Consider the following 144,179-nt stretch of genomic DNA (forward strand, 5'->3'; position numbering starts at 1 on the left):
CAGCTGAACCCCAGAACCTCCATAAATCCAGTCTAGAGACATAAATTGTGTCTGCAGCACAGAGAAGGAAGATTATCCGAGAGAAATCCAGGAATACAGGACGGGGAACACAGCTCAGGAAAGTGACCAGGGGATTACAGGCTGATATCACCCAGTCCCCGCCCTACTCTGGACCAATCAGTGAGCAGTATGGGTGGAGGAATGGATTTAGTGTTCATGACCCACCTGTGCTGATCTCTGTAGGAGTGTCCTCCTCTATAAATGTCCCCGTTATTCCATCCTCCTCCATAGACTGCTGATCATCCCTCACATACGCCTCTTCTTCTTCTGCTTTCACCTCAAATTCTATATCGATTGGATCTCCACTCTAAATCAAGAAAATGAGAGAAAATATCATCTGTAAATATAAGGTCACATAAAAAAATCCACACATTGTCTCTACAAGTCCATGTTCTAGATGCTCCATCCCACCAACCTTGTAATAGTGAGGGATGGTGTGACCTTCCTGTGTGGAATCCCGGGAATACAGAGGACGGGGACATCTCTCTGGTGGGTTCCTGGTATTAGGTGGCTCCATCATATCCTTGTGTCCTTCTGAAAACTCCTCCATCACTCCATACTCCTCATCCTCCTCTTTATACTCTTCTTTAACATCAATATTATCATCCCCGAGGATTCCACTCTGAAAGATATAATAAAACATTCATTGTAACAAACATGCTGTGTATAAATCACAACTACCAATAATTGTCATCATCTACCTGATGATGGTGAGGGATGGTGTGACCTTCCTGTGTGGAATCCCGGGAATACAGAGGACGGGGACATCTCTCTGGTGGGTTCCTGTAGCTGGATGACTCCACCATGGTGTCCTGGTACAGATCTTTGTGTTCTTTTAGAAGCTCTGACTCCTCCATCCCCCCATCCTCATCCTCCTCTTCTTTTATCTCTTCCTTAACCTCAACTTTAGGATCTCTCAGGTTTCCACTCTGAATATATAATAAAAATGCCATCAATGGTAACAATGCAGATAATGTACAGATCCTAATGATACTATCAGTGATTGTTCCTCATCTACCTGATGATGGTGAGGGATGGTGTGACCTTCCTGTGTGGAATCCCGGGAATACAGAGGACGGGGACATCTCTCTGGTGGGTTCCCATGACTGGATCCATCTGTAGGAAACACACACACTGACTGAATCCATTGTTTCTATGTGTTTATCAGATGATGGGGGATCTAGGTGGATCCTCCGTACTGCTCTCTCCTTTACAATAAAGTCTCCTCTTACCCGGTGATGTGAGGGGCGGCTGATTGTCCATCATGACGTCCTTGTAGAGATCCTTGTGTCCTTCTAAATACTCCCACTCCTCCATGGAGAAATAGACAGTGACACCCTGACACCTTATAGGAACCTGACACACACAATGATACAGTCACCATCCAGACACATCCCTTGTCTGTTACTGGAGAATGTCCCAGAATTCCTGGCACCGCTCACCTCTCCTGTCAGCAGCTCCATCATCTTCTTGGTGACTTCTAGAATCTTCTGCATGTTGTGTCTCTCAGGGTTTAGGGAGTCACATGGAGGCACTGTGATGGTCATATGATCACCTGACTTCAGAAGAGGAAATCTCTGTATTGAGGAACCAATAGGAATATCATGTTAGACTCCCAGAATCCTCCTCACCTTTCCAGTCAGGTCTGTGTTTTATTAATATAGATAAGAGTGATGTCATGTGACCTCCCAGAATCCTCCTCACCTCTCCGGTCAGGTCTGCATTTTATTCATAGAGATAAAAGTGATGTGATGTGACCTCCCAGAATCCTCCTCACCTCTCCGGTCAGGTCTGTGTTTTATTAATAGAGATAAGAGTGATGTCATGTGACCTCCCAGAATCCTCCTCACCTCTCCGGTCAGGTCTGTGTTTTATTAATAGAGATAAGAGTGATGTCATGTGACCTCCCAGAATCCTCCTCACCTCTCCGGTCAGGTCTGTGTTTTATTAATAGAGATAAGAGTGATGTCATGTGACCTCCCAGAATCCTCCTCACCTCTCCGGTCAGCAGGTAGATGATCTCCAGGCTAAGGTTTAGTATCTTCTCAGTCATGTGACTCCGGTCCTCCTCCATCCTCATTGGTGCCATCATGTGATCTATACAGGTCTCCTTGTAGACGGATAACTTTGGGAAATGAAAGTAAGAATGATTTGGATGGTATTGGTCACACAATAATAGGATGTGGATGTGAGGGGGGAATAGGAGGGTTGCTGGACATTGAAGAACTACTCCCCCCATGGGAAGACATTTAGTCTGGACTGTTTAGGGTTTACAAAATTTTAAAGGTCCCGGGACCCTCTTGTCCTGCCAGATCAGAAATCCCCTTTTCTCTGTTGGGTTTGTTTGGTCTCTGAACTGGTTTTGATGAGTATTAGATCTGCAGACAAGGAATGATAAATATGATCCTTCCTATGACTAGTTTGCTCTGAGGCAGTGCTGTGAGGTCAATGTCGGCTCATCATGAGGTCCAGGAAGGGGAACTTGCTGGCCGGAATTGCTGGATAATCAGGATAATTGGCAGAACTCCAGCTGCAAGGCTCTAAGCTCCAGCAGCCTGCTGACTGACAGGAGTGATGTCACTGTCACTCTCTGCAATAAGAGAAGGGATTGGATTGGATAGCAGGAGGATGGTGCTGGTGGAGTAGAGAGCTGTGGGGGAGGAGCCTGTTCTCATCTCTTCTATGTGTGGGTAGGAGGAGAACAGCAGGGGGAAGGGTTTGATCTCTTAGTTGCCAAGTATTCTGAAATTTCCAGGACATTGTACAGAGTGGCAGTGGATTTTTCTGGCTCTGAATTCCAGCACCGGGCACTGCCAGATTCTGTGGTATGGGAAGGTATTGGACTGTCCACTCATTAAGCATTAATGCTATGCAAACAGACCTCCCCAAGGACCAAGTGTCCTTCTTTGTTCTATTTTGTGTCTTGCAATATATTTGTTGACCAGTGAGATGGGGAGGTGAAGACTCCCTACACGTGCTGGCAGGAGTTCTTTAAGGAGGTCAGAAAAGTAAGTGAAGGTGGAGTGGGAGGACCATCAGAGACCAAGAGTTCCTATGAGCCCTAAAGCCCCCTCTTACCTCAGAGCCTTGCAGCCTGAATACCCCCTCAGAGGCCCCCACAGTCCTTCAGCCCCACTAACCTCTCAGAGTTGTTCAGCCCCAATACTTCCTAACAGGATCCCAAAGTTCTTCAGTTACTCCTCCACCTCAGAGGTCCCAGAGTCCTTCAGATGCAGCAACCTTCACAGGATCAAGAGTTGTTTAGTCCCACTACCTCCTCAGAGACCCCTCAGCTCCTCTACTTCCCTCAGACCCCTCAGTATTTTCCTCCCTCTGACACCAATGATGGAACATATTCTTCATGGCCGGCTGGGGAATGTTTCCTTCCTCCTGAGCAGCAATGTAAGGGGCTCTATGCTCCATACTCCTGACCCCGGCACTCCATCATTGTGTTGGCTGCATAGTGTAATGATTGCCCATTGGCTGCCTGTGTAGTGTCATCATTGCCCTTTGTAGGCCATGTATGGTCAGGATGGTCCTTGTCTTGTCTATTTATTGTCAGTGCTGTTTGTTTAGAGGACCATATTACTAGAATTTATCTCCACAATGAGGAGAATGTTCCGGCCCCGGAAGTGGGGGAATGTTCTGCCCCTGAAGGGGTTAATCTGGGTTCCCACACTATATATGTGTGTATCATCATCTGCTGGACATAAAAGATGTCACAGTGACTATGGAGGAAGAGGACGGACATGACTATGGAGGAAGAGGACGGACGTGACTACGGAGGAAGAGGACGGACGTGACTATGGAGGAAGAGGACGGACGTGACTATGGAGGAAGAGGATGGACGTGACTATGGAGGAAGAGGACGGACGTGACTATGGAGGAAGAGGACGTAGATAACTATGGAGGAAGAGGATAGACATGACTATGGAGGAAGAGGATGGACATGACTATGGAGGAAGAGGATGGACATGAAGGGGGGGTTACTGGGTGTAAATAGGAAATTACATCTTATTACCTCCTCTGCTGCTACTTCTGGTAACGTCTATTTTATACTTCAAAACCACCTGGAACATCCTGTCTGACATCACTTCCTGTCTGTACCTGACATCACTTCCTGTCTGTCTTCCATAGAGAAGTCCTGCCTGGGAAGAAGTGAGATCACCCCCTTCTGGAACTCAGAGGAACTGCAGCCCCGAGAAACATCTGTAAGGCTCTGTTCACAGCTTTGTAGTTTGCTTTTCGCAGTTCATTTTGCATTTTTGCTATGTTTGTAAGGGAGAATGTCACCAGCACACCGAGGATCACCAATATGGGGCCAAAAGTTTTAATGAACGATCACATAGTTACAGCAAGGCAATGTATCAGAGTCTCGCAGAACCCCTTCATCAGACATGTGACGGAGGAGTCATGCGAGTCTCTGAAACATTGCCTTGCTGTAACTATGTGATCGTTCAGTAAAACGTTTGGCCCATATTGGTGATCCTCGGTGTGCTGGTGACATTCTCCCTCGCTGATTCTGTTCGGTTCCAGCCGACGGTCACTGCAGCACCCACTTATACACACCGCCATTTATACACAGAAAATGTGCGTTTGGATTGTACACTTGCATGTTGATACGTTTGTGATGCGTTTTTACTGAGTTTTGTGTTTTGTTCAGCTTTTTTTTTTTTCAAAGTGCATTTTTTTTTTTTTTGCTGGGCAGAATAAAAATGCAAAAACCCACTACCATGCATTTCAGCAGATTCTCCATTGAACTCTATTGTAGCAAAATGCTGCTTTTTGCTTTTAAAAAAGTCCCTGACCCTTTCCAAAAATACAGCAGCTCAAAAAAGCCTAAATGTGAACGTGTCCCATAGGGAGCCATGTTACGTTGTTGTGCGATTCTGAAAATAAAAAGTACTAACATACACGCTGGTGAGAATGGAGCCTGAATAATCATTCCTGTAAAATATCTACCTTACACGGCTACCAGGGAAATTCAAATATAACACAAGATAAGGAAGAACAAATCATTCTAGCTCTTATGGAACCAACACTTTAACAAAGATATTTTATTACATATAGAAGACAAATTAAAACAGATTCCCTCTGAAATCAAATCTTTTTGATGAAGAAAATGTAAAAATATTCTTTAAAGTATAAAAATAATATCAATCCACTCATAATGAAGATGTTAGACATAAATGACAAGGATGTAATGGTCACAGAGGAATGGTGGTGGAGATCTCTCACAGTAAGAACACTTCCTTGAATGGTTCTATAAATAAAGAATGAATCCTGGAGGGAATAAAGCTGTAAAGCAATAAATAATATATAAACTGGGCCATCCACTTCATCCATAAAGACATTGTGATTGAAGATCTTCTAGATCACATAGAAGGAGGACTCATCCATGATTTCATACATTTGTTTGGAAGGATAGAACAATCCTCAGAAGGGAACATGTAGGATGACAGGAAAGGCTCCTGACTGGTGAGATCCTCCAAACATAATGATGACATCCATGAACTGGAGCGAGCTCGTTGGGGTGATAAAGCCAATCTGGAAACACTGTGTAGACGTTCTCCAAGAACTCAGCACACTCCAGGTGTGGAGAAAGTCTCCAGGTGGGTTTAGCCTGTCATTTATCATAGATACAAACACACTGTAACCGGGATGGATCACTATGCCATTTGCTCTCTTTTTTAGTCTGCTGGCATAGCTGTGTCCAAATTTGATAGATCTGTACCTATGATCCGCTGTGCTTTATTTCTCCTCCTGAGACCGACACTTCCTATCCTCCACCCTACAGCCATCATACTACACTGCAGTGTGGATGGGAAGAATACTCTCCATGGTGCAATGATAGAAACTGACCAGAATTCCTGGACACCAAAACACCAATCATATGAATGTGGAACTCTTTGGCGTAATCCTCTTTGGACATACTGCAAAAAGTTCTGCAATGCCTTCTCTTCTCACCTTGGAACTCCTATCTGAAGATATCAACCTGTAAACTTGTACACAAAGGGCATTTACTCTGTCAAAGATCTGCTGAACAACACTTACATAAGAACGTTTCAGGATCCCAGCCTCACTTATTTTCTGGACCAGAAAGACGTCTACAAATTCCTCAGAATTAGACATATGCTACCTCACCTGCACTGGTGTGAGAACACTCAGCCCATGGGCCTCATAACACTCTTCAACAGCTCTACACCTTCCAGCTCCCATCTCTCTACCTTCTACCACCTACTCCAAAAACAAACTCATACAACCAAACTCCCAACGATGGGATTCTGGAAATCGGAACTTTAATTCTCTATCTTTTGAAAAAAAAAACAATATTTTCTCATTTCTGTTATAAACAATATCCAATAAACTCAAATTTTGTCATAAATTTAGGCCAACATGTTTTTTGCTATATGTCTCTGATAAAAAAAAAAAATCTCAATAACTGCATAATAATTGCTTTGTGTAAAAGTTATATCATCTACAAACTATGGAATTTACACAGCTTTTACTTTCTGACTGCCATCACATTTCTTGAGGTGCTAAAATACCCGGATAGTACAAACACCCCCAAATGAGCCCTTTTTGGAAAGAAGACACCCTAAGATATCTGCTGAGAGGCATGTTGAGTCCATGAAAGATTTATTTTTTTCCACAAGTTTTTTTTTGTACACAAAATTGTCACTTAAATGACATATTGCTCACACAAGCCATGGGTATATGTGGAATTACACCCCAAAATACATTCTGCTACTTCTACCAAGTATGGGGGTACCACATGTGAGAGACTTTTTGGGAGCCTAGCTACATACAATGGTATGAAATCCAATGACCACTTTGAAAGGTGCATAACTTCCTCATTTCACTTCCTCACTACCTATCACAGTTTTGGATGCCCTGAAATACCAGGATAGCACCAACCCCCCTCCCCAAATCACAGTTCTGATATACATATCTGGCCAGCTTATTGGGGAAAAATAGTTTGAATGCAAGGTGGCCTAAAAATTAATGAGGGACTCATCAACGCAGATTTTTTTGGTGGGGAGTATAGACATCTGCACATTTTTGGTTAAGGTGATTTACAAGGGGACGAATTTTGTGGAGCCGGTCAAATTCGTCAACCCGAGGATGACAGATTGTATTGTCATTGAAATGCATAAACACATTATACTCTCATATCTATGCCTGGCCATGACAGCAGAGAACATGGCATATGATGAATCGGGTCTGCGGACCAATACAACCGCAATTCATTTTTCTTAGTAATGCCCATGTTGAGGGTTAGGCCCAAAAAAACCTTAAATTCAGAAAGCATAATAGGTTTCCATGCGAACAGTCTGGCAAGGTTTGAATTCGGGTTGGTGGTGATAAACTGTTGTGCATATAAAATGCTTTTATCCGCAATCAATTCATACAGATCTTCCGTGAAAAACAGCTCCAAAAAATCAAGGGGAGGAGTTAAATTTTCTGTGTCCACCTGAATTCTGGGTTGGGCAGTGAATGGTGGAAGTACGGGTGCTGCAGAATTTGTGGGCTGCCAATCGGCAAGCATACCCAGAAGGATACTAGGGGCTCTAGGGGCCTGTGTGTGAAGTTTTGGTGGCTTCGGGACACTACTTGTACTCACCACTGCACCAGCTTGTACTGCACTTATGGGACTCACCATGTCACCAAGTCATACTGCAGTGCTGGTATGTAAAAGACCAGGATGTACTAGGCCGCTGGTGATCGCCATTCATGCGGCACTCTGCTGCATATGAGAGTCATCATGCGATTGTAACACCTCATCACCCTGAGAATGGGGTCGGGTACACCTGACCTTAGCAGGGACCTCTCCTCCATCATCTATGCAATCTGTCAGGGTACCACTGTTGTCTACAGGTTCATATTCTGTGGCTGATTGTGTCAGTGAGTCTTCCCCTTCACTCTCATCTGATATGCTCAGAATCCTGTAGGCCTCTTCACTGGAGTACCTTTCGCTGGACACTAAATATATAGGTACCTAGTGCAATTCATAGGAAAAAGAGTGCCTGGCTGTCAGGGACTGCTTGAACCACTAAAAAAAATGTACTTGCAAGTGCTAGCAGAGATCAGGCCTGATTCTGCCAACACTGCGGTTTTGTGTGCAATGTATCCTGTGACAGTGACCTACTGACACTGCACTTGCTGGGGGAGAAGGGGGGGGAAGCGTAGGGGCTAAACACAGGTGCTGGCAGGTGCCGAGGCTGATCCCGCTAACGCTGCATTTTTGGGGACGCTATACTAATGTGAACGCTGGCATATTTCTGATCTGATCAAAGATATTGATCCGCTCAGACACTATACTAGCAATGGAGGTTTATTGTGTATGTGAGCGTGTTCCTGGCAATCAAGGGGTTAAATGTGATGACTGATGTAGTGACGGGCAATCTGATGCTATCTGGGAGGGATGCTAACTGACACTAATGCTATCTGAAGTCGCTGGTGACACTAATACAGTGATCAGCAAAAAATCTGTACACTGTACTAATGACACTGGTGACAGGGCAGTGAAGGGGTTAACTGGGGGAGATTAGGGGGTTAAATGTGTCCTAAATGTGGTTTTACTGTGTGTGTGTATTGCGTGGATCTGCTTTCTTCTCTCTCTGGGACAGAATGCGCTCAGAGAGAGAAGATGTCATCATTTCCTGTATCTGTATAATGGAAACACAGGTACAGGAAGATCTCTGATAGGGCAGGGATCGATCATCAGATCCGAACATCACTGGCCTGAACATGATGATTGATCGGTCAGGAACTGAATCACGGCAACGGCAGGTTGGCGTGTGCACATGTGCCCCCCTGGCAACTGCGGGAGCGCAAATCACATACATATATATACACATGATTTTGTGCAGGGAGTCCGCACTGTAGCAGTATTTCTGCTATAGGGGGGACTTAAAGTGGTTAAAGAAAGTGCGGCGCTGTATTTCTATTTATTGACATTTTTGCACATTTATATGAGTATGTTTAGGTGTGGGCAGCATTTTTTCAGTTGAATTCACTGTTAAGTTGGTTTTTGATGATTGATCACCTTTTTTAGCTGCTTGTGGGAATACTTTGTATTATTTGTGTTCCTCTTCACTAGTGTACCTTTCCAGTTCCTGTGTTTATAAATATGGACACAGAATGATTTCTGATTCTGTACAGGTGATCAGCAGGTCCAGGTGATCAGCAGGTCCAGGTCAGAAATCATTGGCCTGGACCTGATAATCGGCTTGTGATGTACTGAATGACAGCACAGTCAGGGCGGTGGGCTCACACGTGTACATGTACTGTATGTGATCTGGAACAGAGGGACTGCCCTGCCGCAGTATAAGTGTGGTGGTCGGTCCTGAACTGGGTAAAGTCAGTTTGTTTGCCGATGATCTTTTACTTACTTTGGTCCAACCCAACACCTCCCTGCCAGTCCTATTCTCTGTACTCCATACATTTCCCTTTCCTCTGTAAAACAGAATTATAGTTTCCTTGGCCCACCTCCTACCTGGATTATTTGGGCATTCATCTCCCTCGCTCGTACAACACACTCCATGAGGCCAACTACATCCCCACTTTCAGATACTTGAGAGTCCTACTTCTGTCCTGGACTCATCTTCACCTCTCCTGGATAGGGAGGATCAGTGATGGAAAATTGGCCTTTTTACCAAAACTCCTTTACTTGTCCTGTACTCTTCCCCATCCCCACCCCCATCAATCCCCATCTCCTCCTATACTCTGAAATCTTTTTAAAATCAGGTCTTGTGATTCAACTGAGCAGACAAAGGGCCACGAATCCCAAGACATGCTATGTATATACATAAGGAACAAGGAGGTTTGGGTGTTCCAAATGTTACTAAATATTTCTTGGTGCCCAGATTGCCCCACTAACCCCCCTTTACACCACAATACATGGCTCCTTATGGGCTGACTTAGAAGCATTGCTCTGTTCTCAAACTTCTCACCATTCACTCCCATGGAGTCCTCCTAAATCCAGACCTACGTCTATCAGCCTCTTGATGGGTCACACACTCTGCACCAGGAACTCTGATAAATATTCCAGCAACTTCATATCCCCTCACTTGCCTCTCTGTCCTCTTTTGGGTGATCCTAAAACGGTTACAAACGTTACTAATCTGCGCTCCCCCCGGAACCCTCGGTACATCTTAATGCCTTTGCAGCCCCCAGGCCTCACAAGTTCCCAATATAAATGGTCACACATTCCATACCCTGGACTTTGTCTGCCCTTGTACTACATAGCTGGGGGGAGATCTAGAGGAGATTGTCCAATCAGATTGTATAGGAAGGTATTATAATGAGGGAGGTGTGGTCCCAAGCGGTGAACACGCCCTGTCACACCCCCTTCTGTGATACAACAAGGAAGTAAAGGCTTCTGGGAAGTAGCCTACAGGAAGTGGACAGGAAATGATGCAATCTGAAAATCCGTTCCAATAAACTGACAGACAAGTGATGGTCCTGTGGGTGAGGGGAGTGGAAAGCCCATCGGGACGGCCGGGCCAGAGATGGCATCAGAGAACGCTTCTGTGTATTATGGGAGGGATATTCTGCCCGAAAAGGGGAACTTCTCCTTTAAGTATGAACCAAACTGGTCACGTCTGGGTGAATGATGGTCCATTCATTCAACAATTTATAGACTCAGCCAATCACAGGGCAGGACTCCATTTTTATTCTTCTCCTGCCATCAATAGTCAACCCGGTCCCACACTTCATCCGTGTCTTTGGGGACCTCTGATCTCCTTATGAACTGTTTCTTCCATGATGAAGATCAGCCATGGAGTATATCTGAGGTGTATATCAGGGTGTGCTTCTTCCCCACATGAGAGCTGGGATGTCCAGCTACATTCATCTAGAAGACATTTCCCGCACTCAGGGCACTAATACACCTCCAGGGTTGTGTGGGACCCCTGATGTACAGGAAGACAGGACTTCAGTGAGGAACATTTCCCTCACTCAGGACAGGAAAGTGGCTTCTCCTCTGTGTGAGATTTCTTATGCCTGGAAAGATTGAAGCTCCTTGAAAAACATTTCCCAAACTCATGATAGGAATATGGCTTCTCCCCCGTGTGAGATCTCTGATGTTTGTAAAGACTAGACTTGCCTGAAAAACATTTCCCGCACTCAGGACAGGAATAAGGCTTCTCCCCTGTGTGAGATCTCTGATGTACATAAAGACTAGACTTCCGTGTAAAACAGTTCCCGCACTCAGGACAGGAAAATGGCTTTTCACCCGTGTGAGATCTCTGATGTCTGGAAAGAACGGACTTCTCTGAAAAGCATTTCCAGCACTGAGGACAGTAATACGGCTTCTCCCCCGTGTGATATCTCTGATGGCTGTAAAGACTGGATTTATGTGAAAAACATTTCCCACACTCAGGACAGGAATATGGCTTTTCCCCCGTGTGAGATCTCTGATGTGTGTAAAGATTGGACTTCTGTGAAAAACATTTTCCGCACTCATGACAGGAATATATTTTTTCTCCTGTGTGCAGCCTTTGATGTGTGACAAGATGTGATTTTGATACAAAACATTTCCCGCACTCAGCACAGGAATATGGCTTCTCACCTGTGTGACATCTTTTATGTCTATTAAGTCTGGATTTATAACGGAATCCTTTCCCACACTCAGTACAGGAGAAGCTCTTCTCTGTTGGAAGGTCGGCCCGGTCCCGCACAGTCTGAGGTTCCTCAGGATACGTGGAATCCGATGGTCCATCTACACTGGGTGGTGCCGGATGGACATTGGAGGGAGCCGGGTTTTCTCCTGGACTATACTGTGTGATGTCCTCATCTTCTACTTTCCAGTCTGGAGACAAAGTGAGACAATCCTCGGAGGTTTTCCTCATCTCCCGGCCATGGACTAAAATACAAAGACAAAGAGGATTACTAGACAGGAGCTGATTGGTTCCCCCAAACCAGGACTCCGCCCACATCAGGCAGCTTGCTCTCTGAGGAGCTTACAATTCCACCCTCAAGGGAACTAGGAAATGGCTCCTCTGATCTCCTACCAGGTCATTTCTTTATTCATGGACCTTAGTCAGAGAGTGAGGAAACAACCAGAACTGTCTTTTATAGGAGGGACAGTGATGAGGGGATTATAGGACGAGGGTCCCCACCCCCTCTATCACTCATCGCCATCTTCCCAACACAAGAAGTACTGCACTTCCTTATTTACTCCATGATTTAGTCATGAAGAACAGCGGGGCTGAGCCCCACCAGAGGTCAGAGAGTGAGGATGGGGGGAGAACAACCAAGATGAAGACTGGACTGATCCTGAAGACCACCATCATTGGGGTATTGACTCCTCCCTCATTATCACTTTCTGTTTAAGGGTCCAAAGTTGGAGGAAGTTATCACATTATTATCACCATGTAAGAGTCTGTGCTCCAATCACATCATCCGATATAAAATGTCCAGCTGGTAGGAAATGGGTGTAACAAAGGAGAATCTATATTATGTGTATATATAGCAGTGGGGGGAGGGGGGAGAGAAGAAGTCAGGAGTATGTAATGTACAACATGGAGTATATAGTGCAGGGGTCAGGAGGATGTAATGTACAACATGGAGTATATAGTGCAGGGGTCAGGAGGATGTAATGTACAACATGGAGTATATAGTGCAGGGGTCAGGAGTATGTAATGTACAACATGGAGTATATAGTGCAGGGGTCAGGAGTATGTAATGTACAACATAGAGTATATAGTGCAGGGGTCAGGAGTATGGAATATACAATATAAATTATACAGTGTAAGGGTGAGGACTCAATATTTTGGTATTCAGTAATCAGTGGAAGCCTAAATGTTTACTGTAGACAAGTTGCAGAGATCCCACACCGCTGCCTCCCATCGCCTGAGACTGCACTCAGTGACTTGGGTCTGAGACACTACAGACATATCCCTCCACCAGGCACAGCCAGCAGACTACAGAGAAGGTCCCCTGGAAGAGTCAGGCACAAGGCAGGAGACCCCAGTCACATGTCCTGGGTGACTACATTATGCAATGCTTATAGGAAAAATCAACATTTTTCTGCCAGCTGAACCCCAGAACCTCCATAAATCCAGTCTAGATACATAAATTGTGTCTGCAGCACAGAGAAGGAAGATTATCCGAGAGAAATCCAGGAATACAGGACGGGGAACACAGCTCAGGAAAGTGACCAGGGGATTACAGGCTGATATCACCCAGTCCCCGCCCTACTCTGGACCAATCAGTGAGCAGTATGGGTGGAGGAATGGATTTAGTGTTCATGACCCACCTGTGCTGATCTCTGTAGGAGTGTCCTCCTCTATAAATGTCCCCGTTATTCCATCCTCCTCCATAGACTGCTGATCATCCCTCACATACGCCTCTTCTTCTTCTGCTTTCACCTCAAATTCTATATCGATTGGATCTCCACTCTAAATCAAGGAAAGGAGAGAAAATATCATCTGTAAAATGTAAGATTTATGATTGTGACATCACACACAAAATCCACACATTGTCTCCCTTCACAGAAGCAGATCACATGTGATATGTCGGTACATTTCCCCTAAATACCGCATGCCATCCTGAAACTGTCCATTTCCTATCCCGTGTTGCGGTATTGACCACAAACACTGAACACGCTCAGTAAATACCGCATGAACAGGCGTTACATTCACAGAAGGAAATAAAGAATGAAATGCATGCGGTCATTAATTAGTGGTGGAGACATGCGGCATTCAGGAAATGTGTACTGCTTGGTAAAGAGTGGGCGGCCGCTGGCATCCTTAACAACCGGTAAACAACATGGTTGTTAGGGAGCGAGCGGCCGCCGTGTCCTAACCAACCGATAAATAAAAAAAATTACCGGCAACAAAATATTAAGAAAATGTTGTAGGGTCCCCCCCTGGGGTCTGGTATGGATTTTGAGGGGGGACCCCTTGCCAAAATGAAAGAAACACATACCAGACCCCTATCTGAGCATGCAGTCCAGCAGGTCAGGAAAGGGGGGGATGAGCAAGCGACCCACCATCCTGAAACATACCAAGCCATGTGCCCTTAACATGGAGTGGATGCTCTGAGGCAGGGGGGCTTTTCTCCCTCAGAGCACCTTGTCCATGTTGATGGAGATCAGGGACTCTTCCCCACAACCCAGGCTAGTGGCTGTGGGGGTTTGCAGGCAGAGGACTTACAAAATTTAGCAAGGGAGCCCTCAGATCCCTCACCCCATGTGAATGAGTATGGGGTACATGGTACCCCTAATTATTCACCCCCAAAAAAGTATTCTGTTATATAGACAGCAGACAGTTTATGACAAGTCCTTTATTAAAAAAGAAAACTAAAGCAAAATGTCCCCCCGGTGTAGATCCATCATCAATCACGATGCTCGCGGTCACCGCTGACTCGGAAAGAAAAGCTCCGCTCCCAATGAAGACTCCCCTCTGTCTGACAGCTCTGCTGCCTCCTGCCACTAAATATACTAAGGGACGGTGCCACTCGGTGACGTCACTGACCGGGGCATGTTGTATTGGTGATGTCACTGACCGGGGCATGTTGTATTGGTGACATCACTGACCAGGGCATGTTGTATTGGTGACGTCACTGACCGGGGCATGTTGTATTGGTGACATCACTGACCGGGGCATGTTGTATTGGTGATGTCACTAACCGGGGCATGTTGTATTGGTGATGTCACAAGAAGGCAATGACAGCGAGTATCGTGATTGGATCATCGATGGATCTACATTAGGGGGATATTGTTCTTTATTTTTGTTTTTTCAAAAATTACTTCCAGTGTTTTCTTAAACTACTTTATTTTGGTGAATGAATAGGGGGACTATGTACTTTATACTCATTCACATTGTGGGGGGGCTGGGATCTGGGGGCCTCCTGGTTAAAGGTGACTTCTAGATTCCAATAAGGCCCCCACAACCACTGCCCAGGGTTGTGGGGAAGGACCCTTGTCCCCATCGCCATGGGGACAAGGTGCTTTTGGGAGGATAGAGCGTCTCTGCCCTGAAGCACCCACCCAATGTTGAGGATATGTGGCCTGGTATGGTTCAGGAGGAAGGTGGGCACTCACTAAGGGTCTGGTATTGATTTTGGAGGGGAACCCACGCCTTTATTTTTATTATTTTGGCATCGGGGTTCCCCTCAAAATCCATACCAGACCTGTCACAGCTGTCAGCGGGGAACTTGGCGGCCGTCCGCTCCTTGTTTACTGGTTGTTGGGGACACTGGCGGCTGCCCTCTCCTTAACAACAAGCTATTTACAAGTGTTGCTAAGGACACCAGTGGTAAATTACCCGCAGGATTCACTACTAAAAAACAGAATGCAGCATCTTACTACATACTGGGATACGGGAAGATACCGCTTTGTGATTGGAGCCCATAGTCTCTACAAGTCCATGTTCTAGATTCTCCATCCCACCAACCTTGTAATAGTGAGGGATGGTGTGACCTTCCTGTGTGGAATCCCGGGAATACAGGGGACGGGGACATCTCTCTGGTGGGTTCCTGGTATTAGGTGGCTCCATCATATCCTTGTGTCCTTCTGAAAACTCCTCCATCACTCCATACTCCTCATCCTCCTCTTTATACTCTTCTTTAACATCAATATTATCATCCCCGAGGATTCCACTCTGAAAGATATAATAAAACATTCATTGTAACAAACATGCTGTGTATAAATCACAACTACCAATAATTGTCATCATCTACCTGATGATGGTGAGGGATGGTGTGACCTTCCTGTGTGGAATCCCGGGAATACAGAGGACGGGGACATCTCTCTGGTGGGTTCCCATGACTGGATCCATCTGTAGGAAACACACACACTGACTGAATCCATTGTTTCTATGTGTTTATCAGATGATGGGGGATCTAGGTGGATCCTCCGTACTGCTCTCTCCTTTACAATAAAGTCTCCTCTTACCCGGTGATGTGAGGGGCGGCTGATTGTCCATCATGACGTCCTTGTAGAGATCCTTGTGTCCTTCTAAATACTCCCACTCCTCCATGGAGAAATAGACAGTGACACCCTGACACCTTATAGGAACCTGACACACACAATGATACAGTCACCATCCAGACACATCCCTTGTCTGTTACTGGAGAATGTCCCAGAATTCCCGGCACCGCTCACCTCTCCTGTCAGCAGCTCCATCATCTTCTTGGTGACTTCTAGAATCTTCTGTGTCTTCTGTCTTGTAGGGATCAGGGATGGAGGTGGGGGGATGGTGATGGGATTCTGGATTCTCGAGGATCTTGTGGTCATACGATGAGATCTCCTTCTTGTGTCATTGTCGGTAGATTTCTTCATGACTCCTGTACAGTTCTATGTGATACAAAGATAAATCTCACTCTCCCATAATCCCTCACTTCTATGGTCAGCTCTAGATTTATTCTCCAGCGATTGGCCACAATGTGCCGACTCAGCAAAGGACAGACATCTCCATCCAATGATATGATGACAATGGGGTCAGATTTATAGCTCCTTCTAGAAGTCATATAATAGAGTCACTAATGGTTTACTAGTAAGGCTCACTGACCCACCAGGAAATGTCACCCATGGATTTAGTGGTCAGTGGGCGTGGCATGCTGGTAATCATGGGTCTCCCTGATTGGACGAAGGCTGAGATTGTTCTCTTCTATAACCAATGCCGCCATCTTGTGCTATAACCAAATCTCATAGAGTCCGGACACTTTATGTATTCATAGTACTTGTGTGGATGTCGTTATTGATTACAGAACATCAGAAGACTTCAAGTGACTCTGAATACCTCCCAGTGTACAGCCCAGTCAGATTTAACCCCTTCATTACACTCACCTCTCCAGTCAGCAGGCTGAGGATCTCCAGGGTGAGCTTCAATATCGTCTCATTCCGGGGAAATTCCTTCCTTACAATCTTCACAAAACCCAAAGTCTGCTGATTGTCCATCATGACGTCCTTGTAGAGGTCCTTGTGTCCTTCTAAATACTCCCACTCCTCCATGGAGAAATAGACAGTGACACCCTGACACCTTATAGGAACCTGACACACACAATGATACAGTCACCATCCAGACACATCCCTTGTCTGTTACTGGAGAATGTCCCAGAATTCCCGGCACCGCTCACCTCTCCTGTCAGCTGATGGACCATCATGGTGGTCAGTTCCAGAATCTTCTGCTCTTTCTCCCTCTCAGGTATCAGAGAATGAGATGGAGGCACCATGGTGAGGCTCCGGGTTCTGCTCCATCCTCCTGAGATTGGCTCCCCACTAGACTTCTTCTTTACAACATAATCCTACAGATCAGGAGACAAATAAAACAATATCAACCATCTGACATCATCTAAATGTGTGCAAAAATAAAATGGTCTATTGACCAGAATAGACAAGAGTGATGTCATGTGACCTCCCAGAATCCTCCTCGCCTCTCTGGTCAGGTCTGTGTTTTATTAATAGAGATGAGAGTGACGTCATGTGACCTCCCAGAATCCTCCTCACCTCTCCGGTCAGGTCTGTGTTTTATTAATAGAGATAAGAGTGATGTCATGTGACCTCCCAGAATCCTCCTAACCTCTCCGGTCAGGTCTGTGTTTTATTAATAGAGATGAGAGTGACGTCATGTGACCTCCCAGAATCCTCACCTCTCCAGTCAGGTCTGTGGTTTATTAATAGAGATGAGAGTGATGTCATGTGACCTCCCAGAATCCTCCTAACCTCTCCGGTCAGGTCTGTGTTTTATTAATAGAGATGAGAGTGATGTCATGTGACCTCCCAGAATCCTCACCTCTCCAGTCAGGTCTGTGTTTTATTAATAGAGATAAGAGTGATGTCATGTGACCTCCCAGAATCCTCCTCACCTCTCCGGTCAGGTCTGTGTTTTATTAATAGAGATAAGAGTGATGTCATGTGACCTCCCAGAATCCTCCTCACCTCTCCGGTCAGCAGGTAGATGATCTCCAGGGTGAGGTTTAGTATCTTCTCAGTCATGTGACTCCGGTCCTCCTCCATCCTCATTGGTGCCATCATGTGATCTATACAGGTCTCCTTGTAGACGGATAACTTTGGGAAATGAAAGTAAGAATGATTTGGATGGTATTGGTCACACAATAATAGGATGTGGATGTGAGGGGGGAATAGGAGGGTTGCTGGACATTGAAGAACTACTCCCCCCATGGGAAGACATTTAGTTTGGGCTGTTTAGTGTTTACTACAATTTTGGGGTCCGGGGCCCCTTTTCTCTGTTGAGTTTGTTTGGTCTCTGAACTGGTTTGATGAGTATTAGATCTGCAGACAAGGAATGATAAATCTGATCCTTCCTATGACTAGTTTGCTCTGAGGCAGTGCTGTGAGGTCAATGTCGGCTCATCATGCAGGGATGGTCACTTTACATCGCCCGACGCCCGGGACATGTAGTTCTGGGGGCCGGGCAAGTATTGTTTTTATTCTTTATCCCTGCTGAGGGCAAGCCACAGGGCTCTCCTTTCAGGTGCCAGCCTCTGCCACCCCGTGTGTGTGAACCTCTCCTGTACCTACTATGCTTCCCCGGCTCTGCTTGCCCATCTGTGGGCCCGGGTCAGCGGGTGTCGGAGGGTAGAGGGGATGGAGGAGAGCGATCATGTTCACTCCCTTCTTGTCCTGACCCAGAAGTGATGTTATGACAGATTTCCCGACCATCGAGGACGGCAAAGAATGTAATGCGGTGCGATGTGCTCTACATTACATCCAGTAGAGTACAGGGGAGACATTGGGGGTCTTTTAGACCCTGGATGTCTCAATAAAGAGAACCTCTCATCAAAAGTCATCACATAGAGGACTTTGTCCCCTTAAGTAAATTTTTTTTTTAATTGTAAAGAATTAAAGTTACACCCAAGTACATAACTCCTCCCTTTAAAAAATGTTGAGGCCCCCCCACCCCCACATATATGCACGCCCAAATGTAAGAGCACACGCTGGAGCGCCTACACGTGATAACATTGATTGTGATACACGTTACATATCGCCGGTCACACCAGAATGAGAGGATAATTCTAGGAGCAGACCTCCTCCGTACTCTATACTGATGACCTAGAAGGGGCTATAAATGTGTCCCCTATAGATAATACCGGGACTAAAGGTTGTCACCATTTCAGCACACACAACTTAAGGTTTGACATGTTGGATATCTATTTACTCGCTGCAACCTCGGCTTTTATATTTTTACACATAAATGGGTCATTTATTGCTTTTTGTGCCCTGAAATTAACTTAAGTATATTTTTTACTGAAATTTGGCATTTCCTAGACTTTGTGATAATATTTTGTGACATAAAAAATTAGAACTGCCGCTATTTTATTCTCTAAAGTCTCTACTTTCAGAAAATCGATATTTTGGGGGTTTTGTGTCATCTTCAGGATAAAATGATTTTTTTAATGTGTGCAAAAAATGGCTCTGGGAGTGAAAGGGAGAAAGGATAAGCTGGACACTCCCCTTTCCTGAGGAGCAGCCAATCGGTTCTCATTACACTGCAAGGTCTCTCCCCTCCCTGCTAGTCCCCGGGTGCAGTGCTGGAGACAGGCGGGGGAGGGGAGGAGGAGATAAACAGAACAATGTTACACATATTACACATTTGAGTTGCTATAAAGCCCCTTTCATTTTTTAAAGCAGAAAACATTCCTAAAAGAGCCTCAGATTTATATACATTTGTTGTAAATAGGAAATAACATCTTATTACCTCCTCTGCTGCCACTTCCACCAACGTCTCCTCTATACTTCTTCCCGCCTCACCTCTCATCTGGAACTTCCTGTCTGTACCTGACATCACATCCTGTCAGTACCTGACATCACTTCCTGTCTGCATTCCAGAGAGACTTCCTGTCTGGGTAGAAGTGAGATCCCCACCTTGTGGAGCTCAGAGGAACTGCAGCCCCGAGATCCAACCCATAATCCCCATTCCCGTATATTATGTACCTTACAGGGATACTATAGGAGATTAAACATTACTGAATAAAGGAAGAAGAAATAAATGTAACTCTTATGTAACCAACTGTTCAACAAACATCTCTTATTACATATATTATTTTTACAGTATTTATAAAGCACCAATAGATCGCTCAGCGCTGTACATTACAAAGGGGGACAGAACATGTGACAGTACAATACCAATACAATGCAAAACATGAGGGGTTTGAGGGCCCTGCTCTTTCGCGCTTACAATCTAGGAGGGAGGGGATGGAGGTACAGGAGGAGATCGCTGTGGGTGATGGAGTGGTAGGAAGAGCGGAGGAGATCGGCAAGTTAGCAGGGGGTGGGGTAGGCTTCCCTGAAGAGGTGGGTTTTCAGGGTGCGCCTAAAGGAGAGGAGAGTAGGTGATAGTCTGATGGGTTGGGGTAGGGAGTTCCAGAGGATGGGTGACACCCTGGAGAAGTCCTGGAGGCGGGCATGGGAGGAGCAGACCAGGGAACTAGAGAGAAGAAGGTCTTGTGAGGAGCGGAGTGTGCGTGTTGGGTGGTACTTGGATATTAGGTCGGTGATGTAGTTCGGGGCAGTATGGTGGACAGCTTTGTACATCAGTGTTAGGATTTTGAATTTGATACGTTGCGCAATCGGAAGCCAGTGGAGGGATTGGCAGAGGAGGGTGGCGGAAACAGAGCGGTTGGAAAGGTGAATGAGTCTGGCAAACGTGTTCAGGATCGACTGAAGCGGGGATAGCCAGCAGTGAGGCAGACCAGTGAGGAGGGAGTTGCGGTAGTCGAGTCGTGATATGATGAGGGAGTGGATGAGCTGTTTAGTGGTTTCTGGGGTTAGGAACGTGCAAATTTTGGCGAGGTGGAGTCTGCATGAGTTACTTAATGATTGGACTTGGGGCTGGAAGAATAGGTTGGAGTCCAGAATGACACCAACTACTCTGGCCTGCGGGGCGGGTTTGATAATGGCGTTGTTGGATGTGATGGAGAAGTCAATGGGGGGGGGTGTCCAGGCTGGGGGGAAGACAAGAAACTCGGTTTTGGAGAGGTTCAGTTTAAGGAAGTGGAGCGACATCCAGTCTGATATGTCGCTCAGTAGGTGTGTGTTTCGGGCAGAGACCGAGGGGGTGAGGCGAGGGGTCGAGAGATAGATTTGTGTGTCGTCGGCATAGAGGTGGTAGTTGAAGCCGTGAGAGTGTATGAGTTGGCCAATGGAGGAGGTGTAGATGGAGAAGAGAAGGGGCCCGAGGACAGAGCCTTGAGGGACCCCAACAGAGAGGGGGAGAGAGTGGGAGGTGGTAGCATTATAGGTAACACTGAAAGAGCGTTGTGACAGGTAGGATGAGAGCCAGGAGAGAGCAGAATCTCTGAGGCCGAGGGAGTGTAGTTTTTTGAGGAGGAAGGGGGGTGGTCGACTGTGTCGAAGGCCGCAGAGAGGTCAAGGAGTAGGAGCACTGAATAGTGGCCATTAGCTTTGGTGGTTAGCAGGTCATTGGAGAGTTTGAGTAAGGCAGTTTTGGTGGAGTGTAGGGGACGGAAGCCGGACTGTAGGGGATCGAGGAGGTTGTTGTCATTGGGGTGAGAGCTTAGGCGGGTGTAGACTAGGCGCTGAAGGAGTTTGGATGTGAATGGGAGCAGGGAGATGGGTCTGAGGTTGTTCGGGTCATTGGGGTCCAGGGAGGGCTTTTTAAGTATGGGGGTGATGTGTGCATGCTTCAGAGGGGAGGGGAATGTGCCGGAGGAGAGGGAGAGATTAAAGATGTGGGTGAAGGAGCGTAGGATGGAGGGGGAGGGAGGTCGTAGGAGTTGTGAGGGGATAGGGTCGAGGGGGCAGGTGGTGAGGTGGGCATCAGAGAGGACCTTGGAGACTTGCTCGATGGTAGTAAGGTCGAAGGTGTGGAGTGTTGAGGGGGCTTCAATATGAGGAATGTTGGGTGGGGTGGAAGTGGAGGTCAGAGCAGTGGTGGGGCTGTGGAAGAGGGGTGATGAGGGGGTAGCTGTGTGAGAGGGGACGGGGTTGGAGGGAGTTTGAGCAGTGATGAAGTCCCTGTGGGTTGTGTCGAGGGAGAGGGGTGATGAGGGGGTAGCTCATATAGAAAAGTTTTACAAACACAAAACACAAAATACAAATGTATAGCTAATGAGACAGATCCCACCAAACCTGATCCTTCCAGGGAAGAAAATGCAAAAATACATCCTAAAGTATAAAAATATATATCAATCCACTCATAATGAACATCATCTTCTGGAAGTGTCTGCAAATCCATCCATTTCATACACATTTAATTTTTCATTTTCTCAGCAGATCTCCTGCAGCTTATTAGCTCCCATTTCCCTTTCTATGTCTCAGCGGATCTCCTGCATCCTATTAGTACCCATTTCCAATTTCATACTAAAGTCAATAACCTCCAATAGGTACAGGTAGCATCCTAGCAACTGACAGATTAATATTCAGAATTATATTCCAAATGCAAAGATACCAAACATGGCAAACCCTTGTCACCCAGGAGGGAAGAGACTGCTTCTTCTGTCTTGTAGGCACTAACATAGTGATGTAAGGTCTTGTGTGACTCATATTAAAATGATCTATACGAATATATACTTCATATTAATGTGCCCAGTTCCTGCTGAAGTTTATGAATTGTATGAAAAATGACTTGTGGAATGTACGTTTTATGGCACGCTCTATCTCTTATATCCTAACAGGTCATGACTGAGTTATTGTTTTGTGATCAAGCAGAGGGAAGTGGTTTTCCAGCAGACCCCCTGGAACCAGACTAATTAATGGTTTACAGCCCTGGAGATGATCTATCTGTGTTTTATTTATGATAAGAGATCCTGTTGACCTCCGTTCAACATACAGCTATGCATTCCATGGACAAAGGGAGGACAGGAGAGAATATGGCTGAGAACGAACAAGATGGCTGTCATGTACAACGTCCGTGTCTCTATTGCACACAATCATCACAGAAGGAGGTCCTGATTTCTCTATATAAATCTATTTTTCACTAGAGGGGTCCACAGAAGGAGGAAGGAGGTCCTGATTCCTCTATATAGATCTTTATATCAATAGAGGGGTCCCCGTCAGGAGGAAGGAGGTCCTGATTCCTCTATATAGATTGTTATATCACTAGAGGGGTCACCGGCGGGAGGAAGGAGGTCCTGATTCCTCTATATAGATTGTTATATCACTAGAGGGGTCACCGGCGGGAGGAAGGAGGTCCTGATTCCTCTATATAGATCTACATATCACTAGAGGGGTCACTGGCAGGAGGAAGGAGGTCCTGATTCCTCCACAAAGATCTATATATCACTAGAGGGGTTACCAGCAGGAGGAAGGAGGTCCCGATTCCTCTATATAGATCTTAATATCACTAGAGGGGTCACCGGCAGGAGGAAAGAAATCCTGATTCCTCTATATAGATCTTTATAACACTAGAGGGGTCCACAGAAGGAGGAAGGAGGTCCTGATTCCTCTATATTGATTTACATATCACTAGAGGGGTCACCTGCAGGAGGAAGGAGGTCCTGATTCCTCTATATAGATCTTTATATCACTAGAGGGGTCACCGGCAGGAGGAGGAAGGAGGTCCTGATTCCTCTATATAGATCTACATATCACTAGAGGGGTCACTGGCAGGAGGAAGGAGGTCCTGATTCCTCCACAAAGATCTATATATCACTAGAGGGGTTACCAGCAGGAGGAAGGAGGTCCCGATTCCTCTATATAGATCTTAATATCACTAGGGTCACCGGCAGGAGGAAAGAAATCCTGATTCCTCTATATAGATCTTTATAACACTAGAGGGGTCCACAGAAGGAGGAAGGAGGTCCTGATTCCTCTATATTGATTTACATATCACTAGAGGGGTCACCGGCAGGAGGAAGGAGGTCCTGATTCCTCTATATAGATCTTTATATCACTAGAGGGGTCACCGGCAGGAGGAAGGAGGTCCTGATTCCTCTATATAAATCTTTATAACACTAGAGGGGTCACCGGCAGGAGGAAGGAGGTCCCGATTCCTCTATATAGATCTTTATATTACTAGAGGGGTCACCGTCAGGAGGAAGGAGGTCCCGATTCCTCTATATAGATCTTTATATCACTAGAGGGGTCACCGGCAGGAGGAAAGAAATCCTGATTCCTCTATATAGATCTTTATAACACTAGAGGGGTCCACAGAAGGAGGAAGGAGGTCCTGATTCCTCTATATTGATTTACATATCACTAGAGGGGTCACCGGCAGGAGGAAGGAGGTCCTGATTCCTCTATATAGATTTTTATATCACTAGAGGGGTCACCGGCAGGAGGAGGAAGGAGGTCCTGATTCCTCTATATAAATCTTTATAACACTAGAGGGGTCACCGGCAGGAGGAAGGAGGTCCCGATTCCTCTATATAGATCTTTATATTACTAGAGGGGTCACCGTCAGGAGGAAGGAGGTCCCGATTCCTCTATATAGATCTTTATATCACTAGAGGGGTCACCGGCAGGAGGAAGGAGGTCTTGATTCCTCTATATAGATCTTTATATCACTAGAGGGGTCACCGTCGGGAGGAAGGGGGTCCAGATTCTTCTATATAGAATTTTATATCAATAGAGGGGTCACTGGTGGGAGGAAGGAGGTCCCAATTCCTCTATATAGATCTCAATATCACTAGAGGGGTCACCGATGGGAGGAAGGACATCCCGTTTCCTCTATATCAATCTTTATATTACTAGAGGTGTCACCGGCAGGAGGAATCAGGTCCTGATTCCTCTATATAGATCTTTATATCACTAGAGGGGTCACCTGCAGGAGGAAGGAGGTCCTGATTCCTCTATATAGATCCTATCACTAGAGGGGTCACCGGCAGGAGGAAGGAGGTCCCGATTCCTCTATATAGATCTTTATATCACTAGAGGTGTCACCAGCAGGAGGAAGGAGGTCCCAATTCCTCCATATAATCAATATATAATGGTGTAGCGCTAAATAAATACTAACATTCTGATGGATTTGGTAAAATGCCTATTCTGTTTCCTGTTTAAAATATACATTTTATACATATTTACTTTTATACTTTTTCATATTTCTAAATATATGTGTTCTGCGTATATATTTTTGTCTGCTGGGCTTTGCAGTCCTCCTTAACTTGTTTGCTCAGAGCGATGCTCTCAACCCCTCCCTTCGCACTGAGAGGATTTCACTTAGGCTTTGAGTATGTGAGGGGGGGGGGTGAAGAGATAACGGGACGAGAAGCAAGCTTCAAGTTTCTACATTTCTCCTATATTTCAGCCAAGCAAAATGTGCCTTTTAGAATGTGACTGTATATACGTAATAGTGACGTATACTCTATTGTTTTCTATGTATAAAAGGTTAAGCACCGCCCTGCAATAAACAGAGATGATGTGAAAGTGGTTGTACTGGACAGTTGTCCGTGTAATTATTTTCCGGCGTGCACGCAATCCATATCTCAAAATTAGGAACAGCAGCAGAAATCCTACCCTGAGCCCGATTGTGGTTCTCACAACCTTTTTAACATAAGTGACCAAAATCAGGCTAAATATTATGAATAAACAATCATAAGTGAAAAAGTGTACCAATAATAAATTAGTGCACACACACAATCAATATAAAAGGATAACCCCGACTACAGGGACCAAACTAAGTGAATAACATAATTAGTGCATGTGTACAAAAACACTCTGTGAAAATATTATATATATATCTATCCACTAATAAAAAGTCCACAACAGTGACCACAAGGGCCAGCTCGCTTTAGGGTAAGACACGCTTTCCCAGGAATAGGATCCTGGCTCTCAGGGTAGCTTGTACGGGGACTCTGAGTGCAGCCAGCAGTGGATCGGGAGTGCAGGTCGGTGATCGGAGGTGGAGTGACATGCTGTGGACCCTGTGCTCACCAAGCTCTCAGGTATGAGATCACAAATGAGTTATGATCCTGTGTGGGTGAACTACTATTACAAATACCAGGGGATTGGAGGACTCAGGAGGATAAAAGCCTGTGGGATATCCAGGAGGGTCCATCCGGTGGTGACGAGGCTATTCCTGGGAAAGCGTGTCTTACCCTAAAGCGAGCTGGCCCTTGTGGTCACTTTTAGGAGGTGAGGGGGCACTTTGGATGTTTTTGGATTCACGAGTTGTTGGCACTGGATTCACATTTATTTAAATGCAAGTTATTGCTGTGGAGCACTAATCAACATTATTGGAACAGTGTGTGGACTTTTTATTAGTGGATATTGTCATGGAAATTTTGTATTGTTGGTCGAACTTTAAATGTGTCATATATTCGTGTTATTCATATGTCTCTCGTGTGGCTTAATTAAAGCTCTGAAGGCTGCAATTGGGCCATGCCATGTACAATGTATGTATTACAGTACTCAGCTTGGTAATGGATGAGATGGCAGATCTGCGCTTATAGACCGGCGTGTATACCACCACGGCATTCCATGCGAATGCTGCTGTCAGTAGACCGTGGGCCTGTATCCACATATCAGCAGCATGGTACCACATGGGCTTCATAACGCAATGCGCAAGCGGTGTGAACTCCACGTGTAGGCTTATGCATATCTTACAACCCATTACTAATCTGAACTGTATCTCGGATGGATGTGTTTTAATAAAGATCGTATCGGGCCCATCCAGGTACAGACTGATATTTTTAGGGAGTGCTTGTGCAGAGAATTTTACATACCAATAGAAGCTAGTAGGACAGGAAATATGACCTCAGATGGCTCATAGGGGGGAAGGGGAGGAAGTCTGCTGACCTCAGAAGACTCATGGGGGAGGACCAGTGATAGATAATAGCAAAGGCTATGCTCCAATTGGAATGTACATCCTCTGTATAGGCAATCCCCATTGCATTGTTCGGTGGGAGGGGATTGACTTTATTCATGTGGGGGGCATGTGTGTATTTTTAATAAAACAGAGAGCTGGGTCTAAAATCAGCCCTTATGTGAGTTGCAACAGGATCCTGAGTGTCGTTTGATCATTCTAGGGTAACGGAGCTCCACCCCCACATTTCAACAGAACCAAAGTATTTGGATGGGCAGGAATCGTGTAATTTAGCTGCGGTCGTGGTAAGCGAGATTCGCACAGCTTTATGGGGGATTTCTGCGCATCCAACTGCGAGTACTCACGGTAAGGAGAAATTCGTTAAAGCGAATTTCCAAGACAGTTTGGCGAGCCTGGTGGATACTAACGCGTATTCTTGCGTAGCTAACCAAGAACGAGGGGGGGAATGAACTATCATGAACTAGCAAAAAGTATGCCGGCACATTTCAGGTCTCTCTGCCATTAAGAGGATCGCTTTTTGCGTGTTCGTGTGGCTGATTTCGCTCTCTGTTAGCTAACAAGAAATACCGCTTGGCAAGGACCTCATTTTTTGTCCTAAACTCTTGATTTGTGGGTGAAAGACGAGGGTTTGTCTCTGCTGAGAGCAGCAGGGGGGTGGGTTTGGTTGGCTGGATTTGGTCAAGTTTAAAAATCTTCCAACCAAAAATTAAACGGGTATATGTTTTAGTGGGTAAAAGTTGTTGCATAGTGTTAGGTAAGTATTTGTGGGCTGTAGGTACTGTGGTAATTGCTCTACCCCCCTCCACGTGAGGTAATTATTACAGTGCTGAAAGGCTTAGGTTAATTGTTAACTGTTGTAAGATCTGTGTTATGTGGTCTGTACAATGTTTTGTGGTACTACTGCTCCCAGCAAGCATGCAGCAGGGGGTCCTTTCTGTTACATGTGCATGTTAGTGTGATATGTTGGTGTTTTATGTCCGTTCTGTGATTGTGCCCAAATTGTGTTGTATGTGTACTTCATATTGTTGTGTAATTGTCCAGTGTATGTTCTGTCTAAAAGTCTGTTTTATGTAAGAGGCAATTTTGAGGCAATTTTGAGGCTAGAGTCTGCCGTGTGTTTCCCTGTGGGGGGCCATTCTAGTGTTACCATGTGCTTCCCTGTGGGGGGTCATTCTAGTATCTACCATGTGCTTCCCTGTGGGGGGTCATTCTAGTATCTACCATGTGCTTCCCTGTGGGGGGTCATTTTCTTGACTAAACCACATGGACTCCTTTTGTTTGGTGGCCATTTTGTTGGCTACCATATGTGCAGTAATCTCTATGCAATGTGCATGAAGTTTCCTATATGCATTTGACCCATATTGTGTTTTTAATCCAAATTTTTTACAGTTTCATTTGTTTGCTTTTAGCTTTAAATTTGCGTATTGCCAGCCAATTTAAAGTGTGTTAAGCGAGTTTTCCCTTCACGTGTTCCACATTTAATGAGCGCGGTGTAGTCTGGGTTTTTGCACATAGATTTCTTGTATAGTGATTATGTTTTTCTTGTGTTTTTCCTGTTAAAAGTAGTTCCTTATTGTAAAGCGGGTTTGTTTTAAGCTGCTGTGTCGCGTGTTTCACGTCCAGCAGACTTTTTGTGTAAACGGTTCTAGGTGGTTGCAGTAAAGATTGCGTGTATAACGTGGATCGTTTAGCGGTGCTGATAGGAGTGATTTTTGCGTCAGCAACAAGGTTACTTTTGGCGCAGTTTTTCGGTTTACCTCTGTGTAATTGTTTTACTGTGAAACGTCCCGTGTTTTTCATAAGGATCCACTTTGTCCTTTTTAACAGTTTTTCAGGTTGAAAAGGGTTTTTCTGTGTGTATTAGGAAAGTTTTTTCTTTACACAAATTTCCTAAAGGTCAGTTAGTAGGTTTCTGCCCAACCAGTGACCCCGAAGTAACATCCAAGAACCCCTCTTTTTGTTTTGACTTGTGTTAGCTACTGTGTGCAGGGAGAGAAAAGCCACTTTCATCATTGTGCGGTGTGGCCTGCCAAACACAGTGGGTGATGAGAACCACATAAATTACGCTGTGTGAGTGGGCGGTCCAGGGAAGTAACGCTTAGCCTGGTCACCACAAACACTTCGGGTGGTCAGGATCACATAAATTGCGCTGTGGGAGTGGGAGGTGTGCTCTCAGTCTGACCGCCACTTGATGCGATTCGGGTGATCGATAAGTATCACATAAATTACGCTGTGCTGGGAAAGTGGTGGAATCAGGCCTCTCGGTAGGATCCCACCGAGTGCTCCAGGGGGTAAACAGGTACCCGGACGCGGGATATATACCAGTGACTAGTCACGATGGGCAGTAGTCAGTCCATGAAGAGAGAGGGGGAAGCAGCCCTCTTCAGGGTAAGGACAGCTGCACAACTGATGAAGGTGAGTTTGGGGGGGAAGTCTACAGAACCCCTCAAAAGGTGGAATAAATGGTCGAAGGGTACCAGATGGGAAATTCCCCGGGAAGGTACATTTGACGCATGGAGGTGGGAAAAATTCATCTCTGAATTTGAACCACGGATGCAGGCGTCAGAACTAGAGATCGCACAGCTATGGCTTCACAGGTCAATCCGATTAGGGAAGCAGGGCATACATAAACTGGTGTCTGTCCGGAAGAACCAGGTGATGTATACCTGGCCTCCAGAGGGAATAAAACAGGAAGATCCGGTGTCAGAGGTGGAGGAAGCTCTTTCAGGGCTGACTCTACTAAGGCAGGCAGGATCAGGGTCTGCTGGGGTCCCCCAACAACCAACAGTGGCTGAGATAAGTATAACTGCACCTGTCTCTTCTGTTAGTGACGTCACTCTTGATGTACCTTCTGTGTCTTCTGTCTCTATGCCTCAGCCTCTGCCTCTACCTCTCCCTTCTCCCTGCTTCACCCCAGCTCCTTCTGTTTCCAACTATGAAGCCTACTCAACAACCGATTTGCAGACTATCTGTGAATCAAGGGGAATAGACACCCGGTTAAAAAACAGGGCGGATTGCATCAAAGCGCTACGAACCACTGATCAGACCCCTGCCCCCCAGCTATACCCTGATCTGAGGGACCTCAAACCTGAAGGTGCAGTAAGCGAGGTGGTTAATCTAAGCCCACCGATGAAGCTGGGCCAGCCCTTGCACTCTTCCCGGACCGAGGCCTATCCAGTCAGGGTGCAGCAATTTGAAGGTCCTCCCAATGCACGGGGGGAACGGACTTTAGGGGAACGGGTAGTTTGGCATGTCCCTTTCACCCCGGCAGAGATCCGCACTATTCTGGCTGAGCTCCCGGACTATCGAGTCAATCCGAGAGGATTTGCTCGAATGTTTGGACAAAACCAGTTCAGCTATGGTTTGAGCGGGTCAGATTGTGCACAGATCCTACGGGCAAAGGTGGGCATGGAAGTGGCCAGTACAGTGATTACAGGGTGCTCTATAACCACGCATGAGGAGATGACTTCAGGGGGCAAAGAGTTCTGTACACAGCTAAAGGCAAAGCTTCCAGAAATGTATGGTGCTACCTCTACTACGGACATGATGAAGCTCACCCAGGGTCCTAATGAGGAAAGCACCTGCTTCTGGCGCCGTCTCAAGCAGACGGCGCTGGATGCAGATCTGGAAGTTGGACCTGATGCTCCAACTGAAGGGGTAAAGGTGACCGCGACGCACATTCTGTTGCGGGCCAAATTTTTGGAAGGCATCAATATTAAAATTCGGGAAAGGCTGGTTCTGGCCCGACCCGAATATAATGAGATGTCTATCCCTGCTATCCTTTCCACTCTTGCGGCAATAGAGAGGGAAATGGATAGAAGAAAACAAGACAAGGCCAAAGTTCTTATGTCCCAGACCCCACACGAAAAACCAAGGGATCTGGGTCACAGGAAGGATAGGCCCCCACCCAGGTGCTTCCAGTGCCACCAAACGGGGCACATGAGGAGGAGCTGTCCCCAATTACCTAAAGGTCGGTGGCAGTTCATTCCTGATGAGTCCTCCGCCCCTATGACCACCATGGTAAGTAACTCCTATGAATTCTCATAGGAAGTTGACAAATCGGTGTCGGCCCAGATCCATCTTTTTCTAGAGGAATTAAAATATCCCCTCCCTTGCCTCACTGACACCGGTGCAGCAAGAACGGTCCTGCGAAAACAGGACATCCAAGGCAAGGTACCCCTCTCAGGGGAAAGCCCTCCTAACCCCTACTAACCTCACTATCAAACGATGCACTATTCTTAACCCAGCTTCTCTTCTTCCTGTGTCGGAAGATGAGAAGGGGGGGGAGGACAGCAATGACAGTGCTGAATTTTGCAACACGACTAACAATACTAACACCTCTTCTGCTAACATGTCTTCTTTGTCCACTACTAATCTCTCTTCCAAAGGACACGACTGCATTTCTTTGGTGGAACTGGAGTCAGCGGCGACACACCCCATATCACCCCGAGAGTAGCGGTAAGGTTGAACGTCTTCCGATACCCAAAAACCTTGGCCTGAGTGTGTCCCCATTGCCCCCTATTCCATCCGGAATGCCCCTCGGCAACCACATGGGCTGTCACCCTACGAGGTGTTGTTTGGGGGACCTCCCAAAACAGGGTTGTACTTTCCTCAACGGTTGTCGTCTTTGCATTCACAGCTTACAGGTTATGTGCAATCTCTGCAACGGGAGCTGCAGAAGATACACCATCGGGTTCGCGAATCGCTCCCCGATCCAAATACAATAACAGGTGTTCTTTCTATTGAGCCAGGTGATTGGGTCGTCCTAAAGAAACATCAAAGAACCGGACTCGAGCCACGGTTCACCGGACCATACCAAGTCCAGCTGACGACACCTACCTCACTCAAACTCGAGGGACGAGACAACTGGGTGCACGCAAGCCACTGCAAGAAGCTTTTCAGCTACACCAGAGAATGAGGGGTGTCATTTTACTTTTTCTTTTTGTTTGTATGTCATACATGTGTGTGAACGGAGGAAAAGACGGCAGATACCCCAACCTTTTATTTAAAATGCACCTGCGTTTAGCCAGAACCGCCAACAAAACCAACTGTTGGGTATGCTCTAAGCCCCCACCCAGTCATCACATGTCCGCAATGGCCGCTGTTCATGCCCTATATGACATCCGCGTCGGCATGAAAAAGCAAGGGACCCCTGGTCAGCCCCCACGTAGACATTTATCGGTAGAACTTAATGACACATTTTTAGCAGGTAACATCAGTTTCAGCACCAATATTAGCTCTAGCTCCTGTAGGACCCTCGTCAGTCCATTATGGGTAACTGGACAGCTAGGCAGCCCTCAGGTGTGCTTTAACATCAGCTTTGGCACAGGTAACAAGTTTGTTGGGACTACCACCTGCGAGGGAGGTATAACTGTCAATCTGACTAACCAGACTTCCTTTCTGAGTAACCACACTGACCGACCAAACCACGTGTGTTGGAAGGACGGATGTGATGTGCAGACTGAGGGAGCAATCCCCCAGTCTGTGCAACTGTTGCTCAGTGCCAGAGGCCGAACGAGGAACTCTTCCTGCTCTGCTCTGACAGGTCCATACTATTTTCTGTGTGGTTCGGCAGCCTATAGAACATTCCCCCAGAACGCGAAAGGTTCGTGTGCCCTCATAAAGCTAGTCCCCGCATCCTATGTAGTGATGGACCATGAAGAGTTGATGGTCCACAAGAAGGTAAGGATGGCAGGGAGAGTTCGCAGGGAACTGTTCTCTGAGGGCGACCAGGCATGGGCTTGGTTCCCCTCATGGACAGGATGGGGAATAGAACTTATGAAGCGCCTGAACAATTTTTCTGTCATCGTGGATAGTATGTTTAACGAGACCGTAGAGGCTGTCAGAGAAATTGCCCAAGAACAACGGCAGATGGGAATTTTAGTGCTTCAGGAGAAGATGGCCCTTGATTATCTTTTAGCCGCCAAAGGGGGGTTCTGTGAGTTCATCGGAGAGGATTGTTGTACTTGGATAGAAGACACCGATGACAAGGTCCAGGCCCATATGGACAAAGTTAGTGAACTACAGGGAAAAGCTAGAGCTATAGCTAGTGAGGGTTGGAATCCGTTCAAGGGTTTGGGAGGATTGGGAGATTTCCTGTTCTCCATCGGATCTTGGTTGAAGGAAGTGGGAGTGTATATCCTGATGCTTCTCTTTTTCATCTGCCTTTTATATGCCGCGGTGAGATGTTCCTGTTGCCTCATCGACCGTGTAAGCCAAGCTCGGGCAGACGACCACATCTCCATGCCCGCTCCGGGGATCCCACTCCAACCACTGATCGGAGGAAGACCTCACCAACCAACCACCTTCTCTACAGATTACGTCCTGGCTTCCCTCTAATTTATCTCTCTGAAGACCACATTCTCCAAGACCTTCAAGCAAGCTTCAAGCCTCATCATTGTTTGTGTCTGCGATTTGGAAAACTGTCTGGGTCGAGACCAGCCTTGCGTGGCCCCGTCTGCAGGGGCAATTTGAGAATCTATTGCTGGATCTCCCCAGACCACCGTGGGATCACAAGCTTTATTCATACCACAAGTCTGTTTGTGGTTTTTGCAAGAGCCTTCCTGTAGTGAAGGTTCCAACGCTCTTGAGGATCATCGCTTCAATCAAGCCTGTTTGCGTCGAGTCTGCGTCGGGTCTTGTTGTTTCAGGTACCCCGTGGAGCTTTATTCTCAGGGACAACTACAGGAACTCTTTGAAGTTTGAGACTACACCCATCAAGCTGAAGAAGATCAAGAAGGAACACGAGGAGAATATGATAAAACAGGAGGGAATGTCATGGAAATTTTGTATTGTTGGTCGAACTTTAAATGTGTCATATATTCGTGTTATTCATATGTCTCTCGTGTGGCTTAATTAAAGCTCTGAAGGCTGCAATTGGGCCATGCGCATGTACAATGTATGTATTACAGTACTCAGCTTGGTAATGGATGAGATGGCAGATCTGCGCTTATAGACCGGCGTGTATACCACCACGGCATTCCATGCGAATGCTGCTGTCAGTAGACCGTGGGCCTGTATCCACATATCAGCAGCATGGTACCACATGGGCTTCATAACGCAATGCGCAAGCGGTGTGAACTCCGTGTGTAGGCTTATGCATATCTTACAACCCATTACTAATCTGAACTGTATCTCGGATGGATGTGTTTTAATAAAGATCGTATCGGGCCCATCCAGGTACAGACTGATATTTTTAGGGAGTGCTTGTGCAGAGAATTTTACATACCAATAGAAGCTAGTAGGACAGGAAATATGACCTCAGATGGCTCATAGGGGGGAAGGGGAGGAAGTCTGCTGACCTCAGAAGACTCATGGGGGAGGACCAGTGATAGATAATAGCAAAGGCTATGCTCCAATTGGAATGTACATCCTCTGTATAGGCAATCCCCATTGCATTGTTCGGTGGGAGGGGATTGACTTTATTCATGTGGGGGGCATGTGTGTATTTTTAATAAAACAGAGAGCTGGGTCTAAAATCAGCCCTTATGTGAGTTGCAACAGGATCCTGAGTGTCGTTTGATCATTCTAGGGTAACGGAGCTCCACCCCCACATTTCAACAGAACCAAAGTATTTGGATGGGCAGGAATCGTGTAATTTAGCTGCAGTCGTGGTAAGCGAGATTCGCACAGCTTTATGGGGGATTTCTGCGCATCCAACTGCGAGTACTCACGGTAAGGAGAAATTCGTTAAAGCGAATTTCCAAGACAATATATATATAATATTTTCACAGAGTGTTTTTGTACACATGCACTAATTATGTTATTCACTTAGTTTGGTCCCTGTAGTTGGGGTTATCCTTTTATATTGATTGTGTGTGTGCACTAATTTATTATTGGTACACTTTTTCACTTATGATTGTTTATTCATCATATTTAGTCTGATTTTGGTCACTTATGTTAGTATTTATTTAGCGCTACACCATTATATATCGATTATTTAGACTTTATGGTTGAAGGGAGGTGTTAGCAGCTTAGGGGTAGGGATTTTTCCATTCAAGCGCAGGGGATTGTTCTCTTTTTAATTCCTCCATATAGATCTATATATCACTAGAGGGGTCACTGGCGAGAGGAAGGAGGTCCCAATTCCTCTATATAGATCTTTATATCACTAGAGGGATCACCGGCAGGAGGAAGGAGGTCCCGATTCCTCTATATAGATCTTTATATAACTAGAGGTGTCACCGGCAGGAGGAAGGAGGTCCCGATTCCTCTATATAGATCTTTATATCACTAGAGGGGTCACCGGCAGGAGGAAGGAGGTCCTGATTCCTCTATGTAGATCTTTATATCACTACAGGGGTCACCGGCAGGAGGAAGGAGGTCCTGATTTCTCTATATAGATCCTATCACTAGAGGGGTCACCAGCAGGAAGAAGAAGGTCCTGATTCCTCTATATAGATCTTTATATCACTAGAGGGGTCACCGGCAGGTGGAAGGACATCCCCATTTCTCTGTATAGATCTTTATATCACTAGAGGGGTCACCAGCAGGAGGAAGGAGGTCCCGATTCCTACAATTAGATCTATATATCACTAGAGGGGTCACCAGCAGGAGGAAGGAGGTCCCGATTCCTCCATATAGATCTATATATCACTAGAGGGGTCACCGGCAGGAGGAAGGAGGCCCCAAATCCTCCATATAGATCTTTATATCACTAGAGGGGTCACCGGCAGGAGGTCGCAATTCCTCTATATAGATCTTTATATCACTAGAGGGTTCACCGGCGGGAGAAAGGGGGTCCAGATTCCTCTATAGATCATTATATCAATAGAGGGGTCACCGGCAGGAGGAAGAAGATCCTGATTCCTCCATATAAATCTATATATCACTAAAGGGGTCACCAGGAGGAGAAAGTAGGTCCCAATTCCTCCATATAGATCTATATATCACTAGAGGGGTCACTGGCGAGACGATGGAGGTCCCAATTCCTCTATATAGATTGTTATATCACTAGAGGGGTCACTGGCGAGAGGAAGGAGGTCCCAATTCCTCTATATAGATTTATACATCACTAGAGGGGTCACCATCAGGAGGAAGAGGGTCCAGATTCCTCTATATAGAACTTTATATCAATAGAGGGGTCACCGGCAGGAGGAAGGAGGTCCTGATTCCTCTATATAGATCTTTATATCACTAGAGGGATCACCGGCAGGAGGAAGGAGGTCCTGATTCCTTTATATAGATCTTTATATCACTAGAGGGGTCACCGGCGGGAGGAAGGAGGTCCATATTCCTCTATATAGATCTTTATATAGCTAGAGGGGTCACCGGTGGGAGGAAGGAGGTCCCAATTCCTCTATATAGATCTTTATATAACTAGAGGTGTCACCGGCAGGAGGAAGGAGGTCCCGATTCCTCTATATAGATCTTTATATAACTAGAGGGGTCACCAGCAGGAGGAAGGAGGTCCTGATTCCTCTATATAGATCCTATCACTAGAGGGGTCACCAGCAGGAAGAAGGAGGTCCTGATTCCTCTATATAAATCTTTATATCACTAGAGGGGTCACCGGGAGGAGGAAGGAGGTCCTGATTCCTCTATATAGATCTTTATATCACTAGAGGGGTCACCGGCAGGTGGAAGGACATCCCCATTTCTCTGTATAGATCTTTATATCACTAGAGGGGTCACCAGCAGTAGGAAGGAGGTCCCGATTCCTACAATTAGATCTATATATCACTAGAGGGGTCACCAGCAGGAGGAAGGAGGTCCCAATTCCTCCATATAGATCTATATATCACTAGAGGGGTCACTGGCGAGAGGAAGGAGGCCCCGAATCCTCCATATAGATCTATATATTACTAGAGGGGTCACCGGCAGGAGGAAGGAGGTCGCAATTCCTCTATATAGATCCTATCACTAGAGGGGTCACCGGCGGGAGGAAGGAGGTCGCAATTCCTCTATATAGATCTTTATATCACTAGAGGGTTCAACGGCGGGAGGAAGGGGGTCCAGATTCCTCTATAGATCATTATATCAATAGAGGGGTCACCGGCAGGAGGAAGGAGATCCTGATTCCTCCATATAGATCTATATATCACTAAAGGGGTCACCAGGAGGAGAAAGTAGGTCCCAATTCCTCCATATAGATCTATATATCACTAGAGGGGTCACTGGCGAGACGATGGAGGTCCCAATTCCTCTATATAGATCTTTATATCACTAGAGGGGTCACCGGCAGGAGGAAGGAGGTCCCGATTCCTCCATATAGATCTATATATCACTAGTGGGGTTTCCGACAGGAGGAAGGAGGTCCTGATTCCTCTATATAGATCTTTACATCACTAGAGGGGTCACCGGCAGGAGGAAGGAGGTCCCAATTCCTCTATATAGATCTATCACTAGAGGGGTCACCGGCAGGAGGAAGGAGGTCCTGATTCCTCTAGATAGATCTATCACTAGAGGGGTCACCAGCAACCTCATGTAGAATACTGTGTCCAGTTCTGGAGACCTCACTTACATAAAGGTGATAAGATAGAACGAGTCCAGAGACGGGGAATACAAATAGTGATATCAGGAGAGACTTCAGGAACGTAACATGTCCAGTCTGGAGGAGAGAAGGGAAAGGGGAGACATGACTGAAACCTTTAAATACAACAAAGGAGTGAATAAGGTTCAGGAGGGCAGGATTTTCAATATGAAACCAAAATGAAGAACACGGGACATGACCTCCAACTAACTGGAGGAAAGTTCACAACTAATCCCAGAAAGTATTATTTTACTGATAGAGTAGTTGATGCTTGGAGTAAACTTCCAGTAGAGGTAGTGAGCCAGTGACAAATCACAGAGATCATCTGTAAAGGACTGCCTGGCGGTACCACTAGCACTCCACTGGCCAGACGTCCCCAGCGCACGGAATCTAAGCCCCAGGGTACGTGTTCACCAGAGCCCCAGATGGGGGGGATGGACTTGAAGTACCCCGAGACCAGGTCGTGGCTACTGAGCACGCCTGTCAGTGGTAGCAGTATTCACCAGGGGCTCCCACAGGGAAGAGCCTGATGTGAGGAGGTCGGGTGATCCCGTCGGGATGGATGGATGGCTGAGCAAGAGCAAGGTCAAATGGGCCAGGTCGGTAACAGTGGGGACGGAGCAGTACAAAGCAGCGGGCAGAGAGTAGTCGGGTCACACGCCAGGTCAGCAACGGAAGGTCAGATCCAAACGGCGGCATTCAGGAGAGAGGTCAGGCAAAGCAAGGGTCTGGGCAGGAGAAGGCAACAAGGTCAGGTACAATCCGGGTCAGTAACTCACTTAGTACAGGTTCGCAGATACAGGATACAAGGAAAGACCAGAAGGCACTGAATGACAGCTCAGGGCCATTTAAATATCCCGCCCTGCGCTGTCATTGGTGCCACGCACGCGTCCGCGGTCCCTACTGCGCATGCGCGAACTCCCTCGCTGCGGACGGCCAGGTCTCAGTGCCCGCATTCTGACACAGGGCGGTGCACTGCGCCTGCGCCGAGCCCATCGCGGTGGGGATCCCTGACATTGCCCCCCCCCTACGGGCAACCTCTGGGTGCCCACCCGATCTCTCCACCACGGGTGATCACGAAGGAACCTCCAGACAAGTCTGGGTGCATGGACATTATGGGCTGGTTCCCAAGAATTGTCCTCAGGGCCATAGCCCTTCCATTTAATAAAAAATTGGGTCTGACCCCCCCTCCTTCGGCGCTTCACGATTGTTTCCACCTCAAATTCTTCTTTCACTTCTACCGTTATGGCCTCCGGAGGTCTGGATTCTCGTTCTGGGAAGGCATCTGGGATCACTGGTTTCAGCAAGGACACATGGAAGACCGGGTGTATCTTGAGTGTGTCAGGGAGGACAAGTTTGTATGCCACCTCGTTGACCATCCGCTTTACGCAAAAGGGGCCTATGAACTTTGGTCCTAATTTCTTCGATGGACATAGCATTTTCAAGTTCGTTGTTGCCAACCACACTTTATCCCCGGGCTGCAGCACCAGGTCCCCTCTTCGTCTTTTGTTAAAAACCTTCTTATAGTCCTCCTGGGCCCGAGCGATAGCTTCCTGTAGTACTTTATTGTTGGAGGAGAAGAAAGCTAGCGTTGTGGCAGGCGCAGCACCCTTTGGTGCCTAGTGCGCTGTGGCATTAGAAAAATTATGCAATTGTTGTTTCTTTGTTTGATTAGACTGACTTTACTCTGTAATTCCTCCAATGCCGCTCTATGGATGCAGTAGGTTTAAAGAGCACACCGAATACTTTAGTTAACTTCTTTAATAACTTCAATCTTCTTCATATAACACGGCTTACAATGGCTTGTTTCTTTCATATTACAATGGTTTAATTTGTATTACACTGGGTTGATTCAATAGCTTATCTCGATAGATTTGTTAGATTCGATAGATTCGATTGGATTATGATTACTCTACAGTGACTTGATTCGTAAGTTTGGTGGAACTACAAGTAAACACATACAACAGTTTTTAGACACAGATCTACCTGCACTGTTAAACAACAGAGGAACACACAAGTGCATTAAATACCTATTTGGCCTTCTGTACTTCCATGGAGCGTCTCTGATTGGAACTTTGTCTGTTTCCTCCTCTGTCTGGTGAGCATGTGTCTCTAGAAAATCCTAGCAGGGAGTTTTACACAGGCATAAATGTGAAACTGGCTGGGATTGGTTAAGGCTCTGTACAGTGTGAGGCTGTCTGTGATTGGCTCATCTTTAACTAACTCTTAAAGGCATATTTTCCTTTTCTGCTTCTGCTAACACAATGAATATATAAATGTCATATAACAATCAAAGACATAAATTACAGCAATGATTCTGCTTTTGTCTTTAACATATACACATATACACTGTACTGAGGTTATTGGCAGGTTTGGTATACACATATATGTGAACCATATTAGCAACCTAGGACTGGTCTTAGCTGGCCAGCTACACTCCCACCAAAATTACCTATAATTCTATGTTCTCAGTAATAGGATTCGAACATGAATTTGAGGAATTTTCCATCAGTTTCTCAACTCTCAAGTGTCTTTGTTACTCTGAAGCAGAACAACTAACTTTTGTATTGGACGTTCCAACTTGAGTGGAGTTGTGAGACATTTTCCCTTTTTGTCCAGTTTTGAGTCTCCCATTTGTAACAATACTCTTCTTACTAGTCCTTCTTCGTCCTTTGGAGCTTCTAGGACTTTGGCCAATTTCCATTGACTTCTAGGTAAGTCGTCTTCCTTTACTAACACTATGTCATCAACATGAACATTTCTTCTAGGCGTTTGCCATTTACTTCTTAGTATGAGATGAGCTAAGTACTCCTTGCTCCATCTATTCCAAAACTGCTCTGATAGATATTGAACTCTTCGCCATCTTTTCCTTGCGTATAAATCCTCTTTGGTGAAGTTGCCAGGCGGTGGCTGTATGTAATCAGACTTAAGGTGAAGTAGATGGTTGGGAGTTAGAGGTTCCAAGCTTGTTGGGTCGTTGATGTTGACTGTAAGTGGACGACTGTTAACAATAGACATTACTTCATAGAATAGTGTCCTAAGTGAAGCATCATCTAATCTTCCAGCGTTCTTTTTCAACACTGAACTTAGGATGTTTCTTACAGTTCTGATTTGCCTCTCCCAGACTCCGCCTGTATGGCTTGCATGTGGAGCATTCATGTGAAAATCACACTGTTTCTCTAACAAGTACTCAGTTACTTTTTCTTTATCAATCTCTTTTAGAGCCTTGTTCAATTCATTCTTTGCTCCAACAAAATTAGATCCTTGGTCAGATCTAAGATCTCTGACAGTACCTCTAATGGCTATGAAACATCTTAAGGCGTTGATAAAGGCGTCGGTTGACATATCTTCCAACATTTCCAGGTGAATTGCTCTGGAGCTTAGACACGTAAATATCAGTCCATATCTCTTGTACTCCTTGCGGTTTTGTTTGGTGATAAATGGGCCGAAGCAATCCATTCCGCTATAAAGAAATGGTGGTGATGGGTTTACACGATCAGCTGGTAGATCAGCCATTCTTTGTTCTTCTGTAGGTCTACGTGTCTTTCTACAGATTACACATTTGCTTATGTACTTCGCTATAACTTTGCTTCCTTTCACTATCCAGTAACCACCTTCTCTCAAACAGCTTTGAGTAAAGCTTCTTCCTTGATGCAAGGATTTGTTGTGGTAGTGATTGATAATCAATCTTGTGAAGGTAGAGTTTTTGGGTAGAATTGCTGGATGCTTAACTCTGTTAGGTAGCGATGCATTTTCCAGCCTCCCTCCCACCTTCAGTATACCATCCTGCAGAATAAGATTAAGCTTGTACAATGGGTGGTTGTTTGGAAGTCTCTTAGGTTCTTGACTAAGTCTCTTCAATTCTTCACTGTAGAATCTTTGATGAATGAGTCTTATAACCGTTTCTTCAGCTTTCACTCTTTCCTCTACATTCAACAATTCTTTCTTTCTGATTCCTTTTGCTAAGCGTTGAATTCGAGCTACAATGTTTATGACTGTATTCCACTTTGAACATCTGGCTTGTCGTTCAAGTATGTCATCTTGACACTTGGCAGCAGTGCTCAATGTTTGAACTACCTTTACTTCTGGATCACCCATAGACAGTTCTGTATAACCTTCATTGGGTATGATTTCCCTTTCCCAAAGGAACTCTGGACCGGTGAACCAGTTTGAATTCTTCAATTCTGTTACATTTAGGCCTCTTGAAGCATGATCTGCCGGGTTTTGCTTTGTGTCAACATAGTGCCAATGTTCTGGATTCATTGTTTTTCTAATTTTTTTAACTCTGTTAGCGACAAAGGTGTGGAATCTTCGAGCTTCATTGTTTATGTAACCTAGGGCAACTTGTGAGTCTGTCCAAAAATGCTCTTCATCTATTTTCAATTCCAATTCTTCTCTCAGAAACGGACTTACTGAGGCTGAAACGACGGCTGTTGTTAGTTCGAGTCTTGGTATTGTCTGAATATTGTTGGGTGCTACTCTGGCCTTTTCCATAACTAGGGCACAGTGTATCTTTCCTTCTCCTATTGCTCTGATGTAGGAGCACTGACCATAACCATGACAACTGGCATCTGAAAAGTGATGAAGTTCTATTTTCTTGTACTTTCCGAAATCAGAAGGTACAAAACATCTGGGTATCCAATTTTCTTTCAAATTTTGCAAGTCTCTTATCCAACTCTCCCACCTTGGCCTCAAGCCTGCAGGTATGGGTTCGTCCCATCCCAACTTCTGTCTGCATAATTCTTGCAGTATTTCTTTTGCTCTGAGGATTACTGGTGCCAAGAATCCCAACGGATCATATATTGAGGCTACTGTGGAAAGAATGGTACGTCTAGTTGGAACTTTCTCTTCCATGGATATTTCAAAGAAAAAATTGTCGTTTTCTACATTCCATCCCAATCCGAGTACATTCTGAACTGGAAGAGGATCATAGTTAAGATCCACATTCTTCATTGTTGATGCACGTTAGGAGTCACTGATGGATTCTAGTACCTCTCTGTCATTTGAGATGAATTTGTGAAGACGCAGGTTTCCCTTTGCGCATAACTCTTGGCTCTCTCTCACCAACTGAATTGCCGATTCTGAGGATTCTAGGCTTATAAGACCATCATCTACATAAAAGTTTTTCTTCAAAAAATTTGCTGCTGATGGACAATCCTTTTCATTCTGATTGGCCAGATACTTCATACCATAATTAGCACAACCTGGGGATGATGCTGCTCCAAACAAGTGTACTTTCATCCTGTATTCCGCTGGCTCTGTATCTGTATCTCCGTCTTCCCACCATAGGAACCTCAGGAAGTCTCTATCTTCTTCCTTCACATGAAATTGGTGGAATATCTTTTCAATGTCGCACATGAGGATATGGGATACTTTCTGAATCTACAGAGTACTCTAGGTACAGTGTTTGTAAGATCTGGTCCCTTTAGTAGATGATCGTTCAATGCAACATCATTGTACCTTGCTGAGCAATCAAAAACTACTCTGATCTTATCTGGTTTCTTTGGGTGATAGACACCTTGATGTGGGATGTACCACACTTCTCCATTTTTATGCTGACCATCAACTTTCTCTGCGTGCCCTTCTTTGAGGATTTCTTTCATGAATTTCAAATAATCGTCTTTGAGTTTGGGATCTCTTCCCATCCTTTTCTTTAAGCTTTTCAATCTTGCCAGGGCAAGATCTCTGTTATTTGGCAGATGAGGTCGTTCTCTAAAAGGTAGGGGCATTTCAAGATGACCTTGTTGATTTTGCTGAATATTATCTTCTAGAACTTGTACAAACTTTATGTCCTCTTGGGAGATACTCTTTTCATTAGAACTTATGTCTGCAAAGTCGGATTCTAGGATTTTGAGTACTTTCGCTGGACTTACAGTTGGTAACTCTTGGACAGATATTCTATGACACAATCCTGTCACCTGTCCTGAATCTGCAATCTGTCGTTTTCCTCCAACAACACCCCATCCTAGATCAGTTTGGACTGCATAGGGTTCACCCTTTCCTCCTGCGATTATCTTTCGTGGCACCAACGCCTCGGGACAGTTGTAGTCTATCAACAGTCCAACACCAAATTCCTTCAGCGGGGACATTTCATGAGATATGACAGATAGGTGTTCCCATTTGTTGGCTGTTTCACAGGTAGGTATGCAATCTCGATCCAGAGGTATGTTGTCTTTTGTATAAGCTGGAGGTAGATCTAATATGCAGTTTGAGTGGAGTCCTCTAACTCTCAGTCCTTTGACTCTTTGACTGTTCACCAATGTGTCTCTTCCAGTCATTGTGGTGAGTTTGAGTTTCACTGGTTCTGTGGCCACTTGTAATTTCTTGCAGATTTCTTGATCAATGAAGGTGACGTCACTCTGGGCATCCAGTAGCGCATAGGCGTATACCTTCTTGTTCTTCCTTTTAGGATTTGAAATACACACTGGTACAACCATTGACATGCCATTGATTTCTCTTTCTCTCACTCTGCAAGAGAATACTGTCGCTTTATTTTCTTCCTCAGTGTCCTTGGGCATTAAGGATTTCTCTTTCATTGGATGTTCTTCATGTAGTGGTGTAGGATGACGTCCTTTACAAACGCTGCAAGTGGCCTTTTTCTTGCATTCTTTAGTAATATGGCCTTTTCTTAAACATCCAAAACACAGCTGATTATCAAGCACAAACTTCTTCTTTTCGTCTGGAGACCTTTCCTTCAATTGTTGGCACTTATGTATGGAGTGATTCTTATCACAGAACATACACTTGAAGGTAGTTTGAAGTCTTGTCGGTACAAACTCTTTACTGATCCCAGTAATGACGTTGAACTTGCTCTCATGGGCATCTGGACCTTTAGTAGCTGTGTTGGTTGCAAAGTTAGTTGCTCTTGAGCATCTTATCTCTCTTGCAGGCCTTTCTTCTAAGGGTTTTAAGACATAAGATGCTGTTACTGGATTACACGCTATTCTTGCTTCCTCATTGACAAATTCAGAGAACTCTTTGAAACTTGGGAAGTTTTTGCCGTGATCTAACTGTTCAGTCACATAGCGATTCCATCCAGAAGCCACTTGTTATGGTAGCTTGGCTAGCATCCTGTGGTTTTCTAGATAGTCGTTCAATACTTCTAGTCCTTGAACATGTGGGATAGCATTGCTGCATGCTTGCAGGAAGTCGCCATACTCTTGGAGCTTGAAGTGTTCTTTAGGACCTATTTTAGGCCAGTTTATCAACTTCTCTCTGAAAGCTCTTTGCACTAAGAAAGGATGACCATATCTTGCATTTAATTTTTCCCAAGCTTGCTTGTAGGCTTCTTCACCTTTCCTATAGAAGTTACCTTCAAGAACCTTTTTTGCTTCTCCGCCAGTATACCGCTGGAGGTAGAATAACTTGTCCACTGGACGGGAGCAATGATGTTCAATGATCATTTCAAAACTTGCCTTCCATTCTATAAACTTCAGTATGTCTCCAGAGAATATAGTAGATTCCGGAACAGGAAGTCCAGTGAGAAAGCTTCTATGAGGTTTTGCCTGGTCAACAGTTGCAACTTCCTCGTGACCACTGCCATGACATATGGGAATTGAATTAGCTGGTTCTCCTTTTCCACTTTGTTCTGAATCAGGTGAGTCTCTCTTCTTTTCTCTCTGAGCAGGGATGGAAGGACTATGACTTATTTCTTCACTACATGCTGGAGATTTCCTTCCATTTTCCTGGGCGTAAGGAAGAACGTAGGAGTCAGCTTCTCCACTTAGCACTGATTTGGATCTATGACTACCCTGGTTCGTATCCTCTTCGTGCACTCTGAGTCTGGCTTCTATAATCTTAACTTCCTTTTGCCTTTCCAGACTTTTCATTTCGGCTTCCATTTTATGGCACTGAGCCTCCATTTTATGGTGCTGAGCTTCCATTTTGGCTTCCATTTTATGGCGCTGAGCCTCCATTTTATGGTGCTGAGTTTCCATTTCCTGGCACTGAGCCTCAATTGCAGATTCCATCTCAATTTCTGCTCTTTTGGCAGCGAGTTGTTCAGCTAATTCCTTTCTTTTGGCTGACGTACTTGAGAACTCTGTTACCGTATTTTTTGCTCCATAAGATGCACCTAGGTTTTAGAGGCGAAAAACAAGAAAAAAAATATTCGGAACCAATGGACTGCAGACACAGTACAGGGGATGACCAGAGACTGCGGACACAGTGCAGGAGATGACCAGAGACTGCGGACACAGTGCAGGAGATGACCAGAGACTGCAGACACAGTGCAGGAGATGACCAGAGACTGCGGACACAGTGCAGGAGATGACCAGAGACTGTGGACACAGTGCAGGAGATGACCAGAGACTGCGGACAGTGCAGGGAATGACCAGAGACTGCAGACAGTGCAGGGGATGACCAGAGACTGCTGACAGTGCAGGGGATGACCAGAGACTGCGGACACAGTGCAGGAGATGACCAGAGACTGCGGACACAGTGCAGGAGATGACCAGAGACTGCGGACAGTGCAGGGAATGACCAGAGACTGCGGACACAGTGCAGGGAATGACCAGAGACTGCAGACAGTGCAGGGGATGACCAGAGACTGCGGACAGTGCAGGGGATGACCAGAGACTGCAGACAGTGCAGGGAATGACCAGAGACTGCAGACAGTGCAGGGAATGACCAGAGACTGCAGACAGTGCAGGGGATGACCAGAGACTGCAGACAGTGCAGGGGATGACCAGAGACTGCAGACAGTGCAGGGAATGACCAGAGACTTCTGACAGTGCAGGGAATGACCAGAAACTGCTGACCTTTGGGGAGGGAGGGGGAGCGGGTACCTGAATTTGACAGGTACCCGCTCCCACTTCCGTGGAGTTGTCCTTCCCTCTTCTTCCCAGGCCGGCTTCTGTGACAGCCGGGTGCCCACTGCGCATGCGCGAGAAGCGCGGCGCTTTGTGAATGGCCCGGCGCCTTCTGGGACCTGTCATGTGTCCCAGAAGACACCGGATCATTCACAAAGTGCAGCGCATGCGCAGTGAGCACCGGGCTGTCACAGAAGCCAGCGCGGGAAGACTGTGCAGCGCTGGAGCGAGGAACAGGTAAGGCCCTGCAGGAGAGAACAGCTGAGCGGCCGGCCCAGTATTCTGACATGGTGGCAGCAGAAATACCGGACAGGCCGCTTTATATTCGCTCCATAAGACGCACTGACATTTTCCCCCCTTTTTTTTGGGGAAAAAAGTGCATCTTATAGAGCGAAAAATACGGTATGTGGCTGGCACTTCTGCTAGTGATGGAAGTCACACTTGAGATTGTGGTTCCTCCTAAGGACCTAGCATAGTCTTTCATGAAGAGCTCATTCATTCCCTTTCATGCCTTGACTTCATCATAATTTGCTGCAGATGATAGTTCTCTCATAAGCTTCACTAAATCCCTAGTGACTGCGGTACATGTATCCATGTTCCTTACAATATCCTGGGAGGGTGTCAAGGATGACCGCAAGTTGACATATGGGGGTTTATTTACTAAAGCTGGAGAGTCCAAAATCAGACTCCCTTCTGCATAGAAACCAATCAGCTTCTAACCTCAGTTTGTTCAATGAAGCTTTGGCAATAAAACCTGGAAGCTGATTGTTTTCTATGCAGAAGGGAGTCTGATTTTGCACTCTCCAGCTTTAGTAAATAAACCCCATGCTGTCATAAGCTCTGACTCAGAATCTTCTACTGTATCATTTCACTCAAATTCTCTTTTATGCTCTCTTGTTTTAGCTTTCTGCGAATGTCTATGGTGTATACTTTCCACCTCTCATACATTCGGGCGAACCTTTTTCCTTTCAGTGCTGCCACTTGCTCCAAATTTTCTAGCACCTTTTGGGTCGGTTTTCTGTCCCGTGATGAACGTCTTAGTTCAACTGTTTGAGCTATATTTGTTTGGGGTGAGATTACCGTTTCATTGCACCTTTCAGATTCAGACAGGTTCTCTTGCTCTTCACCTTCTACTATGTCTATCATTGCATCCGCTAACAGTGGGGTGGCAATGCTAGGCTCAGCCATTTCTGAATGCTATAACAATTAATATGAATAATAAGGACCTGTCACTTTAAATACAATACTACCAAATGCAAGAATAAATGACTATCACTTTACATGTAATAGCACCAAAACGCAGGCAATAAATGACTTTCACTTTAAATACATCAGAGTCATATACTATAACTGTCTCTCTTTTATTAAAAGTCTGTATTCTCTTGAGCACAAAAATGTCTCTTGCAGAAAACTATGTGCATAAGTGAATAATAAAGGAAAGCTCTGACCTTAATTGAAAAGCAGGATACCGTGATCTGAAGGTTGCAGAAACAAACGTCAGTCTTAAAGGAGACTTTTCTTTTCTTGATGCGATGCTCTGTGGTGACTTTGCGATGCTCTGTGGTGACTTGCGATGCTCTGCGGTGACTTGCTATTGTTATCGTGAACTTTCTGGATGCAACACGTGGTCTCTTTATGGATAGCGGAGCAGGCACTCTAGCTCTGGACTCTGGCCCTCCCCCCCCCTGCATCTCTTTCTCTCTCTAGGGGTGCAGGAGGTTTGGCGCTCTTTCTCTGACTGTCTTGCCTTTGCCGGTATGCCACTTTAAGAGTCGGCTGCAGTCTGACTAATGCGCACGTGCTATGGCCTATACTGTTGTTCTGCTGAGCTGTTTCCGCGTGGCGGTATATGATGGCGCTCTGTTTCTCTAGTTTACTCTTTACTGTGCAAGTTGAGGAGCGCTGTTGCTTGACCTCTGAGGGTAATAGTTCCACTGTGGCAGGCGCAGCACTTGTAGTGCCTTATGCGCTGTGGAATTAGAAAAATTATACAATTGCTGTTTCTTTGTTTGATTAGACTGACTTTACTCTGTAATTCCTCCAATGCCGCTCTATGGATGCAGTAGGATTAACTACCTGCCGACCGCAGATAGCCGAATGACGGCTTCACTGCGGCCGGCCAGTTCTGAGTGGATGTCATATGACGTCCCCCCAGAACCCGCTCTCCTGCGCACCCCAGGGGGCGCGCACCCGGCGATCTCCGTGATCGCTGTGTCCTACGGACACAGCTGATCACGTGATGTGGTAAAAGGCCAATCACAGCGGCCTTTTACCACCTGATCAGCGGTGTCCAATGACACGCTGATCAGAGGGAAATGCAAGTGCTGGTTCTCGGCTGCACTTTCCTCACGCTGTCAGATCGTGAGGAAAGTACTGCCGAGAACCGGCAGTTGTCAGAGCGGGGATCGGCACCGATCATCAGGGCACTAATGATCAGCGCCCTGATGATCGGTGCCCAGCAGTGCCACCCGCAAGTTCCGACCACCTGTGCCCAGCAGTGCGCCCACTAGCTCTGCCCACCTGTGCCCAGCAGATCACCCACCTGTGCCCAGCAGTGCACCCACCTGTGCCACTCTGCAGTGCCACCTACCTGTGCCCAGAAGTGCCACCTACATGTGCCCAGCAGTGCCACCCACCTGTGCCCACCCACCTGTGCCCACCAGTGCCACCCACCTGTGCCCACCCACCAGTGCTGCCCACCAGTGCTGCCAGTCAGTGCCACCCACCAGTGCCCAGGGGTTGTGCCAGTCAGTGCCGCCAGTCAGTGCCCAGCAGTGATGCCAGTCAGTGCCGTCTATCAGTACCCATCATCAGTGTCACCTATCAGTGCCGCCTATCAGTGCTGCATATCAGTGCCGCCTATCCGTGACCCCTAATTAGTGCTGTCTATCAGTGCCGCCTATCCGTGCCACCTTATTAGTACTGCCTATCAGTGCCCTTTAGTGCTGCCTATCAGTGCCCATCAGTGCCGCCTATCAGTGCCCATCAGTGCTGCCTCATCAACGCACATCAATGAAGGAGGAAAAAATGCCTGTTTGAAAAATTTTATAATAGAAACAAAGAAACTTTTTTTTTTTTCAAATGTTTTGCACTTTTTTATTTATAGCGCAAAAAGTAAAGCGCCCAGTGGCGATTAAATACCACCAAAAGAAAGCTCTATTTGTGAAAAAAAAATGATCAAAATTTCATATGGGTACAATGTTGCATGACTGTGCAATTGTCAATCAAAGTGCGGCAGCGCTGAAAGCTGGCCTGGTAAATAAGGGGGTATAAGTGCCCGGTAGGCAAGTGGTTAAACAGCACACCGAATACTTTAGTTAACTTCTTTAATAACGTCAATCTTCTTCATATAACACGGCTTACAATGGCTTGTTTCATTTATCTTATAGTGGCTTGATTCGATTCATATTACAGGCTTAATTCTTTAGTATTACAGTGGTTTAATTTGGTGGATTATATCAATAACTTATTTTGTTCTGTATATTTCGTTAGCTTATATCGATAGCTTATTTCGTATTTCGATTACTCTACAGACTTGTTTGTATTTACTTTACACTGGATTGATTCGGTGGAACTACAAGTAAACACATACAACAGATTGTACACACAGATCTACCTGCACTGTTAAACAACAGAGGAACACACAAGTGCATTAAATACCTATTTGGCCTTCTCTGCTTCCATAGAGCTTCTCTGACTGGAACTTGTCTGTTTCCTCTTCTGTCTGATGAGCAAGTGACTCTAGAACAATCTAGCAGAAAGTTTTACACAGGCACAAATGTGAAACTGGCTGGGATTGGTTAAGGCTCTGTACAGTGTGAGGCTGTCAGTGATTGGCTCATCTTTAACTAACTCTTAAAGGCATATTTTCCTTTTCTGCTTCTGCTAACACAATGAATATATAAATGTCATATAACAATCAAAGACATAAATTACAGCAATGATTCTGCTTTTGGCTTTAACATATGCACATATATACTGTACTGAGGGTATTGGCAGGTTTGGTATACACATATATGTGACCCATATTAACAACCTAGGACTGGTCTTAGCTGGCCAGCTACACTGCTCACATCCCCCCTGTGGCTCTCCCTCCGCTCTGCTCACATCCCCCCTGTGGCTCTCCCTCCGCTCTGCTCACATCCCCCCTGCGGCTCTCCCTCCACTCTGCTCACATCCCCCCTGCGGCTCTCCCTCCACTCGGCTCACATCCCCCCTGCGGCTCTCCCTCCACTCGGCTCACATCCCCCCTGCGGCTCTCCTCCGCTCGGCTCACATCCCCCCTGCGGCTCTCCTCCGCTCGGCTCACATCCCCCCTGCGGCTCTCCCTCCGCTCTGCTCACATCCCCCCTGCGGCTCTCCCTCCGCTCTGCTCACATCCCCCCTGCGGCTCTCCCTCCGCTCTGCTCACATCCCCCTGCGGCTCTCCCTCCGCTCTGCTCACATCCCCCTGCGGCTCTCCCTCCACTCGGCTCACATCCCCCTGCGGCTCTCCCTCCACTCTGCTCACATCCCCCCTGCGGCTCTCCCTCCACTCGGCTCACATCCCCCCTGCGGCTCTCCTCCACTCGGCTCACATCCCCCCTGCGGCTCTCCCTCCACTCGGCTCACATCCCCCCTGCGGCTCTCCCTCCACTCTGCTTACATCCCCCTGCGGCTCTCCCTCCACTCGGCTTACATCCCCCGTGCGGCTCTCCCTCCACTCGGCTCACATCCCCCATGCGGCTCTCCCTCCACTCGGCTCACATCCCCCCTGCGGCTCTCCTCCACTCGGCTCACATCCCCCCTGCGGCTCTCCCTCCACTCGGCTCACATCCCCCCTGCGGCTCTCCCTCCACTCTGCTTACATCCCCCTGCGGCTCTCCCTCCACTCTGCTCACATCCCCCGTGCGGCTCTCCCTCCACTCGGCTCACATCCCCCCTGCGGCTCTCCCTCCACTCGGCTCACATCCCCCTGCGGCTCTCCCTCCACTCGGCTCACATCCCCCCTGCGGCTCTCCCTCCACTCTGCTCACATCCCCCTGCGGCTCTCCCTCCACTCTGCTCACATCCCCCTGCGGCTCTCCCTCCACTCTGCTCACATCCCCCCTGCGGCTCTCCTCCACTCTGCTCACATCCATCCTGCGGCTCTCCTCCACTCTGCTCACATCCCCCCAGTGGTTCTCCCTCCACTCTGCTCACATCCCCCTGCGGCTCTCCCTCCACTCTGCTCACATCCCCCCTGCGGCTCTCCTCCACTCTGCTCACATCCATCCTGCGGCTCTCCCTCCACTCTGCTCACATCCCCCCAGTGGTTCTCCCTCCACTCTGCTCACATTACCCCTGCAGCTCTCCCTCCGCTCTGCTCACATACCCCCTGCGGCTCTTCTCCACTCTGCTCACATCCCCCCTGCGGCTCTCCTCCACTCTGCTCACATCCCCCCTGCAGCTCTCCTCCACTCTGCTCACATCCCCCCTGCGGCTCTCCCTCCACTCTGCTCACATCCAGCCCAGTGCATTGGAGAGCCTCTCCAGCACAACAAACACAGCTTTCTCCTTGCTCTGTTGCTGCAGGCGCCTTGGACAGTTGTCATCCTCTGCATCCATGTCCTCGGATGAGAAGGCAAACTGCCTCCCATGGAGGGGAGACTCCAGCTCAGTCACCAACTCCATGACTCCTCCTGCTCCACCTGGGACGTTCAATCTGCTTTCTCCAGCTGTTGCTGTTGGGGAGAGATGGACTCTGATCCCTCACTCACCGTATCCCTGGGTGTAGATACTCCCGACCTGCCGGACCATACCAGCCGGTGCTCCTGTGGCAGGGTCAGATGACTCCTCAGATGAAAGGGTCTCCTCTGCCTGGCCTCTTGCGGCCACCAAGGCTTTCTCCTGCACTTGCTTCACCCGGTCCTCATTAACATACTTCTCCCTTAGTATGCTGCTCACTGCTTTCAGCGTGGAGACAAGTTCACTCTGCACACGGACCGCCCGCTCCATGCTCTCCAACTCTGGCTTCCTACTTTTCCTCTTTGTGCGCCGAAAATGATCAAAAGAGGCCTTAAACCTCTTCAGCTCAAGTTTCATTTGAGCCAACTTCTCCTCCTCAGCAAGTTTCCTCACATGCGTAGTAACACGTCCCCGATAGGCTGTATAGGTCTCACCAGGCTTAAGGCCCTTTCCTAGGTCCTCTGTAGATGTCCTAGGACCGGTATCCGGCTCCCCATGACTTCCTCCGCCACCCGGGTCACGGCCAGGCTCCACCATCCTTTTTGGGATAGGCTCCAAAATTGAGCCCCAGGCTCCAGATCAGACCTGTGGAGCTCAGGACAGTCCACACACACAGCAGTCTGTAACAACCACACCCACTTCCTCCTAACAAGGCTCAGTTGTAGGATAGCCGGAGGAACCCTAGAAGGGTGTGTGATTGCTAAGATGCTCCTCAACTCTAATCAGTGCACCAAATTGTATGTAAGATTTGTAACTGCCAGTGTGTGTGGTCAGCCAGCTGGATCGGAGTAGAGTTTCCCTCTGGTGGTGGCCAAAACATAGTGTGGGCTGTGGAAGTACATCACTGCTTGTCTTATATATGGATTTATATATTCAGAGTTAAGTCCCCTTTATTCCCTCTTACCCCAAGTCACTGCCACATGTGCGCACCTCGGTTAGCTAGTCACTGTAGGCGTGGCGTGTGGAGAACCCATGACAAATTCCAACATTTATAAACCATATTTGTGGATTAGGTAGAAGGCCAGGAAAATGCAGGAAATGGTTATGTGGTGCTGGAGTGCGACAGTCGAACAGTTTTTGGTACTGTCGCTATTGGACTCACGCGCTGGTGTCGGAAATCCAATCCCCGACTTGGTGTTTCAAGCCGGTCTTGGTCCAATTGACCCTGAGGGGTGTTCCTGTTCCTGCCCACAGGATGTCCTGGGTGCTGACCTGCCCAAGGTCAATCGGACCAAGACTGGCCTGAAACACCAAGTCGGGGATTGGATTTCCAACACCAGCGCATCAGTCCGATTGCAACAGTACCAAACATTGTTTGCCTTTCGCACTCCAGCACCACCTAACCATTTCCTGCATTTTCCTGGCCTTCTACCTAATCCACAAATATGGTTGTTATATGTTGGTGCGACCCAAAGGGTGCCCCATGAAAAGGAAGTATTTTCATCTCTCTGCAACTAATAATTTAGCTGTTCTCAGCAATGAAACATTTCCTTTGATGTGTATATATATTATTTTTGAGCTCCCGATGTCAGGGAGACAATCTGTCTACAGCCATTTCCTTCAAACCGGTTTTCCCAGAAGGTGACAAAATCTTATTAGCCCCCAGGTGCCACTTCCAGAGGAAGCCAGGCTTTTTAGATGTCAATTGATGACCTCCTGTCTGAGTACCTATGACTGAATATTTCTTTAATAATAAAGAATGAGCTAAATTTACATTGTCATATTCTCTACAGGTCACATCTTATCTACTCAAATCTGTACATTCATGTCACATGTACGTCACAACCACCACCTTTCCTATTCCCCCGTCTCTCCGAAAGAGAACCTAGCCAGGAATATGAATGGCCCAGTCATGTGAAGAATGAAGCCAAGATTCAGCAATACCAATTCAATCCTAGTTCTCTTCATGCACCAAACCTTCCAACTCACCTATTGTGCTGGGCACACTTCTGGCATTGGGGAACAAACACTTTCATTCACTGACACCTTGTTCATTCGCCGACGCCTTGTTCATTCGCTGACACCTTGTTCATTCGCCGACACCTTGTTCGTTCGCCAATGCCTTGTTCATTCGCTGACACCTTGTTCATTCACTGACACCTTGTTCACTCACTGACACCTTGTTCACTCGCTGACGCCTTGTTCATTCGCTGATGCCTTGTTCACACGGATTTTATGTATTTTTTATTTTCATACAAATGGTACCAATTCTACTGGTTGTTTGTAACATGGGAACCTTCTTACCATCTGCCATAGCCCTCCCCCATCTTTCCTCATTCCACCCCCCAATAAGTACTGACCCCTGTCTGATCTGTCTACCCCATTATAATCAAATTCTCCCTCCCCCTCCATCCTAGTTTATATACTCCTCCAGCCTTCCCATAAACCCCTCCCCCAACACAGCAGACCCCCTTCCATGTAGGTGCAAGCCATCCATAGTACATAGGCTGCACCTCAATGAAAAGTCAACCCAGTGCTCCAAGTCAGGACTCCATTTTTATTCTTCTTCTGCCATCAATGGCCATCCCGGTCCCACACTTCATTCATGTCTTTAGGGACCTCTGATCTCCTTATGAACTGTTTCTTCCATGATGAAGATCAGTCATGGAGTATATCTGAGGTGTATATCACGGTGTGCTTCTTCCCCACATGAGAGCTGGGATGTACAGCAACATTCATCTAGAAGACATTTCCCGCACTCAAGGCACTAATATACCTCCAGGGTTGTGTGGGACCCCTGCTGTGCTGGAAGATAGGACTTCAGTGAAGAACATTTCCCTCACTCAGGACAGGAATACGGCTACTCCCCTGTGTGTGATCTCTGATGTCTGTAAAGATTGGACTTTTCTGCAAAACATTTTCCGCACACAGGACAGGAATACGGCTTCTCCCCCGTGTGATATCTCTGATGTGAGTGAAGACTGGACTTCTGTGAAAAACTTTTCCCACACTCAGGACAGGAATACGGCATCTCTCCCGTGTGAGATCTCTGATGTGTGAAAAGATGGGACATCTGTGAAAAACTTTTACCACACTCAGGACAGGAATACGGCTTCTCTCCCGTGTGAGATCTCTGATGTCTGTAAAGATGGGACTTCCTTGAAAAACATTTCCCGCACTCAGGACAGGAGTACGGCTTCTCCCCCGTGTGAGATCTTTTATGCCTATTAAGATTGGATTTAAAGTTGAAACATTTCTCACACTCAGTACAGGAGAAGCTCCTCCCTTTGGGAAGGCCGGCCCGGTCCCACACAGTCTGAGGTTCCTCAGGATACGAGGAATCCGATGGTCCATCTACACTGGGTGGTGCCAGATGGACATTGGAGGGAGCTGGGTTTTCTCCTGGACTATACTGTGTGATGTCCTCATCTTCTACTTTCCAGTCTGGAGACAAAGTGAGACAATCCTCTGAGGTTTTCCTCATCTTCCGGCCATGGACTAAAATACAAAGACAAGAGGATTACTAGACAGGAGCTGATTGGTTCCCCAAACCAGGACTCTGCCCACATCAGGCAGCTTGGTCTCTGAGGAGCTTACAATTCCACCCTCAAGGGAACTAGGAAATGGCTCCTCTGATCTCCTACCAGGTCATTTCTTTATTCATGGACCTTAGTCAGAGAGTGAGGAAACAACCAGAACTGTCTTTTACAGGAGGGACAGTGATGAGGGGATTATAGGACGAGGGTCCCCACCCCCTCTATCACTCATCGCCATCTTCCCAACACAAGAAGTACTGCACTTCCTTATTTACTCCATGATTTAGTCATGAAGAACAGCGGGGCTGAGCCCCACCAGAGGTCAGAGAGTGAGGATGGGGGAGAACAACCAAGATGAAGACTGGACTGATCCTGAAGACCACCATCATTGGGGTATTGACTCCTCCCTCATTATCACTTTCTGTTTAAGGGTCCAAAGTTGGAGGATGTTCTCACATTATTATCACCATGTAAAAGTCTGTGCTCCAATCACATCATCCGATATAAAATGTCCAGCTGGTAGGAAATGGGTGTAACAAAAGATAATCCATATTACGTGTCTATATAGCAGAGGGGGGAGAGCAGAAGTCAGGAGTATGGAATGTACAACATAGAGTATATAGTGCAGGGGTCAGGAGTATGTAATGCACAACATAGTATATAGTGCAGGTGTCAGGACTATGGAATGTACAACATAGAGTATATAGTGCAGGGGTCAGGAGTATGGAATGTACAACATAGATTATATAGTGCAGGGGTCAGAAGTATGTAATGTACAACACAGAATATATAGTGCAAGAGTCAGGAGTATGTAATGTACAATATAGAGTATATAGTGCTGGGGTCAGGAGTATTAATGTACAACATAGAGTATATAGTGCAGGGGTCAGGAGTATGTAATGTACAATATAAATTATACAGTGTAAGGGTCAGGACTCATATTGGTATTCAGCAATCAGTGGTGGCCTAGATGTCCACATGAGACAAGTTGCAGAGGTCCCACACCGCTTCCTCCCATCTCCTGAGACTGAATCCATTGTTTCTATGTGTTTATCAGATGATGGGGGATCTAGGTGGATCCTCCGTACTGCTCTCTCCTTTACAATAAAGTCTCCTCTTACCCGGTGATGTGAGGGGCGGCTGATTGTCCATCATGACGTCCTTGTAGAGATCCTTGTGTCCTTCTAAATACTCCCACTCCTCCATGGAGAAATAGACAGTGACATCCTGACACCTTATGGGAACCTGACACACACAATGATACAGTCACCATCCAGACACATCCCTTGTCTGTTACTGGAGAATGTCCCAGAATTCCCGGCACCGCTCACCTCTCCTGTCAGCAGCTCTATCATCTTCTTGGTGACTTCTAGAATCTTCTGTGTCTTCTGTCTTGTAGGGATCAGGGATGGAGGTGAGGGGATGGTGGTGGGATTCTGGATTCTCGAGGATCTTGTGGTCATACGATGAGGTCTCCTTCTTGTGTCATTGTTGGTAGATTTCTTCATGACTCCTGTACAGTTCTGTGTGATACAAAGAGGTCTTACCTGTCCATAATGGACAACAAGAGGAAGTACTTGGTATAGCAGAGTCCAATGTTTGGTGAAAGGATTGGTGCAAAGCTGAAGGTTTTGGTTCTGTTAGTCATGATGCCATCAGGTGGTCTGACATTGAGCTGTACAATAGAGATGGTCTGCATCCCTCACACAAGGGCGCTCAGCTCCTTACTATGGAATTTAGGAGGTTTTTGGACATGCATTTAACCTGAGAAATGGGGGCAGAGATGTCATTGTTGAGGATCATTTCTGTCCCCAGCAGGCTGAAACAAATGTGAGGTTGGTGTTGCTCAGGACGGGGCTGATGGGGTCACTTCAGTTACAGTTTTTGCTGGTAAACATAAAGCAGTAGATGGCAGTGCTTGTCATGTCATTGCACTAATGCTCCGAGTTTAGGCAACAAGCCTTGTGAGCTGACAGCTCTTATGTCTAGGGACCACTTGGACCTTGTTGTAATTACAGAGACGTGGTTCAAGGATTCAGATGACTGGGAACTATACCAGGCTATACACTATACAGGAAAGACAGAGAAGGGGGAGGGGAGGTGGAGTTGTCATATATGTCAGAAATAACAAAAGGAGAACATTAATTCAAACAACAAATGAAATACTGCAAACCCTCTGGGTCTGCCTTCCAACCAGAGAGGGATCTTCCCTTAGAATTGGTGTCATATACAGACCCCCAGGACAGGCTGAAGATTAGGAGGACTTCTTGATTGATGAGATAGCTCAAATGGCAATGAAGGGGGAGGTTTTAATTATGGGTGACGTCACCACGCCTGACATTATTTGGAATTCTCAAACTGCTAATACAAGCAGGAGCAGGGATGTAATGTAAGCACTGAATGGGGCTTCTCTAAAACAGTAAAAAGTCAAACCCAAGGTGATCATATTTTAGACCTAGTACTGACAAATGGGGATCGACTGTCTAATGTTGAGGTGGGAGAAATTTTGGTTCTAGTGATCACCAATGTCTTTGGTTTGATATTAAAATAAGAACTGAAAAATCAAACACAAAAAATTTAGATTCCAAAAAGACAAATTTTTGCGAAATGGGTAAATTAAAAAAAAATAGAAAATAGAAAAATACGATGGGATCACTAAAATGAAAACTGGGAACAACACCTATGTTGGGGGAGACCTGGATGTAGCAAACCGCTTAAACAATGACTTTTGTCATCTCAGAAATAAATTATACTAACAATAATAAGTTGGGAAATCATATTGGTTCCAGTAATGATGGATCATTTTTAGGATTTCCGGAGACAGAGGTAGCAGGGGAACTGGCTCAGTTAAAGGTTAATTAAGCAATGGGCCCTGATGGATCATCCCAGAGATCTCAGAGAACTTTGAGGTCTAGTCGTTGGACCACTAACTGATCTTTTTAATCAATCTCTTCTAACAGGAGAAGTTCCCCATGACTGGCAGACAGCTAATGTATTGATCCACAAGAAGGGCAGCAAGGTAGAAGCCGGCAATTACAGGCCAGTGAGTCTAACATCGGTGGTAGTCAAGTTAATGGAATCACTCCTGAAAGGAAGGATCATTGATCATCTAAAAACACACAACTTGCTGGATCCAAAGCATGATGGCTTTGCTGAGGGCAGACCATGGCTCATCTGATTGGATTTTTTGACTACTATATTACCAATGTTTTGGACCAGGGTGGTGCTGTGGACATAGAATATCTTGATTCCAGCAAGGCATGTGATACAGTTCCACATAATGATCTAATACAAAAGTTGGACAAGCTAGGACTTAGCCCTTGGGTGGTTCAGTGGATGTGCAGTTGGCTAAATGAGAGATACCAGAGTGTGGTTGTAAATGGGGTTCACTCGGAACAGAGACCAGTCACTAGTGGTGTACCCCAAGGCTCTGTATTGGGTCCTGTTCTATATGTACAGTAAGTGATAGAACTAAAGGGTTGTGTCAGGAATGGACTTGCCAGTAATGGTGGGACTCACCTGCCTTGTGGGCTTCAGTACCAGGGCTGGCCAGCGGGTGCTCTCAGCAATCAGAGACTCAACCCTGTAGTCAGCCAAACACCTGAAGCTGATTATGCAGGTGTATTTAAGGGATGGCCAGACCTGCAGTCTGTGCCTTGGTGTGTGCTTTTCTATGGGCCCTGTATCTTGTTACCTGCATTCCTGTTCCTGTCTGACTGATTCGTTGCTGACCCTGCCTGATCTGGACCTCTGCTGACTTCTCCTGTTTGATCCCTGGCTTGTGACCCCGAACACTCTCTGCCTGACCCCCTGTACCTACCTGCTCGTTAGTTGCTGTACCCGGCTCGTGACCTGACTACTCTCTGCCTGCTCCTCCTGTTCTTACCTGCCCGATTGTTATTGACCCGGCCTGCCTGACGACGCTTGCATTGTATGTATTGTTATCTGTGGGTGGTTTGGTTTGGTTCGTTTGCACTGTGTTTTATGTTTTAGTATTGCACTGCGTTTATGTATTGTTAGTGTTAATAAATTATATTGTTTATAACATATCTGAAGCCTGCGTTTCCCTGCGTCAGTTCACATACCTCTGGTCATACCCGGAGCCCTGACATTACACCAAGGCCAATCCTGACCAGAAGTGGCTGCACTGGAAAGCCATCTTGGCTTATTGTTGCTGGGAAGGATGGATCTGGATGAGGTTGTGTATTTATCTCTGCTAGTGTTTGATGACAGAGAATATGCTTATCAGACTCTGAGGGAGTATCCCCGGGATCAACTACTAGAATGTATACGGATCGCTCATTGCCTAGTAGATCAGAGCACAGAGTTCTCTGAGGTGCAGCCATTGATTCAGGTTTGTGCTGAGTTGGTTTCATCTGGTACCCCCGAATGCAGGGATGAATTTTTGCCGCCATTTAGTGCCGACCAGGTAGAGTCCGTGGTATGGTTATTAGAGGATGATGTGGATTACTTTCTGGAGCGTTATTCTGCATGTTCACCACAGGTACTAAGAGATTGTATAAACGCAGTGCAGTCTTTGACCAGACAGGCTTTGAGTAAGCGGAGCTTTGTTCAACCCATACTGCAGACTTGGTCAGACTTGTTGCACCCAGCCTCAGTCAGCTTACAACATCATTCCTCCACTCAAGGCACTCTTCCTGCATCCCCGACAGCACCCCCAGTGACAGCCCAGTATACACTGCTAACTACCACATATCAGTCCTCTGCTCCCACTCGCTGCACCTATCCTTTCTTTAACCCTGTAAAGAAGTTCTCTGTAGCAACTGCTCCCTCCTCTGTTCCATCTTCCAGCTCTTCTCTGTCCTCAGCTGCTCCATTCGTTTGCAGACCTGCGTTTACTTGCAGTGCTCCAGTAGTTAAAACCAGAAAAAAGTGAAAATTCTTTCCAACCAGTACCATCCTGCCAGTATCCAAACCGGTGAGCCTGCCGTCTGAGAACCTGCTTTCCATGGTTCAGCCTTGTGCCTCGGCACCCGCACTTCAGCCTGATGTCTCTACCCAGCCTGATGTCTGTACCCAGCCTGATGAACTGATCCAGCCTGATGATCCTATCACGCCTGATGACCCAGTGCCCGCTGTCATGCCTGGTGACCCGATGCCCGCTGTGGAGCCAGACGATCCAGTACCTGATGACCCGGTGCCCGCTGTCATACCTGGTGACCCGATGCCCACTGTCGAGCCAGACGATCCGGTACCTGATGACCCGATGCCCGCTATCATGCCTGGTGACCCGATGCCCGCTATCATGCCTGGTGACCCGATGCCCGCTGTCGAGCCTGACGATCCAATGCCTGATGACCCAGTGCCCGCTGTCATACCTGGTGACCCGATGCCCGCTGTCGAGCCAGACGATCCAATGCCTGATGACCCAGTGCCCGCTGTCATGCCTGGTGACCCGATGCCCTCTGCCGAGCCAGACGATCCAGCGCCAGATGACCCGGTGCCCGCTGTCGATCCAGACGATCTGGTACCTGATGACCCAGTGCCTGCTGGCATGCCTGGTGACCCGATGCCCGCTGTCGAGCCAGACGATCCAACGCCAGATGACCCGATGCCCGCTGTCGATCCAGACGATCCGGTACCTGATGACCCAGTGCCTGCTGTCATGCCTGGTGACCTGATGCCCGCTGTCGAGCCAGACAATCCAACGCCAGATGACCCGATGCCCGCTGTCGATCAAGACTATCCGGTACCTGATGACCCGATGCCTGCTGTCGAGCCAGACGATCCAATGCCTGATGACCCAGTGCCCGCTGTCATGCCTGGTGACCCGATGCCCGCTGTCGAGCCAGATGATCCAATGTCTGACCCAGTGCCCGCGGTCATGCCAGTTGACTTGGAGCCCACTGTCGTGCCTGGTGACTCGGTGCCCACTGCCTTGCCAGATGACGCGGTGCCCACTGGCGAGCCAAATGACCTGATGCCTGGTGGCCCGATGCTGTGCCTGTCGCCCCGCCTGGGGGCCCGGTGCCCGTCACCCTGCCTGGGGGCCCGGCGCCCGTCGCTCCGCCTGGGGGCCCGGCGCCCGTCGCTCCGCCTGGGGGCCCGGTACCCGCCGCTCCGCCTGGGGGCCCGGCGCCCGCCGCTCCTCCTGGGGGCCCTGTGCCTGCCACTCCTCCTGGGGGCCCTGTGCCTGCCACTCCTCCTGGGGGCTCTGTGCCTCTGCCCGGAGTCCAGCCCGCTGTGCCTCTGCCCGGAGTCCAGCCCGCTGTGCCTCTGCCCGGAGTCCAGCCCGCTGTGCCTCTGCCCGGAGTCCAGCCCGCTGTGCCTCTGCCCGGAGTCCAGCCCGCTGTGCCTCTGCCCGGAGTCCAGCCCGCTGTGCCTCTGCCCGGAGTCCAGCCCGCTGTGCCAGTCTTTGATATCCCGCCAGTTACCAGACCCGGGCGGTGGAACATTTTGCCCAGCTAGGACTGTTTGGAGCATCCTGAGGCCGCTCCTTGAGGGGGGGGGTACTGTCAAGAATGGACTTGCCAGTAATGGTGGGACTCACCTGCCTTGTGGGCTTCAGTACCAGGGCTGGCCAGCGGGTGCTCTCAGCAATCAGAGACTCAACCCTGTAGTCAGCCAAACACCTGAAGCTGATTATGCAGGTGTATTTAAGGGATGGCCAGACCTGCAGTCTGTGCCCTGGTGTGTGCTTTTCTATGGGCCCTGTATCTTGTTACCTGCATCCCTGTTCCTGTTCCTGTCTGACTGATTTGTTGCTGACCCTGCCTGGTCCGGACCTCTGCTGACTTCTCCTGTTTGATCCCTGGCTTGTGACCCCGACCATTCTCTGCCTGACCCCCTGTACCTACCTGCCCGTTAGTTGCTGTACCCGGCTCGTGACCTGACTACTCTCTGCCTGCTCCTCCTGTTCCTACCTGCCCGATTGTTATTGACCCGGCCTGCCTGACGACGCTTGCATTGTATGTACTGTTATCTGTGGGTGGTTTGGTTTGGTTCATTTGCACTGTGTTATGTTTTAGTATTGCACTGCGTTTATGTATTGTTAGTGTTAATAAATTATATTGTTTATAACATATCTGAAGCCTGCGTTTCCCTGCGTCAGTTCACATACCTCTGGTCATACCCTGGAGCTCTGACAGGTTGTTGGGTAAGGGGATGTCTCTTTGCTGATGACACAAATGTGTGTAATAGGGAGGATATCCCTGGAGGTGTCTGTAACATGGAACAGGATCTGGCATTGCTGGAAGATTGGTCAGAGAAGTGGAAATTTCAGTTCAATGTTTCTAAATGTAACATAATGCACCTAGGGAAAAAGAATCCCTTGAGAGTGAACACCATCGGGGGTACAGTGTTGGTCAGCACTACAGAGGAAAAGGACTTAGGGGTACTTATTACCTAGATGATTGCAAAATCAGCAGACAGTGTGGCCAAGCAGTGGGGGAATGCAAAAAGAATTCTAGGATGCATTACTAGAGGGGTCCACAGAAGTAGGAAGGAGGTCCCAATTCCTCTATATAGATCTTTATATCACTAGAGGGGTCACCGGTAGGAGGAAGGAGGTCCCGATTCCCCTATATAGGTCTTTATATCACTAGAGGGGTCACCGGCAGGAGGAAGGAGGTCCCGATTCCCCTATATAGGTCTTTATATCACTAGAGGGGTCACCGGCAGGAGGAAGGAGGTCCTGATTGCTCTATATAGATCTTTATATCACTAGAGGGGTCACTGGCAGGAAGGAGGTCCCGATTCCTATATAGAGATCTTTATAATCACTAGAGGGGTCACTGGCAGGAGGAAGGAGGTCCCGATTCCTCTATATAGATCTTTATATCACTAGAGGGGTCACCGGCAGGAGGAAGGAGGTCCCGATTCCTCTATATAGATCTTTATATCACTAGAGGGGTCACCGGCAGGAGGAAGGAGGTCCTGATTCCTCTATATAGGTCTTTATATCACTAGAGGGGTCACCGGCAGGAGGAAGGAGGTCCCGATTCCTCTATATAGATCTTTATATCACTAGAGGGGTACCGGCAGGAGGAAGGAGGTCCTGATTCCCCTATATAGATCTTTATATCACTAGAGGGGTCACCGGCAGGAGGAAGGAGGTCCCGATTCCTCTATATAGATCTTTATATTACTAGAGGGGTACCGGCAGGAGGAAGGAGGTCCTGATTCCTCTATATAGATCTTTATATCACTAGAGGGGTCACCGGCAGGAGGAAGGAGGTCCCGATTCCTCTCTATAGATCTTTATATCACTAGAGGGGTCCCCAGTAGACAACAGAGGAGAGCTGGTTGGATTTTGGGTTGATATTAAAGCGCATTTGACATATATTCCCTATAGATCAATATGGGAGGGGAGCGTGCACGCTCGCTGGCGGAGGATTCTTCCAAGTCATGTGTGGAATATCTGCTGATTTGAAGATTTTTCAGATGAATTGGTGTCATATTACACCATATTACAGATCTTGATTTTTCCTGCATTTACGGACATTTATTCACAGACTGTCACTGTGTTGAGGGCTCAGCCGGGTGTTTAATGGAATAATATTATCTTTATATTTTTTTATACACAGTATCTCCCAGAAGTGAATCCCCCCTCACATTTTTGTAAATATTTGATTCTCTCTTTTCATGTGACAACACTGAAGAAATGACACTTTGCTACAATGTGACGTAGTCAGTGTACAGCTTGTATAACATGTAAATTTGCTGTCCCCTCAAAATAACTCACCACACCACCATTAATGTCTAAACCGCTGGCATCAAAAGTGAGTCCACCCCTAAGCCCAATTTGACATTTTCCCTCCCCGGTGTCATGTGACTCCTCAGTGTTACAAGGTCTCAGGTGTGAATGGGGAGCAGGTGGGTTACATTTGGTGTTATCGCTCTCACTCTCTCTTACTGGTCACTGGAAGTTCAACATGGCACCTCATGGCAAAGAACTCTCTGAGGATCTGGATAAAAGAATTGTTGCTCTACAAAAGATGGCCTAGGCTATAAGAAGATTGCCAAGACCCTGAAACTGAGTGGCAGCACGGTGGCCAAGACCATACAGCGGTTTAACAGGACAGGTTCCACTTAGAACAGGCTTCACCATGGTTGACCAAAGAAGTTGAGTGCACATGCTCAGCATCATATCCAGAGGTTGTCTTTGGGAAATAGATGTATGAGTTCTGCCAGCATTGCTGCAGAGGGTGAAGGGGTGGGGGGTCAGCCTGTCAGTGCTCAGATCATACGCCGCACACTGCATCAAATTGGTCTGCATGGCTGTCATCCCAGAAGGAAGCCTCTTCTAAAGATGATGCACAAGAAAGCCCGCAGTTTGCTGAAGACAAGCAGACTAAGGATATGGATTGCTGGAACCATGTCCTGTGGTCTGATGACACCAAGATCAACTGATTTGGTTCAGATGGTGTCAAGCGTGTGTGGCGGCAACCAGGTGAGGAATACAAAGACAAGTGTGTCTTGCCTACAGTCAAGCATGGTGGTCGGAGTTTCATGGTCTGGGGCACTGGGGAGCTACAGTTCATTGAGGGAACCATGAATGCCAACATGTACTGTGACATACTGAAGCAGAGCATGATCCCCTCCCTTCGGAGACTGGGCCACAGGGCAGCATTCCAACATGTTAATGACCCCAAACACACCTCCAAGACCACCACTGCCTTGCAAAATAAGCTGAGGGTAAAGGTGATGGACTGGCCAAGCATGTCTCCAGACCTGAACCCTATTGAGCATCTGTGGGGCATCCTCAAATGGAAAGTGGAGGAGCGCAAGGTCTCCAACATCCACCAGCTCCGTGATGTCATCATGGGGGAGTGGAAGAGGACTCCAGTGGCAACCTGTGAAGCTCTGGTGACCTCCATGTCCTAGAGGGTTAAGGCAGTGCTGGAAAATAATGGCGGCCACACAAAATATTGACACTTTGGGCCCAATTTGGACCTTGTCCCTTAGGGGTGGACTCACTTTTGTTGCCAGCGGTTTAGACATTAATGGCGGTGTGTTGAGTTATTTTGAGGGGACAGCAAATTTCCATGTTATACAAGCTGTACACTGACTACGTCACATTGTAGCAAAGTGTCATTTCTTCAGTGTTTGGTTCACACATATTACAATACATGTTTAAGCTGGCCAACTGCGTCAAAGTAATCCCTCTATGGCCAGTCCTACTCTGCCCTGCCTACGCAAGTGCTACTGTGGACACAATGCTAACATAGGGGAAAAGACACAATGGGGAGAGCTACAAGGTTCAGGTCTGGCTACTGACCCAACAATACAACAAACAAGAGATCCCTGTGCTCAAATCCATACATGTACATGTATTGCAATATGTGTGAACCAAATATCCCTATTTGTTGCATAGTTTGCTTGAAAGGGTATATACCAGTGTGCAGAGGGTCCTCAGAATTTCTTTAGTGTTGTCACATGAAAAGATAGAACCAAATATTTACACAAATGTGAGGGGTGGACTCACTTCTGAGAGATACTGTGTGTGTGTGTGTATATATATATATATATATATATATATATATATATACACATATATATATATATATATATATATACACACACACATTGTATACAGTCGGGGGGAGGGGTGACTCAGATCTGTAAGATACTGTATATTATTATTTATGCCTTGATATATACATTACTCAGACTATTTGCACATTTGTTGAAGTTGCACTCATTGGTTTGTTCACATTTGCTGTTGCCTAGCAGGACATCCATTGTTTTTGGATCTTTTCCTTCCCTTGTGTTTGGTGGTTCTCTAGGTATGCACTTCTATCACCTTAGTTAGGGGCTCTGTCAGGTGTTTACTTTATGGTTAGCTTTAGTGCGTAGCGCAGCACTATTTATCTCTCCATGTATTTTGTAGTGTTGTGGGGACGCAGTTTGGTGTTTGCAGACACTCTTAGTTCATCATATTAGGTTTAGCAGCACAAGAGGATTTTTTCTTTATTTAACCCCTTCATTACACTCACCTCTCCAGTCAGCAGGCTGAGGATCTCCAGGGTGAGCTTCAATATCGTCTCATTCCGGGGAAATTCCTTCCTTACAATCTTCATGAATGTCTGCTGATTGTCCATCATGACGTCCTTGTAGAGGTCCTTGTGTCCTTCTAAATACTCCCACTCCTCCATGGAGAAATAGACAGTGACACCCTGACACCTTATAGGAACCTGACACACACAATGATACAGTCACCATCCAGACACATCCCTTGTCTGTTACTGGAGAATGTCCCAGAATTCCCGGCACCGCTCACCTCTCCTGTCAGCAGCTCCATCATCTTCTTGGTGACTTCTAGAATCTTCTGCATGTTGTGTCTCTCAGGGTTTAGGGAATCACATGGAGGCACTGTGATGGTCATATGATCACCTGACTTCAGGAGAGGAAATCTCTGTATTGAGGAACCAATAGGAATATCATGTTAGAATCCCAGAATCCTCCTCACCTCTCCTGTCAGGTCTGTGTTTTATTATTAGAGATAAGTGATGTCATGTGACCTCCCAGAATCCTCCTCACCTCTCCGGTCAGGTCTGTGTTTTATTAATAGAGATGAAAGTGATGTCATGTGACCTCCCAGAATCCTCCTCACCTCTCCGGTCAGGTCTGTGTTTTATTAATAGAGATGAGAGTGATGTCATGTTACCTCCCAGAATCCTCCTCACCTCTCCGGTCAGGTCTGTGTTTTATTAATAGAGATGAGAGTGATGTCATGTGACCTCCCAGAATCCTCCTCACCTCTCCGGTCAGGTCTGTGTTTTATTAATAGAGATAAGAGTGATGTCATGTGACCTCCCAGAATCCTCCTCACCTCTCCAGTCAGGTCTGTGTTTTATTAATAGAGATAGAAGTGATGTCATGTGACCTCCCAGAATCCTCCTCACTTGTCAGGTCTGTGTGTTATTAATAGAGATAAGAGTGATGTCATGTGACCTCCCAGAATCCTCCTCACCTCTCCGGTCAGGTCTGTGTTTTATTAATAGAGATAAGAGTGATGTCATGTGACCTCCCAGAATCCTCTTCACCTCTCCGGTCAGCAGGTAGATGATCTCCAGGGTGAGGTTTAGTATCTTCTCAGTCATGTGACTCCGGTCCTCCTCCATCCTCATTGGTGCCATCATGTGATCTATACAGGTCTCCTTGTAGACGGATAACTTTGGGAAATGAAAGTAAGAATGATTTGGATGGTATTGGTCACACAATAATAGGATGTGGATGTGAGGGGGGAATAGGAGGGTTTCTGGACATTGAAGAACTACTCCCCCTATGGGAAGACATTTAGTCTGAACATTTTAGTATTTGCTACATCTTGTCCCGGGACCCCATTTTTCTGCCGTATTAGAAATACCTTTTCTCTGTTGGGTTTGTTTGGTCTCTGTTTGACGTGTTTTAGATCTGCAGACAAGGAATATAAATACGATCCTTCCTATGACTTGTTTGCTCTGAGGCAGTGCTGTGCTATGAGATCAATGTCTGGTCATCATGATGTCCAGGAAGGGGAATTTGTTGACTTTTCACTGAAGTTGCCAGCTAATGAGGATAATTGGCAGCCTGCTGACTGACAGGAGTGAGGTCACTGTCACTCTCTGCAATAAGGGAAGGGATTGAATTGGATAGCAGGAGGTTGCTTCTGGTGGAGTAGATAGCTGTCGGGGATGAGTCTGTTCTCTTCCCTCCAATTACAGCCCAGTGTGGGTCAGAGGAGAATAGCAGAAGGAAGGGGTTAGTTCTCTTCATTGCCAAGTATACTGTAGCATCCAGGACATTGTACAGAGTGGCGGTGGGTTCCTGGAGCTCTGAATTCCAGCACCAGGCACTGCCAGAGTCAATAATGTACCAACAGACCTCCTGTAGGAACAAGTGCTCACCAAGAGGTGAAGCATTGCCCTCCTTCATTCCACTTGGTATCTTGGAAAATAGTACCAGTGAGATGGTCAGAAGGTGAAGGTCACCTTCCTTTCCTGGTAGGAGTTCTGTAAAGAGGTCTGGAAAGTAAATACAGGTGGGAGAGCAATAACCAAGAGCCCCCCTCCCTACCTCAGAGTACCCCTGAGTCTGACAACCTTCTCTTCCCTCAGAGCCCTGCTCCCCACCAATCCTATCCACCCAGATTCCTTCAGCTACTCTACCCCCTCAAAGCCCATTGAGCTCCACTGCCCCGTTAGGGGCCCTAAAGTCTCTCATCCTCATTATCCCCTGAGAGACCTCTTAGCTCCTCTACTTTTCTCAGAACCCCCATTATTTCCCTCCCTCTGACACCAATGATGGAACATATTCTTCATGGAAGGCTGAGGAATGTTTTCCTCTTCCTGACCAGCAATGTAAGGGTCTCTATGCTCCATACTCCTGACCCCGGCACTCTATCATTGTGTTGGCTGCATAGTGTAATGATTGCCCATTGGCTGCCTGTGTAGTGTCATCATTGCCCTTTGTAGGCCATGTATGGTCAGGATGGTCCTTGTCTTGTCTATTTATTGTCAGTGCTGTTTGTTTAGAGGACCATATTACTAGAATTTATCTCAACAATGAGGAGAATGTTCCGGCCCCGGAAGTGGGGGAATGTTGTGCCCCTGAAGGGGTTCATCTGGGTTCCCACACTATAAATGTGTGTATCATCATCTGCTGGAGATAAAAGACATCACAGTGACTATGGAGGAAGAGGACAGACGTGACTATGGAGGAAGAGGACGGACATGACTATGGAGGAAGACGATGGACATGACTATGGAGAAAGAGGATGGATATGACTGGAGGAAGAGGATGGACATGATGGGGGTTACTGGGTGTAAATAGAAATTAACTTCTTATTACCTACTCTGCTGCCACTTCCAGCAACATCTCCTCTCTACTTCCTCCTGCCTCACCTCTCACTTCCTGTCTGTATTCCATAGAAGTGAGATCACCATCTTGTCGAGTTTAGAGTAACCACAGCCCTGAGAAACGTCCCATAATAAACATTCCAGCATTGTATATACCTTACAGGGATACCACAGAAGTTCCAAAATTAAAAATAAATAAATTAAATAAAACTATTATGCAGCCAAATGTTTAACAAAGATATTTTTTACAGATAGAAAAGTCTTAAAGACACAGAACACAAGATAAAAACAAAGGTATACATAATAAAATAGATACCCTCCAAAACTGATCCTTTGGGTAAAAAAAATGCAAAAATACATCCTAAAGTATAAGAATATATCTCAATCCACTGATAATAAAGATGTTAGACATAAATGACAAGGATGTAATGGTCACAGAGGAATGGTGGTGGAGATCTCTCACAGTAAGAACACTTCCTTGAATGGTTCTATAAATAAAGAATGAATCCTGGAGGGAATAAAGCTGTAAAGCAATAAATAATATATAAACTGGGCCATCCACTTCATCCATAAAGACATTGTGATTGAAGATCTTCTAGATCACATAGAAGGAGGACTCATCCATGATTTCATACATTTGTTTGGAAGGATAGAACAATCCTCAGAAGGGAACATGTAGGATGACAGGAAAGGCTCCTGACTGGTGAGATCCTCCAAACATAATGATGACATCCATGAACTGGAGCGAGCTCGTTGGGGTGATAAAGCTAATCTGGAAACACTGTGTAGACGTTCTCCAAGAACTCAGCACACTCCAGGTGTGGAGAAAGTCTCCAGGTGGGTTTAGCCTGTCATTTATCATAGGTAGAAATGTCCACACATGGACTTCCACAGGGGCCCCCGAGACTACATATAGAACCTGTACAGTGTCCCCGGGTCTCCAGGTGGGTTTAGCCTGTCATTTATCATAGGTAGAAATGTCCACACATGGACTTCCACAGGGGCCCCCGAGACTACATATAGAACCTGTACAGTGTCCCCGGGTCTCCAGGTGGGTTTAGCCTGTCATTTATCATAGGTAGAAATGTCCACACATGGACTTCCACAGGGACCCCCAGACTACATATAGAACCTGTACAGTGTCCCATGTAATGAATTGCATCCCACCCGGCCTATAGCAGAATGACAGATACAAAGAAACATACAGAGGGTGCACCGGCCTAGTGCATTACCTAAATGACATTTAATAAAAGTAGCAGATACTGATATACTCACAGACAACAATGATGTAAAAGCTCATAATAAAGAACAGCAATATCCAGTGATATCCAGTAATGTGGTGATCCCCACAGGATCCCTGGGCCTCCAATAGACTAACGCGTTTCGGGGACTTGCCCCTTCCTCAGAGCCTGCCTGCACAGTGTCTGTAACCTCTTTATAAATGGTCGGATATCGAGTCAAAGTGCTGCAGATGGGTTGTCACCTCCTCACCCAGAGGCAGGGACAGCGCCAATGAGTACCACCCACAACAAGCATAGAAGTCTATGAATGAATGATAAGATGGATGACAATACATGTACACAAGTCTTTGTCAAAACAGTGAAACACACAAAGGACACGGTATAAAATCTGTGTGAACAGTACACCGTGGCCAAGGAAGACATGTGCATGTGTAGAATCAAATATGTCACACGTATGTACCACCTATCATGTATATGTACGTCCTGTGCTGCATCCATGCCAACCTCCATGTGCACCACAGTGGGCAAACATGAGCTTGCAAAAGGAGTGAGGGGGATAAGTATGGCGGGTTACCATTTGTTGTGTGTCTGGTGTGGGGGGTGGAAGAATGATTAACACTGGGGTTCTAGCTTGTAGGATAGCTGGAGGAATCCTAGAAAGGTGTGATAATTGCTAGACTGCTCCCCAACCTTTAGAGTGCACCAGATTGTATATAAGATTTGTATCTGCCTGTGTGTGGTCAGCCAGCTGGATTGAAGTAGAGTCTCCCTCTAGTGGTGATCAGGGGTAGTGCAGGCTGTGAAAGCGTATCACAGCCAGTCTTATATGCTCAAAGTCCCCCTCATTCCCTCTTTATCTCAGTCACGGACCACGCCTCGGTTATCTAGTTGCCGTGGGTGTGTGTTTGGTCCGTGACACTGTATTATAAATGGCTGTCACCACAGGGACACACAGGAAGTTGTTTTCTATTTGTCCCATTCACACTGCAGTTCAGCCTAAGCCTGCTCTGCAAGGTGCTGCCATACAATGTAGACATTCTGCAATTTATCGCAGTACACCATCCCACATGGCACTGCAATGTCAGGAATCACACCAAATTGCATCCGCTGACATTGCAGGGAATGAATTGTACATTTTTTACACTTCAAATAAAGCTAGTACAAAACAAAGAAGGAAGGAGGAATGGTGTGAATTGGCCCTTAGACATGGCTTTGGTTCCAGCTTACACAGCACGGCTCGGGGAAAGGTTGTACATAGACATGATCAGGACACTCTTTCATGGTGTAAGGTCCATCACCTCTTCTTACAGTCATGTGACCAGAGGGTCCCAGAGGACGAGGACCATTCCCTGCTACAGGGCTCCAAGCACTCATCAGTGAGGGACACTCACTTCCAGAGACTCTCCGCTCTCATCCCCGACTTCACTTCCAGAGACTCTCCACTCTCATCCCCGACTTCACTTCCAGAGACTCTCCGCTCTCATCCCCGACTTCACTTCCAGAGACTCTCCGCTCTCATCCCCGACTTCACTTCTAGAGACTCTCCACTCTCATCCCCGACTTCACTTCTAGAGACTCTCCACTCTCATCCCAGACTTCACTTCCAGAGACTCTCTGCTCTCATCCCCGACTTCACTTGTAGAAACTCTCCACTCTCATCCCAGACTTCACTTCTAGAGACTCTCCACTCTCATCCCAGACTTCACTTCCAAAGACTCTCTGCTCTCATCCCCGACTTAACTTGTAGAAACTCTCCACTCTCATCCCAGACTTCACTTCCAGAGACTCTCCGCTCTCATCCCCGACTTCACTTCTAGAGACTCTCTGCTCTCATCCCCGACTTCACTTGTAGAAACTCTCCACTCTCATCCCAGACTTCACTTCCAGAGACTCTCCGCTCTCATCCCCGACTTCACTTCTAGAGACTCTCCACTCTCATCCCCGACTTCACTTCCAGAGACTATCCGCTCTCATCCCAGACTTCACTTCCAGAGACTCTCCGCTCTCATCCCCGACTTCACTTCCAGAGTTCTATCGGGAGAAGAGGAGCCAATGATGGAAATAGCCGCACAACATGTGACAGCATGCCATAGACTGAGAGGGACAGGAAACACTGAGGACATAAAAATCCTTTACATGGACTCTTCCCCTATACCCCCTTATATTGCCCCTTATCCCCTCCCCCACCCTATACCTCCTTATACTGTCCCTTATCCCCTCCCCCTTCCCATACAAACTGCTTTGGCAATGTTAAAATGTTATTTGGTCCTGCCAATAAAGCTCATTTAAAAAGGAAGAAGAGAGGAGATTGAAAGAGAGGTGGGGGGAGAGAAGAGAACATTTCAAGACAGAGTGAATGGCAAGGGAGAGAGAGTGGAAGAGAGAGGGAGAGGGAGGAGAGAGAGAGGAAGGTTGGGGGAAGAGGAGATCCAGAGAGAGTGGGTGAGAGAGAAGAAAAGAGAGGGGGAGAGAGAAACAGAAGAGAGAGGGGGGGGGAGAGAGAGGGGGAAGAGAGAGAAAGAGAGAGGGGGGAGAGAGAGAGACAGAAGAGAGAGGGGGAGAGAAGAAAATTAGAAGAGATTGGATGGCAAGGGAGAGGGTGAGAAAGAGAGAAGGGGGGAGGAGATAGGGAGAAAAAGGTAAATGAAATAGGGCAAGAGAAGAGAGAATTACAAGAGAGAGGAGAAAAAGAGAGGAGAGAGGACAAAAAGAAAGGAAGAAAGAATTACAAGATAGAGAGAGGAGACAGAGAGAGGGAGAAAGAGAAAGAACAGAGAGGGTGAGAGAGTGCAAGATGGAGGAGGAGGGAGGGTGAGAGAGAGCGAGATGGAGGAGGAGGGAGGGTGAGAGAGAGCGAGATGGAGGAGGAGGGAGGGTGAGAGAGAGCGAGATGGAGGAGGAGGGAGGGTGAGAGAGAGCGAGATGGAGGAGGAGGGAGGGTGAGAGAGAGTGAGATGCAGGAGGAGGGAGGGTGAGAGAGGGAGAGAGAAATGGAGGAGGGGGGAGGGTGAGAGAGAGAAATAGAGAAGGGGGAGGGTGAGAGAAAGAGATGGAGGAGAAGGGAGGGTGAGAGAGAGAGATGGGGGAGGAGGGAGGGTGAGAGAGAGCGAGATGGAGGAGGAGGGAGGGTGAGAGAGAGCGAGATGGAGGAGGAGGGAGGGTGAGAGAGAGTGAGATGCAGGAGGAGGGAGGGTGAGAGAGGGAGAGAGAAATGGAGGAGGGGGGAGGGTGAGAGAGAGAAATAGAGAAGGGGGAGGGTGAGAGAAAGAGATGGAGGAGAAGGGAGGGTGAGAGAGAGAGATGGGGGAGGAGGGAGGGTGAGAGAGAGAGATGGGGGAAGACGGAGGGGGGGGGGATGGAGGAGGAGGGAGGGTGTGAGAGAGAGATGGATGAGAAGGGATAGAGAGACATGGAGGAGGAGGGAGGGTGTGAGAGAGAGATGGAGGAGGAGGGAGGTTGTGGTAAAGATGGAGGAGGAGGGAGGGTGAAAGAGAGCTATGGAGGAGGAAGGGGGGGAGAGAGAGAGAGAGAGGGGGAGAAGAGAGGGAGAGATGGACAAGGGAGGGAGAGAGAGATGGAAGAGGAGGGAGGGAGGGAGGGAGATGGAGGGGGAGAGATGGAGGAGGAGGGAGGGGGAGAGAGAGATGGAGGAGGAGAGAGGGAGAGAGAGAGATGGAGGAGGAGAGAGGGTGAGAGAAAGAGATGGAGGAGAAGGGAGGGTGAGAGAAAGAGATGGAGGAGAAGGGAGGGTGAGAGAGAGAGATGGACGAGGGAGGGAGAGAGAGAGAGATGGAAGAGGAGGGAGATGGAGGAGGAGGGAGGGAGAGAGAGAGATGGAGGAGGAGGAGGGAGAGAGAGAGAGAGATGGAGGAGGAGGGAGGGTGAGAGATGGAGGAGGGAGGGAGAGACATGGAGGAGGAGGGAGAGACATGGAGGAGGAGGGAGAGACATGGAGGAGGTGGGAGGGTGAGAGAGAGCGAGATGCAAGAGGAGGGAGGGTGAGAGAGAGCGAGATGGAGGAGGAGGGAGGGTGAGAGAGGGAGAGAGAAATGGAGGAGGGGGGAGGGTGAGAGAGAGAAATGGAGAAGGGGGAGGGTGAGAGGAAGAGATGGAGGAGAAGGGAGGGTGAGAGATGGAGGAGGGAGGGAGAGACATGGAGGAGGAGGGAGAGACATGGAGGAGGTGGGAGGGTGAGAGAGAGATGGAGGAGGGGGGAGGGTGAGAGAGATATGGAGGAGAAGGGAGGGAGGGAGAGAGATGGAGGAGGAGGGAGGTTGTGGTAGAGATATGGAGGAGGAGGGAGGGAGAGAGATGGAGGAGGAGGGAGGGAGAGAGATGGAGGAGGAGGGAGGGAGAGAGATGGAGGAAGAGGAGGGAGAGAGAGAGAGATGGAGGAGGAGGGAGGGAGAGAGAGATGGAGGAGGAGGGAGAGAGAGAGATGGAGGAGGGAGGGAGAGAGATGGAGGAGGAGGGGGGTTGTGAAAGAGAGATGGAGGACCAGGGAGGGTGAGAGAGAGAAAGAGATGGAGCAGGAGGGAGGGGGAGAGATGGAAGAGGAGGGAGGGTGAGAGATGGAGGAGGGAGAGACATGGAGGAGGATGGAGAGACATGGAGGAGGTGGGAGGGTGAGAGAGAGAGACATGGAGGAGGGGGGAGGGTGAGAGAGAGATATGGAGGAGGAGGGAGGTTGTGGTAGAGAGATGGAGGAGGAGGGAGGGGGAGAGATGGAGGAGGAGGGAGGGAGGGAGAGAGATGGAGGAGGAGGGAGGGAGGGAGAGAGATGGAGGAGGAGGGAGAGAGAGAGAGATGGAGGAGGAGGGAGGGAGAGAGAGAGAGATGGAGGAGGAGGGAGGGAGAGAGAGAGAGATGGAGGAGGAGGGAGGGAGAGAGAGAGATGGAGGAGGGAGGGACAGAGATGGAGGAGGAGGGGGGTTGTGAAAGAGAAATGGAGGACCAGGGAGGGTGAGAGAGAGAGATGGAGCAGGAGGGAGGGGGAGAGATGGAGGAGGAGGGAGGGAGAGACATAAAGGAGGAGGGAGGGAGAGACATGGAGGAGGAGGGACGGTGAAAGAGAGATGGAGGAGGGGGAGGGGGAGGGAGAGAGATGGAGGAGGAGGGAGAGAGAGAGATGGAGGAGGGAGGGGGGTTGTGAAAGAGAGATGGAGGACCAGGGAGGGTGAGAGAGAGAAAGAGATGGAGCAGGAGGGAGGGGGAGAGATGGAAGAGGAGGGAGGGTGAGAGATGGAGGAGGATGGAGAGACATGGAGGAGGTGGGAGGGTGAGAGAGAGAGAGATGGAGGAGGGGGGAGGGTGAGAGAGAGATATGGAGGAGGAGGGAGGTTGTGGTAGAGAGATGGAGGAGGAGGGAGGGGGAGAGATGGAGGAGGAGGGAGGGAGGGAGAGAGATGGAGGAGGAGGGAGGGAGAGAGATGGAGGAGGAGGGAGGGAGAGAGATGGAGGAGGAGGGAGGGAGAGAGAGAGAGATGGAGGAGGAGGGAGGGAGAGAGAGAGATGGAGGAGGGAGGGACAAAGATGGAGGAGGAGGGGGGTTGTGAAAGAGAAATGGAGGACCAGGGAGGGTGAGAGAGAGAGATGGAGCAGGAGGGAGGGGGAGAGATGGAGGAGGAGGGAGGGAGAGACATGGAGGAGGAGGGAGAGACATGGAGGAGGAGGGAGGGAGAGACATGGAGGAGGAGGGACGGTGAAAGAGAGATGGATGAGGGGGAGGGTGAGGGAGAGAGATGGAGAAGAAGGGAGGGAGAGAGATGGAGGAGGACGGAGGTTGTGGTAGAGAGATGGAGGAGGAGGGAGGGGGAAATATGGAGGAGGAGGGAGGGAGAGAGATGGAGGAGGAGAAGGAGAGAGCGAGATGGAGGAGGAGAGGGAGAGAGAGAGAGAAGAGGAGGGAGGGTGAGAGCAAGAGATGATGAGGAAGGAGGGTGAGAGAGATAGAGGAGATGGGAAGGAGAGAGAACAGATGGAGGGGAAGGGAGAGAGAAGAGAGAGATGGAGGAGGAGGGAGGTTGTGCAATAGATGGAGGAGGAGGGAGGGTGAAAGAGAGCTATGGAGGAGGAAGGGAGAGATATGGAGGAGGGAGAGATATAGAGGAGAGAGAGAGAGGGGGGGGGAGGGGGGTTAGAGAGAGGGAGAGAGAGATGGACGAGGGAGAGAGAGAGATGGAGGAGGAGGGAGGGAGAGAGATGGAGGAGGGAGAGAGGAAAGATGGAAAAGGGAGGTAGAGAGAGAGAGAGAGAGAGAGAGAAGAGAGAGAGGAGGAGAGAGAGGAGATAGGGAGAGAAAGACAAAATAAATAAGGAGAGAGAATTATGAGAGATATGAAATATAGTGAGGGGAGAGAGAAGAGAGAGAGGAGAGAAGAGAAAAGGAGAGAGAGAGAGGACATAGTGAGAGGACAAAATAGAGAAAGACAGAAGATAGAGGAGGAGAGAAGAAAGAATTATGAGACAGAGACAGGAGAGAGAGGAGATGGAGAGAAATAAAAGAGAGAGATAGATGGAGGGAGGGAGAGAGATGGAGGAGGAGGGAGGGAGAGAGAGATGGAGGAGGGAGATAGAGAGATGGAGAAGGAGGGAGGGAGAGAGAGTGAAAGAGGAGGGAGAGAGAGCGACAGAGGAGGGAGGGAGAGAGAGAGAGATGGAGAAGAAGGGAGAGAGAGAGAGACTGAGAAGAAGGGAGGGAGAGAGAAATGGAGAGGAGAGGGAGAGAGAGAGATGGAGAAGGGAGGGAGAGAGAGATAGAGGAGGGAGGGAAATAGATGGAGGAGGGAGGTAGAGAGATGGAGGAGAAGGAGGGAAGGAAGGAGTGAGAGAGAGATGGAGAAGGAGGGAAGGATGTAGAGAGATATGGAGGATGGAGAGAGCGAGATGGAGGAAGAGGGACGGTGAGAGCGAGATGGAGGAGGATGGAGGGTGAGAGCAAGATGGAGGAAGATGGAGTGTGAGAGTGAGATGGAGAAGGGAGGATGAGAGCGAGATGGAAGAGAAGGGATGCAGAGAGAGATGGAGGAGGGAGAGAGAGAAAAATGAAAGAGGAGGGAGAAAGAGAGAGAGATAGAGGAGGAGGGAGAGAGATGGAGGAGGAGGGAGAGAGAGAGATGGAGGAGGAGGGAGAGAGTGAGATGCAGGAGGAGGGAGAGAGAGATGGAGGAGGGAGATAGAGGAGGAGGAGGGAGAGAGATGACAGAAGAGAGAGAAGAAAGGAGAAGAGCAATAAAGAAAGAGAGGGAGCGGAAAGAGAATTGGGAGAGGTGGGGGTGCCCTTGCTGCAAATATCCCTCCCCGGTGCCCATTCTCCAGATTACCTTCTCCTAATCAAATTGCTTTGCTTCTCCGGCCAGCTTGGCACCTTCTACACCCAGCTGCGACATTCGTTTCTCAGACAAATGTGGTGGTCTTGGGAAAGGTTGCGTTTCAGTGGCACCCAATGGCAGTCGGCAGCAGGAGGCGGCTCAGCTGTCACCCTAGTTAACCCTTTGGTCTCCCCTTCCTGGTCACATTGGCAGTTTCTGGCTGTTTCCTTCCTGCTGCATCTACTGTCAGTGACAAACGTCAGCATATTTGTGGTGGGATCACTTCTCTCGGACAGTCACAGACAGATGTAACAATGATGGATTTTAGAAAGTGTCCATGAATTTACAGATGGAGTGACAACCCTGTCAGGGAATCCTAATAGATGACAGACTGACCAACAGAATATGATTAGAAATCCAAAACAAATGTTGTGCAGAACTTCACCTATAAAGTGTCAATATATTCAGAAATCCTTCCACAGCAAACAATCGGCGATATACCAAACATGGCCATATGCTGATTATAAAAGAGGTGCTAAATGCAATACTGTGATGTCAAACACGTCAGAAAGGTCACACAGCTCAATGGGGTTTATTTACTAAAGTCCATTCACTCAGAATCTGGTGGTGCTGTGCATGGCAGCCAATCAGCTTCTACCTTCAGCTTGTTCATTGAAGCTTTAGCAATAAAAGCTGGAAGCTGATTGGTTTCTGTGCAGAAGTGCACGACTTTCTGAGTGAAGCAGCTTTAGTAAATACACCCCAATGTGGAAATGTAGAATATGTAGTGCTGTAGTAAATTTGATTAATCACAAAATTACAAATAAAAGTTCTAGAATAAGAAATGTCCATGTCACTCATAAAACAAAGCAATAAACAATGCCAGCAAAAAAAGTGCAAAAAATTCACCAAAAAATGAAGTGTCCAATATTTAAATGCATCCCAAAGCTGTATCAACACTGGTGCCTGTAAAGTGCCAAATTCTTCACCACTTCAAACCACCACATATGTGTGCTCTGGAGTGCCCCTTCAAAAGTGCTCAGCACTGGTTTACATGGACTTGTGAGGGATATTTCAGGGAAGATCTGCTCTGGGGATCCACAATTCCTCCTTGTCCTCCAATAGATGGTCAGCAAGAGCTACAGGGGCGGACAAACCATCATCATATGTACTGAAATACGGGAGACACAGACCAGAAAAGATCCAGAATTTTGTCCCATTTTAGTCCCATCATACTCCTGGGATATGAGTCTGTTACACCTCCAGTCATCCCACATATATACCAGATACATATCTCCTGTAGAACAGTCCTGACACCTCTACTTGTATGAGGGGGGAATGTTGCTGTGGGGGCTGTCCTGCACCAGACTACATACCCAGGGTGGTACCACTGCTCCACCTGGAGGGTCCAAACTGGGAGGAGGATCGGCTCAGTGGCGGTTCATTACAGGAACCATGCCCTGTGCAGCTCTGCAGCAGCAGAAAGCTGGTGTCTCCCCCTCTCCCTTTCAGCTGCTGGAGGGAGAGACACACAGGGCATAGTTCCTATAGTAGCCCCCTCCTGCTGCACCGATCCCCCTCCTTGTCCTGCACACTTCAGATTCCCTTTTGTGTGCCCCCCCACCCAGCAGCTCTGCTGCCTTCCCTGTCGCACCAGCAGCTGCAGGTACACAGGAGCACCTGTCAGGATGGAGAACGGTGGAAGAGGCCGCTAAATATGTCCTTTACCAGCCCCTTCTTTTAGTGAATGAATGGACACAGTGTGCAATTGGTAATGTTTGCTCATGTGTTCACTGAGAACTGAGCATAGTAAGCTGGATTTCCTAGGCTTCAATTTATGAATCAACAAAAGCCTCTGTCTCCTGTTTATTCATCAGCAGTGCAGCTGAGGCTACAAAGGAATCCAAGAATTATGAGCGGCGGCTGTGTTCATACAGGTGCTGCCTCCCCAATAGCATAACATAGGCTGCCTGTACACAGCAATAGCCACATAAAAACAAAACACTGATTGACACTGTACAGACCACAGCACCTCCAGTATGTGAATGAGTATGAGGAGGAGATGGGATGGGGGAGATGAGACTGGAAGAGGAGGAGGGAGAGGACATGGGAAGGAGAAGAAGGAGGAGATGGGATGGGGGAGATGAGACTGGAAGAGGAGGAGGGGGAGGACATGGGATGGAGAAGGAGGAGGACATGGAATAGGGGAGTCAGGACTGGAGCAGGAGGAGATGGGACTACAGGAAGAGGAGATGGAAGTAGAGAAGAAGGAGGAGGACATGGATTAGGGGAGTTGGGACTGGAGCAGGAGGAGATGGGACTACAGGAAGAGGAGATGAAAGTAGAGAAGAAGGAGGAGGACATGGGATAGGGGATTCGGAACTGGAGCAGGAGGAGATGGGACTAGAGGAAGAGGAGATGGGAGTAGAGAAGGAGGAGGAGGACATGGGATATGGGAGATGAGACTGGAAGAGGAGGAGGAGGGGGAGGACATGGGATGGAGAAGGAGGAGGACATGGATTGGCGGAGTTGGGACTGAAGCAGGAGGAGATGGGACTAGAGGAAGAGGAGATGGGAGTAGAGAAGAAGAAGGACATGGGAAGGAGGATATATTAGGTTGTAAGAGTGGTAAAATAAAAGTGGGTGCGCAGAAGGACTTGGGTGGGATGGCCAGTGGGTGAGCCCTGGGGAATGTTGGTGGTCAGGCCTGGGGAGACCCAGGTCTAAAGCTGTGTAAGGGGCCTCAAAATTTCTTATGGCTGCCCTATACATAGCTGTTAGTGGTGACATTGGCTGAGTGACATCCTTTAGCTGGAGATCACTGACTCACACAATGAACTCTGCACCGGTCTTCTCCAGCAATCTACATACAGCAATGTGCAGCACTACAGTATATGTCAGAGCTATATAAATGTGTAATAATAGTGTGTGACTGGGGGGGACATTACAATGTTCTAGATTGTAAGCTCCAAGGAGCAGGGCCCTCGAACCCCTCGTGTATCACATTGTATTGTTACTGTACGGTCTCATGTATTGTCTCCCATTGTAATGTACAGCGCTGAGCGAACTATTGGTGTTTTATAAATACTGTATAATAATAATTAGAGTGTACATTTTTGTTTATTTAAAATCTTGCAAAATAAAGCTTGTTAATAAAACCATACTTACATATATACAAAAAAATAAAATAAATCTATACATATATAAAAAACAAACAAACAAGCTCACATCAGCAAATAACAGAACAAAACATGTTACGGGCACTTACTGATTTTATGCTGGAGACATTAATGGTCACCACCTTCAAAGGAGTAGGAACCGCCATCAGGATGATTGAGGTACACGTTTCTTAGCCTGCTTACCCCCTTCCCTACCTGGAGACCCGACACGCTTCAGTGTCCTCTGTGATTCCTCCTCCATGGAAACCACCAACTCATCACTGAAGAACCCTCATCCTCCACCTCAAAAGCATTTGACACCTCCACCCTCATTGGTTCCGGAACACTGACATCTTTCCTCCTCCTCTGCTTCTTACCCATTTTTCTTTTAGCCTCCAACCATTCTTTATCCTCATTTGACAGTCCTGATGGCAGAGCCCCTTCCCTCCCACCCCTCAGGATATCCTCTGTCAACCCCCCCATCACCCAACCCACCTTCCACATCATTCACCGCACCTTCCACATCATTCACCGAGCATTCTACACCAGCCAGCTTCATCCCCTTCCCACCACCATCATCAATTCCATCACTCACTCCACCCCTCGGCATCTGCTTACCTCCAGCTGCATTTCTGCCATACCGAGGAAGAGGGGTCGGTGCCACCATACGTGCTGGTCCAGCACCCTTCACTATTCTAGGAGAACCAACAGGTTTAGACAGACTTGTCAACCACACTTTCTGACACTGACTGGGGAACCACAGACTGGGGGGACACTGACACCTCAGACGGCCTCACACATACAGATTCTGATGGGACAGAGACACTAGGGTCCCCTGGTACAACCTCAGCCAACTAAGACTCTTCCCTATCCAGGTGGAAGAACTCCTCCACTAACTGGCTTATTGTGCATAGCCTCGGGGCTCTGGTTATAAGGGTCACCAATCTGATCACACAAGTTACATCTAATGATCTTACAATCTCTTGGCAGATGTCCCAGGCCCTGACACAAAGATCACTTCTACTCTGGACAGGAGGAGAAATATCCTTTAGCTCCATGTTTATGGCATAGATTAGACTGTCCAGGGTAGAAGACAGTAATCCAATCTCTACCAATAAGGGCAGAGGAGGGAAAATACTGGACCATATTCCCAATCACTCTCAACCTCATTGCCTCCTACCATCCCCCTTCCATATTCCTCGATCTTCCACACCGACCATATTCCTCTATCTTCAACACCGTCCATCCACCCGTCCATATTCTTCCATCATCCACACCGACCATTTACCCATCCATATTCCTCTATCATCCACACCAACCATCCACCTGTACAAATTCCGCTATCATCCACACCGTGCATCCACACATCCATATTCCTCTATTATCCACACCGAGCATCCACCCGTCCATATTCCTCTATCATCCACACCGAGCATCCACACGCCCATATTCCTCTATCATCCACCCATCCATATTCCTCTATCATCCACACCGAGCATCCACACGCCCATATTCCTCTATCATCCACCCATCCATATTCCTCTATCAGCCACACCGAGCATCCACACATCCATATTCTTCTATCATCCACACCGAGCATCCACCTGTCCATATTCCTCTATCATCCACACCGAGCATCCACCTGTCCATATTCCTCTATCATCCACACCGACCATCCACCTGTCCATATTCCTCTATCATCCACACCGACCATCCACCTGTCCATATTCCTCTATCATCCACACCGACCATCCACCCGTCCATATTCCTCTATCATCCACACCGAGCATCCACACGCCCATATTCCTCTATCATCCACCCATCCATATTCCTCTATCAGCCACACCGAGCATCCACACATCCATATTCTTCTATCATCCACACCGAGCATCCACCTGTCCATATTCCTCTATCATCCACACCGAGCATCCACCTGTCCATATTCCTCTATCATCCACACCGACCATCCACCTGTCCATATTCCTCTATCATCCACACCGACCATCCACCTGTCCATATTCCTCTATCATCCACACCGAGCATCCACCCGTCCATATTCCTCTATCATCCACACCGACCATCCACCTGTCCATATTCCTCTATCATCCACACCGACCATCCACCTGTCCATATTCCTCTATCATCCACACCGAGCATCCACCCGTCCATATTCCTCTATCATCCACACCGAGCATCCACACATCCATATTCCTCTATCATCCACACCGTGCATCCACCCGTCCATATTCCTCTATCATCCACACCGAGCATCCACCCATCCATATTCCTCTATCATCCACCCGTCCATATTCCTCTATCATCCACACCGAGCATCCACACATCCATATTCTTCTATCATCCACACCGAGCATCCACCTGTCCATATTCCTCTATCATCCACACCGACCATCCACCTGTCCATATTCCTCTATCATCCACACCGACCATCCACACGCCCATATTCCTCTATCATCCACACCGACCATCCACCTGTTCATATTCCTCTATCATCCACACCAAGCATCCACACATCCATATTCTTCTATCATCCACACCGACCATCCACATGCCCATATTCCTCTATCATCCACACCAAGCATCCACCCGTCCATATTCCTCTATCATCCACACCGACCATCCACCTGTCCATATTCCTTTATCATCCACACCGACCATCCACCTGTCCATATTCTTCTATCATCAACACCAACCATCCACACATCCATATTCCTCTATCATCCACCTGTCCATATTCCTCTATCATCCACACCGACCATCCACACGCCCATATTCCTCTATCATCCACACTGACCATCCACCCGTTCATATTCCTCTATCATCCACACCAAGCATCCACACATCCATATTCCTCTATCATCCACACCGACCATCCACCTGTCCATATTCCTCTATCATCCACACCGAGCATCCACCCGTCCATATTCCTCTATCATCCACACCGAGCATCCACACATCCATATTCCTCTATAATCCACACCGTGCATCCACCCGTCCATATTCCTCTATTATCCACACCGAGCATCCACCCGTCCATATTCCTCTATCATCCACACCGAGCATCCACCCGTCCATATTCCTCTATCATCCACCCGTCCATATTCCTCTATCATCCACACCGAGCATCCACACATCCATATTCTTCTATCATCCACACCGAGCATCCACCTGTCCATATTCCTCTATCATCCACACCGACCATCCACCTGTCCATATTCCTCTATCATCCACACCGACCATCCACACGCCCATATTCCTCTATCATCCACACCGACCATCCACCTGTTCATATTCCTCTATCATCCACACCAAGCATCCACACATCCATATTCTTCTATCATCCACACCGACCATCCACATGCCCATATTCCTCTATCATCCACACCGACCATCCACACATCCATATTCCTCTATCATCCACCTGTCCATATTCTTCTATCATCCACACCAACCATCCACACATCCATATTCCTCTATCATCCACACCGACCATCTACCTGTCCATATTCCTCTATCATCCACACCGAGCATCCACACATCCATATTCCTCTATCATCCACACCGTGCATCCACCCGTCCATATTCCTCTATTATCCACACCGAGCATCCACCCGTCCATATTCCTCTATCATCCACACCGAGCATCCACCCATCCATATTCCTCTATCATCCACCCGTCCATATTCCTCTATCATCCACACCGAGCATCCACACATCCATATTCTTCTATCATCCACACCGAGCATCCACCTGTCCATATTCCTCTATCATCCACACCGACCATCCACCTGTCCATATTCCTCTATCATCCACACCGACCATCCACACGCCCATATTCCTCTATCATCCACACCGACCATCCACCTGTTCATATTCCTCTATCATCCACACCAAGCATCCACACATCCATATTCTTCTATCATCCACACCGACCATCCACATGCCCATATTCCTCTATCATCCACACCGACCATCCACCTGTCCATATTCCTCTATCATCCACACCGACCATCCACCTGTCCATATTCCTCTATCATCCACACCGACCATCCACACGCCCATATTCCTCTATCATCCACACCGACCATCCACCTGTTCATATTCCTCTATCATCCACACCAAGCATCCACACATCCATATTCTTCTATCATCCACACCGACCATCCACATGCCCATATTCCTCTATCATCCACACCGACCATCCACACATCCATATTCCTCTATCATCCACCTGTCCATATTCTTCTATCATCCACACCAACCATCCACACATCCATATTCCTCTATCATCCACACCGACCATCCACCTGTCCATATTCCTCTATCATCCACACCGACCATCCACCTGTCCATATTCCTCTATCATCCACACCGACCATCCACACATCCATATTCCTCTATCATCCACCTGTCCATATTCCTCTATCATCCACACCGACCATCCACCTGTCCATATTCCTCTATCATCCACACCGACCATCCACACGCCCATATTCCTCTATCATCCACACTGACCATCCACCCGTTCATATTCCTCTATCATCCACACCAAGCATCCACACATCCATATTCCTCTATCATCCACACCGACCATCCACCTGTCCATATTCCTTTATCATCCACACCGACCATCCACCTGTCCATATTCTTCTATCATCCACACCAACCATCCACACATCCATATTCCTCTATCATCCACACCGACCATCCACACATCCATATTCCTCTATCATCCACCTGTCCATATTCCTCTATCATCCACACCAACCATCCACACATCCATATTCCTCTATCATCCACACCGACCATCCACACATCCATATTCCTCTATCATCCACCTGTCCATATTCTTCTATCATCCACACCAACCATCCACACATCCATATTCCTCTATCATCCACACCGACCATCCACACATCCATATTCCTCTATCATCCACACCGACCATCCACACATCCATATTCCTCTATCATCCACACCGACCATCCACACATCCATATTCCTCTATCATCCACACCGACCATCCACACATCCATATTCCTCTATCATCCACACCGACCATCCACCTGTCCATATTCCTTTATCATCCACACCGACCATCCACCTGTCCATATTCCTCTATTATCCACACCGACCATCCACACGTCCATATTTCTCTATCATCCACATGTCCATATTCCTCTATCATCCACACCAACCATCCACACATCCATATTCCTCTATCATCCATACCATCCATCCACACGTCCATATTTCTCTATCATCCACACATCCATATTCCTCTATCATCCACACCAACCATCCACCCGTCCATATTCCTCTATCATCCACAATCATTTTTAAGGGACACAACATTTCCCCAAACTTCGTTAACCAGACCCATGAATCCTCCGGGGGTATAGATCCATTCCTAGTCAGAATAATCACATTTTTAATCAAGGGTTGCCATGATATCACCTTGGAGACAAGCCCCTTCCAGTCCGGCTGACCCCTATTCATGTGCTCATATAGTTCCCAAAACAGATGGAGTGATTCTGGACACACAAATGACAAATCATAGTCATAGGAACCCATTGGACTGGCTAGGATTCCATGGCTAGGATCCTGTCCACAACCGCCCTCCTGATAGGTGGAAAACCTCCTCCTTCCCACCTGATATGTACCAAATTCCTGAGTTTTGACAAGAAATATTGGGGTTCTAACAATGAAGGTTCTTGTAAACATATATACTGTCATTTTTTTAAAAAAAGAGCTTTTAATGCACTTTGCCGTTTGCTTTCAGCAGGAAATGTGGTTTGAAGTTTGTACCTGTGACGTAAGCATTCACTCGGGGAACTAACCGTCTGCCTTCCTGTTTCAAGTCTAAGAAAAGCATCTTGTGGTCAAACCAGTCTGAACCAGCAACTGTCATGGCGGATGACCACAAGTCTCTATTTTGCAACGTTTGCTGGAAAGGGTATATAGCAGTGTGCAGAGGGCCCCTCAGAATTTCTGGTGTTTATATGTGGTTACACCCCTTTAGCACCTGATAAATGCATGCACTAGCTGTTGGGATTGAGCCCAGGGATCTCTTGTTTGTTCTAGTTTGGAGGAGTCACATGATGAGAACATCCATTTAACTCGAAGCTTGCTGTGCAGCATAGAAGGATCTGATTGGACTGCACCTTTCTTTATCATTTTGAACTCACAATCTCATCTGAAAGGACTCGTTTGGGGGCCCCCTAACTGACTCAACAGTTTAAAGGAAGAGGGTGCATTAGATGACAGACCTGCAACTGGCTCCCTTCCAGCAACAGCATGACTTTGTCCCGACACAGCCTTAGCATAGCTCCTACCCAGGACAGATGACACAGAATTGCCAGGTTTAGGCACATTTACCAGCAGATTACCCACCACCTGATCCTCCCTCCTCCCTTCCAGCAGTCCTGCATACCATACTCCCAGAAGTACCACAATTACCAGCAGTCCTCTGTCCAGAAAAAACACTTGCTGCATTAGTGCTCCACAGTCTTAGTGTCCATACGGCACTGCTGCTCTGCAGACTTATTGTCCATGAGGGACTCTTTCTCCTTGTTATCACAGACAGCAGGAACCTCTTTATCAGGATTCCTGCCATCTCCTCTTGCTTTCCTTGCTGATTACAAGGGTCTGTCAGCAGACGCAGTCTCTTTCTCTGTAGCAGTAATCACTGGAAAGTCCACCACACCAAGAGAGACTCTCCATAGGCACTTCCTCAGCAGCATTTTCCTGACCTGTAAGAGTTCCAGCATGTCCTCCATCAGCAGACACTGTAGCCCTGCCGCCATCTTGACCAGGCTTAACAAACTATCATTTCTCCACAACTTTCTCCCTTACAGGCCGAGGGACGACATCCTCCTCCTCATCTTCATCGGATGAGTCAGTGGAAAATCAGAAGTTCCTGCCACTCAAGGGAGATTCCATTTCCTTAATGACTTGCAGCAATCCACCATTTTCCTCAACCTCCTCCTGAGATGACCCAGGCTGCTGGGGAGGGAAGGGGGCAGATTCAGACTTAGATGTGATGGATCCTGAGACTGGGGTAGTAATGAGGACAGCATGTGAAACCACTTCCTTATCCCCCATCCGTACTGTCGCCATTGCTGTGGTATCCACCCTCTGGCTGGTACTGGCACAAGCACTCTCCTTCATCTGCTGGAACCTTTCCTCATTCTCATACTTCTCTCTGAATGCTCCGCTGCTTTCTGTCAGAGAGACCACCAAATTCCCCTGCTTCATCAATGCCTCCTCCAGAGACTTCAGCTTGGAGTCTTGCCTCTTACTGCTCCAGGTCTTACCATGCAGAGTTTTCTTTTCCTGAATTCTGCTTTCAGGACAGCAAGCGTCTGCTCCTCCTTAATAATATGGTGAAGTTTGTTCACCACTCTGTCCTAGGAAGCGGGTAAGGACTTGCCCTGCATAGGGCCAAGCCCAGGATCCATGACAACGTGACCATGCGGCTTAGGCCTCAGTCCCTCTGGATCTTCCCCAGCTTCTTCCATCATGGCTGGGGAGAATCTGGAGGGAGAGTCCCAGGATTGGAGTCAGTCCTGGCTGACCCCACAGCAGAGCGAGCCAGCAGCACCTTGCAGAACAGCATCACCTTGCAGAACAGCAGCACCTTGCAGAACAGCATCACCTTGCAGAACAGCATCACCTTGCAGAACAGCATCACCTTGCAGAACAGCATCACCTGCTGGAGTGTCAATTTTTGTTTAATAAAAATCTTACAAACAACATAATAAAAACATATTTACATATATACAGAAAAAAATGATATATATATATTTAAACAAAAACAGCTTACTTCAGCAAAGAAAACAAATTGTTTTTTGCCGGTAAAAAAAAAACAAAACAGAACCAAATTGTAATATTATTATTAATATTTTTATCTTTATATTGCACCTTAACAAACCTGACCATCATCTAAACCCCCCCTCAGGCTAAGAAACGATGAAACATCGATCCCATGCATGCAGCCTTTTTTCAAAACTCTGATCTTACAAAAATCTAGGGGACGTGAAAGGACAGAAAGAGAAGCTACGCCCCCAGAGACTGACAGACAGCAGCTACGGGGACCTGACATTCCTCCACGCGTTTGTCCAGGCTCCCGGCCACCACCTGTCCTTCTCAAGACCCCAAATCCTCCCAACCTCACCCAGAATGTTGTTCACCACCACCTCGACAGGAAGGACTTTTTTGCGAAATGAAACCTGACACAGCACATTCCACGTGTAACAGACTACTAAGCTAACTAGAAAAAGTGTCTCAAAATCAAAGTCCTGGTGAGTTTGAAAGGCATTGTAAGACCACTCCACATAACTCAAGAGGGAAAGGAAAGGGATCCCCAGGACCCCACCCACCCGCTTGTAGACTTCTATGTTAAAGAAGCACTGAAGCAAGAAATGGTCCATTGTATCCTCAAACCCACCACACTCCACTCTTGGACAACCACGGTTCTCCGAAGAGTGATGCTTCAGGTTGCCCTTCACATAGAGTCTGCCATGGAACAAGAGCCAGGCCAAATCCTGAAACTTTAAAGGGATTCTCTCCAGATTCATCAAATGCAGACCCTCCCTCATAACCGGGCCTGGGCAATCCCTCAAGGCCATTGGCTCGCTAAAAGCAGATTCAACAATCCTCCTCTTCAGGACCTTCCTAGGAAGAGACTTAATTTTCTCCACCGTCACTAGCCATTGCCGAAGCATTTTCAGGCATGGGGCAACATAAGCCGGGAGCTTACCATGTTGGACCCTCAGGCTTTTTACTGGCCCACCATTCTCCCAGCTCCGTAGAAAAGGCCTAAACCAGGACTGAAAAATACCAACCCACCCAGGTGGTTCCTGTGCCAGCATTCTACCAAAATTATGTTTCAAAAACATCAGAGAAAAGAAAACCACTGGGTTGACCATACCTAGGCCACCCATCCACCTGGGAAGGTAGGTTACAGACCTCTTAATGAGGTTCAGTTTGTGCCCCCATAACAGCTGGAAGAAACAACTGTAGATCCTCGCATAGAGAGACACTGGCAAAACACAGACAAAGCTGACATACAGAAATACCGGGATCAGGTAAGTTTTAATCAGGTCAATCCTTTCCCTGTAAGAGAGTTTCCAATCCTTCTAGCTGGCCACCTTGGCATCGGCATCTTGTAGCCTGCTTACCCAATTTGCAAGGCCGTAATCACCGGGACCAAATCTGATGCCTAATACTTTAATTTCCTGCTGGGGCTCTGGGAAGGCATCTGGAAGGATAAAGCCTTTGCCTTCCTCTCCCATCCAGAAAACCTCACTCTTATCCTGATTGATCTTTGAGCCAGATGCCTCAGCATACTGTTCCATCACCGAGATTACCTCCTCTGCCTCCTGCATCCCAGAGATGAAAACAGACATGTCATCAGCATAGGCCAAGACCCTAAGAGGGGGCTCCCCAGGAATGCCCAAAGGAACTCCACACAACGGTCTGCTCTCTAACCTCCGAACAAAGGGATCGATTGAGAACGCATATAGCAGAGGACCCAAAGGACTCCCCTGACGCACACCTGAGCCAACCTCAAAGGGCCATCTAAACCAACCATTTACAAGCATGAAGCTTTCAGCCCCTCTGTATAAAGTCTATAGCCAATCAATAAAGCCCCCCTCCAGGCCATACTTGCCAAGAAGCAGCCAAAGGTACTCATGATTGACTTGATCAAAAGCTTTGGCTTGATCCGATGCCAGCAGGAACTTTCCCCAGCCTGCAGCCCTGCACCGCTCCAGGGCCTCCCGAACAGCTAACACTGCTGAAAAAATGCTTGTACCCTGAACCGAACAGTGCTGATGGCGAGAAAGTAAATTGCCCGCAACAGCCGATAAAAGCCTGAAAGCGATCTTTGCCAGTATTTTCCTATCAACATTGAGAAGGCTAATGGGCCGCCAATTCTCAAATCTCAAAGAATCCTTACCCTTTGACAGAAGAATCACTGCAGATTGTCGCATGGAGGGAGAGAGCGAACCCTCTCTCAGACAGCCATTAAAAACTTCCACCAAATACGGGGCCAGAGTAACCTTCAAGTGCTTATAAAACTTGGCTGTCAATCCGTCTGGCCCAGGCAACTTCTTAATGGCAAGCTGATCAATAGCTTTAACCAACTCATCTGCCGTGATGTCCTCTGTCAAACTCACAAGAGAACTTCCATTTCCCAGTCCTGGAGTAAAGTCCAGAAAACCCAACATGCTCGCCCGATCGAGGTCCCTCCTACCCAGGAGGTCAGCATAATATGACCTGGAGGTTTCCAGGATCCCCAACTTGGACTTTGTCATGGAACCTGTACTGTCAACCAGGCCTACAACTGACTTAACTGCTCTACCTTGTTTGCAGTCCTGGTATGGGTTGGGCGAGTGATATTTCCCATAATCCCTTTCCAGAACCAAAGAGGCATGCCTGTCATATTGACACTGCCTGAGCAAGAGTTTAACCTCAGAGATCGCTTCTGGATCTCCATTATTTGAGACAAGCCTATTGAGATTCCGTCACAGACGCTGGTAGGTGACATACTTATCAAGCTGTTTATTTCTTCCTATGGCCTTGAAAAACCCAATGATCCTTCGTTTTGTAAGCTCCCACCACTCGGACTTACTGCTGCAAACGTCCATGATTGATACCTCTGCCTGAAAAAAATCCTCAAAGGGTTGACTAACCTTTTCATCGCCCAGGAGTGCCGAATTAAGCTTCCAGGTACCTCTCCCCCTAGATGGTGTATCGGGGCCACTCAGTCACAGGCAGAATACAGTGATCGGAAAACTCCACCGCCTGACACACTGGTGCAGAGAAGGCAGAGTTCCCCTTTAAAAAAACCTATCTATTCTACTCTGACTAGCACCTCACTGAAAAGTGAATCCCATGTCACCTGGGATGCAATGAATGTGCACATCAACCAGACCTGCCTCTCTAGCCGTCACAGTCCAGCCTGACTCCGGGACCTTTCATGTCCTTAGTCCTAGTGACGGTGTTAAAGTCACCACCGAAGACAACTTGCTGGGCTGTAAAAAGGAAAGGCTTGATCTTCATGAAGAGGCATTTCCTGTCCCATTTTGTCTGGGGCCCATAGATGTTAATCAGGCGCAGGTCCTGCCCCCCCATGGAGACGTCTAAGACAATGCATCTCCCCATTTCTACCTCAATAATCTGCCGACAGGTTACCATGCCGGAAAAAAGTACCATAGCTCCAGTGTAAGACTCGGCCGCAAGAGACCAGAAGGAGGGGCCACGCTTCCACTCCTTTTTCACCATATAAATATCTGCCAAACTAGACAACCTGGTCTCTTGCAAAAAGAAAAGATCAGTATCAAACCTGCTGAGCAAAAATAAGGCCATGTTACGAGCGCTTACTGATTTTATGCTGGTGACATTAATGGTCGCCACCTTCAAAGGAGTAGGAACTCCTTGATGATTGAGGTATACAATTCTTAGCCTTCTTACCCCCTCCCTGGTTGGAGACCCTACACGCTTCAGTGTCCTCTATGATTCCTCCTCAATAGAAACCAGAGACTCATTACCCGAAGATCCCTCATCCTCCACCTCAGATAACACATCAAATGTATTTGACACCTCCACCCTCCCAGGTTAAGGTACAGGCACATCCTTCTTCCGCTTCTTCTTCCCAGACTTCCTTTTCACCTCCAACCACTCCATATCATCATTTGACAACCCACACTGCAAAGCCCCCTCCCCTTTCCTTCCACCATCACCCACAATATCATCCACCCCACTCTCTCCACTCTCTCCACTCACCTCAACCTTCACCCCAACACCCCTACCATCATCCACTCCACCCTCCAGCGCCTCATGCCCTCTGACCCTCAGATGCCGGGAAGCGGGGGTCGATGCAACCATACACTTTGGTCCAGCTTCCTCCACAGCCCCCACTACCTCTGGGGAAACTGACACAGGAGGATCAGACACAACATCCATGGACACTGACTCAGGGGGCACAACACAAGGAGATGACATATTAGATGGATCATCAGACACTGGGACCACAGGGACAGAGACATTGGGGACCCCCTCTCCTCTGCCTCCTCCATGTCCAGACAAAATAATTATTCCACCAAAGCTGACTGGTTATGCATGGCCTCAGGGCACCGGTTGTACAAATGGCCGACCTTATCACACAGATTGCACCTGATGATGTTACAATCCTTAGCCAGATGCCCCAGATCCTGACATAGAGAGCACTTCATCTCTGGACATGAGGAGGCAAAGTGACCCTCAGAAAGAGATGCCCCAGATCCTGACATAGAGAGCACTTTATCTCTGGACATGAGGAGGCAAAGTGACCCTCAGAACCAGATGCCCCAGATCCTGACATAGAGAGCACTTCATCTCTGGACATGAGGAGGCGAAGTGACCCCGAGAACCACACTTATTACAGAGCTTGAGCTGTTCAGGGTAGAACATGACAATACTATTCCTTCACAATGAAGGCTGAGGAGGGAAGATGCTGGACCACATTCCCACACACATACAACCTCATCTGCACCGACCACCTACCAGTCCATATCCCCCTCTCATCCACAATCTTCTTCAAAGGGGTCAGTAGCTCCCCAAATCTCCTCAGCCAGACAGCCAAGTCAGCAGAAGGAATCGACTCATTCTGTACTAGGATGGTGACCGTCTTAACTAGAGGTTGGCGTGAGACAAGTTTTGGGATGAGTCCCTTCCACTCCGGCAGACCCCTATATACATGTTCAAACTTGTCCCAGAATATATCCAGAGACTCGGGGCACACAAAGGACAGGTCATACTCATAGGATCCTACAGGGCTGATCAAAGCAAAGATGTCATCAGCCTTAAAACCCATCACCAAAATCCTGTCCACCACCAACTTCCTGACTGGGGGAGCACCCCCACCTTCCCACCTGAGCTGTACCACATTCTGCCTCTTGAAGGATAGGGGTGCAGATGGCAGACCTGCAGCAGACCTCCCCCCAGAGCTGACAGAATGATGTGACCCCCTCCTCCCAGCCAGAGCTTATTTTTATTTTATTTGCAGCATTAGATGTATCAGACCTTAAAGCTTCACCCTGCCCTTTGGTTGCAGGAATCTCAGAACCCCCGCTCTGCAAACTACCATCAGAGGCAGCAGCAGTCACTCCATCCACCAACACACATGTATTCCCCTTTCCAGCATTGCAAGCACTTTTATCATTTACATGTTTCCTTTCACTTGTGGCACTACTGCTCCCAGCAGACCCACTCACACCAGATGCTCCTATCTCCCCCAACATACTCCTCTTAGGCAAAGCCTTCCACTCCTGATCACTCTCCCCTGGGTTTCAGCAACACCTTTCATAGTGCAGCTGACAACTTCCCTCCACCATTTTCTTCTGCATTTGCAGCCAACAGCAACCAGGGGCGGACTGACCATTTGAAAACTCGGGCACTGCCTGAGGGCCCGGGGTCAGTAGGGAGCCCCATGAGATGCCCCCGGTACCTTTTTCATAGGCTTTTTTAAGTTTGGGCAAGGACACAGGGGCCCCATGATCCCCTATTGCCCGGGGGCCCCATGAGTTGTCAGTCCGCCCCTGTCAGCAACGATTGTCCAGAAATAATGTCAGATCCCACCTTTACCTTCCCCCCAGCAGAGTCCTCAGTCACTGAATTCCCAGTCCCAGCAGAGTGCAGTCCTGCAGGCACAGCAGCCATCTTCCCTGCAGAGCTCTGTGCACACACAGGAGGATTTCCCTCCAAAACTCTGCTGTGCACATGGCTGTCCATACTGGAGTCCAAACTGTCACTTTTAATAAAGCGCGGCTTTTCTGTTTTTTTCTCCTTTACAGGACCAGGTACAGAGTCTTCACCGTCATCCTCATCCGCAGAAACCTCGGAAAACCAGAAGGTTCTTCCACTTAGGGGAGACTCCATTTCATTAATAAATTTTAGCAGCCCTCCACCATTTTCCTCTACCTCCTGTGCTCTTCCTCTAGCTTGCTGGGGAGGGAGGGAGGCAAAGGCTGACCTTTCCTCTGGTGAAGCAGATCCTGAGGTGGATGGGATAGCAGGGGCAGCATCCAGGACCCCCTCCTCGCTCTCCACCCGTACTGCCACCACCAATGCTGGATCTTTACTGGTGTCTCCCTTCATTTTCTGGAACCTTTCCTCATTCCGGAACTTTTCTTTGAAAGCTCCACTCTTCTCCTTCAGCGCTTTCACCAAATTATGCTGCTTCTTGATGGCGTCCTCCAAACCTTTCATCTTCGGCTTCAGACTCTGCCGCTGCTTCATGACGTCCTCCAAACCTTTCATCTCCGTCTTCAGACTCTGCCGCTGCTTCATGATGTCCTCCAAACCTTTCAGCTCCGGCTTCAGACTCTGCTGCTGCTTGATGGTGCCCTCCAAACCTATCAGCTCCGGCTTCAGGCTCTGCTGCTTCTTAATTGCATCTTCCAAGCCTTTCAGCTCCGGATTCAGACTCTGCTGCTTCTTGATGGTGCCCTCCAAACCTATCAGCTCCGGCTTCAGGCTCTGCTGCTTCTTTATTGCATCTTCCAAGCCTTTCAGCTCCGGATTCAGACTCTGCTGCTGCTTGATGGTGCCCTCCAAACCTTTCAGCTCCAGCTTCAGACTCTGCTGCTGCTTGATGGTGCCCTCCAAACCTATCAGCTCTGGCTTCAGACTCTGCCGCTTGCTGCTCCATGCCTTATCATGGAGAACTTCCAGGACCCCCTCCTCGCTCTCCACCCATACTGCCATCGCCAATGCTGGATCTTTACTGGTGTCTCCCTTCATTTTCTGGAACCTTTCCTCATTCCGGAACTTTTCTTTGAAAGCTCCACTCTTCTCCTTCAGCGCTTTCACCAAATTATGCTGCTTCTTGATGGCGTCCTCCAAACCTTTCATCTCCGGCTTCAGACTCTGCCGCTGCTTCATGACGTCCTCCAAACCTTTCATCTCCGGCTTCAGACTCTGCCGCTGCTTCATGACGTCCTCCAAACCTTTCAGCTCCAGCTTCAGACTCTGCCGCTTCTTGATGGCGTCCTCCAAACCTTTCAGCTCCGGCTTCAGACTCTGCTGCTGCATGATGGCGTCCTCCAAACCTTTCAGCTCCGGCTTTAGACTCTGCTGCTGCTTGATGGTGCCCTCCAAACCTATCAGCTCCGGCTTCAGGCTCTGCTGCTTCTTGATTGCATCTTCCAAGCCTTTCAGCTCCGGATTCAGACTCTGCTGCTGCTTGATGGTGCCCTCCAAACCTATCAGCTCCGGCTTCAGGCTCTGCTGCTTCTTGATTGCATCTTCCAAGCCTTTCAGCTCCGGATTCAGACTCTGCTGCTGCTTGATGGTGCCCTCCAAACCTATCAGCTCCGGCTTCAGGCTCTGCTGCTTCTTGATTGCATCTTCCAAGCCTTTCAGCTCCGGATTCAGACTCTGCTGCTGCTTGATGGTGCCCTCCAAACCTTTCAGCTCCAGCTTCAGACTCTGCTGCTGCTTGATGGTGCCCTCCAAACCTATCAGCTCTGGCTTCAGACTCTGCTGCTCCATGCCTTATCATGGAGAACTTCCAGGACCCCCTCCTCGCTCTCCACCCGTACTGCCACCGCCAATGCTGGATCTTTACTGGTGTCTCCCTTCATTTTCTGGAACCTTTCCTCATTCCGGAACTTTTCTTTGAAAGCTCCACTCTTCTCCTTCAGCGCTTTCACCAAATTATGCTGCTTCTTGATGGCGTACTCCAAACCTTTCATCTCCAGCTTCAGACTCTGCCGCTGCTTCATGACGTCCTCCAAACCTTTCATCTCCGGCTTCAGACTCTGCCGCTGCTTCATGACGTCCTCCAAACCTTTCAGCTCCGGCTTCAGACTCTGCCGCTTCTTGATGGCGTCCTCCAAACCTTTCAGCTCCGGCTTCAGACTCTGCCGCTTCTTGATGGCGTCCTCCAAACCTTTCAGCTCCGGCTTCAGACTCTGCTGCTGCTTGATGGTGCCCTCCAAACCTATCAGCTCTGGCTTCAGACTCTGCCGCTTGCTGCTCCATGCCTTATCATGGAGAACTTTCTTCTTCTTATAAGCAGCTTTCAGGTTCATCAGCTTTTCCTCCTCCTTTGCATTTCTTAGCAAATAGACAGCAACCCGCTCTCTGAAGGCAGGGAGGGACCCCCCTCTTTTAGGGCCACAACCAAGGTCTTCAGGTGTAGGTGAAGCTTGGGAGGGCAAGCTGGCTCCCTCAGGGGGAACATGGCCTAAGTCTATCCCAAAAGAAGCCATGTTTCTGGGGCCAGGCGAGAAGGCCTGTCCCCTAGTGTCTGGAGAGGGAGAGCAACTGCACAAGCAACCTCTCTAGTACAGAGACTGATGGGACTGTGGGGGAGGGGACATTAGAGCATAAGCTCCTCTGGTACAGAGACTGATGTGACTGTGGGGGAGGGGACATTAGAGCGTAAGCTCCTCTGGTACAGAGACGTATGTGACTGTGGGGGAGGGGACATTAGAGTGTAAGCTCATCTGTACGGAGACTGATGGGACTGGCTCAGTAATCTCTGTACAGCACTGCGGTATATGTCAGAGCTATATAAATGTATAATAATAATAGTGTGTGACTGTGGGGGAGGGGACATTAGAGTGTAAGCTCCTCTGGTACAGAGACTGATGTGACTGTGGGGGAGGGGACATTAGAGTGTAAGCTCCTCTGGCACAGAGACTGATGTGACTGTGTGGGAGGGGACATTAGAGCGTAAGCTCCTCTGGTACAGAGACTGATGTGACTGTGGGGGAGGGGACATTAGAGTGTAAGCTCATCTGGTACAGAGACTGATGGAACTGTGGGGGAGGGGACATTAGAGTGTAAGCTCCTCTGGTACAGAGACTGATGTGACTGTGGGGGAGGGGACATTAGAGTGTAAGCTCCTCTGGTACAGAGACTGATGGGAATGGCTCAGTGATCTCTGTACAGCACTGCGGTATATGTCAGAGCTATATAAATGTATAATAATAATAGTGTGTGTCTGTGGGGGAGGGGACATTAGAGTGTAAGCTCCTCTGGTGCAGAGACTGATGTGACTGTGGGGGAGATGACATTAGAGCATAAGCTCCTCTGGTACAGGGACTGATGTGACTGTGGGGGAGGGGATATTAGAGCGTAAGCTCCTCTGGTACAGGGACTGATGTGACTGTGGGGGAGGGGATATTAGAGCGTAAGCTCCTCTGGTACAGAGACTGATCTGACTGTGGGGGAGTTGACATTAGAGTGTAAGCTCCTCTGGTTCAGTAGAAATGTATTTGTAGATGAAGATTTCTGGCTGGGAAGGTGTCTGGGTTGGAGATTTCTCTCTCGGGGTTTGTAGAGAACAGAAATGATGAGGAAATAGTCCTTCGTGGTATCTGATTGGCCGGTAGAACAGGGGGAGGGATATTACACATACACATTGCTGACAGTGATAAGGACTCGGCTGTTATTGTGGAATTCCCGTAACGGGAAATGTCAGCAGATTTCAGTTCCTTTAGCACAAACCTGTAGTCATCACACCTCCCTATACCGGGGAGAGGCTGATTCGGCCCCCATAACCCCCTCCAGCTGTCATGTAGAAGAGAAGAGGATTAGGAGTTGGTGAGTATTTGGTATTGTTGGGGTTATTCGATCGTTGTGTGTTCGGATCTTTGTATGTAGATCTGTATGGTCCCCTCCATAGATTAGAAGAGTTCTCTGAGAAGGTGGACAACTTCACAAAATGTTTCAATGTCTTCCTCGGGAAAGCAGAATATCCAGGGCTCTGGGAATAGAGAATAGAAATCACACACAGACACACACAGGGGTTCCACCACATGGAACAAGGGATTTTTAGCCTTACAAACCAGGGCCGGATCTAGCCAGTCTGATGTGGGGGTGCAGTAAAAAAATGGCAGGGAGGAGAGAATAGGGTCAGCAGTTTGCAAAGCAGTGTACAGGAGTCAGCAGAGCTCAGGATGGGAGGTCAGCAGAAAATGTAAAGGAATCAGTTGGGCAGTGTACAGGGGTCAGCAGGGCACAGGATGGGGGGTCAGCAGAAGAGTGTAAAGGAATCAGTAGGGCAGTGTACAGGGGTCAGCAGGACACAGAATGGTGGGTCAGCAGAAGAGTGTAAAGGAATCAGTTGGGCAGTGTACAGGGGTCAGCAGGGCACAGGATGGGAGGTCAGCAGGAGAGTGTAAAGGAATCAGTAGGGCAGTGTACAGGGGTCAGCAGGACATAGCATGGGAGGTCAGCAGGAGAGTGTAAAGGAATCAGTTGGGCAGTGTACAGGGGTCAGCAGGGCACAGGATGGGAGGTCAGCAGGAGAGTGTAAAGGAATCAATTAGGCAGTGTACAGGGGTCAGCAGGACACAGCATGGGAGGTCAGCAGGAGAGTGTAAAGGAATTGGTTGGGCAGTGTACAGGGGTCAGCAGGGCACAGGATGGGGGGTCAGAAGAAGAGTGTAAAGGAACCAGTTGGGCAGTGTACAGGGGTCAGCAGGGCACAGAATGGGAGATCAGCAGAAGAGTGTAAAGGAATTGGTTGGGCAGTGTACAGGGGTCAGCAGGGCACAGGATGGGGGGTCAGCAGAAGAGTGTAAAGGAATTGGTTGGGCAGTGTACAGGGGTCAGCAGGACACAGGATGGGAGGTCAGCAGAAGTGTAAAGGAATCAGTTGGGCAATGTACAGGGGTCAGCAGGGCACAGGATGGGAGGTCGGCAGAAGAGTGTAAAGGAATAATTTGGGCAATGTACAGGGGTCAGCAGGACACAGGATGGGAGGTCAGCAGGAGAGTGTAAAGGAATCAGTTGGGCAGTGTACAGGGGTCAGCAGGGCACAGGATGGAAGGTCGGCAGAAGAGCGTAAAGGAATAATTTGGGCAATGTACAGGGGTCAGCAGGGCACAGGATGGGAGGTCGGCAGGACAGAGTAAAGGAATCAGTTGAGCAGGTTTCCGGGACTCTGCAGGGCACAAAATGAGAGGTCAGCAGAAGTGAAAAGGAATCAGTTGGGCAGTGTACAGGGGTAAGCAGAGCACAGGATGAAAGGTAAGCAAAAGAGTGAAAAGGAATCAGTTGGGCAGTGTACAGGGGTTAGCAGGGCACAGGATAGGTGTCAGGGATCCCCTCGATCCCCGCCGCGTTGGTCCCGGCGCAGGCGCAGTATGCCGCCCGGCGCAGGGACTCGAGTACTGGTTCCGGGCCGGCCGCGGCGTTCGAGTTCGCGCATGCGCAGTAGAAGCCGCGGCCGCCCGCTGGGCACCAATGGCAGCGCAGGGCGGGATATTTAAACGACCCTGAGCTGTCATTCAGTGCCTTCTGGTCTTCCCTGCATCCTGTATCCTGTGAACCTGTACCCTGTAAGTTATTGACCCGGATTGTACCTGACCTTGCTGTTTTCTCCTATTCTGACCCTTGCTTTGCCTGACCTCTCTCCTGAATGCCCCCTATTGGATTTGACCTGCTGTTGCTGACCTGGCGTGTGACCCGACCATTCTATGCCCGCTGCCTTGTACCTTGCCGCCCTCTCTGTTACCGACCCGGCCCGTCTGACCTTGCTCATCCATCCATCCATCCCGTGCAGCGGGGTCTTCTGACCTCCTCACATCAGACTCTTCCCCGTGGGAGCCCCTTGCGCATACTACTACCACTGACGGGCGCACCCAGTAGCCACGATCTGGTCTCAGGAAGCTCCAAGTCCATCCCCACCATCAGGGGCTCTGGTGAACAAGCACCCTGGGACTTAGACTCCGTGCGCTGGGGACGCCTATTCAGTGGAGTGCTAGTAGTACCGCCGGGCGGTCCCTTACAGTACCAGAAGGCCATGACTGAGTCTAGAGGAGGTCCCTCTCCGCTGGAGGAGATCTGCAGGCACCTGTCCAATTAGACACAGACCGTATCGGCCCTGCAGGATAGATGTCAGCGGATTGAAACCCAATTTCAGGCCTGCACTATATCCGCTCCCGCCCCACAGGCCGCGGTCACCACATCTCCAGCTGTAGCAGCCCCTGTGCTGGTGTCTGGGGCATCCGCACCACTCCCGGCGGCCGACCCCCGAGTACCCTTACCGGAACGTTTTCACGGGGACCGCACACGTTTTAGATCATTCCGCGAGTCCTGCCTCCTCTATTTTGAGCTACAACCCCGAACCTTCGTGACTGAATCCGTGAAGGTGGGGTTCGTCATCTCCCTCCTGCAGGGTGAACCCCAAGACTGGGCCCATCGATTACGGGGAAAAAACGACCCTCACCTCAGTTCGGTTGACAGTTTTTTTGATGCTATGGCCATCCTTTATGATGACCCACAGCGGGCAGCTTCTGCTGAAGCTACTCTGTACACGCTCCGGCAAGGCCGCCGAGCGGAGGAGGAGTACGCATGTGAATTTAGGCGGTGGATGGGGGATACTCGCTGGAACGAGTTCGCACTCCTGCATCAGTTCCGTGTTGGCCTATCAGACGGCCTGAAAGACGAGCTCGCCCGGGTGGAGGTACCTGAGACTTTAGAGGACTTAATAGCACTGACCATCAAAATTGACCGTAGACTGCGGGAACGCAGGTTTGAGAGGTCCGGCCAGGGTCATGGAAATCCCTGGGGATCATTTCAGGGTCCCAGTCAAACACCTAGGCCAGTCGTCCAAAACCGGCCACCTGGAGACAACCCCGAACCCATGCAGCTCGGCCTGGCACGGCCTAAACTATCCCCAGAGGAACATCTGCGCAGACGATCCCAGAACCTGTGCCTCTATTGTGGCGAAGCTGGTCATATGGCGCGTTCCTGCCCGCAGAAACTGAGTAAGTGCACCTCTTCTTCCTTATCCATTGGTAATGTTGGTCCACCCCAATACTTAGTGGTACCCCTTTCCTTTCAGCTTCCAGAAAGGACCGTGGAAGTATCGGCCATAATTGACTCTGGGGCATGCAGCTGCTTCGTGGATATTAATTTTGCTCACCAGCAGGGTATTCCCCTTCAATTGAAACAGAAGGGGTTCAATATTTATTTGGCCGACGGTTCCCGAATAAAATCGGGAGTAGTGAACCAGGAAACCCCCTCCATCACCACTGTCATTGCCGGCCAGCACCAGGAATTCCTCCGCCTGGATGCTATAGCTTCACCCCTCTTCCCAGTCATTCTGGGGCTCCCATGGTTACGGGCCCATAACCCCCAGATTGACTGGGCGACCGGAGTAATCACGTTCCCTTCCCCATACTGTCGAATATACTGCCGCACTTCGGGCCCGGGGGCCCCCCAAATCCTCCTGTGCTCTGAGGGGGAAGCGGAACTAAAACAAGTAATCCCTGCGGTCTACCATGGGTTTTTAGACGTATTCAGCAAATGGGGAGCTGATACTCTACCCCCCCACCGCCCTTATGACTGCCCCATTGACCTGTTACCCGGCTCAGAAATTCCTTTTGGGCGAATCTTCCCCCTTTCAGAGCCCGAATTGGGGGCCCTAAAGGAATATATCGAGGACAGCCTCCAGAAGGGGTTCATCCGTCACTCCACCTCACCGGCGGGGGCGGGAATCTTCTTTGTTGAAAAGAAGGACAAAACCTTAAGGCCATGTATCGATTACAGGGAATTGAACAGGGTCACGATAAAAAACCGTTACCCACTACCATTAGTACCTGAGCTGTTCCAAAGCTTAAAGTCAGCAGTGGTTTTTACCAAGCTGGATCTGAGGGGGGCGTACAACTTGATTCGCATAAGGGAGGGGGACGAGTGGAAGACGGCCTTCCGCACCCGCTTCGGTCATTTTGAATATCTGGTCATGCCGTTCGGGTTGTGCAATGCTCCGGCCACTTTTCAACACTTTGTAAACGATATTTTTAGGGACTTTCTGGACGTCTTCGTGATCGTTTATTTAGACGACATTCTGATTTTCTCCCCGTCTTTGGGGGAACACAGAATACATGTAGCAAAAGTATTGGGGCGGTTGCGGCAGCATGGGTTGTACGCCAAGGCAGAAAAATGTTGTTTTGAACAATCCAGCATTGCCTTCTTGGGCCTGATTATCTCCACCGCGGGGGTCGCGATGGATCCCCAGAAGGTCGCTGCAATACTGGATTGGCCTGAACCCACAGATAGGAAAGGCGTCCAACGATTCATCGGCTTTGCAAATTTTTACCGGAAGTTCATCAAGAACTTCTCGGGTCTGGTCTCCCCCATTACTCAGCTAACCAAGCTGGGAACCCGATTCAGATGGACACCAGAAGCGCAGGGAGCTTTCGAAGTCTTAAAGAAGCTGTTCACTTCGGCACCCATTTTGGGTCACCCAGACGCCGCTCTGCCCTATATCGTGGAGGTAGATGCATCGGAGAATGCGGTAGGCTCCATCCTCTCCCAACGAAAAGGCACCAAGGAACTGCTCCACCCTGTAGCGTTCTTCTCACAGAAGCTGACCCCAGCGGAGAAGAACTATGATATCGGTGATCGAGAGCTACTAGCGATCAAAACGGCGTTAGAGGAATGGAGGTACCTGCTGGAAGGTGCGGTGCACCCCATCTTAATATTTACTGACCACAAGAACCTAGAGTATCTGAGAACCGCCAAGCGTCTACGCCCGCGACAGGCGAGATGGGCACTATTCTTTTCGAGATTCAACTTCCATATTACGTACCGGCCGGGATCAAAGAACACTAAGCCGGATGCGTTATCACGGATGTACGAAGACGCCAAGGAGACCCCAGTACCTGACACCATCCTGTCCTCGGGTAACTTCTTGGTCCTTCAGTCGGATCTTCGTTCCAGGCTAATGGAGGCTTCCACAAACTTCTCTACCCCAGGCGGAGGGCCGCTCCGGAACAAGGGGGGACTCCTATGGAGGGATGACCGAATTGTGGTGCCGGAAGAAACCCGAACCCTGGTCTTGGGGCATTGCCACGACCACCCAATGGCGGGGCACTTTGGCCCAGAAAAGACCCTGGAACTTCTCCGACGCTCATTCTGGTGGCCAGACATGGCTAAGGATTGTAAGGGCTATGTCAGATCCTGTGTCACCTGCCAGAAGAACAAGCCAGCAAGAAACAAGGTTTGGGGTCTGCTGCGACCCTTACCTGTTCCTGAACGGCCTTGGCAAAAGATCTCACTAGACTTTATAGTCGAGCTTCCGCCATCCCGAGACCACACGGCAATCCTGGTAGTCGTGGACCGCTTGTCCAAGATGGCCCACTTCATCCCGTTGAAGAAAACCCCCTCGGCGGCCGAGACCGCGCAAGTCTTCATTCGTGAGGTAGTCAGGTTGCATGGGGTCCCTGAAGACATTGTCTCGGACCGAGGGGTCCAGTTCACGTCCAGATTCTGGAGGGCACTGTGCAAAGCCCTGGACATCAAATTATCTCTCTCCTCTGCGTTCCACCCTCAAACTAACGGTCAAACCGAAAGGACCAATCAGACCTTGGAGCAATACTTAAGATGCTATACCTCGTTTACTCAAGATGACTGGCTGCCACTTCTTCCTTTAGCGGAATTTGCGTATAACAACGCCCGCCACTCAGCAACAGGGCAGTCCCCGTTCTTTGCCAACTATGGCTTTCACCCAGTCTTCCTCCCGGATTTGGTGTCGGAATGCCCAGTACCAGCAACACAAGATGTGGTAACGTTCTTCGCTGCGAACAATAAGAAGCTTCAAGTGGCCATCAGTCGGGCCCAGGAAGACTACAGGAAAGCATTCAACAGGAAACGGAGAGGAGATCTGGTATTGCGGCCTGGGGAGAAGGTTTGGCTGGCGACGTCCAATCTAAAGATGCTTTGCCCGTCAAAGAAATTGGGACCCAAATTTATAGGCCCCTTCTGCATTAAACGGATGGTTAACGAAGTAGCCTACGAACTCGCCCTCCCTGACACGCTCAAGATCCACCCGGTCTTTCATGTGTCCCTTCTGAAGCCTGTGGTCCCAGATGCCTTCCCTGACCGGGAATCTAGACCCCCGGAAGCGGTAACGGTCGAAGGAGAAGAAGAGTTCGAGGTTGAAACAATCCTGAAGTGTCGAAGGAGGGGAGGCCAGACCCAATTCCTTATCAAATGGAAGGGCTATGGTCCTGAGGACAATTCTTGGGAACCAGCCCATAATGTCCATGCACCCAGACTTGTCCGGAGGTTCTTTCGCGATCACCCGTGGTGGAGAGATCGGGTGGGCATCCGGAGGTTGCCCGTAGGGGGGGGGCAATGTCAGGGATCCCCTCGATCCCCGCCGCGTTGGTCCCGGCGCAGGCGCAGTATGCCGCCCGGCGCAGGGACTCGAGTACTGGTTCCGGGCCGGCCGCGGCGTTCGAGTTCGCGCATGCGCAGTAGAAGCCGCGGCCGCCCGCTGGGCACCAATGGCAGCGCAGGGCGGGATATTTAAACGACCCTGAGCTGTCATTCAGTGCCTTCTGGTCTTTCCTGCATCCTGAATCCTGTGAACCTGTACCCTGTAAGTTATTGACCCGGATTGTACCTGACCTTGCTGTTTTCTCCTATTCTGACCCTTGCTTTGCCTGACCTCTCTCCTGAATGCCCCCTATTGGATTTGACCTGCTGTTGCTGACCTGGCGTGTGACCCGACCATTCTATGCCCGCTGTCTTGTACCTTGCCGCCCTCTCTGTTACCGACCCGGCCCATCTGACCTTGCTCATCCATCCATCCATCCCGTGCAGCGGGGTCTTCTGACCTCCTCACATCAGACTCTTCCCCGTGGGAGCCCCTTGCGCATACTACTACCACTGACGGGCGCACCCAGTAGCCACGATCTGGTCTCAGGAAGCTCCAAGTCCATCCCCACCATCAGGGGCTCTGGTGAACAAGCACCCTGGGACTTAGACTCCGTGCGCTGGGGACGCCTATTCAGTGGAGTGCTAGTAGTACCGCCGGGCGGTCCCTTACAATAGGAAGTCAGCAGAAGTGTAGAGTTATCAGTTGGGCAGTGTAAATGGGTCAGCAGGGCACAGGATGGGAAGTCGGCAGGAGAATGTAAAGGAATCAGTTGGGCAGTGTACAGGGGTAAGTAGGGCACAGGATGGGAGGTCAGCAGAAGAGTGTAAAGGAATCAGTTGGGCAGTGTAAATGGGTCAGCAGGGCACAGGATGGGAAGTCGGCAGGAGAATGTAAAGGAATCGGTTGGGCAGTGTACAGGGGTAAGAAGGGCACAGGATGGGAGGTCGGCAGGAGAGTGTAAAGGAAGCAGTTGGGCAGTGTACAGGGGTCAGCAGGGCACGGAATGGGAGGTCCTCAGAAGATTGTAATGGAATCAGTTGGGCAATGTACATGGGTCAGCAAGGCACAGAATGGGAGGTCAGCAGAAGTGTAAAGGAATCAATTAGGCAGTGTACAGGGTTCAGCAGGGCACAGGATGGGAGGTCAGCAGAATTATAAAGGAATCGGTTGGGCAGTGTACAGCGGTCAGCAGGGCACCGGATGTGAGGTCGGCAGGAGAGTGTAAAGGAATCAATTGGGCAATGTACAGGGGTCAGCAGGGCACAGGATGGTAGGTCAGCAGGAAAGTGTAAAGGAATCGGTTGGACAGTGTATAGGGGTCAGAAGGGCATAGGATGGGAGATCGGCAGGACAGAGTAAAGGAATCAGTTGAGCAGGTTTCCGGGACTAAGCAGGGCACAGAATGAGAGGTCAGCAGAAGTGTAAAGGAATCAGTTGGGCAGTGTACAGGGGTCAGCAGGGCACAGGATGGGAAGTCGGCAGAAGAGTGTAAAGGAATCGGTTGGGCAGTGTACAGGGGTCAGCAGGGCACAGGATGGGAGGTCGGCAGGAGAGTGTAAAGGAATCAGTTGGGCAGTGTACAGGGGTCAGCAGGGCACAGGATGGGAGGTTGGCAGAAGAGTGTAAAGAAATTGGATGAGCAGTGTACAGGGGTCAGCAGGGCACAGTATGGGAGGAAAGCAAAAAAGTGTAAAGGAATCGGTTGGGCAGTGTACAGGGGTCAGCAGGGCACAGAATGGGAAGTCCTCAGAAGATTGTAATGGAATCAGTTGGGCAATGTACAGGGGTCAGCAGGGCACAGGATGGGAGGTCAGCAGAAGAGTGTAAAGGAATCAGTTGGGCAGTGTACAGGGGTTAGCAGGGCACAGAATGGGAGGTCAGCAGAAGAGTGTAAAGGAATCAATTAGGCAGTGTACAGGGGTCAGCAGGGCACAGGATGGGAGGTCAGCAGAAGAGTGTAAAGGAATCAGTTGGACAGTGTACAGGGGTCAGCAGGGCACAGGATGGTAGGTCGGAGGGAAAGTGTAAAGGAATCGGTTGGGCAGTGTACAGGGGTCAGCAGGGCACAGGATGGTAGGTCGGAGGGAAAGTGTAAGGAGTCAGTTGGGCAGTGTACAGGGGTCAGCAGGGCACAGGATGGAAGGTAAGCAGAAGAGTGAAAAGGAATCAGTTGGTCAGTGTTCAGGGATCAGCAGGGCAAAGGATGGGAGGTCAGAAGAAGAGTGTAAAGGACATGGTTGGGCAGTGTACAGGGGTCAGCAGGGCACAGTATGGGAGGAAAGCAAAAAAGTGTAAAGGAATCGGTTGGGCAGTGTACAGGGGTCAGCAGGGCACAGAATGGGAAGTCCTCAGAAGATTGTAATGGAATCAGTTGGGCAATGTACAGGGGTCAGCAGGGCACAGGATGGGAGGTCAGCAGAAGAGTGTAAAGGAATCAGTTGGGCAGTGTACAGGGGTCAGCAGGGCACAGGATGGGAGGTCAGCAGAAGAGTGTAAAGGAATCAGTTGGACAGTGTACAGGGGTCAGCAGGGCACAGGATGGGAGGTCAGCAGAAGAGTGTAAAGGAATCAGTTGGGCAGTGTACAGGGGTCAGCAGGGCACAGGATGGGAGGTCAGCAGAAGAGTGTAAAGGACATGGTTGGGCAGTGTACAGGGGTCAGCAGGGCACAGTATGGGAGGAAAGCAAAAAAGTGTAAAGGAATCGGTTGGGCAGTGTACAGGGGTCAGCAGGGCACAGAATGGGAAGTCCTCAGAAGATTGTAATGGAATCAGTTGGGCAATGTACAGGGGTCAGCAGGGCACAGGATGGGAGGTCAGCAGAAGAGTGTAAAGGAATCAGTTGGGCAGTGTACAGGGGTCAGCAGGGCACAGGATGGGAGGTCAGCAGAAGAGTGTAAAGGAATCAGTTGGACAGTGTACAGGGGTCAGCAGGGCACAGGATGGGAGGTCAGCAGAAGAGTGTAAAGGAATCAGTTGGGCAGTGTACAGGGGTCAGCAGGGCACAGGATGGGAGGTCAGCAGAAGAGTGTAAAGGAATCAGTTGGGCAGTGTACAGGGGTCAGCAGGGCACAGGATGGGAGGTCAGCAGAAGAGTGTAAAGGAATCAGTTGGGCAGTGTACAGGGGTCAGCAGGGTACAGGATGGGAGGTTGTCAAGAGAGTGTAAAGGAATCAGTTGGGCAGTGTTGGCCGGTGGTCTCCTATACTCAGATGATCCACTTGTGGCCTTTCCAAACTATCGAAGAACTTACATTTGACTGACAGGAAGGTCGAAGATGCATTGAAAAATCTAGTACTCTTTCAGCTCGTTTTTGAAGGTTCCTCAGGATTTGGAGGATATATGACTTCCCCTTTTCCCCTGCTGAGGATGGCCCTGGTGGAATGCTTAAGAATACACCTGGACTGATGACATCTAGTGGCCAACTTGCTGATGACATCTGCCTGGTATCACAAGTCCAGAGCACCAGGAGCAGGTCTTAATTGCTCCATGCGCAATGTATGCACTATCTGGTTAGTGCATTGTTTGTACATTCACAACAACACAAGAGTCATGGTTTTCTTGATCATGGACTGTTGGAACACCTGCACTTAATCACTTTATTATAAGGACTGAGTTATCTAACATATTTAACCGCATGCCGCCTAGCCACTGTACATGTACGGCGGCAGGGCGGCACTGGTAGGCAAAACAACGTTTTAAAACGGACCCCGCAAAACAGGTAGGGGGCGCGCGTGAGGCGCGCGCCCGCCCTCCCTGTCCCGCGGGTGTCCACAGCGGGTGTCAGCCAGCCGCCGGGTCACGGCCGGTTTTTACCAGCCGTTTTCCCGCGATGAGCTGTCATCACTGACACAGAGCAGAGCTGCATTGTTTACACACAGCCTGCTCTGTGACAGTTCCCCGACAAGCTGAAGAGGGAAAGAAGAATTTCTCTCCCTCGATCAGCTCCCCCCTCCCTCCCCCTGTCCAGCACACACCCCTGCCCCCTAGTAAAGCACTCCCCTTACACAGTAAACTCCTAAAAAGGTTAACCCCTTCCTCCCCAGTGCTATTAGTACAGTTTCAGTGTTTTTTTTTCACTGATCACTGTATTGGTGTCACTGGGGATGTCAGTGACCCCAAGTCAGTTCCCCCCCAGTGTCAAAATGTCTGCCGCAGTCCCGCAGTCCCGCCATAAGTCGCTGGTCGCTGCCATAAGTCCCTGATCGCTGCCATAATTCGCTGATCGTTGCCATTATTAGTAAAAATAAAAATTAAAAATCCCAGTATCTTTCCCGCCATTTGTAAACGCTATAACTTTCACGTAAACCAATTAATTTACACGTATTGGGTTTTTTTTTAGCAAAGACATGTTGCAGAATGCATTTTGGCAGAAATTTATGACTAAATTTGATTTTTTTCATTTTTTTTTTACTGGACATGTTTTATAGCAAATAGTCCAAAATATTGTTTTTTTTTCCTAAAAATTGTCAGCTTTTTTTTTATAGCGCAAAAAATAAAAACCGCACAGGCAATCAAATACCACCAAAAGAAAGCTCAATTTGTGGGGAAAAAAAGGATGTAAATTTCATTTATGTACCATATTGCATGATCGCGCAATTTTCCGTTAAACTAGAGCAGCGCTGTATAGCAGAAAAATGGCGTAAATTGCTGTATCTCTCCCATAGTTTGTAGACGCTATAACTTCCGCACAAAGCAATCAATATACACTTATTGGGATTTTTTTTACCAAAAACATGGAGCAGAATACATTTTGGCCTAAATTTATAACTAACTTTGAGTTTACTATATATTTTTTATTGCTGAAAGTAAAAAATATTGTTTTTCGTCAAAATTTTTGGCCTTTTTTTGTTTATAGCGTGAAAAATAAAAAGCGCACAGGTGATCAAATTACACCGAAAGAAAGCTCTATTTGTGTGAAAAAAAGGACGTAAATTTCGTTTGGGTGCAGCATTGCATGACCGCGCAATTATCAGTTGAATAAGTGCAGCGCCGAGTAGCAAAAAGAGGCGTGGTCATTAAGGGGGGTAAATCCTCTGGAGGGCGAGGGGTTAACATATGTTATTGTGCATAATTTAATTATTCATTATTTAATTATTCATTTTTTCCATCACTTGATTATACATATATAAGCGCTGCATACTTATTTTATATTTCCATACTGGGTTGAAAGGTTGCCTTTATGCTAGCGGCTTTATATTTGATTATTGTTCCCAGCGCTCAATTACTACTTTCTCAAGTGTACCGGGGTAAGCAGGGTACAGCATGGTAGGTCAGCAGAAGAGAGTAAAGGAATCAGTTGGGCAGTGTACAGGGGTCAGCAGGATACAGGATGGGAGGTCAGCAGAAGAGTGTAAAGGAATCAGTTGGACAGTGTACAGGGGTCAGCAGGGCACAGGATGGGAGGTCAGCAGAAGAGTGTAAAGGAATCAGTTGGGCAGTGTACAGGGGTCAGCAGGGCACAGGATGGGAGGTCAGCAGAAGTGTAAAGGAATCAGTTGGGCGGTGTACAGGGGTCAGCAGGGCACAGGATGGAAGGTCAGCAGAAGAGTGTAAAGGAATCAGTTGGGCAGTGTACAGGGGTCAGCAGGGCACAGGATGGGAGGTCAGCAGAAGTGTAAAGGAATCAGTTGGGCAGTGTACAGGGGTCAGCAGGGCACAGGATGGGAGGTAAGCAGAAGAGTGTAAAGGAATCAGTTGGGCAGTGTACAGGGGTCAGCAGGGCACAGGATGGGAGGTCAGCAGAAGTGTAAAGGAATCAGTTGGGCAGTGTACAGGGGTCAGCAGGGCACAGGATGGAAGGTCAGCAGAAGAGAGCAAAGGAATCAGTTGGGCAGTGTACAGGGGTCAGCAGGGCACAGGATGGAAGGTCAGCAGAAGAGTGTAAAGGAATCAGTTGGGCAGTGTACAGGGGTCAGCAGGGCACAGGATAGGAGATCAGCAGAAGAGTGTAAAGGAATCAGTTGGGCAGTGTACAGGGGTCATCAGGGCACAGGATGGGAGGTCAGCAGAAGAGTGTAAAGGAATCAGTAGGGCAGTGTACAGGGGTCAGCAGGGTACAGCATGGGAGGTCAGCAGAAGAGAGCAAAGGAATCAGTTGGGCAGTGTACAGGGGTCAGCAGAGCACAGGATGGGAGTTCTGCAGGAGAGTGTAAAGGACTCGGTTAGGCAGAGCACAGTGATCAGCAGGGCACAGGATGGGAGGTTGGCAGGAGAGTGTAAAGGAATCGGTTGAGCAGTGCACAGGGGTGAGCAGGGCACAGTATGGGAGGAAAGCAGAAAAGTGTAAAGAAATCAGTTGTGAAGTGTACAGGGGTCAGCAGGGTACAGGATGGGAGGGCGGCAGGAAAGTGTAAAGGAATCAGTTGGGCAGTGTACAGGGGTCAGAAGGGCACAGAATGGGAGGTCATCAGAAGATTGTAATGGAATCAGTTGAGCAGTGTACAGGGGTCAGCAGGGCACAGGATGGGAGGTCAGCAGAAGATTGTAATGGAATCAGTTGAGCAGTGTACAGGGGTCAGCAGGGCACAGGGTGGGAGGTCAGCAGGAGAGTGTAAAGGAATCAGTTGAGCAGTGTACAGGGGTCAGCAGGGCACAGTATGGGAGGAAAGCAGAAAAGTGTAAAGAAATCAGTTGTGAAGTGTACAGGGGTCAGCAGGGTACAGGATGGGAGGGCAACAGGAGAGTGTAAAGGAATCAGTTGGGCAGTGTACAGGGGTCAGCAGGGCACAGAGTGGGAGGGCAACAGGAGAGTGTAAAGGAATCAGTTGGGCAGTGTACAGGGTCATGTAATGAGTCTATCTCATATATTAGTTTCACCTTTTAAGTTGCATTATTGAAATAAATGAACTTTTGCACGTTATTCTAATTTTTTGAGTTTCACCTGTATCTCCCGCCAATCAGGAGTGATATAAATAGTGCGTGTGTAATGTCATATCTCCCACCAATCGGAAGTGATAGAAATAGTGTGTGTGTGATGTCATATCTCCCACCAATCGGGATTTATAGAAATAGTGTGCATGTGATGTCATATCTCCCACCAATCGGAAGTGATAGAAACAGTGTACGTGTGATGTCATATCTCCCGCCAATCAGGAGTTATAGAAATAGCATGTGTGGCTGTCAATCACCGGATCCCGGCCAGTAATTACCCGCCGGCGCCCAGTGATTACCGAGTATCTCTGATGGGGAGGAGGACTGTTTTGTTTACTAACAATCTTCCTCCCTGTTAGCTCAGGCACACTGCACAGCACAGCCATCCAGAACAGTGCACTTACAGTGATGCACCCCCTTACCCCCTAGTAAAACACTCCCAGCACACAGTTAACCCTTTGATTGCCCCTCATGCCCCCAAAGGAGGTGCACAGTGATGTTAGGGTGGGTGTGGAGTTCTTGACATCTGATGTAATGGGGGGTGAGATGCTCTGGACATCTAGTCTTACAATTACAACTGGCCCTTTGAGGGAAACCATAATGCTGACACAGCCTGCATAATAATGATCATTAAAAATAAAAACCAACTTTAGCCCTTTTATATAGAATTCTGATTTTTATTTTTTTTGTACAGGTGGATTGATGAGCCACGTTTTCGGTCATGCTGGTCTTCGTGAATACAACTCAGTCACATGGGAAACCAAACATCTGGGTGTCTTAATTGACTGAAAGTTTTTATTGCAGTTCACTGGAGGAGTCACACAGGACACAAGTCATATCCGTGTTCTAAATGTCATAAATACTTTGGGTCCTCTTCAACACTGATCCAACCTCAGAGGATAACATGAGAAAAGTCATTTCAGTGTTCTGGATGTGACAATTGCTTTACAGTAAAGTCCAACCCATGTATACATAAGAGGAGTCATTTCAAGCGATTTCTTGTTTGGAACGTAACAAAGATTTTACAATGGAGGCAAAACATATCACACACCAGAAGGTTCACACTGGAGAGAAGTCATATCAGTGTTCTGAATGTGACAAAGCTTTTACATGGAAGTCACATCTTATCAGACACCAGAGGATCCACACTGGAGAGAAGTCATATCAGTGTTCTGAGTGTGACAAAGCTTTTACATGGAAGTCACAGCTTATCATACACCAGAGGATTCACACTGAAGAGAAGTCATATCAGTGTTCTGAATGTGAAAAAACTTTTACACAGAAGTCAAGTCTTATCACACACCAGAGGATTCACACTGGAGAGAAGTCATATCAGTGTTCTGAATGTGACAAATTTTTTACAACCAAGGCAAAGCTTATCATACACCAGAGGATTCACACTGGAGAGAAGCCATATCAGTGTTCTGAATGTGACAAAGCTTTTACATGGAAGACCAGTCTTATCACACACCAGAGGATTCACACTGGAGAGAAGTCATATCAATGTTCTGAATGTGACAAAGCTTTTACACACAAGTCACATCTTATCAGACACCAGAGGATGCACACTGGAGAGAAGCCATATCAATGTTCTGAATGTGACAAAGCTTTTACACGGAAGTCACATCTTATCAGGCACCAGAGGATCCACACTGGAGAGAAGTCATATCAGTGTTCTGAGTGTGAAAAAACTTTTACACAGAAGTCAAGTCTTATCACACACCAGAGGATTCACACTGGAGAGAAGTCATATCAGTGTTCTGAGTGTGACAAAGCTTTTACATGGAAGTCACAGCTTATCATACACCAGAGGATCCACACTGGAGAGAAGTCATATCAGTGTTCTGAATGTCAAAAAACTTTTACACAGAAGTCAAGTCTTATCACACACCAGAGGATTCACACTGGAGAGAAATCATATCAGTGTTCTGAATGTGACAAATTTTTTACAACCAAGGCAGATCTTATCATACACCAGAGGATTCACACTGGAGAGAAGCCATATCAATGTTCTGAATGTGACAAAGCTTTTTTAACCAAGAAAGAGCTTATCATACACCAGAGGGTTCACACTGGAGGGAAGTCATATCAGTGTTCTGAATGTGACAAAGCTTTTACATGGAAGTCGAATTTTATATCACACCAGATGATCCACACTGGAGAGAAGTCATATCAGTGTTCTGAATGTGACAAAGCTTTTACATGGAAGTCATATCTTATCACACACCAGAGGATCCACACTGGAGAGAAACCACATCAGTGTTCTGAATGTGATAAAACTTTTACACAGAAGTCTGTTTTCATAGCACACCAGAGGATCCACACTGGAGAGATGCCATATCAGTGTTCTGAATGTGATAAAACTTTTAAACAGAGAGGAAACCTTGTCATACATGAGAGGGTTCATACTGGAGAGAAGCCATATCAATGTTCAGAATGTGACAAAGCTTTTACAGGTAATGCCGGGCTAATCTGTCACCAGAGGATTCACAAGCTTGAGCTGCATAGAGGAAACTCCAGAAGAAGGGGCAATATTAAAGAAGTCACAGCTGTCCCATTAGGCTCACAGGCCCAATGTCTTCCCACAAACTAGGGAAGACATGATGCTACTTAAAAAAAAAAAACTTTGAACAAACAGGACTCTAATGATCGGATTCATTGGGTTTAGTTCTTATGTCCTTCAGAAACACACCTAGAAGGCCTGTGAATCTTTTACCTTTGGACATTTTTTCAGACAAGCAGCAATGACTGAACTGTATTCCTCATCATTCTCATCTTTATCCTTTTTTATGGAGCATTGACTGAACATGTAATGCATTTTCATCATTCACTAACTGAGCTATGTTCCCATGTGTTTTCTTCATTGCCAGAATCTGACCAACCAATACATGACCAACATTGCCTCAGTACCAGAGTCTAGGATGGGGTCCAATGGCTTCTTGCCAAGCCTCTGAAACCTCATTAGGAGAACCCATTCCAGGTTCTTTTGAGAACTGAAACACCATAAGCTAGGCTTGAGGGCTCCAGCTAAGCCCACCTTGTCCACACCTCCCATTACATGGTCAACCTCCTCTCCCATGATCAATGCCTCCTTTCCATGTTCCATCTCCTCTCATGGATGACAGGCAGGTCTGTAGCCAGATAGAGGTCTATGTGTGGTTAGAGAGTAACTTCTTAAGCTGGTGTAGGCCTTCCAACACGGAGTTAATACTGTTTTAGGGGACATATTCAACAGTACCACCTAATCCCAGCTGGCCACTTATGTTTCATCTGGTTTTCTCAAAAGGGATTCTATCAGGTGAAGATTGGATGTCCTTATTATCTTTTTTTTCTGTCCAGCTATTGCTCATCTCCATAAACTATTCACACGGTACAACTGCAAGAGATCTGAACTTACAAAGTGCTAAGTGTGCGGTCATATTCCTACCACTTCTTCTGGGAGACTGAAATTCCTCTTATTGGGGTTCACCTTAATGACTCTGAATGAACGGGTCCCTTTTTGGGGCAAAGTTTGCAAAGAGCACTAATTATTCCTGGAAATGCTAAGACATCGGCACTAAAGTGTAACAATGGGCAAAATCAATAATTACATAAATGGTGGAATCTGTCAGCATAAATGTTTTATGTTTTTCCAAGTCTCCCCTTATAACATTTTTATTACCTGTTGACCCTCCCAGTAGATCTGTTTTTTTCAGCTTCATGTAGAAGGCCAAGCTATCTGGCAAAAATTAAAGTTAAGGGGGTTGGGAAACACCATATAACACTGCTGGGGGTGCTTACAACTGTCATCTTCCATTCATATGGTGGGTTGGACCTTATAGAGAACCTGTTGCTGTAACTGCTGTAGAAGCGTTAGCTGAAGTTGGACTTTACTTGTTGTGTGTCTTACTTATAATCTATCTAAGACTTCCCTGTACAGGGTGACAACACTGCTGTGTAATGTTCCTGCAGAATGATCAGGGTTGTCACCCTGTTACAGAAGGTGGGGAAATAACAGATCTACAGACAGGACCAACAGCTGATACAACTATGTTGCAGAGGGAACTCTGGGAATGCTAATGACAGATTGCATTACACATTCAGTTAGCAGACTTCCTGCTGTTGGTCTTCTGTTTGAATTGTGTTCTGATATTTACTGTCCTGCTGTAAAAGGTGTAAATGATTGCCCACATGTTTCCTGTATAGCAGGGACTTCATACTCATATCAGGAATAGTAGGATGGGTACTTACCCAAGGGGGTCACCTTTTTGGGTTTGGAAGAACCATTTAATTCCATTAATGGCACCGACAAGGGGAGTCTCATTTACTTCACTAACAATAGGAGAGCCAATCACAGGACAGTAACATTTCATGGTTTCTCAATGTAATTGCAGAATGTTTAATCCCCATTGGTCCAATGGATTCCTAGTCCTTCCAGATAACATTTGCTTCTTGTGTGGAAGGAGCACCCTAAAATGTCTTCCCTTCAATTCCACCCATAGCTGTACTTGAGGTTATGTTGCCCCTCCCCCCATATCTGTAAGGGAAAGCCTCAATTTCTCCCAATACTCCCCTGGCCTTCCAGTGATAAGAAACATTTTCTATGGACTGGAGCTGCTTTATGCAGTGAGCCCTTCATAGACGGGATGGGGAATCTAAGATACGTAAGATGTACTGGAGTCATGGATCAGATAACCAATGACACCATTGATGTTATAGCAGAGCTGACAGCAGAAGTGGCTCCACCACCTAAGGTGGTGTCACAGAACTGCATGGCAGCTGACTATCTCTTGGAAGACCAAGGTGGAGTCTACAAATGGTGTCAGATAGAGAGTGTTGTACATTTATATTAGATCATGAGGATCTCAGAAGGGGATATCTGCACAAGGTAAAGGAGTTCCAACAGGAACCTGGGTGGGGGGAGGTGGGATCCAATGTTTTGGGTGGGTTTAGATGGAACCTGGTTGAGTAATATGGTGGGTTTGCTTCTTAAGCCATTAGTTGCTATCATAGTTTTGATTTTGAAATATTATATATTGCTGTATTTTCTTTCACTGCCAGAGTTTATTTTGCTTTTGTTTTTAGTTAATTTCACATTTTAGGCCACATGATTAGTTAAACCCCAAACATTTCTTTTATTATCTGAAAGCAGAGACTCTGGAGAATATAATGGTGGTAGTTGCCATTTTTCATGTCACAGAATATTAGTACAGCTGTTTATCAAATACATATTTTCTGTAAAAAAGATAATGTTAGTGCACAAAGAACACAATATATGACCCAATTTGTTTGGTGAAATATAAAATATGAGGTTGGCATCAAGTATATAGATACCAAACATGTCAAACTTTACAAATTGTGCAAACTTGTGAAATGGTGACAAACTTCAGTACCAAAAATTGTTAAATGGTGACGCTTTAAGAGCTTTTATAGGCTATCAGTTCAGATAGTTACCCGTGAACGATGGCCTCAGAATGATTGTTCTCACTCTCACTTGTGCAATGATATGTAAAATGTGTCGTGTGATTTGTTTTGTATTTTTTTTAATTTTTATAGTGTTACTTTAATTTTTTTTCAACTCTTTTTTCACCTAACATGGCTTCTATCAGATAGAGGGTTGATAGCCCCCCTGTGATACATATTTCTGGTCACAGGTCCTCTTTAACTAGCTGCCGACCGCAGATAGTCGAATGACGGCTGCACTGCGGCCGGCCAGTTCTGAGTGGACGTCATATGACGTCCTCCCAGAACGCGCTCTCCTGCGTGCCCCAGGGGGAGCGCACCCGGCGATCTCCAGCTGATCACGTGATGTGGTAAAAGGCCAATCACAGCGGCCTTTTACCACGTGATCAGCCGTGTCCAATGACACGCTGATCAGAGGGAAATGCAAGTGCCGGTTCTTGGCTGCACTTTCCTCACGCTGTCAGATCGTGAGGAAAGTACTGCCGAGAATCGGCAGTTGTCAGAGCGGGGATCGGCACCGATCATCAGGGCACTGATGATCAGTGCCCTGATGATCGGTGCCCAGCAGTGCCACCCGCAAGTTCCGCCCACCTGTGCCCAGCACTGCGCCCACTAGCTCCGCCCACCCGTGTTCAGCAGATCACCCACCTGTGCCCAGCAGTGCACCCACCTGTGCCACTCTGAAGTGCCACCTACCTGTGCCCAGCAGTGCCACCCACCTGTGCCCACCCACCAGTGCTGCCCACCAGTGCCACCCACCAGTGCAGCCCAGCAGTGATGCCAGTCAGTGCCACCAGTCAGTGCCCAGGGGTTGTGCCAGTCAGTGCCCAGCAGTGATGCCAGTCAGTGCCGTCTATCAGTACCCATAATCAGTGTCACCTATCAGTGCCGCCTATCAGTGCTGCATATTAGTGCCGCCTATCCGTGACACCTCATTAGTGCTGTCTATCAGTGCTGCCTATCAGTGCCACCTCATTAGTGCTGCCTATCAGTGCCCTTTAGTGCTGCCTATCAGTGCCCATCAGTGCTGCCTCATCAACGCACATCAGTGAAGGAGAAAAAATACCTGTTTGAAAAATTTTATAAAAGAAACTTATTTTTTTTCAAATTTTTTGCACTTTTTTTTATTTATAGCGCAAAAAGTAAAGCACCCAGTGGCGATTAAATACCACCAAAAGAAAGCTCTATTTGTGAGAAAAAAATGATCAAAATTTCATATGGGTACAATGTTGCATGACCGCGCAATTGTCAATCAAATTGCGGCAGCGCTGAAAGCTGAAAATTGGCCTGGTAAATAAGGGGGTATAAGTGCCTGGTAGGCAAGTGGTTAAAGAGACATCAGAACATTATTAGACCCCTAATGTAACCTCTGTACCCCAAGAAAGATGGTCAAGCACAGATCATGCCTAATCAGCTCCTTCCCAAACCATAAAGACTGAAGAATGACAGCTCTGAACCCAGAAATGACATAATCTCCCACCTCCCACATTCATTCACTGAAGGGGAGATCAGAGATCAGATGTTTGCTGATCTCCTCCTGCTCTCACCACTGACACCCACCATGCCTGTCTTGGGCTTGCAGGAAGGACAGCTAAGCCCGGTATACATGGCGGGGGGAGAACCTTCAAAGCGGCTGAATCACTTCCACCAGAAAGCTGACAGTTGGCCTAACAAATGTAGACAACCCCCGGGTGCTGTAGCTATAAGGCCGTGCTGCTGCTGATGGAAACCTTACATTGGCCGGAGTGAAAGGGTTCCACTAATGTCCATCTGCCAAATCTGTATCTGAGGAGACCATAGAAGCAGCATTAGAAAGAAATGTGAGCTTGGCTTCAGTCAGGCGATGGTCCTGGTGGTCATGGTCTTGTTCTCCTTCAGGTCCTCTCACCTTGTAGATGGTGACATGGACTTGTGTGGGAATGAGTAGGAGGGGCTCCGGGTTCTCTTGTACCCAATCAGCTTGTTGTGGATAAATGATGAAATTGTCTTCTGGGAATTTACAGGGATTTGGATGTTTAGAGGGTCACATAAGTGGGTGGGGCTGGTATTAATGAGGGGTGTGTCATATGTTAATCAGTTTCTTAGCATAGATGATATAAATGGTATAAATAGATCCTGGAAATGTAAACAATCTATTTATTTTCTTCTGTTGTTAAAGTGTCACATTTAATAAAGTTGAATTATAATTTTATCGCACAATACCGTGGTCTGGGTTCTTCTACAACACATCCCCCCAAACATGTCCTCTTCCAGTTATAGGGGTCTGGTGGAATGGGACACCAGCTGATGGTATCTCTTAGGCCCCTTGTACATGGGGGATCCAGCCCCTGTGGGTGCAATGCTGGCATTATAATACACCTGGTAGGCCCAGGTACAGCATCCAGCCCCACTGCCTGCAGCCTGTCAAAGTCTACACTACAGCTGGACGGGGCTCAATGCTGCACCACGTTTACCTCGTGTTTAGGGCGCTCCGTGTTCAGGGAGAAATGACCGCCATCCTGATCAGACAAAGCATAGAGCAGATGTAGGCAGGTGCAGTCTGCTTCTTCTACTGTAGGGGGCACCCAACCAGGGGGACATCCCAGCCTGGAGAGGAAGTCGGGGGGCACTTGGTTTCTCTGTGGTTTCCCGGTTCCTGGAGACTGTGTGGAATGAAGGGGTCCATGGAGTCCTGGAGACATTTTTAATTTTTTTGTTTACATGTTTTAAAAACCATTTATACCTTAAAATTACTTAAAACCCCCAAATATTATATATATTTCTTCACAACAGCAGACACACTAGAGGATAAATTGTTAGTAGTTCTGATGTTTTATGATTTTTATTATTTTACACAATATTAGTGCAATGATTTATGAAAGGTACAATTTCAGTTAAAAATACAGTAAAGTTAATTTCTGGGACATAAATGTAATTTATTATCTAAGATTTCAGTAAAATATAAAAGATACATTTCCCCGCACTGAATATAATGGGATCCCACATAACGGTCGCTGTTCATATTCAGAATTCCTTTCTTACAATGGGATCTTGTGTCCGGATAAAATCTTTTATAGATCCCTTGTGACATTGTGTTCTCATTGTAAAATCCTAGATTTGTAAATCTGTCGCTGATATTTATAATGGTTTTGTCCAGAAAAAGAATGGAGTGATGTGGATAGATGGAAACATATGTATAGATGAAAGATTGGTCTGTTGACTCCCCAGAGCTCCTTTCCATGAGAGATGTTTGTTCCCCCCCCCCCCAGAGCTGAACAATGGTACGTTCCTGAATGGCCAGGCTGCTGGTTTGTTGAATCCAGAGTCTACATACAAGATGCCTCCACAGTGTACATTGATGGGGCTGGGAAGGCTGGTACATGTTGTTCATTTGCCCCGGGTGCAGGAGATAGGACAGAATCCCATTGTTGCCGGGTGTCCTCGCTTTCCTCAATTCTGTACTCACTTCATTTACAAAAGCAAACTATGTGAGTGGAGAAGGTGATTGTATCCGGCTGGAGCTCAGACCTGACAGGGACTCGGGATTTTGGGCCTCTTACGTCTAAGACAAATATAGTCTGAGTTGGAGAGAAGATAAAATATCATTTCTTCTCAGAGACATTCTGAGGGGTTTTCCACAATTTGTAATTGCTGACAATTCTTTTGTGGACATTCAGCTGTCAGTGGGGAAACCTGCCGACAGATGAGGAGTCATCGGTTAGGGGTGTGACCGCCTGATTTCCAGCCAATCATTAACAACCAGATATATTTCACACAGAATTCAGATCAGTCCATCAATTGTCAACAGATGAGAATTCTAGAGAATTCAGAGAAAGCTCCACCCTCATTCATTCTCCACCAATCATGGATCTCACTCCAGTTACCCAGTCATCGTGGGCATGATTTCCTTGACATCCATCATTGGTGTCAGTGAGATAAAATAAGCCCCATTGTTGCTGTCAGTGAGAACAAAGTGTACCTCCAGCCCAGCATTGGTGGTCAGTGGTGGTACTTACCTGATCCCACCCTCCCACTGCCTCTCTGCTGATGTCACAATTATACTTTCACTGTAGGAAAGGAGATGGTGGCTCCCAGCAGTCGGGTATAATTGCACTGCCTGGTGATGGAACCCAGAGAGTGTTCCGCTGTCATCACCTCACTGCCACTCTGAAGAGTCCTGGAACCTGCCAGACATGGACATGAACATTGGAGAACACTTGGAAACAACAAGATTCAAACTTTAAGACATTTCTTGGAGCTGCAGTTCCTCTGAGCTCCACCACGTGATCTCCCTTCTACCCAGAGAGGAAGTGATGTCAGGTACAGACAAGAAGTGATGTCAGGTACAGACAGGAAGTGATGTCAGGTATAGATGGTAAGAGACGTCAGGTAGACAGGAAGTGATGTCAGGTATAGACTGGAAGTCATGTCAGGTATAGACAGGAAGTGATGTCAGGTACAGACAGGATGCTCTGGGTGAGAGGTGAGTCAATTGGAAGTGGAGAGGAGACATTGCTGTGTCTCCCAGCAGACAGAAGGTGTCAGTAATGAGGCTCCACCTGATGCTGGCTGCTGGGAAGGTATATAATCCCCCCGTAGTTTTCATCAGTGCCTCAGTGTTCTGCCTGTGAGCCGCTTCCCTGCTGGATCCTGCATCCTGTATCTTGTATACTTTCCCCTGATTCTGGTTTCCTGCATCCTGTTCCCCATCTCTGCTCCCCTCATTCCCAGTCCTGGGTCTGCCCGGTGTATGTCAGCTTCCCCCCATTTGTACACAGTGTATTATAGTCAGGTTGTTGGGTTGGTTATTTGCTGTCACATTTATTAGTCACTTTTGCTTTGTTTATGATCTGTGGGTGTCGGAGGGTGTCGTGTCCATTAGTAAACTCCACTTAAAGCGATTGTAAAGGCAACATTTTTTTTCTTTTAAAACAAACATGTCATACTTACTGCTGTGTGTGATGGGTTTGTACAGAGCAGCCTGGATCCTCCTCTTCTCGGGTCCCCCACATGCGCTCCTGGTCCCTTCTCCTGTTGAGTGCCCCCACAACAAGCAGCTTGTTATGGGGGCATCCAAGCAGGCTCGGGAGCGAGTTGCTGCTCTGTGTCTCCACAGAGTCCCCTCTCCCTCCTCATTGGCTGTGATTGACAGCAGCAGGAGCCAATGGCCCCTGATCTTGTCTCAGCCAATGAGGAGAGAGAGTCCCCAGACTGCCAAGGATCTTGTGCACATTGCTGGATCAGGATGCGGATCAGGTGAGTATTGGGGGGGCTGCTGTACAGAGAAGGGTATTTACCTTCATATATAGAATGCATGGAGGTAACAAACCTCCTGACTTTACACCCCCTGTAATCACACTCCTCCTACTCATCTTATTCCACATTTCTTAGGCATAGCCCACCGATCTGGTCATCCCTGCTGTCGCTGGATACCTGCATTCCTTACAAGGGTTTATATTCTTCACCAGTGTACTCTGTATACCGGGCTGTATACCACAAATCCTGACCATAGTACTATGCAAGCTGGGCAGTATATGACATACTCCTGACCACTGAGCTCTGTACACATGCCTAAAATATAATCCTGACCACTGCACTCTGTTACACAGGCCTAAGATATAATCCTGACCACCGCACTCTGGGATGGAAATCACATACTCCTGACCACTGCACTTTGTACACAGGCCTAAGATATAATCCTGACCACTGCACTCTGTACTCTGGGATGTAAATCACATACTCCTGACCACTGCACTCTGTACTCTGGGATGGAAATCACATACTCCTGACCACTGCGCTCTGTACACAGGGCTGTATGATATACTCCTGACCACTGCACTCTGTACTCTGGGATGGAAATCACATACTCCTGACCACTGCGCTCTGTACACAGGGCAGTATATGACATACTCCTGATCGCTGCACTCCACACAGGCCTAAGATATAATCCTGACCACTGCACTCTGTACACAGAGCTGTATGTGATATACTACTGACCACTGCCCTCTATACACAGGCCTAAGATATAATCCTGACCACTGCACTCTGTACACAGAGCTGTATATGACATACTCCTTGTGACAATCAGACCCCAGCCCTTCTCACCAAACTCGTGACCAAAGGACTAGCCAATCTAAAACTGCGCTGTCACGTGCATAACAATGCCACTCCCAGCTGCACCCTGCACAAAGATTTTCCAGCTAATGGACCACAATCTGTGTACCGGCGGCCTGAGAGAGATTGTTACTGGGTCAGGTTAATTATGCAATTAACCCTTCACACTGCCACCACCGCCATTTTTGTACAGAGAAAGAGGAAACCCGGCAATATCAGCAATAACACTATGATGTTTGAATAATCGTTTGTATACACAATGTCACTGCAGACAGATGTATGCAGATTTAAAAACACATAGTAGCGCTCTTCAGAGGCAGGGATTCTTAGTTGCATTAAAGAGCTTTAGAAACAGTTCAATGCTTTCAGAATGTAAGATTATTACTAAAAGGTCAAAAGGGTGCAATAAAAATATTTACAGAAAAATATGTAGCCAATATATATATAAATATACAGAGAACAATAACACAGCAAAGAGATAACAGAGAGAAGTTTAGAGGGTTAAAGTACTTGCCACACGTCCTGGGTTAAGCAGATTAGTTTTCAGAGCAAAAGGATTTCTTATCTCCCACTGTCAGTTTCGATGTTAAAACGGAGATTTTTCAACTCACCCCAACTCAGCTTAGCATTTTCTAGCAACTCCACAGGGTGTCTCCCTGGAGCAGTAAACCAATCGCCTCATTTGGGGAGGGAGGTGTAGGTGGAGACCTAAGCTATGACCAAAAACTCTCATAGCTTCTATTATGATTCATAACTTATTCTCGGGGCATTTAGCAGCCTTGAAATATCAGAAACAAGAACGAGCGCTAGATCTATAGGGCAGAAGCAGCTAGCATGAAAGGTAATTCCCTCAAAACCTTCTATATCACTCAGATCTCATATACCATGCAGCGCTAAAATTATTCAATAATATCCTCAAAGTGTGCTTAAATATCGTCTCTATTTAGCCAAAACGATTCAAATAGTAAATGAATATTCAACAATAATACAGGTAGGTGATGAGTCGTGACAGTCTCTTAGATATTTAAATCATAGTATGGTGACTTCGGTGATAAATATAGCTGTAGAATGCACTAACCAGAGAGCGCTTAATATTGCGCATGTAATAGATGGTATTAGGTAATCGGGGGTTGGGCATCCAGGACACAGATCTGTTGAAGAACGCCACCAGAGATAGTAGTATTTCAGCCAATATATCCAGGTTATGCAATCCAGATCCACCAGGGGGAGCCAGCAGTCTAGATGTCATCCAGGATCCAAGGCTCAGAAACACAGATGAATATCAGATGGTTGCAATCTCTCAGAGGGTGCCAGTAATTAACCTGTCATCTCAGGGGATCCTTTAGGAGGTGGGCTCAAAGAAAAAAGAGCCCAAGCACAAATAGTTCCATAGTGCAACACCGTTTTTATTCAGAATTTGTATAAAAAAGATAATAGTGACACTTACACTTTTAATTTTCTGTTGGCATCTGGCCAGATGAGAGATCCACGTGGCTGAGTCACTGAGAGCAACTTCCTGACATGTTTCGTGCGATGGCACATTATCAAAGGAAGCTGACTGCTCTCAGTGACAGCTCTTATATAGTGTGGGCGGCGCATGCTCATTAGATGATCGTGACGTCATCGTCGGATGCTCGCGCATGCGCAGATCGTCCGCGCGGCAGCCATTTTGAAGAAGACCAAAAATGCATTGACTTCTATGGGGGATTTTTCTTAGTGGGAAAGGACATGTGAACTCAATCAGTACAGAATCTATGTATTGAGCCACTAATTCTCACGTGTTTAGATGGTTAAATAAACACGTATATTCTAGTTTAAATAGCAGAGATTGTCTAGATCTCTTCCTTTGATTCCCAAAGTTGATTATATCCCCTCATTTATTTATTATAAATTTTACTCAGTATGTTTAATGAAGTGGTGGAACTACAAGTCTCAGTTTGCTAGCAATCTCCATATGTCATGGAAATTTTGTATTGTTGGTCGAACTTTAAATGTGTCATATATTCGTGTTATTCATATGTCTCTCGTGTGGCTTAATTAAAGCTCTGAAGGCTGCAATTGGGCCATGCGCATGTACAATGTATGTATTACAGTACTCGGCTTGGTAATGGATGAGATGGCAGATCTGCGCTTATAGACCGGCGTGTATACCACCACGGCATTCCATGCGAATGCTGCTGTCAGTAGACCGTGGGCCTGTATCCACATATCAGCAGCATGGTACCACATGGGCTTCATAACGCAATGCGCAAGCGGTGTGAACTCCACGTGTAGGCTTATGCATATCTTACAACCCATTACCAACTTGAAACTGTATCTTGGATGGATGTGTTTTAATAAAGATCGTATCGGGCCCATCCAGGTACAGACTGATATTTTTAGGGAGTGCTTGTGCAGAGAATTTTACATACCAATAGAAGCTAGTAGGACAGGAAATATGACCTCAGATGGCTCATAGGGGGGAAGGGGAGGAAGTCTGCTGACCTCAGAAGACTCATGGGGGAGGACCAGTGATAGATAATAGCAAAGGCTATGCTCCAATTGGAATGTACATCCTCTGTATAGGCAATCCCCATTGCATTGTTCGGTGGGAGGGGATTGACTTTATTCATGTGGGGGGCATGTGTGTATTTTTAATAAAACAGAGAGCTGGGTCTAAAATCAGCCCTTATGTGAGTTGCAACAGGATCCTGAGTGTCGTTTGATCATTCTAGGGTAACGGAGCTCCACCCCCACATTTCAACAGAACCAAAGTATTTGGATGGGCAGGAATCGTGTAGTTTGGCTGCAGTCGTGGTAAGCGAGATTCGCACAGCTTTATGGGGGATTTCTGCGCATCCAACTGCGAGTACTCACGGTAAGGAGAAATTCGTTAAAGCGAATTTCCAAGACAGTTTGGCGAGCCTGGTGGATACTAACGCGTATTCTTGCGTAGCTAACCTAGAACGAGGGGGAAATGGCCATCATGAACTAGCAAAAAGTATGCCGGCACATTTCAGGTCTCTCTGCCATTAAGAGGATCGCTTTTTGCGTGTTCGTGTGGCTGATTTCGCTCTCTGTTAGCTAACAAGAAATACCGCTTAACAAGGACCTCGTTTTTTGTCCTAAACTCTTGATTTGTGGGTGAAAAGACGAGGGTTTGTCTCTGCTGAGAGCAGCAGAGGGGTGGGTTTTGGTTGGCTGGATTTGGTCAAGTTTAAAAATCTTCCAACCAAAAATTAAACGGGTATATGTTTTAGTGGGTAAAAGTTGTTGCATAGTGTTAGGTAAGTATTTGTGGGCTGTAGGTACTGTGGTGATTGCTTTACCCCCCTCCACGTGAGGTAATTATTACAGTGCTGAAAGGCTTAGGTTAATTGTTAACTGTTGTAAGATCTCTGTGTGTATGTGATCTGTACAATGTTTTGTGGCACTACTGCTCCCAGCAAGCATGCAGCAGGGGGTCCTTTCTGTTACATGTGCATGTTAGTGTGATATGTTGGTGTTTTATGTCCGTTCTGTGATTGTGCCCAAATTGTGTTGTATGTGTGCTGTATATTGTTGTGTAATTGTCCAGTGTATGTTCTGTCTAAAAGTCTGTTTTATGTAAGAGGCAATTTTGAGGCTAGAGTCTGCCGTGTGTTTCCCTGTGGGGGGTCATTCTAGTATCTGCCATGTGCTCCTCTGTGGGGGGTCATTTTCTTGACTAAACCACATGGACTCCTTTTGTTTGGTGGCCATTTTGTTGGCTACCAAATGTGCAGTAATCTCTATGCAATGTGCATGAAGTTTCCTATATGCATTTGACCCATATTGTGTTTTTAATCCAAATTTTTTACAGTTTCATTTGTTTGCTTTTAGCTTTAAATTTGCGTATTGCCAGCCAATTTAAAGTGTGTTAAGCGAGTTTTCCCTTCACGTGTTCCACATTTAATGAGCGCGGTGTAGTCTGGGTTTTTGCACATAGATTTCTTGTATAGTGATTATGTTTTTCTTGTGTTTTTCCTGTTAAAAGTAGTTCCTTATTGTAAAGCGGGTTTGTTTTAAGCTGCTGTGTCACGTGTTTCACGTCCAGCAGACTTTTTGTGTAAACGGTTCTAGGTGGTTGCAGTAAAGATTGCGTGTGTAGCGCAGATCGTTTAGCGGTGCTGATAGGAGTGATTTTTGCGTCAGCAACAAGGTTACTTTTGGCGCAGTTTTTCGGTTTACCTCTGTGTAATTGTTTTACTGTGAAACGTCCCGTGTTTTTCATAAGGATCCACTTTGTCCTTTTTAACAGTTTTTCAGGTTGAAAAAGGGTTTTTCTGTGTGTATTAGGAAAGTTTTTTTCTTTACACAAATTTCCTAAAGGTCAGTTAGCAGGTTTCTGCCCAACCAGTGACCCCTAAGTAACATCCAAGAACCCCTCTTTTTGTTTTGACTTGTGTTAGCTACTGTGTGCAGGGAGAGAAAAGCCACTTTCATCATTGTGCGGTGTGGCCTGCCAAACACAGTGGGTGATGAGAACCACATAAATTACGCTGTGTGAGTGGGCGGTCCAGGGAAGTCCTGGTCACCACAAACACTTCGGGTGGTCAGGATCACACAAATTGCGCTGTGGGAGTGGGAGGTGTGCTCTCAGTCTGACCGCCACTTGATGCGCTTCGGGTGATCGATAAGTATCACATAAATTACGCTGTGCTGGGAAAGTGGTGGAATCAGGCCTCTCGGTAGGATCCCACCGAGTGCTCCAGGGGGTAAACAGGTACCCGGACGCGGGATATATACCAGTGACTAGTCACGATGGGCAGTAGTCAGTCCATGAAGAGAGAGGGGGAACCAGCCCTCTTCAGGGTAAGGACAGCTGCACAACTGATGAAGGTGAGTTTGGGGGGGAAGTCTACAGAACCCCTCAAAAGGTGGAATAAATGGTCGAAGGGTACCAGATGGGAAATTCCCCGGGAAGGTACATTTGACGCATGGAGGTGGGAAAAATTCATCTCTGAATTTGGACCACGGATGCAGGCGTCAGAACTAGAGATCGCACAGCTATGGCTTCACAGGTCAATCCGATTAGGGAAGCAAGGCATACATAAACTGGTGTCTGTCCGGAAGAACCAGGTGATGTATACCTGGCCTCCAGAGGGAATAAAACAGGAGGATCCAGTGTCAGAGGTGGAGGAAGCTCTTTCAGGGCTGACTCTACTAAGGCAGGCAGGATCAGGGTCTGCTGGGGTTCCCCAACAACCAACAGTGGCTGAGATAAGTATAACTGCACCTGTCTCTTCTGTTAGTGACGTCACTCTTGACGTACCTTCTGTGTCTTCTGTCTCTATGCCTCAGCCTCTGCCTCTACCTCTCCCTTCTCCCTGCTTCACCCCAGCTCCTTCTGTTTCCAACTATGAAGCCTACTCAACAACCGATTTGCAGACTATCTGTGAATCAAGGGGAATAGATACCCGGTTAAAAAACAGGGCGGATTGCATCAAAGCGCTACGAACCACTGATCAGACCCCTGCCCCCCAGCTATACCCTGATCTGAGGGACCTCAAACCTGAAGGTGCAGTAAGCGAGGTGGTTAATCTAAGCCCACCGATGATGCTGGGCCAGCCCTTGCACTCTTCCCGGACCGAGGCCTATCCAGTCAGGGTGCAGCAATTTGAAGGTCCTCCCAATGCACAGGGGGAACGGACTTTAGGGGAACGGGTAGTTTGGCATGTCCCCTTCACCCCGGCAGAGATCCGCACTATTCTGGCTGAGCTCCCGGACTATCGAGTCAATCCGAGAGGATTTGCTCGAATGTTTGGACAAAACCAGTTCAGCTATGGTATGAGCGGGTCAGATTGTGCACAGATCCTACGGGCAAAGGTGGGCATGGAAGTGGCCAGTACAGTGATTGCAGGGTGCTCTATAACCACGCATGAGGAGATGACTTCAGGGGGCAAAGAGTTCTGTACACAGCTAAAGGCAAAGCTTCCAGAAATGTATGGTGCTACCTCTACTACGGACATGATGAAGCTCACCCAGGGTCCTAATGAGGAAAGCGCCTGCTTCTGGCGCCGTCTCAAGCAGACGGCACTGGATGCGGATCTGGAAGTTGGACCTGATGCTCCAACTGAAGGGGTAAAGGTGACCGCGACGCACATTCTGTTGCGGGCCAAATTTTTGGAAGGCATCAATATTAAAATTCGGGAAAGGCTGGTTCTGGCCCGACCCGAATATAATGAGATGTCTATCCCTGCTATCCTTTCCACTCTTGCGGCAATAGAGAGGGAAATGGATAGAAGAAAACAAGACAAGGCCAAAGTTCTTATGTCCCAGACCCCACACGAAAAACCAAGGGATCTGGGTCACAGGAAGAATAGGCCCCCACCCAGGTGCTTCCAGTGCCACCAAACGGGGCACATGAGGAGGAGCTGTCCCCAATTACCTAAAGGTCGGTGGCAGTTCATTCCTGATGAGTCCTCCGCCCCTATGACCACCATGGTAAGTAACTCCTATGAATTCTCATAGGAAGTTGACAAATCGGTGTCGGCCCAGATCCATCTTTTTCTAGAGGAATTAAAATATCCCCTCCCTTGCCTCACTGACACCGGTGCAGCAAGAACGGTCCTGCGAAAACAGGACATCCAAGGCAAGGTACCCCTCTCAGGGGAAAACCCTCCTAACCCCTACTAACCTCACTATCAAACGATGCACTATTCTTAACCCAGCTTCTCTTCTTCCTGTGTCGGAAGATGAGAAGGGGGGGGAGGACAGCAATGACAGTGCTGAATTTTGCAACACGACTAACAATACTAACACCTCTTCTGCTAACATGTCTTCTTTGTCCACTACTAATCTCTCTTCCAAAGGACACGACTGCATTTCTTTGGTGGAACTGGAGTCAGCGGCGACACACCCCATATCACCCCGAGAGTAGCGGTAAGGTTGAACGTCTTCCGATACCCAAAAACCTTGGCCTGAGTGTCTCCCCATTGCCCCCTATTCCATCCGGAATGCCCCTCGGCAACCACATGGGCTGTCACCCTACGAGGTGTTGTTTGGGGGACCTCCCAAAACAGGGTTGTACTTTCCTCAACGGTTGTCGTCTTTGCATTCACAGCTTACAGGTTATGTGCAATCTCTGCAACGGGAGCTGCAGAAGATACACCATCGGGTTCGCGAATCGCTCCCCGATCCAAATACAATAACAGGTGTTCTTTCTATTGAGCCAGGTGATTGGGTCGTCCTAAAGAAACATCAAAGAACCGGACTCGAGCCACGGTTCACCGGACCATACCAAGTCCAGCTGACGACACCTACCTCACTCAAACTCGAGGGACGAGACAACTGGGTGCACGCAAGCCACTGCAAGAAGCTTTTCAGCTACACCAGAGAATGAGGGGTGTCATTTTCCTTTTTCTTTTTGTTTGTATGTCATACATGTGTGTGAACGGAGGAAAAGACGGCAGATACCCCAACCTTTTATTTAAAATGCACCTGCGTTTAGCCAGAACCGCCAACAAAACCAACTGTTGGGTATGCTCTAAGCCCCCACCCAGTCATCACATGTCCGCAATGGCCGCTGTTCATGCCCTATATGACATCCGCGTCGGCATGAAAAAGCAAGGGACCCCTGGTCAGCCCCCACGTAGACATTTATCGGTAGAACTTAATGACACATTTTTAGCAGGTAACATCAGTTTCAGCACCAATATTAGCTCTAGCTCCTGTAGGACCCTCGTCAGTCCATTATGGGTAACTGGACAGCTAGGCAGCCCTCAGGTGTGCTTTAACATCAGCTTTGGCACAGGTAACAAGTTTGTTGGGACTACCACCTGCGAGGGAGGTATAACTGTCAATCTGACTAACCAGACTTCCTTTCTGAGTAACCACACTGACCGACCAAACCACGTGTGTTGGAAGGACGGATGTGATGTGCAGACTGAGGGAGCAATCCCCCAGTCTGTGCAACTGTTGCTCAGTGCCAGAGGCCGAACGAGGAACTCTTCCTGCTCTGCTCTGACAGGTCCATACTATTTTCTGTGTGGTTCGGCAGCCTATAGAACATTCCCCCAGAACGCGAAAGGTTCGTGTGCCCTCATAAAGCTAGTCCCCGCATCCTATGTAGTGATGGACCATGAAGAGTTGATGGTCCACAAGAAGGTAAGGATGGCAGGGAGAGTTTGCAGGGAACTGTTCTCTGAGGGCGACCAGGCATGGGCTTGGTTCCCCTCATGGACAGGATGGGGAATAGAACTTATGAAGCGCCTGAACAATTTTTCTGTCATCGTGGATAGTATGTTTAACGAGACCGTAGAGGCTGTCAGAGAAATTGCCCAAGAACAACGGCAGATGGGAATTTTAGTGCTTCAGGAGAAGATGGCCCTTGATTATCTTTTAGCCGCCAAAGGGGGGTTCTGTGAGTTCATCGGAGAGGATTGTTGTACTTGGATAGAAGACACCGATGACAAGGTCCAGGCCCATATGGACAAAGTTAGTGAACTACAGGGAAAAGCTAGAGCTATAGCTAGTGAGGGTTGGAATCCGTTCAAGGGTTTGGGAGGATTGGGAGATTTCCTGTTCTCCATCGGATCTTGGTTGAAGGAAGTGGGAGTGTATGTCCTGATGCTTTTCTTTTTCATCTGCCTTTTATATGCCGCGGTGAGATGTTCCTGTTGCCTCATCGACCGTGTAAGCCAAGCTCGGGCAGACGACCACATCTCCATGCCCGCTCCGGGGATCCCACTCCAACCACTGATCGGGGGAAGACCTCACCAACCAACCACCTTCTCTACAGATTACGTCCTGGCTTCCCTCTAATTTATCTCTCTGAAGACCACATTCTCCAAGACCTTCAAGCAAGCTTCAAGCCTCATCATTGTTTGTGTCTGCGATTTGGAAAACTGTCTGGGTCGAGACCAGCCTTGTGTGGCCCCGTCTGCAGGGGCAATTTGAGAATCTATTGCTGGATCTCCCCAGACCACCGTGGGATCACAAGCTTTATTCATACCACAAGTCTGTTTGTGGTTTTTGCAAGAGCCTTCCTGTAGTGAAGGTTCCAACGCTCTTGAGGATCATCGCTTCAATCAAGCCTGTTTGCGTCGAGTCTGCGTCGGGTCTTGTTGTTTCAGGTACCCCGTGGAGCTTTATTCTCAGGGACAACTACAGGAACTCTTTGAAGTTTGAGACTACACCCATCAAGCTGAAGAAGATCAAGAAGGAACACGAGGAGAATATGATAAAACAGGAGGGAATGTCATGGAAATTTTGTATTGTTGGTCGAACTTTAAATGTGTCATATATTCGTGTTATTCATATGTCTCTCGTGTGGCTTAATTAAAGCTCTGAAGGCTGCAATTGGGCCATGCGCATGTACAATGTATGTATTACAGTACTCAGCTTGGTAATGGATGAGATGGCAGATCTGCGCTTATAGACCGGCGTGTATACCACCACGGCATTCCATGCGAATGCTGCTGTCAGTAGACCGTGGGCCTGTATCCACATATCAGCAGCATGGTACCACGTGGGCTTCATAACGCAATGCGCAAGCGGTGTGAACTCCACGTGTAGGCTTATGCATATCTTACAACCCATTACCAACTTGAAACTGTATCTTGGATGGATGTGTTTTAATAAAGATCGTATCGGGCCCATCCAGGTACAGACTGATATTTTTAGGGAGTGCTTGTGCAGAGAATTTTACATACCAATAGAAGCTAGTAGGACAGGAAATATGACCTCAGATGGCTCATAGGGGGGAAGGGGAGGAAGTCTGCTGACCTCAGAAGACTCATGGGGGAGGACCAGTGATAGATAATAGCAAAGGCTATGCTCCAATTGGAATGTATATCCTCTGTATAGGCAATCCCCATTGTATTGTTCGGTGGGAGGGTTTGACTTTATTCATGTGGGGGGCATGTGTGTATTTTTAATAAAAACAGAGAGCTGAGCCTAAAGCCGGCCCTTATGTGAGTTGCAACCAGCCTTAGAGTGTCGTGTGATCATTCTAGGGTAACGGAGCTCCAATCACCCACAAATTCAACAGAACCAAAGTATTTGGATGGGCAGGAATCGTGTAGTTTGGCTGCAGTCGTGGTAAGCGAGATTCGCACAGCTTTATGGGGGATTTCTGCGCATCCAACTGCGAGTACTCACGGTAAGGAGAAATTCGTTAAAGCGAATTTCCAAGACACATAGTATGCGCAGACCACAAATATAATTAGTCAACAGGCATTGAATACTTAATATTACACATTAAAAATAGACTGTATATATGAAAAAACAGTATATGCCTATAAAATAACAATGAATTATATGTATATAAAATATTAATAATCCATAAAAATACACAAAAAATTAATCCATATTATATCTGTATGAGTATAATAGGATTATAAAACGCTCCATATACATACATAAAATAACATAATAGCTAAAAAATGTAAAATGATGTGCTTGATATTAGTTATGTAAAAAAATATTCTCCCGTGCATATCTTATATTTATGTTCACACCTATAGTTGACAACCTTTAATAAATATATTTGGTAAATAAATGTATAGATAAAAAATGGCTGAGCTACCCAATGCAAAAATAATAAAAAATATTAAAAAACGTCACTCCCTAAAATATAGGATATTTTAGTGGCTGTGGATGAGTTTTCTTACTATTAAGATGAGTATTAAAAATAATGATATAATAAAATTCATAACCATAGACCATTTCCTTCGAAAATTGGAAGAATGTTCCCATAACTGGTATGATTAATTCTAAACAGAGGAGAGTTAACTAGTATCTATATAACAATTAATATCTAATTCCACATTCAAGCCTAGCGGTGCCGAGGTACACAACAGATAAATCCATTTCGTTTCTAATCTCGATACCGCACGGCGTTTAAAAATACCCCTCCAATGGCTATTTACAATATCAATTCCCATCAATTTCAAACCGTGCGGATTTTTACCATGGGCTTCCTTAAAGTGCATTGATACTGAGTGGTCTTTGAACCCCTTTTTTATATTTGAAAGATGTTCCCTGAGTCTGTCCCGCAACTTTCTTGTAGTTCTACCAATGTATCGTTTCCCACATTCGCATTCCAGTAGATATACCACATGAGTGCTGTAACATGTTATTGTTCCTTGAATGTCATATGTTTTACCAGTGATACTGGAGTGGAAACTCTTAATTGGTTTTTTATGTATTCCATTGTAGGTGCATAACATGCACCTATTGCAGGGGTACAATCCTTTATGGTTCAAGTTAAAGGAGAGGTTTTTGGGTGGCTTGACAATATTTGGTGCCAGAATATTCCTCAACGGTGGGGCTTTTTTAAATGTGATTTCAGGATGACTGGGTAATGATTCACCAAGTATAGGATCGTTCCTGAGAATGGGACAGTTTTTCTTACTAATTCTAGATACACTTCTATGTTGCAACGAATAGTTCGTAATGAAGGGACAGAATCTTTCATTGTTCCGTTGAACTTTAGGACCAAGGAGATTCTCTCTGTCCAAGTTACCAACTTCTATGATCTCCTTGTCCAAAACTTCAGTATTGTACCCTTTCTCAGCAAATTGTGCTTTGAGAGTATTAACTTGGGAAGTGTAATCTTCTAATTTATGGCAATTTCTGCGAATGCGTAAGAACTGACTCTTGGGGATCCCATTTAGCCATCTGGGATGATGGCAACTAGTTTTTGGGATGAAACTGTTTCTATCTGTGGTTTTAAAAAAACTTTTGGTTAAAATACTTGTCCCTTCTCTAAAAAGTGTTAAATCTAAAAAGTGTATTTCGTAGTAACTGTATTCATACGTCAGTTTGATATTATGATTATTATAATTTAAAGTGTTAAAAAAGTTAGTTAACGTGAATTCGTCCCCTTTCCACAGGAGTAAAATATTGTCTATATAGCGTTTATAAAAAATGAGGTCTGGCCAGTCCCTAGAATAAATAATCTCCTCCTCCAATAGCCATAAAGAGATTGGCTAGGCTGGGGGCAAATTTTGCCCCCATATCAACCCCTGTGGTTTGTAAGTAATATTTGTCGCCAAACCAAAAATAGTTATGTGTCATTGCAAAATCAAGGAGTTCTAGAATCAAGTTTTTTTGTAACATTGAAATATCCTCCGATTCATTTAAGTAATGATCCACTGCCATCAAACCATCAGTGTGTTTTATGTTGCTGTATAGTGACGCTACGTCCGCCGTCACTAAATACATGGGATGTTGTAACTTCATAGTTTTCAGGTCCAATAAAACTTGTTTGGTATCCTTTAAAAATGCAGGAGTATTATTAACCAACGGTTGTAAAAAGAAATCTATATACTCCCCAATGCGTGACGTTAGTGATCCTATACCGCTTACTATTGGTCTTCCTGGCCGTTTAATCGGATTTTTATGGACTTTTGGTAAGCAATGGAAGACAGGTAATCTGGGAGCAATAGGGCACAGGTAGTCCTTCTCTTTTTGGTTTAATATCCCTGCTTCATAACCTCTTTTCAGAATGCACTTAAGAGACTTTTTATACAACATCAGAGGGTTATTCTGTAATACTTGATGTGTGTTTCTATCATTCAATATATCACATACTTGTGTTATGTAATCTTTTTTGTCTAGGACAACCACTCCGCCCCCTTTATCAGCTGGGCGCATAACAAGCTCTTTCTCTGTTAGTAAATCATCCTTCAGTTTCACAATTTCTTTTGGGCCGTTGTAGTCCCATTTATTAATTTTTAATTTCTGTAAATCCTTTAGGAGCATGTTCTTAAAAATAGAAACGTGGGAGTGCGGTGGAGGATTAAATAGGGAGGCATTCTTAAGATGCGATGATTTTATGTGTACCTGTCTATACACAGGGCTGTATGTGACATGTTCCTGACCACTGCACTCTATACACAGGGCTGTATGTGACATGTTCCTGACCACTGCACTCTATACACAGGCCTAAGATATAATCCTGACCACTACATTCTATATACAGGGCTGTGTATGACATGTTCCTGACCACTGCACTCAATACACAGGGCTGTATATGACATGTTCCTGACCACTGCACTCAATACACAGGGCTGTATATGACATGTCCCTGACCACTGCACTCAATACACAGGGCTGTATATGACATGTTCCTGACCACTGCACTCTATACACAGGGCTGTATATGACATGTTTCTGACCACTGCACTCTATGCACAGGCCTGATATAATCCTGACCACTACACTCTATACACAGGGCTTTATATGACATGTTCCTGACCACTGCACTCAATACACAGGGCTGTATATGACATACTCCTGACCACTGCACTCAATACACAGAGCTGTATATGACATACTCCTGACCACTGCACTCTATACACAGGGCTGTATATGACATGTTCCTGACCACTGCACTCAATACACAGGGCTGTATATGACATGTTCCTGACCACTGCACTCAATACACAGGGCTGTATATGACATGTTTCTGACCACTGCACTCTATGCACAGGCCTGATATAATCCTGACCACTACACTATATACACAGGGCTTTATATGACATGTTCCTGACCACTGCACTCAATACACAGAGCTGTATATGACATACTCCTGACCACTACACTCTATACACAGAGCTGTATATGACATGTGCCTGACCACTGCACTCTATACACAGGGCTGTATATGACATGTTCTTGACCACTGCACTCTATACACAGGGCTGTATATGACATGTTCCTGACCACTGCACTCTATACACAGGGCTTTATATGACATGTTCCTGACTACTGCACTCTGTACACAGGTATGTCATATACTCCTTACCACTACATTCTGTACTCCGGGATGGAAATCACATACTACTGACCACTACACTCTGCACTCTGTAATGTAAATCACATACTCCTGACCACTACACTCTGTACTCTGGGATGTAAATCACATACTCCTGACCACTACACTCTGTACTCTGGGATGTAAATCACATACTCCTGACCACTACACTCTGTACTCTGGGATGTAAATCACATACTCCTGACCACTACACTCTGTACTCTGGGATGTAAATCACATACTCCTGACCACTACACTCTGTACTCTGGGATGTAAATCACATACTCCTGACCACTATATTCTGTACTCTAGGATGGAAATCACATACTCCTGACCACTGCACTCTGTTCTCTGGGATGGAAATCATATACTCCTGACCACTATATTCTGTACTCTAGGATGGAAATCACATACTCCTGACCACTGCACTCTGTACTCTGGGATGTAAATCACATACTCCTGACAACTGCACTCTGTTCTATGGGATGGAAATCACATACTCCTTACAACTACATTCTGTACTCTAGGATGGAAATCACATACACCTGACCACTGCACTCTGTTCTCTGGGATGGAAATCACATACTCCTGACCACTGCACTCTGTTCTCTGGGATGGAAATCACATACTCCTGACCACTACATTCTGTACTCTGGGATGGAAATCACATACTCCTGACCACTACACTCTGTACTCTGGGATGTAAATCACATACTCCTGACCACTGCACTCTGTTCTCTGGGATGGAAATCACATACTCCTGACCACTGCACTCTGTTCTCTGGGATGGAAATCACATACTCCTGACCACTGCACTCTGTTTTCTGGGATGGAAATCACATACTCCTGACCACTGCACTCTGTTCTCTGGGATGGAAATCACATACTCCTGACCACTACATTCTGTACTCTGGGATGGAAATCACATACTCCTGACCACTGCACTCTACTCTGGGATGGAAATCACATACTCCTGACCACTACACTTTGCAGGGCTGTATGAAGTAGTCTCCTGACCACTACACTCTGTACTCGGAGATGGAAATCACATACTCCTGACCACTACACTCTGTACTCTGGGATGGAAATCACATACTCCTGACCACTACACTCTGTACTCGGAGATGGAAATCACATACTCCTGACCACTGCAAGGGGGGTGATGAAATAGTCATCACCTGTCTAACGTGCAGCATAAAAGAGTTCCAAGGTACATAAGGACAGATGAGCGAGGTCTTATAGGGACAGATGAGCGAGGTCTTATAGGGACAGATGAGCGAGGTCTTATAGGGACAGAGGAAAATAGTCATTTTAAGAGGGACTGTGAAGGATTTGGTAAAATGCCTATTTGGTTTCCTATTGAATATATCCATATTTCTATAAATTGTATACATATTTACTTTTATACTTTAATACATATGTTGTGTGAATATTTTCTGCCGGCTGGGCTTTGTGGTACTTTAAGAAATCCTTGCTTAAGAAATGTTTCGCTCACACACACCGACCCCCCCCCTCCCATCGTCCCAACTTGAGACAAAGGAATGTTTTTCTTTCTATAAGATAAGACCTGGAAGAAGATCACACCTATACCATGACGGAGAATGTTTTCCTGTGGAAATGACCAATCAAAGACTAATATAATGCTTATGCTGTTGTCACATGACTCTGATGCTGTCCTCACATGACTCTGATGCTGTCCTCACATGACTCTGATGCTGTCCTCACATGACTCTGATGCTGTCCTCACATGACTCTCGCATCATTCTGCATATATAAGTTCACTTTCTCATTATAATAAACTAGAAGCATTCATAGACTGAGCTTGTGTGTCAGCGTGAGTCTCTTCCAGTGTGCGCACATTCCAAAGCTAGAATGATTAATCTGGACAGGAACAGATAATCAACGGACATTTTTAGTCCTCTTCTAAATCAATATCATTATCAGGAAACGCAACTCCGACACCCAAGAAGGGCTGAAGTTGTGTCCTTCATTTCTAGGATCTACTGGCCACTCTGCACCCCGACATTTACTGCACTTCATCCATGTCTTTGGGGGCCTCTCATCTCCTTATCAACTGTTTCTTCCATGATGAAGATCAGCCATGGAGTATATCTGAGGTGTATATCAGGTGTGCTTCTTCCCCACATGAGAGCTGGGATGTCCAGCAACATTCATCTAGAAGACATTTCCCGCACTCAAGGCACTAATACACCTCCAGGGTTGTGTGGGACCCCTGATGTACAGGAAGACAGGACTTTAGTGAGCAACATTTCCCTCACTCAGGACAGAAAAGTGGATTCTTCCCCGTGTGAGATCTCTGATGTTTGTAAAGATTAGACTTCCTTGTAAAATATTTCCCACACTCAGGACAGGAATACGGCTTCTGCCCTGTGTGAGATCTCTGGTGTGTGCAAAGATTGGACTTACTTGTAAAACATTTCCCGCACTCAGGACAGGAATACGGCTTCTCCCCTGTGTGAGATCTCTGATGTGTGTAAAGACTGGACTTCACTGAAAAACATTTCCCGCACTCAGGACAGGAATATGGCTTCTCCCCTGTGTGAGATCTCTGATGTCTGTAAAGATTGGACTTTAGTAAAAAAACATTTCCAGCACTCAGAACAGGAATACGGCTTCTCCCCCGTGTGAGATCTCTGATGTCTGTAAAGATTGGACTTCACTGAAAAACATTTCCCGCACTCAGGACAGGAATACGGCTTCCCCTCCATGTGAGATATTTTATGCACATTAAGATGGGATTTAGAACTGAAACATTTCCTGCACTCTGAACAGGAATATGGCTTCTCCCCCGTGTGAGATCTTTTATGCACGTTAAGATGGTATGTAGAATGGAAACATTTCCCGCAATCAGTACAGGAGAACCTCTTCCCTGTTGGAAGGCCGGCCCGGTCCCGCACAGTCTGAGGTTCCTCAGGATACGAGGAATCCGATGGTCCATCTACACTGGGTGGTGCCGGATGGACATTGGAGGGAGCCGGGTTTTCTCCTGGACTATACTGTGTGATGTCCTCATCTTCTACTTTCCAGTCTGGAGACAAAGTGAGACAATCCTCGGAGGTTTTCCTCATCTCCCGGCCATGGACTAAAATACAAAGACAAAGAGGATTACTAGACAGGAGCTGATTGGTTCCCCCAAACCAGGACTCCGCCCACATCAGGCAGCTTGGTCTCTGAGGAGCTTACAATTCCACCCTCAAGGGAACTAGGAAATGGCTCCTCTGATCTCCTACCAGGTCATTTCTTTATTCATGGACCTTAGTCAGAGAGTGAGGAAACAACCAGAACTGTCTTTTATAGGAGGGACAGTGATGAGGGGATTATAGGACGAGGGTCCCCACCCCCTCTATCACTCATCGCCATCTTCCCAACACAAGAAGTACTGCACTTCCTTATTTACTCCATGATTTAGTCATGAAGAACAGCGGGGCTGAGCCCCACCAGAGGTCAGAGAGTGAGAATGGGGGAGAACAACCAAGATGAAGACTGGACTGATCCTGAAGACCACCATCATTGGGGTATTGACTCCTCCCTCATTATCACTTTCTGTTTAATGGTCCAAAGATGGAGGATGTTATCACATTATTATGACCATGTAAAAGTCTGTGCTCCAATCACATCATCCGATATAAAATGTCCAGCTGGGAGGAAATGGGGGGAACAAAAGAGACTCCATATTATGTATATATATATATAGCAGTGGAGGGAGGGGGGAGAGAAGAGGTCAGGAGTATGTAATGTACAACAGAGTATATAGTGCAGGGGTCAGGAGTATGTAATGTACAACATGGAGTATATAGTGCAGGGGTCAGGAGTATGTAATGTACAACATAGAGTATATAGTGCAGGGGTCAGGAGTATGTAATGTACAACATAGAGTATATAGTGCAGGGGTCAGGAGGATGTAATGTACAACATAGAGTATATAGTGCAGGGGTCAGGAGTATGTAATGTACAACATAGAGTATATAGTGCAGGGGTCAGGAGGATGTAATGTACAATATAAATTATACAGTGTAAGGGTCAGGCCTCATAATATTGATATTAAGTAATCAGTGGAACATTAAATGTTTACTGTAGACAAGTTGCAGAGATCCCACACCGCTGCCTCCCATCTCCTGAGACTGCACTCAGTGACTTGGGTCTGAGACACTACAGACATATCTCTCCACCCGGCACAGCCAGCAGATAACAGAGCAAGGAACCCTGGGAGAATTGTTCTGTCAGAGATCTTACTAGACCCGGGAATGGGGAAGAAGACTCAAAGCACACACCCCAGGTGCCTAGGTTAATGCTAATGGTGAAAACTTAACATTTTGCAGCCAGCTGAACCCCAGAATCTCCAAAAATCCAGTCTAGATATATAAATTGTGTCTTACAGACTGATATTGCCAAGTGTTGACTCTACTCTGGACCAATCAGTGAGCAGTATGGGTGGAGGAATGGATTTAGTGTTCATGACCCACCTGTGCTGATCTCTGTAGGAGTGTCCTCCTCTATAAATGTCCCCGTTATTCCATCCTCCTCCATAGACTGCTGATCATCCCTCACATACGCCTCTTCTTCTTCTGCTTTCACCTCAAATTCTATATCGATTGGATCTCCACTCTAAATCAAGGAAATGAGAGAAAATATCATCTTTAAAATATAAGATCACATAAACATCCACACATTGTCTCTACAAGTCCATGTTCTAGATTCTCCATCCCACCAACCTTGTAATAGTGAGGGATGGTGTGACCTTCCTGTGTGGAATACCGGGAATACAGAGGACGGGGACATCCCCCTGGGGGGTTCCTGGTATTAGGTGGCTCCATCAATCAATCATTATCCTTGTGTCCTTCTGAAAACTCCTCCATCACTCCATACTCCTCATCCTCCTCTTTATACTCTTCTTTAACAACAATATTATCATCCCCGAGGATTCCACTTTGAACATTCAAAAAGAAATTCAATGTAACAAACACCCTTGAGGAACAATCACTAATAGTTATGATTTATACACATCTACCTGATGATGGTGAGGGATGGTGTGACCTTCCTGTGTGGAATCCCGGGAATACAGAGGACGGGGACATCTCTCTGGTGGGTTCCCATGACTGGATCCATCTGTAGGAAACACACACACTGACTGAATCCATTGTTTCTATGTGTTTATCAGATGATGGGGGATCTAGGTGGATCCTCCGTACTGCTCTCTCCTTTACAATAAAGTCTCCTCTTACCCGGTGATGTGAGGGGCGGCTGATTGTCCATCATGACGTCCTTGTAGAGATCCTTGTGTCCTTCTAAATACTCCCACTCCTCCATGGAGAAATAGACAGTGACACCCTGACACCTTATAGGAACCTGACACACACAATGATACAGTCACCATCCAGACACATCCCTTGTCTGTTACTGGAGAATGTCCCAGAATTCCCGGCACCGCTCACCTCTCCTGTCAGCAGCTCCATCATCTTCTTGGTGACTTCTAGAATCTTCTGCATGTTGTGTCTCTCAGGGTTTAGGGAGTCACATGGAGGCACTGTGATGGTCATATGATCACCTCACTTCAGAAGAGGAAATCTCTGTATTGAGGAACCAATAGGAATATCATGTTAGAATCCCAGAATCCTCCTCACCTCTTCGGGTCAGGTCTGTGTTTTATTAATAGAGATAAGTGATGTCATGTGACCTCCCAGAATCCTCCTCACCTCTCCGGTCAGGTCTGTGTTTTATTAATAGAGATGAGAGTGATGTCATGTGACCTCCCAGAATCCTCCTCACCTCTCCGGTCAGGTCTGTGTTTTATTAATAGAGATGAGAGTGATGTCATGTGACCTCCCAGAATCCCCCTCACCTCTCCGGTCAGGTCTGTGTTTTATTAATAGAGATGAGAGTGATGTCATGTGACCTCCCAGAATCCTCCTCACCTCTCCGGTCAGGTCTGTGTATTATTAATAGAGATGAGAGTGATGTCATGTGACCTCCCAGAATCCTCCTCACCTCTCCGGTCAGGTCTGTGTTTTATTAGTAGAGATGAGAGTGATGTCACGTGACCTCCCAGAATCCTTCTCACCTCTCCGGTCAGGTCTGTGTTTATTAATAGAGATAAGACTGATGTCATGTGACCTCCCAGAATCCTCCTCACCTCTCCGGTCAGCAGGTAGATGATCTCCAGGGTGAGGTTTAGTATCTTCTCAGTCATGTGACTCCGGTCCTCCTCCATCCTCATTGGTGGGGTCATGTGATCTATACAGGTCTCCTTGTAGACGGATAACTTTGGGAAATGAAAGTAAGAATGATTTGGATGGTATTGGTCACACAATAATAGGATGTGGATGTGAGGGGGGAATAGGAGGGTTGCTGGACATTGAAGAACTACTCCCCCCATGGGAAGACATTTTGTTTGGACTGTTTAGTGTTTACTACAATTTTGAGGTCCGGGGCCCCTTTTCTCTGTTGGGTTTGTTTGGTCTCTGAACTGGTTTTGATGAGTATTAGATCTGCAGACAAGGAATGATAAATCTGATCCTTCCTATGACTAGTTTGCTCTGAGGCAGTGCTGTGAGGTCAATGTCGGCTCATCATGCAGGGATGGTCACTTTACATCGCCCGACGCCCAGGATATGTAGTTCTGGGGGCCAGGCAAGTATTGTGTTTAATCTTTATCCCTGCTGAGGGCAAGCCGCAGGGCTCTCCTTTCAGGTGCCAGCCTCTTCCACCCCGTCTGTGTGAACCTCTCCTGTACCTACTATGCTTCCCCGGCTCTGTTTGCCCATCTGTGGGCCCGGGTCAGCGAGTGTCGGAAGGTAGAGGGGATGGAGGAGAGCGGACATGTTCACTCCCTTCTTGTCCTGACCCAGAAGTGACGTTATGACAGATTTCCCGACCATCGAGGCCGGCAAAGAATGTAATGCGGTGCGATGTGCACTACATTACATCCAATGGAGTACAGGGGAGACACTGGGGGTCTTTTAGACCCTGGATGTCTCAATAAAGAGAACCTGTCATCAAAAGTCATCTCATAGAGGACTTTGTCCCCTTAAGTAAAAATGTTTTTTTAATTGTAAACAATTAAAGTTACACCC

The 144,179-nt window shown here is 47.3% G+C and overlaps 1 protein-coding gene across 2 annotated transcripts; it reads right to left on the reverse strand.

Annotated features, from left to right (window-relative positions):
• Positions 1 to 16,359: 16,359 nt before the first annotated feature.
• LOC149445415 (gastrula zinc finger protein XlCGF66.1-like) lies at positions 16,360 to 66,438 on the reverse strand. 2 transcript variants are annotated; one of them, XM_089653847.1, is made up of 3 exons: positions 66,178 to 66,438; positions 56,551 to 56,742; positions 16,360 to 17,062 (listed from the first exon to the last, which is right to left on the reverse strand). In XM_089653847.1, exons 1-3 carry the CDS (start codon positions 66,334 to 66,336, stop codon positions 16,784 to 16,786), a joined length of 630 nt encoding a protein of 209 aa, XP_089509973.1. In that variant the 5' UTR covers positions 66,337 to 66,438; the 3' UTR covers positions 16,360 to 16,783. The 2 variants fall into 2 exon arrangements, with proteins under 2 accessions (XP_089509973.1, XP_089509974.1); XM_089653848.1 differs by lacking the exon at positions 16,360 to 17,062 and adding an exon at positions 56,233 to 56,464 and having other exon boundaries at positions 66,178 to 66,433.
• Positions 66,439 to 144,179: the final 77,741 nt, after the last annotated feature.

This window comes from Staurois parvus, unplaced genomic scaffold, assembly GCF_062004578.1.
Source record: "Staurois parvus isolate SC_StPar_1 unplaced genomic scaffold, SC_StPar_1.0 ptg000721l, whole genome shotgun sequence".
NCBI classification, from domain to species: domain Eukaryota; kingdom Metazoa; phylum Chordata; class Amphibia; order Anura; family Ranidae; genus Staurois; species Staurois parvus.

Excerpts from the sequence above, each read along its gene's own strand:
- LOC149445415 (XM_089653847.1), bottom strand. The coding sequence starts at position 66,336 with ATGGAGGAGTGGGAGTATTTAGAAGGACACAAGGACCTCTACAAGGAC. Across the intron at positions 56,743-66,177 it reads TCAGCCTGCTGACTGGAGAG|AACTGTACAGGAGTCATGAA; the intron begins GTGAGTGTAATG and ends TGTATCACACAG. Across the intron at positions 17,063-56,550 it reads TAGAGCTGCTGACAGGAGAG|GTTCCTATAAGGTGTCAGGG; the intron begins GTGAGCGGTGCC and ends TGTGTGTGTCAG.